At 40.8% G+C, this 144179-nt stretch overlaps 1 protein-coding gene across 3 annotated transcripts; it reads left to right on the top strand.

Annotated features, from left to right (window-relative positions):
- Positions 1-37623: 37623 nt before the first annotated feature.
- GAB1 (GRB2 associated binding protein 1) lies at positions 37624-143730 on the top strand. Of its 3 annotated transcripts, none has more exons than XM_074154620.1 (11): positions 37890-38093; positions 98541-98835; positions 110221-110434; positions 113588-113668; positions 117673-118277; positions 121303-121388; positions 121598-121901; positions 137653-137746; positions 138095-138218; positions 141135-141257; positions 141502-143730. In XM_074154620.1, exons 1-11 carry the CDS (start codon positions 38022-38024, stop codon positions 141658-141660), a joined length of 2157 nt encoding a protein of 718 aa, XP_074010721.1. In that variant the 5' UTR covers positions 37890-38021; the 3' UTR covers positions 141661-143730. The 3 variants fall into 3 exon arrangements, with proteins under 3 accessions (XP_074010722.1, XP_074010721.1, XP_074010720.1); XM_074154619.1 differs by lacking the exon at positions 113588-113668 and adding an exon at positions 135370-135459 and having other exon boundaries at positions 38022-38093; XM_074154621.1 differs by lacking the exon at positions 113588-113668 and having other exon boundaries at positions 37624-38093.
- Positions 143731-144179: the final 449 nt, after the last annotated feature.

Below are 144179 nucleotides of genomic sequence, written 5' to 3'. Positions count from 1 at the left end.
ATAATAAGATTAATGATAAAATAACACTAAAAACAATTTTAAAATAACCTTAGGGATTTAATATAAATCCATAAAAACAAGGAAATTCTGAGCTAAGGCAGCCAGAGTGTATTTAACTTAGTCTTGTTTTGCTTCCCAGCTATAGCGCATACGATCATTCGTTAGGCAAAAAGGGTCTGAGTACACTTGATAAAAGTACAAACCATATGTGCTGTTTGAAAGAGCTGTAAGCACAGCAGTGCTAAGAGGATGCTGTGTTTATCTTAATTACAAGTGGTTCTGTGTGTTTGTTAGAATGGTTCAACAGTTTTAAAGAAAATATTATGCATTTTATTTCCTCCGCGTATTTTTTAATACTGTGTGACTAACGTTACATATAGCTGTCCTCAACTTTTTCTAGTGCCTGAGTTCATAGTGTAGTAGTGATTACTGTTGCTAGACTTAAGTTTTCCTGAAATAAAATGTATTAATGTTGTATGATACATTACAATGAAAGGTTTAATCTTATCATGAAATCATTATCTTTGTGTTGATATAATATCTTTGGTATACAAATATTTGCCATAATTATTGTGCAAACAGTGGTTATACCTTTTCAAGACAAAATATACTAACAATTTCATATTCTTTTTGTCCATGTAAATGATCAAGAGAGAACCCTCAGAAGGACTAAGCTGATACTGAAATAGGTCTGATAAAATACTTTCAGGGAAATTAATATGCCTATTTACATCATGTAAAGTTTAATTTTGGTGGGCAACTTTACAGAAATAGCGTGTAAAAAGAATGTGTGAGTCAGTCCTTGGTCAGGAACTCTCTTTCCCACCTTAGCTGTACTCCCCCATGGAGTGCAAGTTCAGATATGGACTGTGAGAGATCACTTTTTTCCCATGTATTTCACAAGTAGTCTTTATCTTATACATTCCCTATTCTTTGAGTGCCTGACTCTAAGAGCTGAACCAGATTTGCAGGAGTCTGAGAACACACAGCTACAGTTGCGTCAAGCCATGTGCTCAGAAAAAAAATAAAAATCAAATTTTACTTCTTGGCTGAATACCCAAAAACCAATGGATACATTTGGCTTTAAACTTCACCTATCTCAGATGCAAAGGTGTATAATGGAGATAATAATACTTACTTTGCATGCTTTATATACTGTATTTTTTTAAAAGGAGAGGTTTTATGCTAAAATTCTTCAGCTTATGAAAGATTGGAAAAAAGGAAAATTCAGCTGTGTAATTGTACCGACAATAACAGGACTTATCGGCGGGCTAGAAACTTTAAATCTGCTGCACAGGCCTGCAACTTGATCTGAAGGAGCAATTATTAGTGGTATTAGGTTATAAACCTTCCTGCCTCAGAAACGCCTTATGAAGTCTAGTGTGCTCGTTGCAGACAGCATCTCTGGAGAGTTACGTTACGAAGTTCTGGCGAGTCATAGAATCATAGAATGGTTCAGGTTGCAAGGGACCTTAAAGGTCATCGAGTTCCATCACCGCCCTGCCAGGGGCAGGGACACCTCCCACTAGACCAGGTTGCTCAAAGTCTCTACTGAACATGTGCAAACTGCAGTTTTTCCAGGCGCTTGCTACATCACTAAATTTCATTTGACTTTGAAAGGCCAATCTCTCAACTCCTCCCATGCCCTGAATTTCTAGTCCCTGCTCAAAGCTACATGTAGGTTAGATTTTTCATATGGAAGATTTAGCGTCAGGAAAATAGCATCTCGCTTTTCAGCTGCATTCTTGGAAATTAGTATGGGTTTTGGCAAAAAAAAAAAAAAAAAAGACTGAAGAAGCCTCATGGGATAAAAAAAAAATCAGCTCAAAGAGTTAAAACTGCAAAATTACAGGCAATGCAAAAAGGGGTCTTATAATGAGAAGGCTGGGGCAGCTAACATAATAATGATCCTACTATATTAGTCTGTAATTAGATCATTTCCTTCTGAGATGGCCAGGAAATAAATCCCTATAAATACGAGCTTATGTGACACCAGTGATGAGATAATATCATGTCTCGCAGGAGTCGTTGCCTGAAATCCAAAGACGTGAATGTGCAGAGATAGGAACTCCCGCGGCAGGTAGTGATCAGCACTTTGCAATGCCACCTTCTGAAGCAGGCAGGCACGTGAGGCAAAAGGAGCTGTGAATTAATTTGCCCTCCCTGCCCCCTCCTCCCTGGCCATTGCCCATCGGGGGGGGGACAGCCAAAACATAATCCAGCACTGCTTTATGCCAGGCCCTCGTCTAATTGCCAGGTACCCATCAAAGGCTGGATCTTTAAACACGTGTGTAACAGAAATGAAAGGCGTACTCTTCCTTTTCACGCTCAGAGTTGGGGATTTCTATAATCTCCCGGAAACTATGAGCTGCAACTTGTTATTTCAGAAGACAGCGCTTCCTGAAGTGGTCATACACTGATGTCGCAGGCAGTGTTGATTGAGTTTGTGATGTCAGCACAGTGTCATCAGATTAGCTAGATGCCACAGACCTTGTGGAAACGGAACATCTTAAGGCTTCGCAGAGGTCAGCGTTGTGCTGTGGGGGGCTGAACAAAACACTGATGTCTGGGCAAGGCATTATAGGACTAGCAGGGAGCAGCCCCACATTTGGGATGCCAAATGCTTCCCACTGTAAAAATGTCTTTTGACCTATCTGGGAAAGCAGTAGTTCTTCCTTTGTGTGTGGGAAAGACATTGAGATTGTGGAGCAAGTCCAAAGAAGGGCAACGAAGCTGGTGAGGGGTCTGGAGAACAAGTCTTATGAGGAACGGCTGAGGGAACTGGGGTTGTTCAGCCTGGAGAAAAGGAGGCTGAGGGGAGACCTTATTGCTCTCTACAGCTACCTGAAAGAAGTGAAAGAAGGTTGTAGCAAGGTAGGGGTTGGTCTCTTCTCCCAAGTAACAAGTGATAGGACAAGAAGAAATGGCCCCGAGTTCCACCAGAGGAGGTTTCGGATGGATATTAGGAAAAATTTCTTCACTGAAAGGGTTATCAAACATTGTAATAGGCTGCCCAGGGAGGTGGTTGAGTCATCATCCCTGGAGGTATTTCAAAGATGGGTAGACATAGTTTAGTGGTGGTTTTGTCAGTGTTAGGTTGACGGTTGGATTCAGTGATCTTAAAGGTGCCTTCCAACCTAGACAGAGCACCTTGGAGCCCGAGGAGCGTGTCCTTCTACCCCTCACACTGTTCTGCTCAACTTCACACTGTTAAGCTCAACTTAAAACTCTGCCTCTTGCACCCTTGGTAAAATGGCAGAATCAGAGGCTCCAGGATAACCAGTGAGGACGACCTGGCCAGACAGCTCACAGCTGAGAAAAGAGGAAGATCTTCTGCTGCTTCTCCCCTTCTTTCCAGTCCTGGCCATACTCCTCTGGCAGTTGAGTTTGTGCCAGCACCGGCACCTTCATGCTGTACCCAAATTCGCTGATTTGGCAGAAAATTACCGCTACAACAAGAACTCTGACAGTGAACAAGCTGATTCAGTTTAAGGGGAGATCCAGCAAGTGGGACAGGCAGTAGCATTGTGCAAGAGGAGGATGGAGAAGAAGGGATGGGGGTGCATGTAAGAGCAAATTCTCTTCAGTGGCTGTGAAACTTTGCTTCAGCTTACCCTTCGGGAGGTTGTGCTCCCAGGCCAGACCTAAACAGCATGTAGTCAGCTCAGAGCTGTGGGAACACACATCTTCTCGAGGGATGTGGGTAGAGAGATTTGGGCTGGATGTCCTTGGCAATTTCTTCTACTTCATCATTTTGACAGAGGATGATGTATGTTGGGGAAAGAATAACCCCTATCATAAATATTCTCCTGTTATTAATTATACTTCTTCAATTACGTGGCAGTAGTGCATATCAGAATTCAGCCCTGTTCTTGATGGTGGCTTATTACTGGGTCTTCAGACATTAAAAAACCCCCAGGAAATAACATTCAGAAAACAGATCATTAAATTAAATATATTTAGGAAGTGCTGAAACGTTTGAAAATGCAACTCTTGAGGTTGTTGTGAGCGTCCCTAATTTAGTGCCTTTGTGTTGTGTGCATGATGGGACCTTCTTCAGTGGCGTGATCTCATCGTTATCCTTCCTGCAGCTTCCCTTCACATGGAGAAATTAAAGATTCTGTGTAGGCTTTGGATGGTGGGTAATAAGTAGGTCACTAGCTGAATCGTGAAGACTAAAAATCTACAGCTATCGAGCTCTTTGAACAGTCAACTCTACTTAAAGGCAGACTCCAGTGTAAAAAAATAGTTTTTACTCATAAATCTAATGATGTTATCACAAAGCTCTCGTGGAAGGGGGTGAACAGTAATTGTATAAGCAATCTAAGCTTTGGCAATACCTGGGTTAAGAGAGCTTGATTTTGCCATCTTAATTGTGTGGGTGGGGCCTGCACAATTGCTTGTGTGTCCTTAACATTACAGAAATGAATAACCATTCAAAAGGTCTTTCCTATGTGTATTTTGTTCTTTAGTCCATGAGGAATAATTCCTTTCTAGGCAAAGCTTCAAAAGGGAAAATTATGTACTATTAAAATAACTCATTTTAGAGTTTCATATTTTCACTTAGATCTTAATCAAGCTATTATTGTTATTAAAATATTCTGAAGTGAATTCAGATTTCATAAATATGGATAATATGCGTGCAAAGCAAGTTAGAAATGTGCATACAGCCTCTAATGGGACTTACTGGTTCCCATAGTATTTGCTTACAGTTTCTTCAGTGATTCAACTGGAGACCCTAGTGACTTCTGAAGTCTTTGCCACATTTATTTTGCTGACGTCTCATAAAGTCCCGATTGCAAGAGAGTCTCTTGCTAACTCTTCTGCATACAATTTTCTCAAGATTGTCGGAAAGGTGCATTAAAAATCTGAGTTAAATTGGCAAAGCAAAATGAAATCGCTTGGGATAAAGCTTCTATTGCGTGCTTAAGTCCCCCTTTTTATGGGTAGATATTACAACATTTTCCCAACAGGGATGGATTGTGCCTTTTATCATCTTTGTTTTTTGTTTTTCTTAGTTTAAAACCGTCTTTTAACGTTTACTTAGTATATCTAGGATTTTTTAATTGAGCTTTATAATACCCTTCATCTGTATGCTCACAAGGCCAGCAATTCTGTACTCTTTGCCTGCTTTTGTGGCCTTTTAGTAGCTCTTAGTGAGAAGCTTTGCATACACAAATACACAGCAATCTTTTAACTTAAGCTAAAGTAGAAGTAACCATCTCCCCCCTTCCACGCACACTTAGGCCATTCCTTCTCCCCAGCATTAATTTTTCCCCTGACCTTTGGTTCCATTAGAGCACGTTTGTGCTGAATGAGCCTGTAATATCTAATGTATTCAGGATATTATACACCAGGCAATAAACCACAGGAGGAGGCGGGTAATCGCTAGATTACTCTTTTTGGGGTGTTCGGTCGCCTTCAGCCATCCGATGGCCTTCCACTGCTATGTGCAGTAGCTAACAGTCTCTCCTGTTAATGTTTGGTTTTCCCCTTCAGTTCTCTGCCGAGTCTGTCCCAAGGGCCTTTTCACCCTCTCCACTGAGTACCTTCTGATTTTATTTTCTTTTTTTTTAATCAATACTTCTTCTAGTTAGCACAACGAGTGAAAAATGTGTGCGACGCAGATCTCTTCCCCCCAGCTGTCCGCTGTGAGTTTGTAAGCTACGAGGGCTTTAGGATGTGATGCGATGGGGCTTTGGGACACCTGGTAGCTCGTGGCTGCCTGCAGCCCATCAGTCTGATACCAGTGCAAAGTAGGGAAGCCTAAACCCAATTTCAGTTCCTACTTACACTCTTTGAATCTGAAATAACTGATTCCTGATTTATAGGGATGCAAAGGAGAATGGAAATGAGCCAGCAGCTAAGAGCTCCTCTTGCTGGAGCTGTTACGTGTGACGCCAGCTGGCTACGGGGTTTCTTTTGGCAAAAGCTTTTACAACTATAGAGTTGCTGAATACATCCGATGCACTGGAATAAATTCTTTGTTACAAAAATTATGGAAGTAGCTTTGTTGGCTTTGCTGTTTAAATGAAGTAAAAGTGCTGGAATAACTATAAAACGCTGGTTTTGCTGACCGAATGTGAACATAGGAGACAGTTGAGGAAAATAAGCACTATGGTAATAAAAAGAAATAGTATACTGGTTTTGGTGGGGATAGAGTTAATTTCCTTTGTAGTAGCTTGTATGGTGCTATGTTTTGCATTTGTGACCAAAACAGTGTTGATAACATGCCCCTGTTTTAGCTATTGCTGAGCAGCCCTTGCACAGCGTTGAGGCTTTCTGTTTCTCATGCTGCCCCGCCAGCGAGTAGGCAGGGGGGACACTAGGAGTTGGGAGAGGACACAACTGGGACACGTAATGTGGTGCTCAGCAGTAAAACCTGGGGGAAAGGAGGAGGAAGGAGCAACTTTGGGGATAAGGTGCTTGTCTTTCCAAGTAACTGTTAGGTGTGATGGAGCCCTGCTTTCTTGTGGATGGCTGAACACCTGCCTGCCCATGGGAAGTAGTGAATGAGTTCCTTATTTTGGTTTGCTTGCACACGCAGCTTTTGATTTATCTGTTAAACTGTCTTTGTCTCAATCCATGAGTTTTGTCACTTTTGCCCTTCCCGTTCTCCCCCCTGTCCCGTCTGGGGAGGGGTGAGTGAGGGGCTGTGTAGGACTCAGCTGCCTACTGGGGTTAACCCACAACAAACAGAATTAAACTCCTGGCTGGGTGCAATTATAAAACACTCAAGAGTGCCAGGAAGCAATGTTCTCCAGATATTATTTAAAACAGGGCAGGATAGTCCCAGGTTCAAAGAACTGCTGAGGCTGGGAGTCGCCTCTGGAGTTGGTCTTCTCCAACCCCTTGCTCAAAGCAGGGTGAACCATGGCAGGTTGCCCAGGTTCATGCCCATGGGTTTTGATATCTCCAGAGATGGAGATTCTACATCCTCTCTGGTCTGTCTACAATTTTCTTTGGAAATAGATCATAACAAGAGCTGAATAGAACATACTGTTTTTCCAGGAATTTAGGAAACATTAATTTCCTAAACCAATTATAGCTGACTTTGAAAGGGTATATTACATGCAAAATGGATGGTAAAGTTGCTTCTTTATTCACTTTCTCTAATCGAGCTACTTTAGAATACCTTTTTTTTCCACTTTCTCTATTTGCTGTCTTTAGTGACCTTGCTTTAGTGACCTTGAAAGTATAATGGGCCAAACTCTGTGCTGTCATAAATGGGATTGGTGCCACAAATAATAGATCTTTTTTCAGTGATCTAGACAGAGGCTTTGGTCCAGTGTTTCCCAGCAGTGCTGCAGAAGTCGTGCACCTGCTCCCATTTTCAGTGCATCACAAACTCAGGTGTGAATGTTCCATGGAATGCAGAAGTACAATTATTATTTTTTTTAAATTAAAATAAAAAAAAAAAAAAGCATTTCCTCTCTTTGACAGGCAAATGGCTACCAGATTAAAATATGGTTGAAAAAGCTTTGCTTGTAAAACTGTTAATATGATTATGGAGTATTTTGCCTATGAGTAATGGATTGGAATCCATACCTACTGGCCAGAAAGTTGATTTTCCTAATTTACAGCACTGTAGCACTTCCAAAGTCCCCCTTATGGCGGGGGTCCCTTTATGACAGCACCAGAGGAAGACACATACCCTGCCCCTCCTAAAAAAGCCCTTATGGTCTATAAATGAAAACAGCACAGAGAGACCCCTGGGGATATAAAATCAAGATTTTAAAAAGAAATAGATCTTGCCATGGCCCAAAAGATTTGGATCCAGTTTTTCCAAAATTCAGAATTGTTTTAGAGCTGAGCACTTACCCCACAGTCAGTTTTAATTTGAAAATTAATTTCCTCCTTTTTTTTTTTTTTTTCTCCCCCAAGGCCTTCTTAAATATCTTTAGTAAATTAAAGCTAAGTATTGCCAGCTCTACCAACAACTTTGCCTTTACAGATATTCCATGAATAACTTCTACTTAACAGAATAAAGTGAAAAAGTAATAAATTCAACCTTTCTTTCTCCCACTGTGCAGTCCACTCCCTTGCAGAGTTCAGCTCTCAGTCCAGACCACCCACATCATGAATGAATGCTCTGATCTTGCCCTCCAACCACCTGGAACTGGATAACTGCCTTTTAAAATAGACTGCACCCTCTTTTACTTCCTAATGTCTCAGGTATATTTTTCAGTACTTAAACACTTTGCAAACAAGAGTAATATCCACTCTACTGCTATAATGATTACTGCAATGTTTACCATCTGGGGAAAAGGAAAAATACAGGACAAAAGCTATCAGCACACAAAATTTTCACTAAACTAAAACTGCACCTCATGATTGCACAAGAAGAAAGTCAAGCTTTCTATAGGGAACCCGAGCAATCAGGGTTGCAGACATAATAATTCCTGTGATTCTGGAGCCTGCGGAAATTTGGGGGTACACAAGCTCTTAGTTCAGAAGACTTGGTGTTACGGGTTGGTGCTTTAGGAGAAACTGGTTCCTTGAACCTGCACAATGCCCCGGTGACTTGGACCTCACAAATCTGCAAATAAATGTTCTGGAAAATTAACGTCTCTCTGTGGCTGTTGCCACTCACACCACTCTTAGGTACAGGACAAGAACCTGTCTTGACATTCTTAGGACTTCTACTGTAAGAGAGGTAATACTGAAGGGAAAGTCCAAGCTTGATGAGGTTGGGATGAGAGACCTAAGGAGCAGTGCCATGAACTGTGAATGGAAGGATCAGTGAGGTATCTCTCTGTCTCCTGGGTCTATAGGGGACTTCAGCTTCCTAACTCCTTGGCATACCCACTAAGAGCAGAAAACAGGCTAGAATTATATAACTATAATTATCAAAAGATACCTAAATAGTCCATTCCCACCTGCCTGACCACTTCAGAGATGAGATCTGGGAGGAAAATCGCCATCTGTGCTCTGGGAAAGACAGAACTGTAATTTTGCATCTGCTGAAAGTGCACCTGACTGCAGGAGGGGCCAGAAAGAAGGGTTCTACTCAAGGAATCACTGAGACAAACTCATGAAAAATAGCAATTATCTATGGAAATACCATTATGAGTTTCTACCTAAGAGCCTCCATTTCTAGACACTGTCACAGCACCAGCAATCACGATTGTCCTCTACTTCAAATCTTCGTTACATTCAGAGAAAACAGCAGAGTTTTTTAGAAGATAATTTCTTTTGGGGCTATGCAGCGCAGAAGGAAGAGGATTAAGGAAAATAAGAAGCTGCTGGCAAAGACATCAGAAATTAAATACTGATCAACACCTAACTACATAAATAAAAGATCATTTACTGTAAATGAAGGACTTTGATCTTTGAGTCAAATTCAACCATCGTGTAACATCAATAATTGACCCTCAGGATTTGTTTGGCTTTTGTGTTTTAAATGTTCTCATCTTGTTTCTGGAAAAAAGATGTGATAACAGATTTGCAATATGCCTGACCTACATTCTTCAAGTTTATAATGGCCCAACCTAGCCCGCATTCACATTCCAGATGTGGTTGATACACTGATTATACTCTTGCACTGCAAATGTTATATCGAGATTTCTTAATCACAAGCATTAGTTTTTATTTAATTTAGGATTTTGCCTTCCAGTAAACTCATCTTTTTGTAGTGACAAAGCCAGTTCTACAAGGTGCAAACTGGAAGCCCTTTGAGGTTGATTTCCTGCCAGTGCTGGAGAAGCCAATCACCGCTGCATTAGCATCAGGAGGAGATACGGGTTGAGAGGATTGCAGACTACCATCAAGCCAAAGAAAGGGAGGAGGGAGAAACACAAACAAACTTGGAATTTCCTGAAGTAATCCTCCATTGTATCCTGGCTTATCTGTTTTGTCTTTCAGATTAAAAACTCCATGGAATACAGAAATCTCTACATTTTGGGATTTGTGTCACAGAATTGCCACAAGAATTATAATTCAGCACTTATGAAACCACGCCAATCATGATGACTTTATCTGGAGACAGAAAGAAAAATATTTTTTTAATGCATCAGTACCTGTCTTAATGTGTTTTAAGGTAAAATTCAGCTCGCCTTACAGTCAGGGCTTCAGAAAATATGTTAGCTATTCATAGGCCTAATATTTTAAATTTGTTCCTCTCATTATTCATGCAAGAGGCTAAACGATATTTAAGAATGGGTTAATTTATACAGTTTTTCCTAATATGTCTAAAAACATAACCTGTTTTCCTGGACTAGACACTTATTGCAACACTGCATTTTAAGCTGCTTGGGAAAGATGTGCTTAGTCCTTTGGAAAAGATCTCTAAGAAGTGAGAAACTAAAAAATGCTAGCCTCACCAATTTTTAGAGCCAGTACATTTCCCTTTACTTGAAGGATGCCAGGAACCTTTATCCACTAAGAATATACACACTTACATATATTCAGTTCACTTACACAGATCGGTATATTTCGAGATTGCCAGCAGTTACCGGACTGTAGAATAATTTATACAAAATACTACTAAGCTGATCCCTCAGATCCTACAAGACCATCCATATAAATGGAAGCTAACATGTTGTTAAGCAAATCTTGTTAGATAACTGGCTACTGAGGCGGAAAAAATATTTAGAAATCTTTCTGAAATTATAAAAAATTAATTTAACACACTTGATGTAAATTTGAGAGCCCTTACCCTGAGGCACTTCTCTTTATGGCATGACCCTTTCTTACATGTCAAAATGAGATGAGTCTGGTGATATAATATCGTGAAAATATAATACCTTCCTTTCTAATAACTGGAAATTCATTGCATTCTGTATGTTCACATTCAAATATATTTTTCATAAAAGATTGTTTTTCCTTTGGTATCCCTCAAACTTTCTTTGTGCTCTTTCTGTAGTACTTCGTGAGCTGCACAAAGATTTCTGATAATAACCTTTATCAAATGACTGACTTTCACTTCTCTACTGGTTGTCCCCTCCCACCTTGCTATGATAAGCTTTTTATAGTTATTTCCATTGCTATGTCTGATACAATCGAGGTATATTTCTGTGGCTGTTTAGGTCTGCAAACAGAGTCTATCTTTTTTCTAGCAGCGTTGCTAACATTAGCGTTCTTCTGTTTTTCTGACCAGAAAGCACACAAGGATATTTGCCAGCACCACATTTCAGATTATCCCATTTTCTTCCTTTCAACAACATTAACTTCTTGTAATTCACATTCACAAGGCCCTGTGGGAAAAGCAAGCCTTTTCTCAGACATTTTGAGATGTCATGTTTTTATTTTAACTCTAATTTTTGTAAGGGAAAGTAGCTGAACATGCTGTTCCCAGTTTTTCCCTAGTTTCTTTGGAACATCCTCCTTGGCTGGCCACAAGTGATTCCGAGCTAGCTGGATCTGTTATTCATAGTGACTTTTTGCTTGCCTTTGGCTTTTATTTAGAATAACTCATTTGAATTTTGTTTCTAGCACATTCGGTGATGCTATCTGCTTTTATTGACTCAAGTATTTGTTGCGTTGTGCCAGTGACTGACAAAAAGAATAGCATGCCATTTTCATTTCATAACTTGCCCCCTTGTCGGCTGTTGGTAGTGGAGGCTTGCGGTGAGCTCAGTGAGGCACCTGGAGACGGTCCCTGCCATTGTTTTCCATGGACTACACTGCACACAGCTTACTTCAGACCTGTTAGGGAAACTTCCCCTCAAAAGTGCTCCCCGCCCTTTTGGGCAACACATTTGTGGTTTCGCAGCAGGCACTTGATCACACCTAGGGATGACAGTTCGGGTTTTTTGCTTGGCTATATCCTGGCTGCAGTTTGCTCAGCTGAACAGAAATTATTTGCATGCAGTATCAAGGAAATCAAACAGCTATTACAACTCCTCTGCTCCTATCTCCTCAGGGAGCGCAACTCCTTTCATCTAGCCGGTTAGCCAATTCCCGGACACCTACACAGGCAGCTACACAGGACCGGGAGAGATCAATATTTTGTTTGCCAATTGCTTTTCACAACAAGCTTTCTGGTAAATCCTCTCCACCTGGTGCTTTCCCAGGGTCCCTTTTCAGAAGAGCAGATGCTACTTCCTCCTGTCAGTTTGGTGGCTCACAAGGCTGGGTCCAGCTCGGCTCCTGCCAGGGACCAAGCAGCTACAAGCCATCCATGGGATCCGCAGTGTGCTGTTTGCATCAGGCGATGCTAACGGCAGGCTTGCAGCCCCCATACTTCCTTTCTCCTTCAAGAAACAGGTATCTGGCCTTCAGATCCATACCTTCTCTTCTGACCTCCTATACTACAAACAGTTCTGCTGAAGTGGTCACAACGACCCCACTATTCCATACAGGTCTTCTATTCTACATCTATACATCTGTACATATAATATCTATACGGAGGTTGTTCAGCCTGGAGAAGAGAAGGTTCCAGGGAGACCTTATGGCAGCCTTCCAGTATTTGAAGGGGGCCTACAGGAAAGCTGGAGAGTGACTTTTTTCAAGGGCACGTAGTAATAGGGCAAGGGGTAACAGTTTTAAACTGAGAGAGGGTAGATTTAGGTTAGAGATCGGGAAGAATTTCTTTACTGTGAGGGTGATGAGGTACTGGGACAGGTTTCCCAAAGAAGTTGTGGATGCCCCATCACTGGAAGTGTCCAAGGCCAAGCTGGATGGGGCTTTGAGCAGCGTGGTCTAGTGGAGGTGTCCCTGCCCATGGCAGGGGGGTTGGAATTCGATGATCTTTAAGGTCCCTTCCAACCTAAACCATTCTATGAATCAATGATAAATACAAGCTTCCCTCACACAGAAACTCCGTATTGCATATCATGACATTAACTATTTGTTTGCATGAGTTCAAAACAGTCCATATTTCAGTGCATATTTCAGTCACTACGTTTTCCTGCCCCGTGTGTTTGGTTCAGCTCTATCGTAACACAGCCTTGCTGTGTGCCTTCCACAGTCCAATCTGACATGCACTTGTCTCACAGGGGGAAAATCTTATCACCCAGGGACACACGTAGATTATTTTGTTCTTGGGAGTTTGATTTGGTTTATTTTGTCCAAGTGGGAAAAAAAAAAAGGAGTTTGTAGATTCCACTGTGTAAGTTACCTTTCCTTCAGCAATATGTACTTCATCAACAGAGAGAAGGGATGATTCTTTTAGGTACTCTTCTGCTGGATGCTGCTTGAGGTAGTCTCAATGTGATAGCCAGCTGATTTGACAGCTCTCTTGGGAAATTTTACCAGTATAAAACCACATTTTCCTGTTAGTTTTTTCTCCAGAAAAATTATTTTTTAAAAAGTGTGCTGCCACACACCAGTGCAAAAAATAGATGCCAGCTTCTAACAGCTTTAGTACAATTCTATGATTCTATGATATGCGTTATACTGACATTTACTATTTAAAGACGGATCTCATCTGAAATGATGTATACTTTGAACCATATATGTCTGAAATGCTGACTCTTAGTCAAAGTTATCAAAAATATGTCTATTTGGCTAATTTCATGGGGTTTCTAGTACAAGGTGCTGAGTGACTTCAGTTTAAGGTGGGCCAAGAAATTCTGTCTCTGTAGGCCCCTTGTGTGTCTGCTTGCTCCAGAGGAGAAGCAGAGATGTGAACTTCTCCTGCTGTTCCCTCATGGGTCAGCCTAGGAAGCCACCTTTGCCCCCATGCAAGGGTAGAGGTGCTAAATTGCCCATCTCCATCCTGTGGAGCCAGGGGCTGGGTCTCTCTGCCCCCCCGCCCCAGATCAATGCAGCCAAGAAACGCTCCCGTTCTGTGGGGAGCACAGATGGCACAAGAAGCGGTAGAGGACTAAGAAGAGGGTGGACCAGTGAGGGTGGCCCTTCCTGTGCTGTAGAGCCAGTAGCTTCACTTCGCAGCTGCCCTTGCTTCCACTCTTCCCAGAACAGAGCAGGCTTCAAAGCACAGCATAATTAACCAGAATAAGTAAAGAAATTGACTTAGTTTGGATTTGATCAGAGCATTTCCAACCAAATTTGGCATGTTGGTTGTCCTTTCCGGGCAACAAAAAAAAAAAAACAAACCTGCAAAAACAGCCTGTCTTGGGAATACACTACGCTTCCGGATGGTGTACCCTCTGAAAAATAAGAAATTATCTTTTTCATATAGTACAAATCCCAGATGGAAGAAATCTAAATATTTCCCACATCCTTGAGTGAGCCTGAAAGGAAAGATTTAACTGTCACCTGCCAGTCCAACAAAGAAGAAATCAGATCTTCATCTGATTAGATCAAGACTGTGCATTTATTAGGCTCAGTTGTCCTGGGCAGAGCAACTGAGTGTTGGGACAGAGAAGGGGTGATACCTGGAGTCCCATTAGCCCTGTGGCTCACACCAAGCCGTATCACACCGTTCTGGAGGGTGCTCTGCTCCCAGCATGAGAGCCAACGGGAGTCCCTAAGTGGAAGGAAGGGCACAGCCAGGAATGCTACGTGATGTGGAGGCAGAAAGTTAGGCACTGGCTGATTGTGAGGGCAAACAGCAGAGAGTGAAGATGAGATCAGATACTTAATGGGGGAAATGAACAGGTGAGGCATGAATATGCAATTAGGAAAACAAAACTGGTGAGAGAAAGGAGGAAGGCAAAGGGAAGGGTTAAAAAAGGCTGCACCAGAAGGAAATTTACTGTACAGAGAATAAAAAGAGACAGTTGGACCCCTGGATCCAGAACTTCTTTTCATAGCCTGAGGAAAATGAGGACAGTCAATATGAATACATGAGTAGTGAGCCTGAAAACGGAATGAGGGAAGATAATGATAGTCCTGTAGATATTTTAGGGAGCCTTCTGAAGCCTTTGAAATGCTGACAATGACCAAAGATACATTAAGTGATAGCTACTCCGAACGCATAGGCAGAAATCTTTCTTTTAGATAACAATCACTCCTTGAAAAATCCCAGAAAGCAGAAAGACTTTCTAGATAGAGTTTCTTATATCTCATAGATAGGTATTAATTTAAGAGGAAATTATTATTTTGTAAAAAAGTCTTATTTTAAGTTGAGTTTTACTTTCTGAAGCATCAGTTGTCTTTGAAATGAGGTAAAGAAGTTGGAGTAACCAGAGTTCAACCTGAGTACCATATACTTACCCTTCAGCCCCAAAATGAGAAGAAAAATATGTTTAGTTTTTGTTTGCTTTGCCTTTTCTGTAAGGGGTTCAGAGAACACTCCATAACTCTCCTTGGTGAAATGTTGTCTCTGCCGTTTCACCAAGGGGACAACAGTACACAGCTGATCTTTCGCTTCTAGGGAAAGGGTTTATTTTGAGGTTAAGGGAGACAGCTACTGGAAAAGAATCCTATTTAATAAAGAAACAAGCAATTCGTTTGGCAGAGCAGACAAAAAAGGCCTGACAAAGGAGCAATAATAGCGTTAACCTCAGCCTGTGTGTGGTCCACAGATGAAGTGTTTTGAAAGCCACGGTTTGCCTGTCCTCACTGAGCGGGGAAAGAGAGAAAAAAAAAAAACCCTGTGCCGTTGCTGCCTGTGAATTTTTTGTCTTGTTACAGGAAAGGCAAAGGAAACCGTGAGGCCAACTTACTCTCTGCCTGAGATTGAACATCCTATTCTTGTGGTCATGGCAAAAACTAAGCAGTGGTTTGGGCTTCCAATATTCCCCACCCCCAGTTCTAGATTTCACTGACTTTAACTAACCACTTTGTTCCTTAAATCATTGTTTTTCAAGGGAAATTTAATTTGAAAGATGTATTTATAACTGAGTGAAATCCTATGTTACGCAAACAAAATTATTATTGTTTGAAATAATTCCTGTCTTGTTGGGACTATGTCCAGAAGTCATATTTTGTCAGAGCCAAGCTGCAATGGAACAACCAGCATTCTCTTCCAAACCTAGTAATCCACGGCTTCAAGGGCCAAATCCTGCCTTCAGCTCCACCACTGTACATTCAGAGTTACTCCACTGACTTCACATTTGGCCCTATATGTGGAAAACAAGATTTCACCTCCGTGTCATGTTTTGCTTAATTTCTTCTTGGATTTCTCTTTGTCCATTTTGCTCTCATATTTAAAAACAAGAATTTAATCCAGCCAGTAGATTAACTCAAGCAATAAAGTGTCTGTGTTATGTGGGCCAAAAAACAGTAGAATCTGGAATGTGCTGGTGCCTGGAACTGAGGTCCAAAGGCATAAAGCATCTTTTGCTCTGGCTGACGGGAAGCTCTCTCCTATTATTTTTGCAATTTTGAGGAAGGGAGAGCAGTCTAGTTCATGCTATTGCATGAATTAAAATATATTTTAATTAATTCCAAACACCAGGGACTGTCAGCTTTAAGGATCTTATTTCATCATGTTTTTCAGTAAATTGTTACCACGATTTGTTCTGTCTTAGGAGCCAAACTGAGCCTGGCCCTTATGTGTGTGAGGGCAATGAGGAGGAGGGAGTCTAAGTTACCAGCCTTTCTCCTCGCACAGCTCATACAGAAGTAAAATAAAATTTCAGCCTCTGCCTTCCTCTCTTTCCTCCTTTCCTCCCTGTTATGAAAAAGGAGGCAAAGAAACAGGTGGGAAAATAGTTGTGCTAACTTGAAGTATTCCAAAATCGTGAGATTGATTGAATGACAAATTGTACGTTCACGTGGGACTTAGGGTTCATCTTTCCAAACTTTGGTCTGCACCCAGGAAATCTCAGAGCTTTTAAGAGAAGGGTGGAAGCTGGGGTTCTCAGATGTCCCCATATTGACATGTCTCTGGAAGCACAGGCTGTATAAGAACACAGAGTATGAGATTAGGCAACAAATACTGTTTCTCAGCTCTGTGCTCATTACTGGAACCGGCCAGACTTGCATGTGCAGGGAAAGAAATAGAAAATAATCCTGTCCCAGAAAAGTCATTCCTTCCCTATGTGTGTGAATTCAGAAACCTGTGACATGATTTATTGTTTCCTTAATGGAGATTAAAACTATCAAATATGTTATTACATTTCTTACAGGCAACAGTATCAGAGGTGCAGAAGCAACTGCAAAGGATTATCAGTGGTCAGCATATTTAGCCTGTGGGAACTACCTAAGCAAAATATGTTTTCATATGAACGCATCGCCTCAGGGTACACACCCTAACTTTGGTTTCTATTGAAAGTGCAGATATCTTTGATCAAAAATTTAGCAAGGCTGCCTTCCCGTATCAAAACCATATTCCTCTCCATTAACCGCATTCCCATCTGCTTTTTATTCCGTCCTTGGGTTTGTTCTGTCCTATAAAGCCCTGGCTTGCTTTATATAGTTTCACAGGATTATGTGTGAAGGAGTTTCTATTTATTGTTGTTGTTATTATTACCATTATTGTTGTTAGGTACACCTTCGCAGGGGATGGGGATGCTGAGCAGAAGGAGGAGGGTGGGAAGCAAATGGCAAAGTAGTTAGTTGCTTTGCAGCTCTTCCTACAGCAGAATCTGTACTGCCTGTTCCCACCTCTTATCAAGAAATAGGAGTCAAAAAGTTTATCATACCCCAAAGGAGATGTTTCACACGACGCATTGTTGCAAGCTAGTGCTCCAGGTTTTGTCTAACATACAAGTCACTGAAAGTTATCTTCCTCCCATGGCTTCTTATAGCAAAGCATCCATGTATAAACAGATGATGAGAGAAATGAAAAAACTTTGGGAAAAGGAAACTGTTCCTGAGAGAGTTTTATGATCACTCTGCAGAATTCGGGTTGTTTGGCTGTAAAAAATTATTATTATTACAATTAAAGCATTTTCTGCCTGAGATTTTTCTTTGCAACAGTACTGCTTGTCGCTGCCATCACTTGCTTTCGTGCACGGAAGAGTCAAGGGCTCAACACATTCTGTTTCTCTGTGCTCTCCCATGCCCTTTTTTGCTCATGGGGACGTGCAGGAGCGCAGCGATGCACGGGACAGGCCTGGGGCTGCTTGGCATAAATGCAGCTGGGCTTCAAGTTAGCTTAGAGGTAGGAGGTAGAGTGATCTGCTCCTGTTCCCCGGGTTGAATGACAGTCCATTGTATTTCAGGATATTTACATGGGGAGAATATACCTAGAAAGCTCATACAAAGCTCACCACTATCCAGTTTTTGAAGTAAGAAGCAGGTAATGTGAGTAGAGATTGTTACTTCTTCAATTATGTGTTTCAAATGCACAAAAATTAACGAAACTCCTAAATGTATTGCTGCTAGTAAGGTCTCTAATACAGGTGGTCTGAGACAGTCTCAAATGATCTTCCATCATGAACACTTGCTAGTTACTTTGCATTGTTGTACTAACCAGGAATTTCTTTGTTAGAAGGGCCTGAAAAAGATTCTCCCCCTCCCAGTAAATAAGCTCTTCCAAAGCTTTCTTCAAGACAGTAATAAGAGAAGAAAGGAACTTGGAAACCCTGAGACACTGGTTAGTACATTTCATGAAGAAACAAGACGGCATTATTTTTTCATTTCCAATACTAGTCTAAAATAAAAACTTAGGATAGAATATTACACTCCAAACATTCAATGATAAGGCTATTCAAGCTAGGTTTTCATTCAGTTCAAGGACTATGCCAGAAATTGTTATAGTGCTTGTCAAAAGAAATAGTCACGATCATTTAGACAAAATAATTGCCTTTGACCTTTCCCTTCCTAGTGAATAGTCTTCCTTCTGAAGAAAGCAGACTTCCTAATGGTGGCAGCTCTCCAAAATGGTATAGAAGTGCTTATTCATTATTGACGTGAAGTGATTATCATTGGAAAATTCATGTGAGGTTGGATTTTTGCTATTTTAAGTCAATTCCAAAAAGCTCAATCCTGATTTATTTCACATGAAAGAACAGATTACTTGAATGAGAAAAAAAAAAAAAAAAGAGCCAATCCATCTTAGCGGAGAGCAATGCATCCATTTCGTGGATGCAGCATTTAGTGCTTTATCTCTGTTCAAGGGAGGTACACGAACAGGTACGTCCCATCGCTCCGATCTCCCAGCCACGGGACTGGTCGGAGCATGATGTGGCTTCTGTGCAGCCCTGAGAGCACAACACAGCCTTGCCTCAAACAGATTTGGGATGTGATCAAGCTGTGCGATAGGAGCTAGATGATGGAAACCACTGCATACACAGACAACCTGCATGTTGTTAGCGAGCCAAATACGATTATACAATGTTGTTCTTACTTACTGCTGTCATTCTGTTTGTTATTGAAGCCTCAGCTGTCCCGCTCATAAGACTGGTACGAATATCAAAAGAGGACATGTCTGGACAATGCAGCTTGGATCTTGATGTACAGTGTATTGCTCAACGTGGTGGAGCTAAAAGATGAAATATATATAATTTACACAGGAAGAATCAAATGCTACTTTAGTCCAGCAGGTGTTATTGCTGTTCGCATTATTCCTATGCCTAGAAGCCTTGTCACTCCCTAACTAGGGCATCGCTGAGCTACCTACGGTTCAAATGACAATGAATCACAGTGGTCTAAATAGTGAGTCTAGGTAGCGAGTCCAAATTGACTTCACTGCCACTGCATCAGTGTAACACCAGGTACAATTTTGCCTTCAGGTGGAAGCAGCTCTTTCAGTGGCAGCTGAGTCAGATAGCTGTTCCTAGCCCTGCTCCTTCCCTGTTGCAAGTGGAGGGAGTAGCTAGAGCTAAGGGAAGGTGCAACAGAATCCTCCTTTTGCCCTGGAAATCTTGGCCACTGGATGTTCCCATGTTTCCAGCAGGCTTTGTTCACTCCGGAGCTCGCAGAACAGATTTGCAGCTTCCTAGAGCTGTCCGATTCCTCAAAAAGATATTTCTCCTTTGGCATTTTCCCCAAATTTCAGCCTTCTCTTGTGAAACCCTCCAGCAACAGGGGTTTCCACTGTGTGTAAATACATTGCCAATGTGCACACCGAAGTCTGTGCAATCAGTGGTAATAAGGGTATTCATTTTCAAGCCTTCTGCTGCTGAAACAGTGTCTGATTAACAATGCTAACTTTTTAGAGAGAGAGAGAGCTACAAAGCGTTATTGTCGACTCCGCCAGGGTGTAATTCATTCGTCCAAAGCAAAGATGTTCTTTCCTGGAAAGAAAAAGAAGGGCTGATGCAACTCAAAGCTGGTATGAGCCTCAGTCCATAAGCAGTCTATAACATACCATGGTAGAATTACTTATTACATGGCATATGATACAGCTTACTACTAGCTTTAGAGAAAGATTACAGCTAATGAGATAATCTTAAGCAGCGCTTCAGGCTTGGCTTACTGTTTGGGAAGATTAGAGATGATAGACATCTGAGTCTGTCATGATACTAAATCAAAAGCTATTATGGTATCATTAAGGCTTATGGTACAACTAGGATGACATGGGATCAGTAGGATTCAAAGGCTGTGTGAGGGACTGTCTGTCTTTGCTTCCTGTTCTCATTAGTCTGATGGATCCATCCTGGGTAACTTCACCCCACGGTGAAAGTTGTGGCACAAAGCTGCCCTGGAGCACCTCCAGCTCCTCACAGCCTCTGCAGAAGACAGCTCTGTGTTGCAGGCCAGCCTCTTCTTTTATCAACTTGCCTCCTAGGTCTTATATGCCACAGTGGACCACAGTGTGCAGGGCATTCAGTGAGACAGAGGGAGGAGTTCTGAAAATTTGGATGCAAAGGCAGCACACTCTTTATTCCCATATATGAGCAGAGAGGCTATGTGGTTACCACTGCCTTACTCCCGTAAAGAAGTATCTATAAATGATAAAAAGCAATGCAGAACAATGCACAAAGCTACTACTGTTACTACTGACATGCTGCAATGGTATTAGCACTTAATCATTTCAGTAACATTTGATATTGTGCACACTTAGAGTTTTGATTACCCTATGGTATATTCCCCACCACCGAGGGAACGTCATTACAGGGGTATACACTTCCCCTCCCCCAAGTAGCACTGCTGCATCAGCAGTAGCAGGTTTGGATGTCGGTAACAATATGCCCACAAAGGCTTTGCAAACCTTTATTAATTGTTTCACTGCATGAGAAAACCATAAATAAAGGCTATTGATTATTTTAGTCTTTTAAGCTCATTATATCGGCGGATACTGAAAATGCTTTTACGCCCAGGAGATTATGCAGGGCAAAGCTCCTTCTGTAATGGTCTGGAAGATTATGGGAATATAGTTACGGATATACTCACACATGCACCTCGGTGCCGTTCCATACAATTGCCATGATTTAAAACTCAACGTGATATTTGCTTTACTGGGTCTCTTAGAAAGCTGCTGACCTTCTAAACTGTTGTTTTCCCAAAGTTATGTTGCCGATTCCCACAACACATGGGCTTTCCTGATGAGGGAGATCTGCCTTGGTTGATGATGGTGTATGAAAACTACCGGCGTAAGAAGTTGCGTTGTAATTATATCATACGGTATGCATAGCCCTGCGCTCTGCAGAAAGGAATGCCAAACTACTTAGTGTTTATCAGTTCCCTATCTACGGGTAAGCTAGGAGAGCTGCTCTTCTTATCTTACCGAGTCCATGTTTCTGGAGCTGAAGGTCACAAATTCCAAAAAGCTAGATCACGACGCGGTGCGAGCCTGTGTTTGTATCTGTGGCCTCTTACCAATGGCACCTCGTGTTTAAACTCAATTCCTGTCAGCGTATGTGTGCCGCCTTGAAGTGAAAAGCATTTTCACCTTACACCGAAAAGATACACGGAGGGACTGAAGCATTACATGGTTACTTGCTGCTTCCCGGTTACTGTGCTTTCCACCTTTTCCATGCCAGTTACACCGCAGCAAGTGAGGAAAGTCCGTTTAACAACTGTCACATACGGCATTTATTAGGGACTGCAGCTGTTGACAGTTATGCAACTGGGATGAAATGCATCCCCATAAAAAGCACTAGGACGAGGCCTGTGCCACCACACAGAGTCTGTCCATATCCTCAGAATAGACTCAGGTAGACCCTGCAGCAACTAGGACTCCACGTGGATGACTGCGATCTGAGACATTTCAACCACGTTCTATAATGTTTTTAATGAATGATTCATAGATTCATAGATTCATAGATTGGTCCAGGCCGGAAGGGACCTCCAAAGGTCATCTAGTCCCACCTCCCCGCAGTCAGCAGGGACACCCCCAACTAGACGAGGTTGCCCAGGGCCTCATTGAGCTTCACCTTGAATATCTCAAGGGAAGGGGCCTCAACCACCTCCCTGGGCAACCTGTTCCAGTGTTCCACCACCCTCAGAGTAAAGAATTTTTTCCTAATATCCAATCTAAATCTCCCCTTCTCCAACTTAAAACCATTGCCCCTCGTCCTGTCACTGCAGGCCTTTGTAAACAGACCCTCCCCAGCCTTCCTGTAGGCCCCCTTCAGGTACTGGAAGGCCGCTATGAGGTCTCCCCGGAGCCTCCTCTTCTCCAGGCTGAACAACCTACCCCAAGCAATTTCACTTCCTCATCTCCGGTGCTGTCTGGGCACTTTGACTAGGAAACAGCAACCGCAGCATGTTTCTCGTTTTGCTGTTTTCCCTCAGAAAAACTTAGGATATTGCACTTTTTAAACGCTGAGTTACAGCTTGTTCAGACCAAATACTAACTGTGCACCATGATATGGTCTCTAATTTAAATTTACGCTTTGTTTTTATGCAGCTTTGAAGAACATGTCACGCACTTTCCTCTCTCAGTTTAGTATAGTGCAAAATTACTTCAATTCCCACCAGCTTCAGCAACTTGTAGGACTTCTTTTTTTTTTTTTTTGATGCTAAGATCTTGGCAGGGGCTTTGCAGAAACAGCAGTCCGGATGTAAGGAGCAGATTTATTGTTGCACATGAACTTTTTAGTGTTTTACCTTCACAACCATAATGTCCTCTTGCATTGGGGGTTTTCACAGTGTGTTAAGTAAGATAAATAATGTGTATTTGCAAGCGCATCTCTTTCGGTTGCTTATGTGAACGTGAAGCTGGCAGAGGTTAGCATCTGCCACTGGTACAGCTGGGCTTGTGTGCGTGCTGTTTGTTACACACGTATTCAGTGCCCCGGTCCAAAATAGCTCACCTTATTCCAGTTGAAGTCTGCCCATCTGGGGAAGTGTGACAGAGCAGTGTGTATCTGTGTGCTAGAGTAAATAATTTCGTAAGGTTTGGAAAGGTCAAATACAAGATTCAATAGCGCTCTTAAAGTAGAAGCCGGCCTGTAGCACTAGGTCTTATTTTTACACATCGCCTGAGGTTTTTCCCAAAACATTGCTATTCTAAGCATTTCAAAATCAGAGGCCACATTGTTACTGGTTGTTTTTCGCATGCTTGGAGCAGCAAGGACTGACTCTCTGCTGAGCTGGGCAAACACAGGCGGTGTGAGAGCAGGCATGGGAAGACTTGGCAGTTGCTTATGGCAAGAGGCTGGTCTGGATGCAAAACAGACACTGTTTTATGGCATATTTTCTCTCTACCAGATCTCTGTAACACCCAAATGAGCACCGCTGTCATACTAAATTCCTGCTGTGAGTCAGAGAGAAGTTGAAGCAGAAAAGCCTCTGACATGGTCCCCTGCCAGGGGGTGTAGCGAGTACAAGCCCCTGCGTCTTGGCCCCACAGCTCTTTATCTTAACACCCCTCCTGTCCCTCTGGGAGGAGTGAAACTGGCTTTAAAGCCTAAGAAATCCTGGAGTTAGGTCTCAACACAGGGCAGAAAGACACTTCCTGCCTCAAAAAATTTACCAAGACAAAAAAACCCTATGGGCAATGCAAGCATTGCACTTTCCTTCAGCCTACAGCTCTACTTACTTTCCCCCATCCTTACTTTTCATTTTTGGTTTTTAGCTTGTCTTTGCTTGACTAATAACATTATCCACTTGTCCTATAGTAAATTCATCTTCCTTACTTGCCTGCAATAGGGTTTTGTGAATGGTGTATCTAGATTGCTACAGAATAAAATTCAAGCAAAATCACTGTTGCCCATTAATATCAATAGACTCTTAAATCGGTTTCTTTCATGCTTTCATGCTCTGTTTTTATTAGATATTTAAGTCACTGTGTTCTTATTAAGATCACAGGATGTTGCAACTAATGGAAATAAGCCATTGCAACAACTTTGATATTACTAGTCAGGAACAGTTCACATTTCATAAACATGTTTTATAAGAGCCTGCAATTATACATTAGTAAGAAAATATGAACTACATACAGTTTGTATCCTTTTCAATTTTCAGCCAGAAAATTTTAGTGTAGAAGCTAGATCACTTTCAAAGAGAAGAATGTGCTGTATTGAACCAAGATACTGTGTTACACCGGAAGAAATTAACCGTATACCCCAAACAGAACAACCTCTTCTTCCAAGTGAAACTTTTATTGAGCAAAATGTAGTGGTGCAAATTTTGCTGTTTTGCAGTAAAGAGCCCGATTCCTCCACAGAGATGGAGATGTATAATCACTGACAGACGAAAAGTGATCAAGGTCATAAAATACAGCTGAGGTTATGATACTTCTCCTCACCTTATCATGTGAAGTGATTTCAATTCACTTTTAACCTTTGGTTAGGTCCTAGATAGGTCTTTATCAAGCCTGCACATGCGTGTAACAAATTAGATTTTAACATATTATCTGTATTATTTTATCTGGCTTTGCTCAATGAGGTGTGTTGGGCACTTCTCAAATGTCATCAAGTACCTCATTTTTTACTACTGTAAACTCACCGAGAGCTGTGCTGGGAAAGGAAAAAAAGGTACCATTGCACCTGACAAGGCACTACCACCCAGCAGGGCACCAGGAAGGGACACTGTGAGTGTTGGGAAAGGCACACCAAACCTGCTCGTTTCCTGGAAGAGTCTTGGTACCATGGAGCAAAAGTCATGGGCTCACCGCCAAAAATGAAGGGGGGGGGAATAACAAAGGAGAATTTTCACATTCTCTTGAAGTCTGTAACTGTCCAAAAGCTTGCAGGGTTATTTTGTGTCCTCTGTCCTCTCTCACTACCCTAGCTGCTTGCAGAAAGAAGTCTTGGACTTCCCACCTTTTTGATCGCAACACCTGATTATTTCTAATTTATTGTCTGTGGGAGGCCAAGGATTAGCACAGAATTTAATGTTGCAAACTCAGATCTTCCTGCTATGTGACTGAGGTATTACATACTAGATGACTGCAGTATTACATACATGTAATAACAGACATAGATCTATGTTCTATGATCTATGACATGTTATTCTCATGGAAAGGCTCACAACGTGTTAAAACACGAGGGGCAGGACAGCTTTCAGCGAGCTGACTGTGCACAGGCAGCTGCCTGGGACAACAGGATGGCGCTTGATCATAGAATCATAGAATGGTTAGAGTTGGAAGGGACCTTAAAGATCACCTAGTTCCAACCCCCCTGCCCCATGGGAGCAGGGACACCTCCCACTAGACCAGGTTGGTCAAAGCCCCATCCAGTTTGGCTTTGAACACTTCCAGACATGGCACATCCACAGCTTCTCTGGGCAACCTGTTCCAGCGTCTCACCACCCTCACAGTAAAGAATTTCCTCCTAATATCTAACCTAAATCTCCCCTCTTCCAGTTCAAAACCATTACCCTTCGTCCTATTGCTACGCTGCCTGATAAAGAGTCCCTCCCCAGAGATGGGTCACTGCCCTCCATCTCTGTATGCCTGGCTCCAACCCCACTGCCTCTTTTTACAGTTCTTGGCCAACCCTACATGCCTGCCCATACTGCCCCTAACCCCCCAGCTCCTGCCGTCCTCCCGCGTCTCACAACACCCCTTTCCCACAGCAAGAGAGGGAAGTTGTGTGAAGAAGAGTGAAACCTCTCTCTTCTCTCCAGAGGGAAGTGAGCTGAGGTGCTGCATTCATTTCACACCCCTGGCAAGGCACGGCTCTTGGCAGGGTCGTGAGCACCCTGTCACACACCCTCTCCAACACTCACTGCTGGAATCCTGTGGCTGATCAAGTAAGGAAGGGTTTTACTTCTTACCATGCTGGACGACCTAGACTTTGTGGACAAGGTGATGGCCTGATCAGTGAACTGGGGTTTTGTTTCCTTCGACCTCTACCTTGGGTTTCAGTCCCTCCGATGAGATGGAAGAAGTTCTTAGCCAGGGAAAAGAGGCAGCGTCCCTTTCCATTCATAACAATCTTCCTCAACCTCCTGAATCTTCCCACTGAGCCTTGCCAGTCACTTGTGCCCTTGTTCTGGGCACGCAGTCTAATGCTCTTATCTGTGGGAAGGCAAAACTTGACTTCACCGACATTACGGAAAAGCCTCGTGCTGCCTCTATAGAGAAAATTCACACATGAGAAATACTAAGAAGGAAATTAGGAAATTAACACATGAGAAATATTAGGAAGCAACAAACAGGGAGTTTTCTTCAGCAACACACTTTCTGAAGAAAAAAAAAAAAAAAATTAGTGCTTTGCCAGGCAAACAGAAACACCGTCTGCGGATGTCGTTGTGAAGTTACCCGTTGGGTAGAGTGCAATGCTGGTCTTAAATCTTTATGTTCAGTGCAACATGCCCCATATGGGCTTGTGGGTGAGCTGTTCTCCTTTATGGGTAAGCTTCTCCTTTTTGGGGAGATAATGTGTCAAAAAGAGCTATTTCTTCCTTCTCTCCCTCTTCCTAAGGTGTTGAGCAGCGGCACATGGAGGAAACGTTGTGATTAAACCAAAGGAGTAATTCAGTAACGTCTGGCAGCGGTATCTACTTTTAGTTGCTGACCGTCTCTGCGAGCCATGTAGAACCTGGCACGGGAAGGGTTGACTTGCTGTGAGTCTGGCTAAAACCACCGGTTCTCTACAGGCCAGTCTTCAGCTGCTGGCTTGCACCATTTTGATGAGGTCAGAGCATCCCTCCTTGCTCCCCCATCTTCCCACACGCTGAGGTGAGTTAACTACAGGTTAGCCCGTGTTTTTCTGCTTGCATCCTTCTCTCTGTTTTCCATGCGGATTTTGGATGTAGCACTGATTTCTTCCACATATAAAGGAAACACTGCCAATACACCCAGCCGAACAGGACTACCCAAAGGAAGGTTTCAAGCAATCTAAAAACACTGGAAAGAAGAAGCATTAAAAAAATTATCATTTTTAAAGAGAATGCTAATAGGCGCTACCCTTAAAAAACCCCACAAACTGTTAATCACTGCCTAGCAAAATTACGATTTTAATTGCTTTTTTAACATCCAAACTCTAAAAGTTTTATTTTTTCCTTGGGAAAAAAAAACACCAGAGGAACACTTTGTGAGATATTCAGTGCATCTGATGAAAGACCTGAATGATACCCGAGGCCTATACCAATACCCTACGAGGAGCCTCAGCAGAGTGCCTTTTTCCTATAGTATTTGTGTAACAGATACTGAATGGCAGGAATGCCTGTGCCTGCCTGCCTGCAACAGTTACTGTTCTGGAACAGATTTCAGCACGCAGCAAATGAAGCAACCGATCCAAGATTATGCCATAACAGCTACGCCATAAAAAATGAACCTATAAAAATAAATATTTCATTCCTGAAATACCAAATCCTTTGCTGAAGGCTTAAATCTCAAAAACCATGAAGGGCTATCTGTCGGTGAAAGCCCACAGTAAATATGGACAGCTTACAGATGAGCACAAGATTAATACTCTAGAAAAAGTGGTGACATTAAATCCTTTAAAATATGATGTAAAAGTGTCCAGTAGAGGTAGTCAAATCAATAAGTGGAAAATACTTATTTTGGGGTCAAATGTAACTATTTCAGCTGATCATAAGGTTCCTGTGAATGGTTTAATTCATGTTTTTTGCAAACTGTGGCTTGCTAGGGAATTGTTCGTGGTGACTATTCGCATATCAGTATCGGAGTTGTGTGGCTGATCAAGTAAGCAACAGTTTTATTTCTCACCACCTTGGAGGACCTTATGGACAAGGTGACGGCCTAACCAGTGAACAGGGATGTTGTTACCCTCAAGGAGACAGTGGCACATGGAGGGACAGAGATAGGAGAGAATATATGGCAATTTTTAGGAAACTTAAAATTTTGCTTTTGAGTACAAGTAGAACATTTTATCTAGTTACCTGTAATTTAGAAATATTTTTCCCATCCTTTGATTTTTTTTTAAATGAAAATATTTGTTTGTGCCTGGAAGAAGCAAGGGGAGTGTGGCATTTTTGTTACACGACTGAGGAGCTGCAAAAGGGACAAGGCCTCTTAACACACCAGCTCCATGAAAAATGTCAAAGAGGCATCATTTTGTGGCAAGGAGAAGAAGGAAAAAGGTTTTTTCTTAGTGATTTTTACTGAGCTCTTCAGATTTCATATGAATTTTGCAGTGTTGGAAACAATTAGCCTACACCTCTCTCGAGCTTTTCTCTCCACTGTCCCTCAGATTCATCTCATTGTGTATTGCTGACAACTCTGATCATCCTCCAGAAGTACTGGAAATAACGCAAGAGAAAAGGATCAGTCTCCCTGAATTGTGAACCTGATCGTTGATGCTACTTGTAAAACGATGTGTAGTTGTCCCTTCCTCACCTTTTTTCTGGACTTGGCCTGAGACATCCCAAAAAAGCTGCTGTGACTCCACTGTCCTCCTGCCGCCCTGTTTCTCTTATGTGTTTTTACATTGTCTCGGACACTGTGTGACCTCAGGGCCAGGTCTTTCTCTTGCCCTGCCAGTGGCACTACATGTTCTGTAATCTGCCAGCTCCAACCTGATTTTTTCTTTCTGGTTTGAGGAGTACAGAAACATTTGGAACAGATAATTGAAGCTCAGGCAATATCTTCTGTTCTACTCACTTAGATGTGGCAGTCTGCTTTACTCCACTACGGTGCCCTCCTGATGAGATAATAATTCTTGCCAGAAAAGATCAGATTGAGCCTGAAGGAGTTCAGATATATGAAAGAGATTTTTGTGATGAAGTCAGGGTCCAGTGTGAAAACTCTTAAAATAAAAAATAAATAAATAATGAGAGTCTTGCAAAGAAAAAAATCTACCTTCCTACTTTGTACTCTGGGGTTTTTCAATGATACAGTGATCTTAGATATTATAGTAGAGGTTGATAAAATAATAATAATGGTAGAAACACATTTAAATCTCCTTAGCTTCAGCCTCTGGAGGTCTCAAGCCAAAGCACTAAAGGTTTTATAAATGACTACAGAAAGACTACGCCTCTTCTATATGCTCTTCCTGGACAAGACTGTCCTGGCTTCAGTGCAAAGTGTTTGGCTCTGGCTTTCAGACCTTTTCATCCAATCTGTAAATTCATAGGACCTCCCATCCCTGCTATTGATATAGGCTGAGGATTTTAAAAATTCTCAAAAACACTCAACCGAAATAAATAAATAAATCAATCCCATGACTGGCATTCACTCTCACTCACATGCTAAGGTTTCATCTTGCCTAACTTCATATGTCACAAGCGTGACTGTCTACCTCTGAGAGCTAGTTGACTAGACTCTTGCTTATAGTCAATGGAGATAAACAAGCAAGCTTCAAGAAGACAGCTCACCTAGTCAATTTAGACATCTGCCTTTGAAAGAGATGGAATGTATCCTACTTGCCTGTATCTTGTCACTGACTATGAAGGAATATGCAAACTACCACATTGTACGTGACTACAGTGAGATGAATCCCAGCCTAGATGACTTGCACTGCTAGTTGGCTTAATGTAGTGGGACTCCCCTTTGGCTGAGGGCTGCAGGCAAGTGTCAGGAGTATCCTTGAAACTGCCCTTACTCCAGCAGAATGTGAAAGGCGTAGTGTTGTGAAAGGCTTGCATCTGCTATTCTCTCAGTAAGATAAAAGAGAAGTAAATGTGGCTGTCTGAAGAGCAACTGCTTAGAAAGAAGGTTAAGCATTTCTGATGGAGGCATCCTGAATTCTGCAGAGAAGGTAATTTGTAGTGGCGATAATTTCTTTGCAAAGTACCAGGTCACAAACAGTGTGAGTTTAGGCCCTAATGTGTCACCCTGTATCACAGAATCACAGAATTGTAGGGGTTGGAAGGGATGTTTGTACATCTAGTCCAACCCCCCTGCCAAAGCAAGTTCACCTAGAGCAGGCTGGACAGGACGGCATCCAGGCGGGTTTTGAATATCTCCAGAGAAGGAGACTCCACACCTCTCCAGGCAGCCTGTTCCGGTGCTCTGGCACCCTCAAATTAAAGAAATTCTTCCTCATGTTGAGATGGAATTTCCTGTGTTCCAGCTTGTGCCCATTGCCCCTTGTCCTGTCACCGGGCACCACTGAGAAGAGTTTGACCCCATCCTCTTGACACCCACCCTTTAGATATTTATAAACATTGATAAGATCCCCTCTCAGTCTTCTCTTCTCCAGGCTAAACAGAGCCTTTCCTCATAAGAGAGGTGCTCCAGTCCCTTCATCATCTTTGTAGCTCTCCGCTGGAGTCTCCAGTAGTTTCCTCTCCTTCTTGAACTGGGGGGGCCAGAACTGGACACAGTACTCCAGATGTGGCCTCACCAGTGCAGAGTAGAGGGAGAGGATGACCTCCCTCAACCTGCTGGCTACATTTAACGCATCCCAGGAGACCATTGGCCTTCTTGGCCATAAGGGCACATTGCTGCCTCGTGGTCAGCTTGTTGTCCACCAGGACTCCAAGGTCTCTCTCCACAGAGCTGCTTTCCAGTAGGTCAGCCACTAACCTGTACCAGTATATGGGGTTATTCCTCCCCAGGTGCAGGACCCTACACTTGCCCTTGTTGAATTTCATCAGGTTCCTCTCTGCCCAACTCTGTAGCCTGTCCAGGTCTCGCTGAATGGCAGCACAGCCTTCTGGTGTGTCAGCCACCCCTCCCAGTTTTGTATCATTAGCAAACTTGCTGAGGGTACCCTCTATCCCCTCATCCAGGTCGTTGATGAATATATTGAACAAGACTGGACACCGTTGGTTGCAGGCCTCCAACCGGACTCTGCACCACTGACCACAACCCTCTGAGCTCTGTCATTCAGCCAGTTCTCAATCCAACTCACTGTCCACTCATCTAACCCACATTTCCTAAGCTTACCTATGAAAGTCTGAGAACATGTTAGAAAGGCACTTTCTTGCTGTCATCTCTGTCTTGTGATGGTAGGTCCTTTCTTTGCAATGTTCAGAGCCATTTGTGGGTTCATTAGGTGGATCACTCCTCAAAAGCACCATTTTTTTTAACTGCCTAATTTCCTTGGGTTTGACTGTGTGTTCCCACTGAGTATCAAAAATATTCTAAGAGATATGGTGACTTTAATTTCTGGTTTAAATTATTTTAATAATTTAAATTTGGGAGCACTGCAGCATAGTTCTTGGATTAATCTGTTAGGGGGAGACAGAAGCTTCAGCTAAACACATCTTAACCCTGCTTGGCATTCACACATTTTTCCTTCTTTCTTCAGATACTTCTAGGTAATCTTTTGATTTCCCTACTTTATTTTCAAAATACCAGTTGCAAGGAATTGCTTAAGCATGGAGATTCGAACAAAGAAAGGTAAGAAAAAGCAGAATATCTAGTTGACATAACTTGTTATTATACTTGCATTGTAAGTTGAACTATTGAAATTGTTGTATTGTATGAAAAGGCTCTCTAGCCAAAATATTCTCCGATGTGAGCTTGCTTTTTTATGCTGTAACAGAAACCACCAGCCTGCAATGTCCTCGTATTTTCTGCCTCTTAGCCTTTACCTGCTCCCCTGGTATTCTACATTGCAATAAATGTAGCTTTTTGGAGATGTTCAATACATCTTCCAACTAGTGTTTTGGAGGACAAACCACGCTCAACCAAACAGCTTGGGTGATGCTTTCTTGCCGATGCATGGCATTGGAGTATTGGTCTCTTATATGACCATGCATTATTTTTTTTCCTGTAAACGAGGTCTCATTCTTATTTCTATTATCTCTGAACTATTAAGTTTTCATTGTGCTGAACTTGCCAAATGCTTCCTATAGTTGAAAAAGCCCACGCACTTTCAGTACACGAGGACAGGTGCAAAGGTATTGTCCTTATGGAGGGAAAATCTTGCTGATTAATTTTTGAACAGCATAGACCTGAGGAAGTTTCTGCATGGCTGGCCAACCACCAGCCTGCTCCTTCTTCCTTGCCTAGTCTAGAAAGAAAAGGGAAATTCCCTTGCATGAAGTCAGGTAGTCAACTGATCCCCGGGCAAAAAAAAAACCACAGAGGACAAACATTTACCAGTGAATTTCCATTCCAGAAGTGAGAAGGAGAGTTTTCTACAAAAATCACAAAGGAAATCTCAACGTATTGCACCAATGCAGAACTGAAAACGGTTCTTTTTCCTACGAGTTCTGCAGTACACCCTTGCCTTTATTTGCTTATATCAGTAGTAGAAGGAGTAATAGAAAATAGACAAGAGGTAGCTTACTAACCAGTAACAACCCTGAAGTGTGGGGACATACAATCATCTCATTTAATTATGTCTGGTTTGTATTACTTTCCTCAATCTCTTTTCCAAATAATAATAATAGTTATTTAACTACAATATGAAAGAAACAGGAGATAGTGTAATCCATGAGCTGACCAAAATAACTGTAGATTAAATTTACCTGGGAATAAGTTTGGAATCAAAAGGGAAACATCTGAGATGAAAACAAGTGTCTAAATGCATTTTTTTAAAAGCTTAAAAGAATCTGTCTTTTTGCACTGATTTGTTGTTGTGTAAATACCTAAAGATGTTTTGGGATACAGTTTGACATGCAAAATTTTTTATTAAATTACTTTTTTATTATTTGATTAGGTTTTTTATTAGAGTGCTAAATCTCTTGTGTCATAATGAAACACAAACTTTGTTTTCAAATGTAAGCAGAGGGCACAGAAGAGTTTAGGGATCACTATCAGGAGCCACAACTGACCGATTGCAATGTGAAGCTACAGAGGAATGCAGAGGTTTTCACACTATAAGTAGAATACAAAGTCAAGTAGCTAAAATACTGTAGCATGCAGTGTCTTATTATGCGAGTCCAGAATTTCTAAGCTATTTGCATGAGAAATTAGCACCATTTATATTTTTAAAAACAAACCCATGTGATTTTAATCTCCTCTTCTATCGGCTCCTGCTTCCTCTGTCAATGTGGCTCGGCAGGCAAACCAGAGGCAAATGGATTTCCACATGACCTACTTTATCTGGCGAGATATATAAACAGTCTACTCCAAAATTTTGGGGAACCCATTTAAGCCACTTTGGAATCCTGCCGTGAAAGAACACAAAGTCAATGGAGGAATCGTGCACGTGCTCGTGGAAGGGAGGTGGTAACTGAGATGAAACTTTCAGAAGAGCCTGAACTCCAGCGGGATGAGCTGGAAGGTGGCACAAGCACTGTGACCGTCCGTGTAGTCACCACCTTGCCGGTTGAAGTGCATTTTATTCAGCATCTTTTGTACTGTGTAGCTGGTCACGTCAGACGGTCATGGTACAGTTTGTAGGCGACGGCCGTATGAGATTCAGAAATGGCAACACAGGCAACTGCGCAGTAGCTGGGTCTGAAGTGGTTTTGGCGCTGTAGGCAGTGAGGATGGATCCCTTCTGAGCTCCTTTCTCTAGCTGCTCTGCTGGGCACATCCTCTTCTCCGCCACTGGCAGCTGCCAATTGCCTACTCCTTTTTAAAAATGGGGGGGGGGAAGGGAGAGGGAAAACTTCTCAGTAACCCAACCGGCTGCAAAATGGCTGAGGGCAGTTGATTGTTCTCTTGCTGCTATGAAAAAAACACAGAGGACCTAAAGCAAGGGAACGTTGTTTGAAAAGTAAGGTGGAAATTCCTCAACAACACTGACTGTTTGCAAAGCAAAAGAGTGAGATTGATCCTAATGGGCACAATGAGACCTCTGCAGCTTTTTAGGCCATCGCTGACCCGCTAGCAAGGCAAAGAAAATCTTTTTTTCCTCTAGGATTGGCCTTGTACAGCAACACAAAACCTCCATAGTGCAGTTAACTGAGCTCAAAGGACCTTTATCCTCTGGGCTTCCTGAGCAACAGCGCGCTTGCACAGAAATAACCTGCGGGGACAACGTGAGGGGAGAGGGTGGTCGTGTCCTGACGTAGGGTTACAGCAGTCCTGCAAAGCAGTGACTGCCCTGGGGGGGATGCGATACTTCCAAGCACAAGCCATATTGCAGGAGAATTTCAACACGGAGCACGCTTAATGTTGTTTAAACGTTCAGAACAAAACTGTAGCCGGCGAACTAGCTGAAACATTCATTCTTGACAGAGGTCTCTGTGATTCTTATCCTAATTTCAGGAAATTATGCCCTAGCCTAATTTAGCTGAGTGTATGGATTTTTCTACATGGAGAAACTGGCTGGCACAATTATTTCAGTTGTGCCCACTAACCTCTCTTTCATAGACAGTTTTACAGCTGTAAATATGGAAATGTTAAGAGTCAGACTGAAATATCGTGCCGTTTGTGCATTTCATTGGTGTTCTCAATTGCTTTGGTTCACCCTAATACAGGATGCCTAAATTATGAACTGCAGAGATTTGCTGGTTATGTACAGAAATCCATGGTATTGATATTGTTGGTTTTGCTAGCTCTTCGCTTCCATGGGAAGAGGGGTACAGCTATGCACAGCCCTCTCTCTCGATGATTAGTGGTAGCACCAGTGGAACTGGGAAGGGATAACTCAAGCAGCTGAGAGAAGAAAGAGAAATCCACCACCACAACTAGAAAGGCAGCAGTCCGTCAGACATCTTAACCAGTCATTTGGAAACCTTTCTTCGCTATATTTTTTCTTCAATTCAGTAAAACATTTTAATGTCCAGTGCTGGGGCTTGTTATTAGGCTCAACAACAAGGTATGATCTAAAAAGCAGGTTTTATTACTCATTATTTCTCTCTGTTCTTGACATTAACTCCTTTTCCCGAACCTACGGTTTATCGTTATATGGCAGGGATGAAACCCCCACACAAAGTCTGTCTCTGGATAGCTGTCTTCAAGAAAATGAATTTACAAACTAATATATGATGAACATATGAGAACCAGTGCTGGACTCCAGGCTAACACAGGTCTCAGTGTATTTTAAAATACAAACGTAATGTTTTGAAATTTGACCTCAGGGACAATTTTGTGTCTTTGGAGCAGATAACTTGTTTGGTTGGTGCCTCCATAGAGCCTGCTTAAGCCAAAAGACTCTGGCTTTCTTTGATTAGCCCTCAAGACACAGGTTAATTAATGGGATTTAAATGAACCATTGGATCGAGCTACAACACCCTAATGCCAATGGCGTTTTTAGTAAGTTCACACTGATTCTACATGTTCTTGCTCTGATGATACTAAATTGTCTCCAGGTTTCTAAAGGAAACTGGAAAATTTTGTGGGCTTATCTGACACTTGCAAATAATCTCAAATGTTAAGATTCTTAACAGCATCAGTGGTTTAAACAAAAGAGCTATACTGAAACCCAGCTTGAAATCTAAACCTAACAGTACAATTTGAGTTCATGCTTGCCAACCGCACGCATCAAATCACTTTTTTACTCTTTCCAGTAACCCCACTGAAGCAGCTGAAATGATGATGTGCAGAAACATACATGAGGATGGTTTGGATGCTAGGACTGTGCAATTTTAACATTGATAAAGGCAAATATTCACTGTTTTTCTTTTTTTGAATGTTTTTGGCAAAACACCTTCTTCTTTGATGATCTTTCTTTCAGCGCTTAATAGGGCTTTGCCTGTCATAATTATTGTGAAAAGGTTTATGGTGAAATTGGTGCAGTGACTTTAGTGTCTCTAGGCTTTCAGCGGTTATTTTTCCTGTTATTTCTGCAAATGTCCCTGTTAAAATGCTACAGCTGCTGCTTTGTAACTTTTCAATGCGATGTACCTTGAGGAATCGCAGCAAGCCTCGCAGCGCTCCCTTCAACAACGGCACACTAGGGGGACTATTTCTCTGCAGTGGAAGAGTACCGGTGCTAACAACCACCTCAGCGGTCCCATGCCAGGAGCCTGCAGTTAAGTAATCAGTAGTAAACAAACAAACAAACAAAAAACCCCAACAAAACTAAACAAAACGAAAATTTATTTGGAGATCTTCTCTGGCAGAGTGGAAGAGACACAGAGCACCAACGGTAGAGGTGTTGAATGAGTTTGGTCTTTCCCTTTTAATTGAATAGTGTTTAGGATTGTCCTGCATATTACTCTTTTTTTGTTTTGTTTTGTTTTGTTTATTTTTGGAGTATTTTTCTGTGTGAAGAGAGACCAGAAAGCCCTGCCCCGAGGGGCTCGGCCGGGAGGGGAAGGTGGGGTGAGAAAAGGCACAGGCCGCTGCCTCCATCCCCGGGTGCCGGCGGCGCTGGGCCGGCTGAGGGCGATCCCCGCCGCCTCCCGGCAGCAGGAGCCGAAGCGGCGCTCGCCTCGCCCCCGGGAGGTGCCGCCGCCGCCGGCGGGGCCCGCTGGGGGGCTGTCCCGCGACCGCCCCGGCACCGGGGGCCGCGGCCCTTTCCCGGCAGCCAGCCTCGCAGCCCACCCACCCGCAAACCACTTAAAAATATCACGAATGCCGCAGATCGATAAGCAGGCACGAGCCGTCGAAGCTTGGTATTTTTAGTTTGGTGTTTTGAGTTTTTTGGTTTGGTTTGTTTTTTTTTTTAATTTGGTGGGTTTTCGGTAGGGGCCAGTGCCGTGGAGCGGAGTGGCGGGTGGAGGGGGGAAGGTCTGCGGCGGGTGGGCGCTGGTTACTTCAGGGGAGATTTGAAACCCCTCCGACGCTTCCTCCCTAATGAATCCGTCCCGGCTCCCACCGGCCAGTCCCTCGTTACAGCTTCTTACCGTGGAAGCGCCATCACCCCTCGTCCCGGGGGGGGCGGCTCCAGGGAAGCACCGCACCCGGCGTTTCGCCTTTCTTCCGCGCTCACACCCCAGCTTTTACATTTTTCTCTTTTTTTTTTTTTTGGCCACGGCAGTTTCAGACTTTCTAAGAGGAGTTTCCTTCGGCCGAGTTGGTTTTTAAGGCAGTTTTAATAGGGCCTTTTGGGTTGTTTTTTTTTTTGTTTTCGTTTGTTTTTCCCCCTCTCCGTTGAACCATCCCGCGGCGGACTTCCAAAGAATCCCCGCTTCAGCTGCGATTGCTCATTAGTTCTTATTCCAACCGCTTCGCAGCCCCCTCCTTCCGAGCCCAACAGGAACACAAACCCTCGCTCCCGGCTGGGTTTGGGGTTGGGGGGGGTGTCGGTCCCTCACCCCTTTTTTCCGGGCCCGTCCCCTCCCCGCCGCCGGCCGCGCCGCCGCAGTTCCCCGCCGCCCGCCGACTACAGCTCCCAGGATCCCTCTGGGAGACCGCCGTCCCTTTTCCTCCCTTCCTCTCCTCTTCCTCCCTCCCTCCCGGCCCTTGTTGTTTGAAAGGGCTCCGGCGGAGTTTCGGGAGGAGCCGCCGCCGTGGCTCCTCCGCCCGAGGCGGTGCGGGGCGGTGCCGCCTTTGGCGCTGTGGAGAAAAGTGGGCTGGGGGCGAGGAGGGGAGGGGAGGGACACACCACGCCGTGAATACCAGGGTAAACCCCTCCCACGTTCGCCCGGGAGGGAGAGGACCCAGCCCCGGGGGTTAGACCGACCCAGCCGCCGCCCCGCCCCGAGGTGAAGCGCTGGCCGATCCCCCTCCTCCCGGGGCGGGGGGGAGGAGGAGGAGGAGGAGGAGGAAGGGGAAGGAGCGATCCCGGGGAGCGGCGGCCGCCGGTGCGGAGCTCGGCCCGGCGGCAGGGAGAGGAGAGGGGAGGGAAGGGGAGGGGAAGCCCCTCGCGGCCCTTCCCCGACGGGAGGGTCCCGGCGGCGGCAGCGGGAGGGGGGGGGCGGTGCCAGCGAGGCGGGGCGGCGGCTGGATCCTGCCCTGGGACGCCGGAGCCGAAGTTGCGGCGGGGCGGCGGCTGCCCCTGTCGTCTTCTCCCCGATGTTGGTGTGACTCGGCGGCGGTGAGGAGGAGGAGAAGGAGGAAGGAGGAGGGGGAAACCTCCCGCCTCAGCCCCGCTCCGGCTGGTTGTTGTGCGTGAGAGACAGACAGACAGACACACACACCGCTCCCCCGTTCCTCCCCTGCCCGCGCCCCGCAGCACCGGGAGGCCGGAGCGGGAGCGGTGCTGCCGCCGCGTCTCGGGGCTCCCTCGGCCCGGCCCGGCCCGGGCGCTGCCGCTGCCGGAGGAGGAGAAGGAGAAGGACTGCCCCGGCGGGCAGGCGGCCCAGCCATGAGCGGCGGGGAGGTGGTCTGCTCGGGCTGGCTCCGAAAGTCCCCACCGGAGAAGAAGTTGAAACGCTACGTGAGTGCCCGCTCCCACCCGCGGTCCCCTTCCCTCCTCCCTCTCTCCCTCCCTCCTTTCCCCGCTTCTCCCCCGGCCGGGGCTCCCCGCTCCCGCCCGGCCCAGCCCGGCCTCCCCGCACGGTCCCTCCCGGCCGGGCCCGGCGGACGAGCCGCCCTCCCGGGACTGCCGCCCGATACGTCCCGCGGGGCTTCCCCACCCTTTTATTTTCCTTTTTTTTTCTTCTTTTTTTTTTTTTTTTCCCCTCCCTTCCCTCTTTTTTCCTTTCTCTTTTTCTTTCTTTCCCCCTTCACAAAAGGGGCGCCGAGCGGTCAGATGTTTCTGCCCTGCTTTTATCGCCTTTCTGAGGGGAGTTGGGAGAGGGAGGGGGGCGGAGTTTTTTCCGTCTTTCCTTCGGATCCGGGCTCAGTGTGTGTGTATATATATATGTATATATAATTATTTTTTTTTTTTTAAATGTAAACACTTGCCGCCGGCCCGGTGCCCGATCGGAGGGGAGGGCGGGGGGCGGCCCTTAACCGGGCTCGGTGCGGCGGGACGAAAGTCGCTGCGGGCGGGAGAACGGCCGGAGCTGTCGGGCCGGAGGCGGCGGGAGCCGGGGATGCCCCGGGAGCCCTCCCCGCTGGGGCCGGGGGGGCTTTGCCCTTGGGACTGGAGCCCTCTATGTCGGGGGAAAAGGTGGGAGTGGAGCAGGGAGTTGGAAGGAAAGTGCCTTTTTCTCACTTGCAGTCGAGCCTGCCGTTGCTCAGAAGTAAATAACGTTCGCAGGAGGCTGTGGCGGAGCTGACACTGAGTCCGCAGGAAAATGGAGCGCGTTTGCTGAGAGGGCAGATTTCGTGACAGCGGTGCTGCCGTGCGCCGGGGCTCCCGGTGCTGGCGGGGACGCCGTCGAGTCACGTAGGAGGAAGGGGTGATGCCAGGAGTCATCCCTGCTGAGCCCTTTCTCCTTGGCACCCGGGCTGCCTCACGGCATCTGTGTAGTAATTGGTGTTGGACCACCTCTTTTTTTTTCTTTGTCTTTTTTTAAATCTTCATTTAGCCACTTAGGTGGTACAGAAATAGAAATGGCCTTTGCAGTTATCAGTGTTTTGCTTGGTTTTGGTTTTTTGTTGTTGTTGGGTTTTGTGCTTTTTTTTTTTTTTTTTTAAAGCAGCTAAATATTCTGATTCACTTGAGAATCTGTGAATGTGGGTCTTAATGTCACCACATATATAATGTCCCCATCCCTGGAAGTGTTCAAGGCCAGGCTGGATGGGGCTTTGAGCAACCTGCTCTAGTGGAGGTGTCCCTGCCCAGGGCAGGGGGTTTGGAACTTGATGATCTTTAAGGTCCCTTCCAACCCAAACCATTCTATGATTCTATATTACTTTCATGTGTTAGCGATTAACAACCACTTCTCAAAGAACTGTTGCTGTTACGGACAATTTTTTAAATGCTAGGAAATTGGTGAAATGAGACTCTTTGTAAATGAAAAAATAATATTTGGGGCAGCCCATTCTCTGGTTCCCAATGGCAAAAATCCTGTTCATGCGAAGGGCACAGGATCAGACTCGCAAAGAGAATGTCCTGATGGGTCATGGCAGGGTTGTGCTTCCCAGCCAGATTGGACACAGGCTGTATTTTTGGCCTGTCCTCCATGTGTATGTGTATATTCACAGGATGACGCTTTACCAGTGTGTAGGAATTAAGAGCAGTATTAATGTTTTTAAAGTTGGAATAAATTTCCCCTTCAAACTCTAAATCATGTACAGTTATGCTGTCAGTGGGCAGAGTTGTAAGCAAGAGTTTGCCCTCCTAAATCCATACCATAAATCAGTCCCTAAACATGCTAGCTTTTTTCCATGTAACTGGCCTTTTGCTGTATTTGTAGCTCCGTTTCCATACTGGAGTAAGATCAGAACCTTTGAGAGGAAACCCCTGACTACAGAATTGGTCAAGTGGTTCCCCGTCCTAAAGAAGTAATTGCTTAATTTTCCCTTGAAAGGGGGGATCTGCTTTTTGAGGAGGCCGAGTGTTGGAGTGCTAGTACGGCAAGCTTATATGAACGTGACTTGGTTTAACATCTGCCTGCACTGTAGGCCATAAGGTCGTAAGCTTAAATCTTGCATGTTGCTTTGGACTGTTTTCTGCTTGTATAAAAGAAAGGTACCGTTTAAAGGAGGACTTACAGTAAAATTCCTTCTGCCTTGTCTGTAGTGCCTGATCAGTTGCAGGCTAAAAGTTCACGCTTACTTCAAAGACCTAAAAGTGACCTTGACATCACGATTGCCATCTTCAAGCAAACAAAAAATTGACGTGCTTAAGACAGTGAACTTTAACTGAGCGCACTGATTGAAGTGTTGGCTTGTGCTCTCTGTAATTCTACGCTCGGACGAAGGCACAGAAGAGCTGTGTTTTGTGTTTTTTTTTTTAAAGCCGTATTTTATACTGGTGATATTTCAAGAGGCTGCACTGGACGAAAAGATGGGAAAGTGATTTCAATAGGAAACTGCTTTTCTGCAACGCATACTTTGCACATATATATATGGAAAATTGTAACTTCACGCTCTATTAGTTTTTGCATGCAAGTGTTGGGGCAAATCCAGGTTACCATCTGGGAAGGGAGATAAAAAGTCTGAAATTGCAGTTAAATATGGTTTCAGTTTTTAGGAAGGGTGAAAAGGAGCACTTTGAAGCTAGTACATAGACATATGTTTCACAGGGACTTCAATTTTTAGTTTGAAACAGTTGGACATGATATTAAAGCTAGCTTACAATCATTTTGAGGCTTAAAAAAGGAAAAAACCAACCCCATCCAACCCTGTCCTGCAGGTGGAAAAATCGGATTTCCTTGAGTATATACCTTAATGCCATGGATGTCTTTCCCCCCTTAAAAGGAGTCCTGTTTTTCATGTCTCATTTGAGTGTTTTTGCTATGGAAGTAACTTTCTGATACCCATTGGCACCTGGTGTTGGTTCCCTGGAGCTGGTATTTGGAACAGCTTGTTTGATGGAATAGACTAGTTGTTTCCAGCAGCAGATCTCTGGGGAAAATACAAGTAGCTTTTGGTGTCGGCTGGGGATCTGAGATGAGGATGTGGATTTAGTAGAGAAGAAGGGGAAGGGAGCTGGGGCTAAATCCTGCTAAATCCTCTACAGCCTGTGCAGTGGTGGCATGAGTACATGAAAGAACTTGTTTCTTCACAGCGATGGGGGACTGCTGAATTTCACAGCTTCTCCTACCCTCTGTATTATTTTCTTTCCTCACTGGTTCTGTTGCCTTCAACTTTGCAAATGTTTACACCCTTACCTTAACCCTACTGTACTTTTTCTGCTCTGGTCCCCTTATTTTTGAAGATGTAATTGGAAAGCCCCGTTCTCACTTATCTGTCCTTTAAAAAGTGATAGTAAACCTTGGCTTTGTGGTTTTCTGCTACGTTGCAGTTCTGCTGTGCACGTGCCAGTTAAAATAGCCGATTCTTTGTGGTAGCAGCATAGAGTATTTTATACTGCCATTATGCTAAGAAACCACCAGATATTTAAACACGACTGTCCTTGGTAAAGCAAGGGAGAAAAACTTGAGGGAATGGGAATAAATCTGCTAAATTCTCTTTTGTCTGAGTGATGGCTAGGGCTCAGTATGACAACTGGATATGCTTAAAATCAGGATTTTAGCGTTGATGGTCAGTTTATGGAACTGGTTTGTAGAAAGGCTACTGATACGATATAGTAATTCTTAGTATTAGTAATTAAATTAGTAATTAGTAATAAAAGAATTACTTAATTCTTAGTATACTAACATGCCCCACTTAGAGTGAAATACATATTATTTGATAAAAGGTAAAACTTCATCAAAAGCGTCTTGCATAAACTATATTGGGAAAGGAGAAAACACTTTTGGGGGAAGGTGGTTCAGATTTTTATGTATCTGATAGGCTTCCTTTTACTTATGAGAGTTCATAAGATGATTTTGAAAGTAAATTAGGAAACCTTCATTTTGATGTAACTATTACTAAAAATCCTTTGGTTATTTGACTGTTCTTATTGATTGCATGTTTAATTATTTAAAAATGAAGAGTTTAAAAATGAGAAATAGGCTTGATCTCCCCAGGACATAAGGGTCACTGATATAATTCAGACAAGGCTACTTATAGCACCCTCTTACTTACACTAAAGTTCTCAGTTGTAGACAGTGACTAAAAAAGTGCCAGGCTATTTAGCTAGTTAATGTTGTCTGAACTATTGGCTAAGGTGGTATAGGTACAAAAGTAATAAAAGTGGAATATTTTACTATGGTTTTGTTTGGCAGTTGCTCTTTGGCACTAATGACATAGGTGCCTCTTCTGTCTTGAGTAATACTTAAATGCACTAAGATATGTGATGGTGTTAAGAAATGTTTTATTCAGCAGAATAGTTCTAATCTGGTAAAAGCTGTACTGCCTGACAAAAGCCCTTTTTCTGGAAGGCACCTGTTTGCGTTAAAGTGTTTTTTGTGATCTTGCATGAGCATAATGAGCAAATTTAAGAAGCCAGTTGGTTTACAGAAAAAAAAAAAAAAAAACCAAGATGAGCTTGTTTGACATCATTCAGTGCTGTCCCTGTAGAGCTGGGTCAAGTTAACTCAAGAAGATGAATGTAATTGAGTAACTTCTAAATATTCTGAACTTGATTGTGCTTGTGCTCCTCCAGGAGTTGCTGAAGACCTTGAGGGAATCAGTGTTCGTGCGGAAACCTTTCCTTCTGGAAGGAATTCTGTCGCTTCTCTTCTGCTGTGCACCATGCAGGAACCAGTATTTTGACTTTTGATATTTTTAAACCCTAAACCATGAATTCCAAAGCATGACTAAACATAATGCTTTTGTTGATTATAGAAGGAAGTTGCGTTGTTTTGTGCGCTTACTGAAGCAATCTCAGGTATGACTTTGGGGGTATACCTACCTCCTAAGCTTGCTGTTTGGCTGCAGGTCTCACTCGAGAAGCATGGAACTCATCCTAGAAGTATTTATCATCTTTGTCAGGACATTAGCAGCTGGTGTCGACATTGCTGCCAAAGCTACAGCACTATCAGTGCTTGACCTATGGTGTTTGCTCTGAATTAATTACCAGTGGATAGTTGCAGAGGGTAAGAACAGGTGACAGTATATAAAACAGACTAAGAAGTCTAATATACATGTACTGAGATAAGTCTCTTCCGCTAGTTATTCTGATTTTCATGTAGCATACCAGAGTGATGTGCACTGCTAGTTTAAACGTTTCTGAGCTTGGATGGTCAGGTTGGCTGCCCAGGGAGGTGGTGGAGTCGTCTTCTCTGGAGACATTCAAAACCTGCCTGGATGAGTTCCTGTGCAACCTGCTCTAGGTGGACCTGCTTTGGCAGGGGGGGTTGGACTATATGATCTCCAGAGGTCTCTTCCAACCCCATTTCATTCTGTGATTCTCTGGTCAGACAATACCTGAACTGCTTGAATGCTTCTTTTGTTGGTATAGATAGGAAAGTCAGAGACTCAAGTACCGGAAATTGTCCTGTTCTTCTTAAAGTGCACATGAACTGGTGAACATATGAAATAAGGCAGGTATTATAAAGAAGGTTCTTGGTGTGAACAATTTTTCTTAACAGCTGTTAAATAGTAACCCTTAATTTGCGACCATAATAGCTGAGAGATGAGTAAATAGTCAAATTCTGAGTTTTTGTGATGTTGAAAATCGTTCTCAGTTGGATGTGTAGCTGCTTTTGCGTACCCGTTCACTATGGTTTTGTCTCTTGGTAGGTGTGTTAATGGCATGTGGAGCAGCTAATCACAGGGGATTACAATTCCCTGAAGAAGTAACAGTGGGGAGGAAGTAGAAAAAACAAAGTAATGTCTCCTGTTTTCTTGTTGCTGCATAGTAGCTGCTCCTCCATGCACACACAGAGTCTTGGGGCGTTGAACCTTGGGTATAAGCAGCATACATCGTAACCAGAGGAAATAACAAAATACCATGAATTTAACTTCCAATTATACACGGATGACCTTGTTTTGCATGCCTCTTAGTCAATTGTAAGCCCAAAGCAGCAATATGAAATGAATGTAAATTGGATATATTGAGAAAAGAATGTTTTTATTGGACAGATTAGCTTAAAAAAAAAAAAAAGTATAGACCTTGACTGTCAAAATGAGCATCAGTTCTGGAGGCAGTTGATTGACCGGGTCACTGTCTCAGGTGAGAGATAATCCATTTTCATTCATTTGGTTTGGTGTTCAACAGTCCCTTATTTGGAAAGAGGAAAATGTCAGACCTAAAACTGTTTCCAGTGTCTTTTTCTCTCTCTTTAAATTTTAAAAGTCTTGGAACGATGGTTGGGACATTTCTGAGGCATGGATTTTTTTTGGCTTTTTTGACATGACTTTTGGATCAGATGATTAGAATAAAATGTAATCTCTTATGGACATTTAGAACACATTTATTTCCCATTAAATTTGGTGCATGGCTTTGACAAAAGTCTTGGCAAAAAGTAAAAGGAACATTAGTGATTCAAAAATGCAGTAATTCTAGGGAGAGAGTAATTGTGTATTGTAGTTGATCTTGGCTTGGGTATCTCATACTTCTTTAGTCTTGCCATCACCTTTTTCTAGTCTAAAACAGATGTCACCTGACTAAATTGGGTGAAATATTTTTGTAAATCAAGAAGGGGAGTACAACTCATGAGGTGCACGTTTTCTTTAGACATAGAGCAAATAAACATAAAGATTTTTTTTTTCATCCCAACTTATTTTTTAGTGTGGCAGTTAACAGACTTCTTGAGACTTTTTCAAAATGATCTTAAAATTTTCTGTGCTTCAATGACTAATCATTTTATTGCCAATAGAAGCAATTTCAACTGTTGCAATTTAATTGCAGTATTTCATTAGGAGGGACAGACCTTATGTCATGCAAATTACTTGAGCAAGGCAGGCAGAAAGATCAGACAGAAAGGGATAATCTTGTCAAGGCAGGTATGTGTTGTGTACAGGTGAATATTGTTAGTCCAATTTGATTGCCCCTGTTTAAGGGACTCCAATGTGAATTCAGCTCCTCATGTGTACAAACAAGTACTTCTAAGGCAGTACTATGTTTTTATCTTTTTTTCTTCTTTTTTTCTCAGGGCGGGCGGGGGGGGATTCTGCCATCTCCAGACCGAAACTAAACCAATGTTTATTCTCAATTCCCCCTTTATCAATTCTTGATTAGGCTTTTGCGGTTCCTCTTTTATGAATTCTTTGGCTTGTTTATTTTAGGAAAAGTGTTCGTAGTTGTACAAATAGTGTTAGCTTTGTAAATACTGCTTGGTGCAATATGCTAGTTGTATTTTTGAGCTTTTTCTTTAAAAAGAAAACTGGCTTCCAATAAACGGTTATGTAGTCTGTTTTTTTGAGCTTGTGTTTGGTCTTACTACCAGCTGTTGACAAAAGTTTTATTTCTCATTATTAACTTTTGAAGCTTTTTGAAGCATGCCATACCATTTTTAGTTGTGAAAAGTAATCTTAAGTTATGTAGTATCTAACTGTCTCCAGTATCCGCTAGAGAAATGTTTATAAGGTAGCTTTCCCTGAGATGAAAGAGACTGAATTAACTATTGGACTCTGTAACCATGTTTTTTGGGCTTTTTTTTTTGTTTGTTTGCTTGGTTTTTTTTTTCTTTTTTTTTTTTTATAACTGAGGAGAAGGAATATATTTAATTGCATTTTATGCAGCAGAATTACAACTTTAGGATTAAATTCCCTGAGGTTATGGTGATACATTTTTCTTCCTTTCCCCCCCCCCCCCCCCCAAGGTAAATGGCAGTTATTTAGGGTAAATGACAGTATGATAGTTGTCCCTCTTGGAACTGGTGGTATTGCAACACGTAATTAAAAAAAAAGTCAGGCAGTTAGGTCCGTATGGCTTATGTATTATTATACATAATATCTATACATAGTAATACAAATAATTCTGTGTAAAAACATACCTTGAAAAAGAGGTGATACTTCTGCTGGGAGACTGTGCCAAGTCAGTACACTGGCTTGTCGCTTTTGGGACAGCTGGGTTTAGACCCCACATCAAGAACTGAGTTAAATGGAAAGGTTTTGCTCGTTCTTATTTTGTACAGCAGTTTATTGACAGAATGATTTAACAGTTCTTTTTTTTGGGGGCAGCGCTTGTTCTTTCCTCTGAGAAATTTCTAGGAAGCCAGCAGAAAGGTTTGCCTTCTCTGCTTTTTAAAGGGAGGTGATTTTTGTCTTCTGCCACACGCTGGCCGGCTCGGATGAGGAATCTTGACGTGGGGCGATGTGTAGGCAAGGCTGGGGATGGCGGCAGGGTATCGGGATGACCTTGCCTGGCAGAATAAAAAGCAACCTTCTCTCTTTGCCCGTTTCCCGCACAAGAGTTTTCCCAGCCGGCCGGCTGGTCAGGTGTGGCTTGTCCTGCTGCTTTGTAAGTGAAAGCAAGGCCAGGTTAAACCCTGCGTGGCAGTGGAGATAGTGGCTGTCACAAACTCAAATCTGCTTCCCCACCTGCTTTCCAGCACAGCCAGCCTTGGGGCAGGGTGATGGCAGATCTGCTGCCTGCCTTCCTCCGGGGGGGAAAACCTGTCTCCACCCCGGCAGGAACGTGATGGGTTTTGGTGGTGCCAGCCAGCGTGTTCCCCTCTCAGGGGTTACGGCTACCGCCAGGCTTTTGGGCATTTCTGCCTCAAAAGAAAAGGACAAAATTAAAAAACAAAACAAAACAAAAAAACAACATGAAAATTGAGAGGCTTTGGTTTATTTTTCTATGTTGTCTGGGGCTTGGGATTTAAAAACAAAATAAACCTTCTGTAGGTGTTTATTGCTGACGGTAGGAGTTCACAGGATTAGATTTGGGGTATGGCATAAGAATACAGGAAGCTGTTCAAACACAGTTAATACCCCTGCCTTCAAATAGACCTTTGATGCAGTCAACACGCAAGAATTGCAGTCCATTTGGGAGAGTTATTAAAAGGGTAAATACACGCATGATATCAGATGAAAAATGGATTTTAAGTTTCAAAATGGAATGATACCCTTTTATGAAAAAAGAAGCAATTCTGAAAATAGTGTGTCAGTTTGACATTTTCCCTTTGTATAAAAAATAACTGCACTGAGTCATGTAATGTGCTAGACAAGTGTTCCTATTCACACTTAATGCATGTTTCTTTTACAGTTTTCTGACGTTTGTGTTTCCATATAGATTCTTAAGCAGGATCAGATGTATTAGAGAAGTTGCGCCTGGTTTTGGGGTGGTGCAGGGGAGGATTGATATTTTGGAAGGACTGCTTTTTGAAACGTATCAGTGTAGAGCATGCGAGCAATTGTTAATCGTGATGAACTCCAGAGTTCATATATGGAATCTAGGAAACAGTTACAATTTAAAAAAAAAAAAGCATATAAATATTTGTTATCCTTAAAAATATGGTGAAATACTGTGACAGCAAGTCTGTTCCTTCACAGCAAGCACTGAAAAGGAAGGAGCCTATTAGGAAAGACATGATGGGGATAATTTATCTGATGCTCCTAGTGGTTACTGTAAGGATTAGTATTGTGTTCTTTTTATCAAGAAACAACTAACAGAGAGGATGTCAAAGTAATGCATAGACCTTGAGGTGAATTGGAATTTTTCCTTGCATAGTTTAATTAAAAGAAAAAAAAAAAAAGGGGGAGGGTGGGGAAAAGGGGAAGGAATGGAGTGTAGATTGAAACAAGAGGCTGGCGTTTCCCAGGAGAGGTGAAGCAGTGGAGTGCTCTGCCATGTGGTGTCCACATCAGGAATGCAGGAGATTGCAGGGGTATTGGAGAGAATCCCCCACCCATAAGTGTGAGTGCTTGGGAGTCTGGGGTGTGACAAGAGGAGACTTCTAAAATGTTGTGTTGTAACCCGTGAACCTCTTGTTCACCTATGCGATCCAATCGTTTCCTCGTTCTGCTGAGGTGCTGGAAGTGTCAGAGATAGGCTATGGGCATGATCCCATCTGGCAATTCTGCTTTCCTAGAAGGTAGTGGTCTATATGAACTTGATTTGAGATTTAAGCCACAAACTGGCAAAAACATATCCCTTTCGAATATATGACTTGTTGTAGAATTCCATGATTTCTTGTGGTGCTCTTCATTTAAGAAATGTTTCTTTCAATTACGCGTTATACTGCGTGATGCTCTCATGGTGGCATTAGCTGAACTTTTTGTTTACGAAATCTTTTCCTGTTGCTAAGGGAGATAACTTTAAGAAGTGCAAGAGTTAGGTCTAAGGCATGACAGTAAGTGTACCTTCCTGGATCTTGCATGTTCTAATGCATTCCTATTTACTGTTTCTACACAATTACTGCTGAAATTATTTGCATCGTGCTATGCGGATAAGTTTTGCAGTCTAATGACTTGTTACTCAGTGTGAAATAATGCCCTTAAAGCTCAAAGCTGAGGTCATGTCACGTTCTTAGTTATGACCTATCTAATACAGTTGTCTGTGTGCACAAACGAAGTTCAATTACATAAGCTTGTCAGCGCTATGAAAATAACTGAAGTTACCCTTCGCTACTAAAGGTCTCTCAGGAGACAGAACATACTTACATGCACTCAGGAGTCAGTCATTACTAAGATAAAACCTGTTTTTTTACCTTTCTGGAGTTTTGGGGAGGGGAAAGGGGAAATGGGGCAGGGGCTGAAGACAAAAAGTGAAGAGCAGCTAGCATTCAAATGATTCCATAGTGTATATTGGGAAACTTAACCCTGTGTGGTGGGTTGACCCTGGCTGGATGCCAGGTGCCCATCGAAGCCCCTCTATCACTGCCCCTCCTCAGCTGGACAGGGGGAGAGAAAATGTAATGAAAGGCTTGTGGGTGGAGATAAGGACAGGGACTCGGCAATTACTGTCACGGGTAAAACAGACTTGACTTGAGGAAAAAATTACTTATGGCCAAGCAGCAAATTGGAGTGGGATAGTGATAAATAAAAACAAATCTTAAAAACACCTCCCCCCCTTCTGCCTTCTTCCCAGACTCAGCTTCACTCCCAAATTCTCTACCTCTTCCCTCAGTGGCACAGGGGGACAGGGAATGGGGATTGCAGTCAGTTACTCACACGTTGTCTCTGCTGCTCCTTCTTCCTCACAGGGAAGGACTCCTCACACTCTTTCCCCTGCTCCAGCATGGTGTCCCTTCCATAAGAGATGGTCCTCCATGGACTTCAACATGAGTCCTTCCCGCGAGGTGCAGTTCCTTATGAACTGCTCCAGAGTGTGTCCCTTCCATAAGGGACACACTTCATTCAGTGTTCATTCAGGAACACACTGCTCGAGCGTGGGTCCCCTGTGGGGTCACAAGCCCTGCCCACAAACCTGCTCCAGCGTGGGCTCCTCTCCATGGGTCCACAGGTCCTGCCAGCGGCTTGCTCCAGTGTGGGCTTTCCATGGGGTCACAGCCTCCTTCGGGCATCTGCCTCCTCCAGTGTGGGGTCCTCCATGGGCTGCAGGTGGATATCTGCTCCACCGTGACCTCCATGGGCTGCAGGGGGACAGCCTGCCTCACCGTGGTCTTACCACAGGCTGAGTGGGAATCTCTGCTCTGGCGCCTGGAGCACCTCCTCCTCACCCTGCTTCTTCACTGACCTTGGTGTCTGCAAAGTTGTTGCTCCCACATATTCTCACTCCTCTCTCCCGGCTGCTGTTTTCGCGGCAGTTTTTTCCCCTTCTTAAATGTTATCCCAGAGGTGCTACCACTGTCATTGATGGGCTTGGCCTTGGCCAGCGGTGGGTCTGTCTTGGAGCTGGCTGGCATTGGTTCTGTCAGACACGGGGGAAGGTTCTAGCAGCTTCTCCGTGTAGCCCCCTGCTACCAAAACTTTGCCGTGCAAACCCAGTACAGCCTGGTTTCATCCAAGGATAATTTTGTCTCAGCATACATAACTACAGAGTTTTCTGCGACGGTGTGTACTTCAGTGCTAACTTAATTCACACTTCTTTGCATGTTTCCTTGACCTGATGGCTCTGTGTGTCTGTGAATCTCTGCAGCTCCAGAAAAAAAAAAAAGGCACAGGAATTTATTGTCTGATTTATAAAGAAAGTGGCAGGAATATCTTTACTGTTTATATAAGGGAGGCACCATCATCATTACATAAATTTGATAGTGTTCTTTGGCATTTTCTTACAGTACAGCCATAACTGACTGTGACTCAAATCTTGTTGTTTGCTGTTTTAGCCTTGGAACAGGCACATTAATTATGCAGACTACTACTGCAATTTAACAAACTTTAAACTTTTGCTAGGTATGTACTGCTGAGAGTCGGTCCAACAACCAGTGGAGGGGAGGTGCAAAGTCGTAAGCGGCACTGCTGAGCTGCTCGATTGCTTCCAACAACTGCTGGGAAGGCAGCGCTATTCCCATCGGGGTACTTCTCCTGCTTTCTGCTTACGGGAAGAGGTTTTCCTATCAATCTCTGCAACCAGCATCCGACAGATCTGAAGTATGTTCCTGCCTCCCTTAGCTGGCTGTAAAATGAGCCTTCTTTCTGTCCGCCTTTGGATCCTTCTCTTCTGGTAGCTGTTGTGTAAAGGGAGGGCAGATGGAGTTCTCCTCTCTGAAATCTCTGTCTGCTTAAACAAAATAAGGAAGACCATGATCTGTCCTTTCCAACTGGGAGACTGAGCTGGACAGATGTTTCTTACTCAGTGCGAAAGAGGAAAGTCCCTGGCCAGGGCCTCTAGGATGGGGGTTAAAAGGTGAACAAATCCTACGGGGGCCTCCTGCTGCGATGATCGCTTCATCCCTGCACGAGTGAGAGAGAAGATCCAAAACTTCTGTCTCTCATGTCCTTTCCTCCTTCTTCTTCCTCTCATTGCAACTATTTCGTGTTTATTTTCCTACTTTTAAATTGCATAATTTAGTCCTTCCTGTCACTTCCCAATGTCTGAATCATAGGTAGATCTTCCTGCCTGCAGTAAACAAACATTTTACTCCTGGCCCCTTTTCAAAAGTTGAAATTGTGTTTATGAAGGTGGGGGGGTCCCTCTGGCAATGTGCTTGGGAAGCTAATTCCCTTGTGCGCAGGTCGGATAAGCTGCTCACTGCATGCGTCTGTGGCCAACTGATTGCATTGTCTTTCCAATCTTCTAAACTGATGTAGCTGCTCGGCTGATCAGACGAGCAGGTGAATGGTAGCAGATGATAAAAGCCGAGCATAAACAGTGGATAACGAGCTTCTGAAGTTAATAAAAGTAGCAGCTAGGTTGCTTCAAATCTTCCTGGTGCTGATGTTGCCTCTTCTCTCCTCTCTCTCATACCTTGCATGTATGTACGCTGCTGAGATATGTGGTATCTGCATTTGACTGGTCACTCGTGATAAGCACTGTCCGGTCTGATGCTAGGGCTTTGCTAATTTTTTTGGATTCTTTCACTGCAAGGCAAGAAGATAACACAGGGCACTTTGGGATGCCTGGTCTGCCTCCCTCAGCTGGCCATATTTGTAAAAGCTCCAAAATACGTGTGTGTCATCCTCGCTTTTCCCATTATTATTCTCATTTCTAAGCTTTGAAAATCCTTAATTTTATTTTTATTTCTGAATTGCCTGTGACTCCACAGTGATGCATAGAAGACCTAGCTAACACCTGTGGGTACTCACCACCTCTCCCAATGCGCTTGTACTCTCTCTTTGCTGGTTTCTCTCCTTTACGGAGAAAACTCGTCTTGAACCCTGATAGACCAGCCTCATGGTGTGCTGAACACTACAGCTCCTACACTGCAACTACATGTGGAACTGTTAAATGGACTTAACTTGGTAAATGGAGACAGCAGAGGAAAGATCCAGGCCTTGTTTTGGCAACTTTGCATTTGTACCTTCTCATCCATCTGTGCATCCTCACTTCCTTCTCTGAATCCCCCTACTAAGATGGGAAGAAGGTGAGAAGAAGTCAAATATATTTAGGACAGACTAGATGAGGTAAGAACACCTTGAATGTTATGCTGACTTCTTAATTGTACTTTCTTGTAAAAGAGAGAGAGCATGCGTGCCTTCTTTTCAACGTCTACAACTTACTTTGATTGTTGACTGTGTTGCATGTAGCATGGGAAGCATATTCTCCATGCAGATGTATTTTTTAAAAAAAAAAAAAAAAAATAATTTGGCAGGTTGTGCCAGTAAAAAAAAGCAACAGAATATTACTGTAGCCTAGTTTAATAGCAATTTCAAAAAAGACAGTTGAAGCAAAAGAACCCTGCTGTTACATGCCATAGGAATGCCTCGTGTTCCAGTTTCTCCTGGCTGAGGTTGCATTTGCACAGGGGCATGGGGTTTTCCCTCGTGCCACTTGTTCTCATCTGGTCAGTAGAGGAAAGGATGGGAGTTCCTCAGAAATATAAGTTTGAGAGATTTTGGACCTGGTAGCTCATCTTAGAAGTTGTGAATGGGTTGGATACGCTTTCTGTTGTCATCGCCTATTTACACTATTTGCCTATGTGTAATGAAAGAGTTTACTTTTCTTTCCACAATAGTGGGAGGAGTTACTGAATCCTTTGGTTGGGGTTGAAATGAGTTTTCTGTATTTGGAGTGTGAAAGTCGCTTTCTTGAGGGTGCATCATGAACAAAGCTAGGGAATGGGGAAAAAAGAAGTGTGATAGAGATGTATCCTGTTTACAATATATTCTAGTCTAAAATGATGGCAAGAGCACTGTTTCTTAAGAGCACTGTACCATGTGGGAACTGAATGTGAAAACAACTATATGAAAATATTTTTATTTTATCCATTTGTTACATGCATTTTGGAGTTCTTGAAACTAAATACTACATATTCAAATAAATGCCATGTTAAATAACACAGAAAATACTTTTGTGTCCTTTGTACACTGTACGGTGAAAGTTCTGCTGAATCAGAAGCAAAAATGTAAGGGTTGGGTCCTGTAATTATAGCATTACAGGACCTGTCTACTATTGCCTTTTAATTTAAGCTTGTAATATAAAGTATTTCTGGTTAGAATGAAGATAACACTGACCAAAGTATAATGAAACCCAATTTTTAAATCATTTGCATTACTTTAAGTTGTCTTGTAATGTTCCACAGTACTATTTTATCAGTTCTAGTTAATAAATATCACATCAGTGTGCAAATCTTTTCATTTGAACTTGAGGTTATTAAATTATACTCTTGCATTGAATTTCAGTGATTGCATTATTGCCATTCATCTGAGGAGATGACAATCTTGCCTCCTGGATGTTGGGCTTTTTGTTTCTTTAAGAAAGACATAAGTAGTATTAAAGTAAAATCTGGTGGAGGTTTGTGTGATTTTTTATTTTTTTATTTTTTTTTTCACAAATTGTTAGCAGTGCTTCTGTGAGTTGCTTGTGAAATTCCAGTAAGTCTCAATTTAAAGTGCAAATATTTCTCTAGGCAATTGAACTACGCAGCCTTAAGTTGCTATAGAACACCTTCTTAGTGTTGTGAAAAAAATCACACTAAGCTTTATACCAAAACTTGTAATTCTGTGAGGAAGCATAAGCCAAGAAAATGGTTGAGACTGTAGTAGAAACATGCTTTCCCATGAAATAAAATCCAGGGATGTAGCCACTGTAATTGTGCAATAAATTATCATAAACGTGATGTCATAGTCTCTGCAACTTTCTGAAGGGGTAGTCTGATTTTGAAATCAACCGAGTAGTGAATAACAAGCCTCTGAATTGGCCCAGACAACAGCAGACACGTCTGCATCATTTGGGGAAAGCAGTCATCTCCTTAGAGAATTAAACTATTTCAAAATAGAAGTTGTTGACTCAATGTATTAATCTTGGCTTTTCATGAAGAAGTGCCGCGTCCCACATTGACTAATTTTTTTATATTTTATTTTTTTTAACAAATCCCTAAACTAGCGGCTACATAGGTAAAAAGAGACCTATTGGAAGAAAGTAATAGTTCCTCTGAGCTGCAGTTATTCCCCAGTAGCATTCCAACAACTTTTTATCTGTCAAAAAAGGTCCCCAGATGCAGATGCAATTGCAGTATTGTAGCTTTTGATTTAGAAGGATAATTTCACAGGTTTACACAAGGGCTTATTGTGAAGATTAAGCAGAACCCAACCGATCTTTAAGGTTTCAATAGCATAATTCAGAAACTTCGTTTCAGGTAATTATTGTATGTGATAACAAGGACATATTGCTTGAACCCTAGCTCTGTTAGTCATGTATTACCTTAAAGTAAAAGACAAAATGAGAGTCCCCTCAAGTTTATAGCAGTTCTGGATTAAAAATTAAGTATTATTAATGAAATTATTTGAAAGAATATGTTGAACTTTCATTGAATGTGATAAAACTTACCTCAGTGTCCAAATAAGTATATATTCTAAATATAATGAAGCACAATGTATATTTTTCAGCTTCCGTCATAACCTCCTGATGTGTATAAGGTAATCAAAACAATTTAAACAGCTTAGAAATTAGTGATATGCCAACAAAAGATACCTCTCTGCCTTCCTAGTAGGAAAAACTTCATGCCCGTCCCTGCATCCTTCAGTCAAAAACCTGGATAAATAAATTAGCCTTGCAGTATGCCCTAAAGGTCATCTGTAAGGGGGAGGTGGGAGCAAAATTCGGAGCCAAGAGCCTTCCCAGAAACTATCTACTGGTACATTTCCATGTTTGGGAAGCCTTGGCTTCTGCCTGGTTCAGTCTTTCCTCATGACTTTTACAGATGTCTGCACAGGCCTACAGGTGACCTTTTCCAAGCTGATTCTCGTGTCAATAGTTCATTCATTCTTTATATTCCCCCCCACCCCCCTTTCCTCTTTATTCACTTTAAAAACAATCATTAATTCCTTGCTTGAGCTCTTGTGTTTAACCTTGTGTCCCTATACCCTGCTACTCTGGTAACCTGATTCATGTCTCTACTGAAAGGTAGCAGTCGTATTTCTTTTCCTTTTTGGTTTTTTTTCTTTTTTCTTTTTTTTCTTCTTTCCTTTCCTTTTGGTCTCCCTTTCCCTTGGGGATCTGCAGCTTCTGTGTTAGCCTGTATCTCTTCATCTTTGCTCTTTCTTGCTATGGACCTGTCCGTGGATGACTTCCCATGTTCATTTGATGTATGTACATTTCATGTACATCAGTGGCACGTGGTGCAGTCTCTCTCCTCCTAAATGCTGCCTCTTCTCCTCTGACTTGCCTTCTGTATACTGCTATCATTAATGTTGTGCTACCAAATGAAGCGTATCTTCTATTTCCTTTGAAGTTGCCTTTACAGTTCACATTGTCTATTCCTTTAAAACATACCCACATTTTCCTAACGATTAAGTCTCTTGACCACTAGAGTTGCCTATTCCAGGAAGGTGTAGATGACATGGCCCGCCTTCGCCATTGGGTGGGCACGTAGGCTTTTTCCAGACGGAACCAACTACAGCTGGTGTCATGGTTTGGTTTTTTTTTTTGTCAGGCTTGCTAACCATGTTGTATATCTCTAAATGCAACAGCTTTTTTCTTCATAAATTTGTGAAGTTTGGACTACTTGAAGGTTGAATTTAAAGACTTTCATAACTGCCCTGTATCCCTAAAGAGAGTTGTATCTCATTATTTTTCCTGTCTGCCTTAACAGATTTATCTCTTTGTTTTTAAACTCTGTACTAAGTTTGGAGTGAACTTACTCAATTTCTAATACTAAGAGTTTAATTTTTTTTTTTCATTCAGTTCTTAATTAAGGCTAATTTATTCTATTATGTGTACAAATGATTTCTAGGTTATTCTATTCACTTGTGTATTTTTGTGAAATGCTCCTACGTTTAGAAGGGTAAGGTTTGGTTTTGGACGAGGAGGATGTTAACATTGAATATATGTGTTGCTCTGGGCATGTTATTTTTTGACATGTTATTATTTCTCATGTTTAAAAATGATAATTATAACGTGTGTCCATCCTCCCCCCCAACCATGCTAAATGGCCATGAAAGCCTTATAGAGCAAAATAATCGAAATAGTTATTTTCCCCATTTTTTTTTTTTTTTTTGTCTTACGTCTTTCTGAGATTGTACGTTACCGAGGGAAGGAACTGTGGATGATTTTTTTCAGGAGAGTTCAAGCTGAAAAACGGTTCCATCTCTGTCTTTGCTTGGAAAGCATGTAGTGGGCTTTAAAACATAATTGTTCTTTTTTAGTCTAATGTGGGTAGAGTGAAGAGATTCCTTTGTAGCTAGGATTTTGCCTGTACGGAGACCTAGTAAGGCCAGAATGGCTTGAATTTGGGTGTAGAAACAATTGACAGAATACAGACTGGAAAGCATGGGAGTTATCTGTGCTCTGTTAGGAGTGCTGCCAAGATAAGCTGCTGTCTTCTGTATCAGCTGTAAAGTTTCTTTGTGGTCATCCTTCAGTAAAGCCCCAAATAGTGAACATGATTCGAATTCCATTGAGATATAAAAGCAAACACAAATATGAAAGCTGACCCCTAAAAGAATGCAATTCTAACTGTAAAGCCAAATTTTCTTTTGTTTGATGATCTCACTACTCTAATAATAAAATATTAAAAAAAAAAACAAAAAACAAAACAAAAAAAAACCCACACCACAAAAAAAAAAAGAAAAAACAAAACAAACAAAAAAACCCAACAACAAAAAAACCTTGAAGCCAGCAGAATCCACCACGTGCATTCCCTCATTTGATGGAGGGTAGAAAGCTTTGGAGTCTTTGCTTCCTACAGTGTCGGTCTGGTCTTCCCTGGACTGAGCCTCTGTCAGATGCCTGACACAGGGTGGGAGAAGAGTAAGTCTGAAGTGGTTTGGAGCTGGGAGATACCTTTACAATTGTGATATGACCACCGGGGCTACTGCTTTCTGTTTTCTCAGGTCTTTAAAAACGCTCTAAAAATGATGTGTGACAAAACAGAATACTCGAGCAGGAGGGGAATCTCTGTATCCCAAATGCCATCATGTAATCCAAGCCTGGTGCTGTCCCAAGAGGAAGTAGGTGGTGAGCCACCTCGCCCTGGGGTCCTGCACCTAGTGACGTAGTTCAAGGTACCAAAGAGGTTTTGCAGTGACCGTGCTCGAGGCAGGGGGGGGAAGCTCGAGCTATCTGCATGTAGATGTGAAAGTAAGCTGGAAGCGGTCCAGAGCTGCTTGTGCGCTCTCGCAGTTGTTCTGCTGCCTCTTCTCTGTGCAAGGTGCTCCTGGAACAGGGGGGTGGAGGATGGAGAAGAGGGGTGGAGGATGGAGAAGAGGATGACTTGTTATTTTTTCTGTTCTTGCGAAGCTGCAGCTTTCTTAATGGGAATAACTGGAAATGAAGAGGCTACTCAGGTGTAATGAGGTTTAACTAATGTAACCAATGTTTCAACTTGTTCTACTGCATGTTTGCTCTGAGGCTTGTTTACGTATTGTATAAGCCAAACTCGCCTGTCTTGTTAGGTGAGTGTGGTTGAAGTCTGCAGAGCTAAGTGGATGTACTGTAATGTCTTACGTAGCATTAACAAAATATGCCCCCGTGGTATGACACATTAATGGCATATGAAATCTATATGCTTTTGAGACACACCTCATCATGGTGATACCACTTTTTTGCAGATTGTGGGAAATCGGTCATACTCAAAAAAACCATCGTAACCATCCTTACGTATTTAAAAAAATACATTAAAGGTAAAAATACACAGGGCAGGGACCTGAGTTCTTAAGGGAGGTAAATGGAAGTTGTAGATTTTCTTATCGATCGTCTTTGGGCTTGTTCTGAAATGAATTGAAAATGTTTGTATTGAAGGACAGTTTTTGTCAAGCGAGAGGATTTTTTTTTTTTTAAATTTATTTATTTAGTTTAAATCCACCTCTCTCCTTCCCCAAGCTCACCTAGTTTTTTGGTGAGCTTTTGGAATATTTTTATATCATAGGAATATATATATGGAATATCAGAGGAATATTTTTGGTATTTCATAGAATATAGCTACTACGGACAACTTCTTTCACTGAGAACATCTAGTGTGAAAAGAATGTAATAGTCATTCAACATAAGACTTTCAATGCAAAGGAAAATTGTTAGTTACATTTTTTTTCTTTTCCTCTTGGAATAAGTTTAATGAGTGAATACTAAGCAAAACTTGGTAAAGAATTTTTCAAGTAAGCCAGTTAATCAGAGCTCCTGTAAGTTGATCGGTATTCTGTTAAACAGAATAACATGAAATAAGTCTGGTTTTGAATCAAGTTCTGTAGTTAATATGTATTTTTGCCAGTTTTGTTCATGAGAACCACTTCAGCTATAGAATCTGATCTGTTGTAAAAGTGGGGTTTTTTATGCTTAGAAATGCTTTTTGTTGTCCCTTTTGAACATTGGCATGTAACATCTGTGCGTCTCCAGGAACCTGAAGTTTCTCAAACAAGAAAGTTGAAGTTTCTAACAAGAGTCGTATCAGAAATGCTATGTAGATGAATTGAAATATTTTGTTGTCACCCATTGATTTAATGACCTTTGTAGAAAACTGTTTTGATAAAATAGAAATATTTAACTGTTATTTCTGTCACAGTAGAAAACTAGCTATTTTAATTTTAACATGAAAACAATAATAAAACTTCCTCATAAGACTAAAAAAACAGCTCCACTGAAACAAAATATTTTCAGATTATCCCTTCTGTTCTCCCCCTTCTCCCAAAAGGTTGGAAACAAACACAGCTTCATAATCTTGAGATTTCCTGATTTTTTTCCTATTTTGATAGCCTTCCTAATGTGCATGTCATGATTTGCTTAGGCTATATTCTCTAGAGTTTTTCAGGGTAACTTAAAGCAGAGATAGTAAGCATATACGCATGTATAGTTTACTTTGTGGCTTGTATCTCAGTTTTTCTGTGTATTTATCTGACCACCTTAATCTGTATTACTGGAAGAAGGTTTGTGCAAAACACTGGCTTTTATAACAGGAGAGGCCGTGACCGTAGTGATTTTTATCTGGAAATACTAGCTAGAAGGCAAGATGTTCCCTTGTTTGAAACTTCCCAGAAGTTTGGTTTTTTTTTTTTCCCCATCAATTCCATTTTCAGCCCAATTGTTTTGAGTGTCATGTAAGAAACTGCAGTCTTCAGACTACACTGATGTTAGCCAAGTGTGTGGGTACTGTAGTGATGAAAATCTGACTTTCCCCTGGGATGTGGTGGTGATGGTGGAGCCAATGAGGGGCTTGGAGCCATGTGAAGATGCTGGACTTCGCACTCCTTTATTGCACTGCCTGACATTTCTGTGTGTCTTGGGTGGAGAAGGCTACTTCAGCCTTGAAGTAAAGGGGTTTGTGACTGGTAAACTTTTCTCTGGAGTAGAATAAGATTTGTTTATCTAGCAAACTGGAGGTCGTAGAGGAATTTCTTGCTGCTCTTCTTGCCTTAAATTGAGAAGACGCAGAGACAAATTGAATAACGTGGGCTGAATGCAGTATGGATGATTGGATGGCCTTGTATATTTACATTTGACTTATTATACTATAGTCATTCTTCTTCATCTTCTAAAATTAGCAAAGCACAGCACAATTATAATACTTTCATGCTTCAGGATAAGCTTTGCATTTCACTAGTTCATTGGTGCTTATTTATGCTACGTCAGTTCAGGAAGAAAAAAAATGTTAAACTGGAATAACTTGTTTCTAAAGTTCAGTACAAGTGTGTGCTTTCTTCGTCTCTAATTTTGAATCTCCCACCTCTTCTCTTAATATGAAAGTCTGTTTGCCTCGTCCTCTATGCTAAGTTGTAGACTTCACCGTGGAGCAGCATCAAAGCGGTTTGTTTGCTTTCAAATACACGTACGTGTTTGATTAGAAGTTTTTAGTTGACACCCCACTAAATCCTCCTTTTTTCCTCCTCCCCCACGCAAATAATTTTAGGGCAAGGTTTACTGGTAAAAATAGCAACAAGTTAGAGGCACCTTGCTTTAGCTTAGTTAAGCTTTTCATTCAGAACTGGTGTATGTGAATGTCTGAGGCGCAGCAGCGTTTGCCACCCAAAGGGTTGATGCAAACGGGTAGCTTCTTTCTCATGATAGAAGTCATTGGCCTTCAGTGATGGTGAAGTGCAGGGGTTTCTAAGTGCTTTGGGAGGAAATCTGGTCGGTAATCTGAGGGCAGGTTTCCTTCTTCTCCCTATACCCTGTCCAGTGTAGGGCTGAAGGTTGCTCCCTGCTCCTCCCTCCCTCCCTCCCCAGCCCCAGGTCTCTTGTGAGGTTCTGTCTTACCCTGGTGTTCACCTTCCTACCAAGTGTGGCTGATGGTCCAGAGCCCCCAGGTGTGCCTGCCCACCTGCTTTGGGTTGGCACTGCCAGTTTGCTCGTGCATCTTCTTGTGCCTCTCCCACCTGGGCTGGACTTGAGCTTTGCCGGTGGGAACGGAGGGCGCAGAAGATGCCCACATTCCTATGGGAAGGCAGGCTGGGGTGTTTATCTTCCTTGAACGCCACTTTAAAGGTAGCCGGTGAGGAATGCACCCTCTTTCAAGATCACAGCCTTGTCGTGTTTTTATGGATACTTTGAAAGGCAAAAGAGCGTTCGGCAGGGTTAGCGGGCAAATAAACGTGTGTGGCCCTGGGGTGCTGTTTGAGGGTTGTCCTACGTACCTTTCAGACAAAACCAGAAGGATGAGATAGTCAGCGGTCAGATTTCTCTTCCTTCTGTGACTTGTTGCAGAGACGGGAGTGAAAAATGGAACACTGGCACTTCGGACCGCTCTCCAGAGCGCGGACACGGACTTCATCTTGGTATCTCTCCTTGCACTTGATGTTAATGGAAGTAACCTTTTTCGCCACGCATTTTTCTTTTTCGCAGGCTTCTATGTGACCTTGTAGTGAAGTCATAAAAGCTTGAATCTTTGCTATCGCAATCCTTGCCATAGCAACATGCGTCATAGCCGTATAATTATTTATTTAATGGGTTTAATTATGAAAACTGGGAAAGGCACTTCTGAAAACTGGATCAGGTAGGAAAAAACCCACTAGTTTTAAAGTAAAAAAAAAAATAATCCAAACCACCAAAACAAAAACCAACCAAACAAAAAAGCCCCCACTTTCACAATAACCTGAGACAGGAATAAGTTAAGTTTTGGAGCCTTTGTTTTAAAGTACTTTACTTAACTGTCTTCCCTGTCTGCCTTTTTCCCCCCTTTTTAAGTGTGTTTTTTTTTGTCCTCTGTGCAAGAACCATGCAGCTGCTTTAGTGATTCCCTTCCCCCCACCCTGTTTTTGCAGACCTATAAATACATTTCCTTTGTCATGTTGTTTCCTAAGAGCTTTGCTTCCAGATAGCTTTGCTATTTAAAATTTTTAATCTTTGAATTTCACACTATCATGTAAAAAATAATTTGAAATCCTAAAAACAAATGCTCTTTATTATTAGCCTTCCAATTTCAGATTGTCTACAGCTTTTTCTCCTTGTCTTCAGAAATCAATTTTTCTATTGACAAGTCTTCTCAGAAAGAACTATCTAGAGGAATAAAATTTGAAGTATTTAAGAACGTATAGACACTCGCACTCTCTTAGAGTAGAGAAACTGTGCATTTTTTTTTTTTTTTTATATAATGGTGAGTGCTATGCTCTGGAGGATTTCTTCATTTATTATCATCAGTGTATACACCAAAAGTTACATGCACTATCTTGCAGCAGTATACTGGTGGACTAATCTCTGATTAATAGTTGTTCCTTTTCCTTAATTCATGAGAGAAGAATGAAATAAAACAAATTACTTCATTGATTCCACTTCAGACTTACTGGCATGTTGTGAATCTTTCAGTTTAAATCAATAGATACGTTGGTAGCCGTAACAGAAAAATACCTGCACTCCTGTCAGAAATGCCCCTTCCTGTGTCTCTGTCTTCAGGCTGCACTGGAGTATTGAATGAGACTGGGAGCAAGTGGAGTTGGGAGCATCAGAGCAGGTCTTGGCAACTTTGGATTTTATAGATGGTTCCTGCTGCAAGTACATTAAAGGCTGGTTGCGAAATACGACTTGGTGACAGAGCAGTGAATTGTTAATCCAGGATGGGGCTAGAATTTCAAATTTGTGAACTTCTGGCATGGAGGGAAGGGTGGGGTTTTGGAAGGAATTTAAGTAGTTGAATCGTGATATAAAATGCAAAGACTTTTAACTGAGTAACTAAAAAACTAACTTGGAATAACTTTTCTGTTGAAGTTAGTGCTTGACTCAGAAGCCTTCATTAGTAAATATTCCTGCTCAGAACTGATGCATGGAAGCAGAATTTCCTTTTTTGTTGTATTTGTTTGGGGTTTTTTTGCATGCTGAAATGTGAGACCTTTCCTGTTGGCATGCTGGCTGGCTTAACTGCTTCTTTGCTGTGTAGGAAGAGGAGACATCCACTCCTCTGCTGTCTGCAGAGACCTTTGTGGGGCATAATCTTTTCTTTTCCTTGGAAAATTAGTTTTTTGCTTTCTATTCCACAGGTGTGATACGGGGCTGTGTATAGAACCCACAGACTGATAGCAATATGTTGGGAGAAAAGTCTTGAATTAATTGTTCCATCTGTTATGTTCCTGTTGTATCTTCCAGGCTGACTGTGAAATTCTACATTTTGGGATTGCAGCGCTTGTAAGAAAGTGCCTTAGTCTTGGGAGTTGTCTTGTGGCATCACTCTTCTTAAGGGGAATAGCAAAACCCCTTTGGGTTAAAAACAGGCAAAAGAAAAAAAAAAAAAAGTAGTTGTAAAAGTAGACTGTGGGCTGGTGAATGCTCACTGGTCCAAATGCCATGTGAGTGACGGATGTACTGTTTAATGTGTGGCTGCAAACCACCCAAGGACCATTTCTCTTGTCCCATGGGCTACAATAGTGGAGCCTCAGAAGTACAGTTCTGGAGCTTTATGAAGTTCCCAGATAAACCCGGTGGTGGTCAAATAATTCTTAATTAATCTTTACCCTGCATTGAATCTAAGCATGAATTTAACATTTACAATATTGCTCTGTAAGTTTTTCTAGGCCTTCAAAGAAAAAGCTATACCAAGTGAAAAGTATTAATGCAAACGTATGCAGAAGTGTGTACAAACTTGTAATGTCTCTCTCTCTCTCTGCGCAACTGTTTTGACTTAAAGGAATACTGTCTCCCTTAATCAAGCATCCAAAACCTGGAGGAAACTTGAAGTGGAAAGTCTTCAATTAAAAACAACAGGAGAGCTCCTGTTTGAAATCACTGCACTGTATTGTCAACTTGGATAAGCAAGAGCTATCTAAGGTCTTCCACAGCATGCTGTGGTTATTGTCACTTGCTGAGGAGCTCAGGACATCTTGTTGGTGGCTGGATGGTATATCCAACAGATGCTTGTCTATTAGGTTGAACTTACCAGGGCTCAAAAATCTGTTATTTGGGTCTAGTGTAGCCTTTGCATTTGGAAAAGCAGGTGAAGTTCTGACAGTGTCCTTTCTTCATAAGTTTTTCCTCCCTTTTCTGGAGCAAAGTGGTCCAAGTGGACAAGTCTGTCACAGCCCAGAGTTTGTTGTTGCCATGGGGGAATGTGTGCATATGTATATTTTGTCTGCAGCAGAGATGTAGCACATCCACAATGGAGCTCTTTGCTGTCTCAGTGACACTCTAAGAAAAAATGGTCTTATAGAACAAGGTGTGCAGCAGGAGTTTTCTCTGTTGTTGCTTATCCCTCCTGGATTCCTCTTCTCTTGACTTGATTAACGTTTCTTCTTCGGACAGAAGCTTTTGTTCTTACTTTGGGCTCTGAGTGTAGAAACTTGGGGAGTAGCTGGCCTGCAACAGCAAAAGAGGAGAGGAGAGGTGGTTTACTGGGAGCTTTAGAAGTGAACCTACACCTGGTGAGAAGGGAGTGGTGGGAATAACTTGCACCTAAGAAAACAAACAAACAACAAAAAAAAAAACCTAAAAGGAATAGAACTTTGTAATGTTACAGTCTCTTCCATCTGCCTAAGGCAAGGTCACTAAATTCAGCCTTTGCTTCCATAAAGCAAAGATTTCACTTGGTTCTGGGAAGCCTTTTAGCTCTATAGTCCAGAAACTACGGAAGAAAAACTGTTTCCCCCATTGCAGTTTTTATCTTCTTTTTTTTTTTTTTCCCCTACCCTGTATTTTGACAATTAAACTGTATTTCTTCGGAGGAAGATCAGATGTTCTTTTAATGTTGCAGCAAAACTGTACCACTTAACCATGTTTTCATGCATAATGTAATCAGCTTGATTGCTTTTTAATATGTCATTCAGACCTACAGTTGCTGTCAGCTGGGCTGAATCTATTCTCTTGGGGAATTTCAGTAGTACTTTCTGGTGGATCACAGCACCTGATGGTAACAGGGTTGGGTTTTTTTTTTGTTGGGTTTTTTTTTTTCAGGGTTAAATCTGTGTCCCAGGGGTAAATGGTGACCTTACAGGGGAAAACTGAAGCAAGTTGTTGGAAAGGTGCTGGGTTCTTGGTCTTCCCCTACTTCTGCTGTAGGGAGGGAAGGGCTGAACAGAGGGAAGGGTCTCTGTGCCTGGTGTGTCAGGCGGCACAGCTGCACTGGTGTGTGACAGGCGTATGTGATGCTGGGTACATACCTTGCGGCTTTTCTCCGGTGGAGAAGCTGAGGGGGATGGACTAGCAGCCTGGGAGCTGTGCTGCTGAGAAGCCTTCCTTCTTGGACGCTAGTTGTGTGTGGCTCATTATGGTTTGATTGCTGCAAAACTAGTACCAAGCTGTAACAGCTTTAAATGCTGTTCTGTTTGCTTTGCAAATCGCAGTGCCAGGTTGCGCTAAGAGAGAGTGGGGTTTTTTTGTGTGTGTGTTTTGTTCTTGAAAGGCTTTATTAACAGTATAAGGTGTGAAAATAAGGTATGCATGTGGCTGTGCTTTTTTTCTTTTTCTTCTCTGAGTGTGGTAGCATATCGGCTTCAATATGCATATGATCTCACTAAAATACCAGCTGGTTGAATGTGGAACCTTTTGATTGCATTCTTGATTAATTGTGAACTAGACAGGTTTGAGTAATTAAGATTTTCAGTTTTCTTTTTGGTATGTACTAGTCCTTGAAGATACAGGTGCTTCCATTTCTCCTTCGTTAAAAGTAAGTGTGGGGGAAAAAAAAAAAAAACCAATAAAAAACCCAACAAACCCATGTGGGCTCATTAGAAATCTGCAAGTGACATAGGTAAGAGATTGCACTTCGCATTTTCACGTGTTTGCTCGCTGAAGCATTATGACTTAAGCATTCAGACATTTTTTCTCTTAGCAGCAGTGTGGATAGTTTTAAACTTCTGTGGCAAGATGCTTGGCTGCAGCTTGAACGAGTTAAAAATGGTGAGTAGCTGTTTTATATATACTGGGCAAAAAAAGATAATCTGACATAATGAAGTACTTGTGAAGTGTCCTTAAGGAAAAAAAAGTTCTTTGTGTGGGAGTGTGAGGAAGGATTAAAACTGAGACAGTCAGTAATCCCCCTCCCCTCTTTTTAAAGAAAGAAGGCTTTCTAAGTAACAGTGGAGGAAAGAATGAATATCTCTAATTAGAAAGACTTAAGAGAAAGAGTATTGGTTAAAACGAGACTAATAACTCGCCTCTTCAGGCTGATTCTGCACTGCATCTGACTTTATCTTGTGTAAAATACAGATACTGGTTTCTTATTGCCATGTCTGGTTTTCTGGTCTTTCCTCCTCCCCTCTTTTCTCTGTAGAAAACTTCTTGGCGAGGCTATCAATGCAAATTTGACCTTTAAGATTTTGCCTGAACAGCTCGTGTATCAGGAAATAGCTCAGAATGTGCAAGATAATTTATTGCCGGAATTTAGTGCGTTTTATCACTCCATGAAACTTTCAAGGCCGCCTTAAAAATCCGTGTCTCTAGTCTTACCCTTTACCATGAGGAGGTTGTGCTTTTCGAGCATCCCTGCGAGGTGCTCCATCACGTGGCTGGTGCACCTTGACGTGCCCGCTGTGGTGGGGCTGAGGAGGATGGGTCTGGTATTGTTATCAATACCTCAGTGTTTGAAGAGTGACCACTACCCAACAGGGCGGGGGGAAATCTGTCTGTCTGTCTGTCTTGTCTGGTTGGTTGGGTTTTGTGGTTTTTTTTATTCGTTTTGTTTTGAACCAAGTTGTGGTCTGTGTGAGGTGGCACAGCAGGTGCCGGGGTGGGTAACGCCGGTCCCCCAGCTGAGCGAGGGTGTTTCTTGCTTGGCCGCCTCCTGGCAACGAAGGGTGCAGCCCCCTCCATTTTCTCTCGCTGTCCCCTGCCTGTTGCCTCCCTGGCTGTATTAATATGGAGCAGTTGAAGTCACTCGGCTGGCGGTGGGCCAGCCCGTGCTGTATGGGCAGCCTCTGTGAAGACCACTCTTAACGCGCCGGGCGGTGATGTGAGTCAGAGAGATAGAGGGGCAGCGCCGAGGGAGAGGTATGTCTTGTCCTTCTGTCCTGCTGCCCTTCAGCCTTTCCAAACCCTGCTCACGCGCTTGATGCTTCCTTTCATCTCCTTACTAGTCTCCCTTCCTATCCCACTGGGATAATTTTACTTTCTTTCTGGTTAGACAAACCGACGCTGTTTTGTAAGCTAATGGTCTGGCTCCATTAAGTCATTAAGCAACCACCTTTCATTGATGAAAATCTCGTTCAACCGACTTGGCGTTTAAGGTCAGTAGACTATCTAGAGAGACTATTAGTAGACTATTGCTAGAGAGCAGCCCTGAGGAGAAGGACTTGGGGGTGTTGGTGGATGAGAAGCTCAACATGAGCTGGCAATGCGCACTGGCAGCCCAGAAAGCCAACCGGATTCTGGGCTGCATCAAGAGAAGTGTGGCCAGCAGGTCACAGGAGGTGATTCTACCCCCTCTACTCTGCGCTCGTGAGACCCCACCTGGAATACTGTGTCCAGCTTTGGAGTCCTCAACACAGGAAGGACATGGACCTGTTGGAACGGGTCCAGCGGAGGGCCATGAAGATGATCAGAGGGATGGAGCACCTCCCCTATGAAGACAGGCTGAGAGAGCTGGGGTTGTTCAGCCTGGAGAAGAGAAGGCTCCAGGGAGACCTCATAGCAGCCTTCCAATATCTGAAGGGAGCCTACAGGAGAGATGGGGAGGGACTCTTTGTCAGGAGATGTAGTGACAGGACAAGGGGTAATGGTTTTAAATTGGAAGAGGGGAGATTTAGATTAGATATTAGGAGGAAATTCTTTCCTGTGAGGGTAGTGAAGCACTGGAACAGGTTGCCCAGGGAAGCTGTGGATGCCCCATCCCTGGAGGTGTTCAAGGCCAGGCTGGATGGGGCTTTGAGCAACCTGCTCTAGTGGGAGGTGTCCCTGCCCATGGCAGGGAGGTTGGAACTCGATGGTCTTTAAGGTCCCTTCCAACTCTAACCATTCTATGATTCTGTCTCTGTGTAACAGAAGGGCAGGTGTGCAGCTACAAGCACATCATACGAGTGAGTTCTTTTTAAATTGTAGCAGGAGTTCCTTTGCACGTCACAGCCACTGGTGCAATAAATAGAAGTAGCAACTCAGTTCATCTTGAAAGTTTCTGTAATTACCTGCTCTTTTGGAAAAAGCCAAGCTTCTGCAGTCAAGCTTTTTGCCTAAAACACTGTAGAGGTTACTAAACTGGCAAACAAGTAATTTGAAAACTGATGTCATCTTGACAAGTATTTTGTGTCATAATTCGATAATCCCACTTCACAAGCCTAGAACTTGGTATTTCTCTTTGCTTGTAGTCTCGGTGACTTTTTAGTTGGATGTAAAGAGACTTGAAACGTGCAGTGAAACACTAACTGTATTTACTACAGTGTTTAATATGCTTTTCCTTGGAACAGTGTTGGTCAACTTTTAGAGAAGGCAATTCCTCATAATCTTTTTATGAGCTCTCCTCAAGAACTGCAATAATAAAAGGGAGAATGTTTAAAAACACACCACAGAAAGCTAATGAAAAAACCCCGGTGGGTTATGCTTCCTTAGAACATTTAGCTTGGAGGGAAAAAAATCCTGTTGGGGGTTTGCTAACCATCTAGATTCTCATAACTATCTGAAAAGCCTAATAAACAATTGAAATACAGTTTTTGCTATTAAAGTAACTTTTTTAAACTGCTGTGATACCGCAGTGATTTGTATTTGTGTTTAAATCTGCGGCTGTTGCAAAACACTTAGTTTCTTCCAAGTGCACTAGATAGATGGATCTATCAAGTGACTCTGTGCTTTTAAGAAAAACCCTGTCATAGGCAAAGAGAAAAGAGGAAAGAAAGTGTGTTTTGGAGATGTCCTACACACTTTGTCTCTCTCCCTGTGAAGAACAGATTTTTTTTTTTTTTTTTTTTTTCCCTCATGCAGCACCTCTGTTAAAGAAACCACTGCGAGATAATGTATTGTCCAGAGGTACCTGGTGCTCACTCCTCAAGTGAGGGAAGGGTAAAACTAACCTTGGCTGCTGTCACATTCCGGGTACTGGTATTCTCATTCTGAAAATAAATTGAACTATTGCACTATTTCTGCTTTTAGGAATAATTGTACTGACTTTAAAGGAGGAATTTTGCTCTGACTGTGCCTTCAGATTCACCCAGCAAGTTACCTAGCAGTAACACTCACGCGAAAGGTTGCGTGGGGTTTTGCTCTGTGTTTTTGTTTAGCTTTTTTGTTGAACTGTAGCCTTTTGGATATGTTCTTGTAGGGCTGGATTCTGAGATATTACTTGTATAAATTTCTGTATCTTATACGTGTACTTTTTACCTGTAACTGCTTTTTTTTTTCCTATGAGGCTTGAAAAAACACCTTCCTCTGACTGCATTTAACTATCCAGTTAAAAGCATAGGAGAGAAATTTGAAAAGTATGTTCTGAATAGCAGGTCTCTATAACAGCCTGGATCAAGTATAACTAGGCTTTCTTATTCAGGCGTCAGGATCTGATAGTAATATGAAATGGAAATATCTGTAGAGAGAATTGAGATAGTTTCCAGTCACTTATTTCAATGTGACTTAGTCTTTTTGTATGCTTAATAAAAAGAAATACGGAGTATTAAATGGCAAAGCAGAGGAGACTGGGGAGACAGCAAGGAATTTCACCTTTTCAGTCTGTCAAACCAGATAGCATAAAACTGAGTGTTTGAGCTCACCTGTGGTTTTAAATATTTTCTGTGTTGCATGCTTTTCCTTGTATTTTTATTGTAGTTCTTAGAAGCACCAGCAATATCCCTTGTGCTCTATTACAAATAGTCTGTGTACTCTTGGCATAAATACCAACCTCATTGCCTCACTCTGGTATGGATTTGTGATGAACAAAAATTTCTGTTTAAGCTCTGCTCTTACCCATAGTTCTTAAATTAATTATTTGTAGCTTTCAGATTATAATTTCCTGCTAAAACATCTACACAATTCCTATTGAGGTATTTCTTCTCATTCTTTCATCATCTAAAGACAAAGGAAATGTGATGCATGGCAGGAGTTGGTGCTTTCTCCTCAAGTGGACTCCTTTCAGTTGTTTGACCTACAAACTTGGTTTTATTCCAGATTAACAGCATTACAGTGACAAGATGGGTTCTGTCTTTCCTAATGCATCCCTAGTAAATAAGATAGATGTGTGTTTCCTAGCAATTGGAGTGAGTCAATTGGCTAATACGATGACAGCTGAGAAATACCTATCCAAATGCAAGACTTGTTACAGTTTGGACTCTGTGTCACCTTTTATTGTCACTGTTGATATTCCACACGTGCAAACCCAAAGACAATACGGCATCAGGAGTTTTGCCTGGTGATTTTATTTTTTTTTTTTTTTCCTTTTTTTCCCTCCCTTGACTTCTGAAAAGCTCAGAGCTTAGTTTGCTCTTGGAGCTACTGCTGTTTGTGCTGGGCTGTTGAATGTCTAAAAATGGACCAGGTTTGTGGTACAAGTGGTAGCCTCTAACCAAAATTTCGCAATTCACAGGTATGGGCAAGATCTCTTTGAAAGTGCCGTGCTACTTTTGGACCTGCAGGTGATACCAAGAATAGTTCAGAGGATATTTCAGGAAAATTCCTTGCGTGCGATGCAAAAGGGAAAGAACAGTGTGTAAAACAGTTGCTTGAATGTTTTTGCATATATATTGCCCAATGAAGAGCACTTTACCAAAGGTACAAAATTTGTTAACATTAGTAAAGCTTCTTTTTGGATAGTGAAAAAAAAAAAAAAGAATTTTTAACTCCTTGAACTATTCTTGGTTTTATCAAGACCAAGATTGTAACTGGAAAAAAAGAATATGATGCTGTACTGTCACTAGCACATACCGCTACAAGCCTCAGCAGCACTGAAGCAGTCAGTGTAATTCTGACTTATTTCTTCACCATTTTTAGAGGGCACTCCCCCCAGAGACTATTCCCTTCATTTAAATTCTTTGTCTGTTATCATTTAGTCTGAGGAAAGCAGGGGTCCTTATTAACACGAAACTGAGATTAATTTTTATTTCATTCTTCAGAAAGTAAGTCCAATTTCTTTCTAACAGGATGCTACTGTGAAAACTTACTCTTTAAGTACTTCTTTTGCATTGCAGTTTCAGCTGGGCCTTGAATCAAAGGCAATTCTGTTCAGTCTGCATCAGCTTTAGTCTGTGAAACTTATTCCCATTTCTTTTCTGAATAGTTGAGACAGTGTGATCAATTTTTCTGTGACTTAGTATTCTAATAATAATGTCAGTAATGAGGAGATGTTGAATTGAGGCAGTTGCCAAAAGTAGCAATCAGTTTCTTCTGTAAATGACAGTCACAGTGCTAAAATACACCAAAAGTAGTTGTAATTGAAAAGAGACACATCAGTAACAGTTTAAAATCACAGCACCACATCTTGATGGCATCTTTTGTTTTCTTAATGGAAGAAGTGTCATCAGCATCTTATTGGGCCAATCTTACTCACCCATTTTTGCAAATTGGTAGCAGAAGACTTCTAAGATTCCTTTGTTGGCTCTGAGATGTAGGACGCAGCTAATTTGCAAGCTTCTTCGTTAGAGATAATGCATAATCATGGTTAATGACAGTATTTATTATAATAGTGTGTAGTCTGGAGCTGCATCAAATAGTGATTTGTTTCTCAATTCTGCTGAATAATTAGGTTGTTCCAGTAGTCACCCTGTCCATGGTTATTTCTTGCAAGAACATCTTGCATTGGAATGCTTCTGTCTGGCTTGTCATCCATGCACTGATATAGCTATAACCTGATCCTTTCTTGGACACATGAGATGCCTACATCGTACAAACCATCACCCTGTTTCCTGACTACTCCTCTACCTCAAAACAGTTCAACTGTTGGGTATTTTCTGAACCATGCCAGGAAATAGGACAATTTTTAAAGAGTTCAGCCCTTCTATCTTGCAGGATCTATGAAGTCCAGGCAACGTTTTCTTCTTTATTTTCTTTTACAGAAGATTTATGTTATCTCCAAGCAAGACGAACCTTAGGCTTGTGTGACTCTGTAATGGCAAAACTTACTGTGCAGAATTTAGCCACCTCTTTCTCTACACGCCCAATCATTACCAGTGTTTTGTTCAGTTTACACAATTATCTTGTGTAGATAAAACGAATTACTTTTTATAAGTATAATTTAATAAGCATTTACACAATATGGTTTAGCTTAGATGACCCTTAATCACTTGTGATTCAACTTCTTGCATGAGCAAATTTGGCAGTACTTATTTTATGGAAAACACAGAAATGAAACTTTAAAATTAGAGCGTATGTTAGCACAACTGCATAATTTAGACAACTGTGCGTCATATTGAGCAATTCCGGGAGGACAGTTGATTGCAGGAAGTCTAAAAATACTTTGTGTAAGTTCATTGCCTCATACACACTTGAAGTGGCTGGAAACTCAAATGTATGCTTGTTAATGTCCTACAGCTTGCAATTCCAGGGTTTGGAACAGAGAATTCCTATAGAAAAAACTCATGAAGCTTTGAATTTGCGTTTAGAATAATGTGCTTGGGCAGTCGACTGTCTCATCCTGTGCAAAGTTACTAACCGTTTCTTTTTGCCCTTGTAAACATCTGGGATTGTGATAATTCTCTAGATCACCTCAGAAAAACAACAGGACGTTACACTTGCAGGAAATCAATTGTTGTTCCTCAATTGTTGTTCATCCTCTCCTTTCAAAATACATGTCTGCAAGCGTGTGTGTGTGTGTGCACACGTGCACAGCTGGCAGGAGATTCTTGAAGGATGAGCAAGAGTTGTTTTCTTTATGATTTCAAGAGGTGCCTCTGATCGAGTATAAATAAATAAATACAATTGCCTTTCCCTTTCTGATACTTCGTCTTCATGATTCTGTCTTAAGCTACAGCCACATGCAATCTGTACAGGGAGCTTTCCTACAGATGGCCTCTGAGAACTGCGGCCCTGGAAGCGTGTTCTGTAGGTGGTAAAGTGTGTGCTGCAACACATCTCCCTCCAGAGCAGGAGAGGGCACAAAGCTGGCCCTGTGTAGGCAGGGCTTTGCCCAAGTAATGCTTGTTAATGCTAAGTTATTTCATCAGGTCTGTCTTGGGGCTGATTAATTGATTCCCCCCCCTCCCCCCCTTCTTGCAGGTCTGTTTCTTCCTTGATACTTTGCACCTGGAACAGCTTAACAATACATACGTCTTGTCTCTCATTTCATGCATGCACTTTAGTACCCTCTTCCACAAAACCCGCTATACTTTGTGAAGTATTTCAACTGTGCTTTTAATCAAGTTAAATTAACGAGACTGATCTGTTTTGCTTTTTTGACTATAAATTTATGCCATAAAACCTTATGTAGTTTCAATTAATATGTTAAGGAATGACTACTTGGTAGTCTTGGAACAATGGTTGAAATCACTGTCTTACCAAATGTCGGTAATTTATAATTGTAAAATTCATGTTGTTTCTGATGTATGCATACCATATCTCTGTATGTAATAATGTTTAACAGAAATTAGGGGCAGGAGGCAGAGTCCAAAAAGAGATGTTATCCTTTATTTTCAGACCTGAATCTGCACTACAGAGATTAGAAGATATCACAGGTTGCTTATTAGCAACACCTTAGGTCTAGGGTTCATTCTGCTAGAGCTCTGCTGTCTCTGAAGACTTGTCTAGGCCAGCTTTTTATTTTGACTATTAGTAAGACAACGCCCTGGAGCTTGTTACTCTTCAGATGGTCTGTCCCCCGATAATGATTGTTCACTGCTCTCCTGTCTGAGATAGTTGGTCAGGGAATAATACCAGTAGAAGTGATCAGGCTTCCTTGCTCTGAGCTGTTCAAATACAGTGTGTTTATCAGCCTATATATATATGTGTGTGTGTGTTTGTATTTTGTCTATTGCTGCTCATTTAGGTTTTTCAGTGTACTAGACAGGAACTGCAAGGGCAGGCTGAGATATGCCTTTTTACAGACGTGGTCTTGGCGGTGCCATACAGCATATATGTTGAGGTTTGTGGTTCTGAACTATATCCATTGTAAATCCCGTAGGTGAGGTTTGAAAGCATGCTGGCCTAAGGAGCACCTGCACTTTCCCAGGACAGACTCTTTTAAATATGCAAAATTGCAAAAACACCCAAACAACCCCAATCCCATACGTAATGTGGTCAAATGTCCATCTCCAGAAGCATTTTCTCATCTTTAAAGTTTTTCTGTGGGTGTAAGTTCCAGTACAGCTTCACACTCTGCTTCATCATAATGGAGTCAGAAAGAAATTACTGTCAGGTGGGAAGATATTTCTTAAAATCTTCTTTCAACACTTGTGCCTATTGCAATGCCTTGGTTAGAAGTGTGGAGCAATCTGTAGGTTCTGACCAACAAGAAATGTGTCAGAAATAACATGGTTTTATGACCCAAAATGACTTGTCAGACATCAAGTGTTGTTATGGTCTTGACATAATAATTTCTTGCTATATGGCAGTAATTGAAGAACTCTTTAATTATTTTTAAAACTGCAGTTCACAAATCCCTATTTCCTGCTCATCCTGTGCTGCAAATTTCTTCCTTTCTTTCACTCTTTTTCATTCACTGGTTGCTTATGTGTTTGTGCAATTTTATCATACTTATAGAACACCTTGCACTAGGAGAAGTATTTTAGGAACTGGGAGATCAATAAAAATAAGCAAGTTCAGGAATTGCGTGGATCTGTTACTTAATTTCTATCAAAAAGATGACCGTTTCTTATTTTAGGCTTAGTCTATTCTGAATGATAGGTCACTTGCACAGATTAGTTCTTCCCTGCTGCTCTTCTTTCACTGTTCCCCCTAATTCCAAATCCTCAAGAAAAATGAGCAGAAAGGTGAATAATGACTTGGTATGTTCAATAAGGTTGGTTTTTTTTTTTTTCTGGGGCAGCATATTTTTCTTTTCCTTTTTTATCCTCTGAGCACTCTTGGTGATTCACCGGTGTTTTACCATTATGAACAAGTACTTGTATATCTGTATGATGCTTAGCCCGGGTTTAGTCAGCAATATAGTGTGCTTGTTTGAGAGTGCATGCCTTTCTGCTGTGAATAACAAAAGCGATCGTGGGAAAATAATGGTACCACTGATGAGTGACAGAAACCCAGTAAAGTCTGGACTCTACTAGTAGAAATGAATTCTTGAGTCCTAGTGCAGCTTCCCTAGGCTTTATGTGATTCTCCTGCCTGGGCTTAGAATTACTTTAATCTAAATGACAATTTTATAGAACATCAAACAGAGGCGTTAAGCTAACAAACTTCATATGAGGTTGATCTCTTTTTGGTATTTTTTTTACACACTGAGAGTGCAACTCATACTTTTTTGATTTTTCATTTAATTAACAATTTTGGATCCCTATGGAAACTTAACATAATAACATCAGGAATCTTATTACAGATAGACCAACCAATGAATTTCAGAGTTTTAGGTTGCATAACACCTCCCATTACAGTATTGTCTTAGTTAAATCATGTTTTAACTGGTTGTGCTAATGACTTTTTGTCCTGGATATCTGTCGTAAGCAGACTGTGTGTGAGAAAAGGAGTGAAAAGGAGATAATTATTGGTTTGTTTAAGGAAGATGTCCTTCTCTGTCCTCTCCCCCTTGATAAATTCTTTTAGTAGCAAGGCTGAGAGACCCTGACAGGCATTTCAGTATTTTTCAACAGGAACCTTTTGTGGCGTATGGGAAGGAACATCGTGGTTTCAGAAGGCTGTTAGCAGATTTCTGGAATATTGTTCAAATTTGGAAACAATATTAAGTTGCTTAGTGGGACAGAATGAAATATTTAGGTCTGTTAAAAATGCAGAAATTTAAAAGCAGACACTTGTGCATTGCTAGCATTCCATGCTCACAGAGATTACATTGCTCTTTCTAGGTAGATTTCAGTGCTATGCAGAATAATAATGCTGCTTTTAATGTCAATATTCGATACTTCAGATGGAGTAAAATATTATTAGAGATTTATTTATTTCCTACTCTTATTTCTTGTTAAAGCTAAGTCAGATACATTTCCCCATCGCCTCTGCCTTGTCTCCTTTTTATCAGTGCACTTATTTTGACAGAATAGTGGAAGAAGCAATGCTGCTTTGTAGCTAGAGATTTGGTTTTGTGCATTTTTTTTAAACTATATTAACAGTTTAACCTCTAAGTGGGGAGAGTTGTGTAGTAGCTTGTCTACCTGCCTTGCTCTTTCAGTTGTATTCCGTTTGGGGTGTCTCATTGACTATTCAAAATTGCTTTGTAAACAGTAAGTGATTTTATTTTTTCCAGAAAGCTTTTGCTCAGTAGGTGGTGTTTTAAATGGCAAAGGATTTGAAGGTCTTTGCTTATGCAAACTGTCCTTTGGCAAACGTGTCCATTTGTGGCAAAAATAAAACTCCAAAACAGTCAGCAAATACAATGTTTGACAGTTGCTTGAATATTTATATATTCACAGAATTACTGAGATTGGAAGGGACTGCTGGAGATGTACTCCGATTCCCTTGCTCAGAGCAACTACAAGTTGCTCAGGACCATGTCCAGTTGGGTTTGAGCACCTCCAAGGATGAAGACCTCTCTGGGCAACCTGCTCCAGAGTTCAATCATCCTCGCAGCAAAAAGACTTTTCTTATATTTAAATGGAATTTCTTGTTTTTCAGTAGTGCCCATTGCTTCTTGTCCTCTTACTGGGCACAACTGAGAAGAGTCGGGCTCTTCTGAAGTCTTGTCTTTACTTCTACCCAACTATTTATGTGCATGGATAAGATCATTTTCTTCTCTAGGTTAAACAGTTCCAGCTCTCTCAGCCTCTCCTCATATGAAAAATGCTCCAGGCCTCAAATTATCTCTCCAGCCTTTCCCTGGACCTTCTCCAGCATGTCTATGTCTCTCTTGCAGAGCCCAGAACTGAACCCAGAGCTCCAGATGTGTCTTACCGGACTGAGTAGAGAGGAAGGATCGCCTCTCTTGATGTGCTGACAGTGCTCTGCCTAATTCAGCCCAGGAAGCTGTTGGCGGCCTTGGCTGTGAGGGCCCATTGCTGGCTTATGGTCAGTTTGGCTGCCAGGGCCTTCCCTACAAAGCTGCAGTCCAGCTGGCTGTCCTTTAGCCTGCATGGATGTCTGGTGTTATTCCTCCCAGTTGTAGGACTTTTTATTTCCCTTTGTTGAACTTCATGAAATTCTCAGTTGTCCATTTTTTCCAGCCTTTTGAGGTCCCTCTGAATGCCAGCACAACCACGTGGTGCATCAATTGCTCCTCTGTTTTGTATCATCTGAAAACTTGCTGAGTTTGCACTCTCTCCCATCATTAGTGAAGGTACTCAACAGTAGAGGCCCCAGTAGTGATGCCTGGGGTACGCCAGCAATAACTGACCTCCACCTGGACCTCATGCTGCTGGTTGCAAGCCTCTGAGCCTGGAAGTCCAGCCACTCTTCAGTCCACCTTTCTGTCCACTTATCTAGCCCATATTTCACTGGGTTTGTGTATGAGGGTGTCGTGAGAGACAGTGCTGAAAGCCTTCCTGAAGTCAAGATAATTAAAATTCACTGCTCGCCCATAATCCTCTAAGCCAGTCATTTTGTCGGGTTGGTGAGGCATGATTTTCTTTTTGTAAATCCGTGCTGACTACTGCTCTTGATTGTAGTCTTGTCCTTCATTTGTTTAGAAGCTTGAGAAATCAAAAGTGTTAACTCAGTATAAAAGTAATCAGCATGACCTAGTTTTATATTCTATTCTAGAGAGGCAGTGTGTGTTTGGGTAGCCGGGGTATGTTGTTTGTAAGTCTCTGTTTTCTTATTTGAAATTGAGGGTTATTTGCCTTCACTTGGGATATGCAAAGATGACATCTTATAAAAATGTGAAGCTATTGAACTGCTTGGATTGAGTATGTTTGTGGAAAAGCAGAGGAGAAAATGTAGATTCTTTTTAAAATATGATGTGTTTTATCTGGAACGTCAAATGCCACGAGATTACCTATTGGTATATGCTCTCTATAAAAAGGATTGCTCAGCAAGGCAAGAGTCCCGAGTCAGATCCTGGCTTCAGTTGGGCCAACTGAGTCAGTGGCTTTCGAGGCAGTTAACCTTGGATAACAAGAACGAAAGACCCAAGATTGCCATGCTGGTTTTCCATTTTTATGTTCCTATTTTAAAGGAGTATCCTGGCAGTGGATTGAGATGTTTTCAGAAAAGTTTGGGGATACTTGATCCAGCAAAATGGGCTGATAATCAGCAACAGGGTTGTAAAGCTGCTTCATATTAGTTGTGTGTGTGTGTGTTTGGGCTTTGTTTTTCTGTCTTTTTGGTTGTGTGTTTTGAGATTCTTGCTTTTTATAGGTTGTGTAAAGTTTTAAGTGGTTCTGTATATTTCCATTGTAAATATGACAAGATTATAGCCTTATGTGCTCAGCTGGTCTTCTGTATTTAATTTCCACTCCCTTTCCTTCGTGTTGTTGAAAGCAGCTAATGGTAAAAGGATACACTAGAGAAGGTGGTTTGGGTTAGGGAGACCCGTTTTAGAGTCCCCAGTCAAGTCTAGATATGTGTAGGCTTTAAAAAAAGACCAATGGTATTGTTAACTGTGTGTTAATATCTGTGCTCTTTTCTTGGGTGCTTGTGTGCTTTTTCTTGCATTGAATGAAGATGTGCTGAAATTCTGGTAGCGCTAATATTCTCAAGTGCTTTGGGGAAAGTGTAAGAGGTAAAGCCAATGTGATAAGGTAGTGCTAATTTAACAGGTATGTCTTAGATTTTTGCCCGTGATTCTTGCACTTCTTTGGGCAAGCTGCTTAATCTCTCTTGTATAAAATGCTGATACTAGAGGGGCTTGTTTTCTTTGTCTTTCAACCTGTGTAGTGTGGCTAGCTTTTTTTTTTAACTGTGTATACAACATCTGCATCCCTGTGTTATCTAGAAAGACATCAGAACTTAGGGCTATTTTTTCCCTTGCAACCAAAGAACAAAATATAGACTCAGTTTAGACTTAATATTTAGATTTTCTCATTAGCTTCATCTGTCAAATAGAACCAGTTTTATTTGTATGGGTTTTATGTCACTTTGAGGTTGAATGCTTCTTGCTTTGGTAAATGAATGGCATTAATTACTATAACATTTTTTTACTTGAAACAGTGGAACAGCCAGTGTGCTGTACTTTGTGAGCTCCATTTGACAGTAACTGTGGAGGCTTACGTTTCAAAAAAAGGCAACTACTGATGTTCTGTGTAGCTTTATGACTTTTCCAATGTGAAATTTATTAACTGTAAACATGTAAATTGTTATAAGCGAACTTCATGTTCTCCATAAGAGAGCTGTTGTGCTCTGCTGTGGTTGCACATAGAACATCTGTAAAATTTAAAAACAGACCGTGGCTCATAACCTGTTGGATAGAAATGATGTTAATTTTCGGATTGGGGCTAGCAGTGTTTTCTGTGATGGTACTTAGCTCACCATGTTTTTTAATCCTGTGAGGTAGAACCGTTTCACAGGTTTGGTTTCTGTGCGTGGCAGTCATCTAGCCGTAGGAGTGATAGCGGAGTAAGCCGATTAGCATGATTGATACTGCATGTCAGGGGACTGCCATAATGGGCTACCATTGAGACTGCATTGTGAAACCACACACAGATGAGGTAATCTCATTAGATGATTAAAACCTTCATTGAGTCTACCAGATTGCAGGGCTTTCAGTTGTATTGCTGTTAGGAACCGATGCTAAAGAAGTGTAGTGCTCTCCTTGGAGTGATGCTGAAATGGAGATCTTGCTGGGTTTTTCTCCCGGATAGAAGTTGTAGCAGCTGGAGCCTGATGAAGGATGTTCCATCTTTCTGTGTTTTGAAGTAAGTTTCTGGATGATGGTGTCGTTTTCTTTTAAAGCTGGCGTCAGGCTTGTGCTGGTTTAGTTTTATCGTGCTTTTCTGCTCTTTGTGAAATTCTGCAGTATTAGCGTTAAAAGGTTGTGTGTCTGCTTTGTGTGACTTCCTGTATTCCTGCAGCAGCGGTGAGTATCACAGTGCACATCACGGTTCTGGCTTTACGAAGTAACGTTTTCTTTCTGAAGGTCAGCTTTGTCTTGACCTAGGATGAGGTATAGTGTAAGTGTCACTCCTTATCCTCTTGTCTGTCCTGTTTACAGATAACATGGCAGGCAGCACATGCCCGTGCTGGAGCTGGTGGTGTACAGAAAGCCTCTCTGACTTGCTCGTAGGCCACTTGTTTTAAGGAGTTCATTGAAAAACATTTGAGTTTCAAATCATTCTCTAAGCAATCCTGCTTCAGCAGGGGAGTTGGACTAGATGATCTATATGGTCCCTTCCAACTCTAAAAAAATTCAGTGAAATTCAGTGAAAATGAAAAGTAGCATACTCGACTAGTTGTATGCTCGAGCTTTGTTTTTGCTAGCAAGCTGAAATGAAAAACAAATGTTTCTAATTCTGGGACTCCAGTGGTACAGTATTTATAATGCAGGAGTTACTAGAACAGAATTTTGGAAGGTCAAGGCTATTATTCTGAGGCTCCTAGTAACTACTGTTGCTGTATAGTTAGGTTTTTCTGTATTAGAGAATAGCCCAGCTAATATTTTGGGGGAGTTGGGGTGAGGGGGCAGACAAATAGAAGAAACATTTCTAACTGCTGTTGCTTGTTGTGAGCATTTGGTCCATTTCTGTTGTTTAGAGGAAATACTGTATGGCATTAATAAGCACATATACATGTACAGTGAGACAAAAGCACGTATACTCTATTGTTTTGGCAAGGGAGTCCCAGTAATGTAATATCTTCTGAACTCTGTTGTCAGATGTGGTCTATTTGTTCAGCAGTTCTGCAAGGAAGTGAACTTTGTCTATCAGCTATTTAGGAGCTGGTGTCAAAAAAAAAAAAAAAAAGCCACCAAAAAAACCCCCAACAACCCCACCCAAACAAACAAACAAACCCCAACACAATAACAACAACCTGTTCCAGCATGTGAAGAACTGGGGAAATATGTGCATGGTGAGGAGAATGTTCTTTCATGCCTATTTGACAAAACAGAAGAATACAAACTTGCACAAGTTACTAACGCGTTATAGACAACAATATTCTGTGAAATATGATCAGCAGAGCACGTACACACCAAGCTTTCAAGTTTTTTTTCCTAGTTTGGTAAAAATGGCATAACTTGATGATAGGAGGCATCATCTCATGTGATTTGATTTTAAAACTCAGGGTTATACTGGATATCAGTGATATGCAAATAAGAGGCAGGCTAATTATTTATATGCAAAATCAAGTTGAGTTTCATCAAATACTAAATTAATAAGAAAATAAATGAACTGGAAAGCATTACAAATTTGTTTATTGTGTTTTGTTTCCCCTTTTAAACCATTCACAAAGTGTTATTTTTGTGTAGTTAAGTATATCTTTCTGTATAGTAGGCTGAAATGACTTACTGGACTACTACGGTATCTGTTACGTATATTTTAATTTACTTCAACTCAGCCAGCACACTTGGAGAGCATCTGAAGGTCGCCTATTCAGAGCTTCCTTGGTCAAGTCCTGATGTTGCCCGAGATGTTTGAGGGTGCTCTGTTAATGGCACTTGTTTGCAGTTACTTTATACTTTATGGGCAAAGCAAAGCCTTGGTACATAGCTGTATTTTGCCTGCGGAGGACCCGGTCCTCTGTATAGAATTTAAAATTGTAGAGTATTTCCTGTGAAACACGGCAAGTGTTTTGATTATGAAAATAGAATCCTCCTTTATTGGTATGACTGCAACCCATCTTACTCTTTCCAGAGCGTCTGCTGTAAACAGAGGAGAGCAAATAATAAATGAGAAACCTCACAAGACCCTTTTCAAAGGGCATGAGTTACCTGCTTTGCTTCTTCATGCGGTTTTCTTGTTCAACCATGTTGAATCCACTTAGAAAATGAATTTGCAGGGATGATATTTTCGCCCCTATTGGCTGTTGGAACAGTGAGGCGACTTCAGGTTCACCACGACAGAGTGTGCAAGCTAGGGAGATTAATCCATGATTGTATTTGCTACTCTGCCTTTCTTATTTAAAAGTTGTAACTCTTCTTCTGCTTGCAAAGGCTGGTTGTAATACCTGAAAAATCCATAATCTCTGTTGGCTCATATACGCTTGCTTTCAGCTCTGTATCTGAGTGCCCTGGTAAAAAACTGTAAGCAACCTGTCTCAAAACACTTCTCTTTTGATCAAGGGGGGGGGGGAGGGGATATCTCTTTTAATGTAACTTTTTAGAGAAATATTGGGTAGATTGGAGAAGTAGGGTCGAGTGTCTGAGCTGTTGCAGAAGGGGGGTGTGGTGTGTGTGTGTAACACCGAGCCCTTCTTAGTAGAGACTAAGTGGGAGATCTAGACTACACAGAAAGTGTGTTTTGTCCTCATTCTTTGTTCATAAAGAAAACAAATAGTTTCCTATACTGAGTAAAATTTTGCTGATGGCAATTTTGTGCTTTGAGCACTATTTTTACTTTCACTGTAAGAAATCTGTATCTTTTGCCTTGAGTTAAGCATGCTGATTGATACTGCTTGATGTATCTGTCTCCGTATGAAACGTTTGGGAGTTATTTTGCTGATTATGAAGTGACTCTTGAGCCTTTTTTTTTTTTCTTTTTCTTTTCAAAGGAACCTTCTACACATCTTAAAATAGCACATTCACAACATATTTTGTTCCACTGTTGTTCTGCGCTGTTTTCTTCCTTCCCACCCCTTGCTCCCTCTGCATAACAGCCCGGTGGGTGAACCCAAGCAGCAGGTCTTGTGTTCTACCTCTTCGCTGTTTCTTTTGTAATCTGTTTGTTGAGCTGGCTGGCCTGCCTCCAAAAGTGCATGAGTGTGTTTATGCATCTAGCCCAACAATAGTATCATAACACCGATTTGTTTAACCTGGGCTGGAAATAACAATCTAAATGTTGTGAATCAAAGAGAAGGTAGTCATTTGTATATGCTTCTCTACCCTGTCAGCTCATTTCTGTTGTGTCTGATAAAAATCACTGAAACTTCTCTTATGTTCTGTGGGTCGATTCTATTGGTGTGATTCAATACCTCTTTTAAACGCTCAGAGAAGTTCAGCTATAGCTTTTCCTCCAAGCTGCATCGCATGCTGTCACTACCTCGCTCAGGCAAGAGATGTTTAATTTTTATGTCTAGTTCAAGCACGCGTTATTGCAGAAAATCATCTATCCTTGCTGCTGTGGGGAGGGTATTCATAGTATAGTGAACTATTAAGCTGTTCGCCTCTGCTTTTATTGCAGTATTTGAGCAGAGTTGTGAGGGGTGGAAAGCACACAATTAATACTGGTTATGCTTGTTTATTAGTCATAAAGTGACCAACAAATTGATTGATCAGCATATTTTGGTTAAGGTGCCAAGACTTCAGTATAAGTGCTCTTTATTTTTACTTTGATTCAGTAACTTTGATCACCAAAATAATTTTCCTCTGGGTTGAAACAATTTGGATGGTGTCCATCAGTAGCTGATTTCAGTGGCCCTAGCAGTATTTAGGCTCTTAACATGCCTTGGGGCCCCATGTTTTAAAGTTTATAGTTTCTGGGAAAAAGAAAAAAATAATAATAAAAAAAAAAAAGCAGTGCATGTTTTTGAACCAAAATGAACTTATACTAAAATTCAAACACTCTCGCTTTATCATCCCATCCTCAAATTCCTCTGATCTTCACTGTGCAGTCATATAATTTTTTTCCATCATAACATTTGTCAGAGAAAATAAGAATGGTCGTTCCTGCCACTTTAGCACGTCAGCCTGTTATCAAAAGTGAGAGTGTATTTGTTTCCATATCGCTCAGTCTTTGGCCTCCTTGCCTATCAAGAAAGACGAGTGCTCTCAAATCACGTAGTAGCTTCGGTGAAGTGGCACCTGCCTGATAGGGAGCTGACTGCAGCAGTACAAATAATGTGACGTTCGTAGGTGTCTTGTCTTCACAGTCGGTGACAGTGAAGATATAATCATTCTACATCAGCGGTTTCTAAAATTATGGTTTGACACTGTTGTTATTAGTCTCACCAGTTCTTCTGTCACGATTCGCGTCATGAATAAGCAGCTTCAGCTCTGCAGCTTTCTAGAAGGAAGAGGCTTGCAGCAGAAGCAAAACCAACGTGTTCAAATGTGAAGGTCAGCTGAATGTTGCTTAGAGCAGCTATTTTTTTTTTTTTTTTTTCTGTATTTTTGTTAGTCTTTCAGGTCGGGGAGGGAGGGTAGGTGATTGGCTGTGGAAGCAGGGGAGCCATCCACTTGGGGACCTTAATATGTGCCTTACATCTGTTTAACGTTGAGGGTAAACAACGACTTAGAAAACCTGTGTGAGACCTGATGCTGGAGGTAAATGTGCACTCCTCTGCCAAATCTCACATTTTTTAAACAGAACACCCCGGGCCTCTCTTATGTCAGGACCGCTGGCAGTGCTGGTGAGCAGGAGGGAGGTCTGCTCAGAGGACCCGGTGAGTAGCACCTGGCCTGGCCAGCAGCATCCCTCTGGCCTTCCTGTACCCCACAGACAAGTGAGTCCTTCTCACACAACTGGGAATTTCCTTGGGGACTAAGGACTTTGGATGTCTCTGTAAGTGGCGGGGGGAACGAGAAGCTTCCTTTGTTTGCTTGAAGTCTGATATGTTGTCATAGTGGCATATCTTTTTCTATATATCTGTATTTAAAACCAAGTGAAATCAGTTGTATGTCTTACTGGGTTCGTATAAATGATGTTGTGATATATGTTTTTAAGAGTTTTTAAGAGGAAAATTTAGTAAAAGGTATTAATTCTTGTCTCTGACTTCGTGCCGCTTGCTGTTGCCTCAAAGCTCTTCTCATTTTAAGGATTAAAAAGTGGTCATCTTTAGAAATAGAATAGACTTTTTCAGTGTCATTATGATATAGATATTGAAAAATAATCAGTGTTATAGCAAACTGGGCAGTCATTATTATTTGTAAACAGCTCCAGAACAAAAAGGGTTAAGTTACGAGTTCAGACAGAGTACCTGCTGAGGTAGGTTGTTTTGTCCATTTGAGGTTACCAGCTATTAAAAATATTTTCAAACTGGTACTTGTGTACCTTATAATTCTGCTAGATGACAAACAAAATGTAGAAAAACATGTTTTCCCCTTTCCACAGCTACATTGTTCCTGAAGTGCTGGCAGTAGTAAGAGTCTCCAGCCAGTAAACAAAGTAGATGCTGTTTAGATGTATGGAGAGCCAATAAATAAAGTAACAAGGCATCCAGTTTTAGAGTTCCTTTGCTGCCTGTAAGTTAAAAATTAAACATTTTTTATAGTGAGTGAAACTGGTTATGAAACTCTCACAAAAAGGTGTAAAAAGCAGTTGGGTAATGAAGTGCTTGCTTTTCATGTCAAAGAGCAAAGCTTGAAAATGGGAAGTACTCTGCAAGCCAGATAAGGTAAAAGGACTGTAACACTTGAATCCGCTCAAAACTACAAAATAAACACCATCAGATTTTTATTATTTAAGTTCTCATAGCAGTGTTGGTGGTTTAATGACAGGTTGTGTTTGTGAGGGTTTTGGGGGTTTTTTTGGTTTTTTTTCTTTGTGCAATCTATTTTTAATGTTTTTCTCTATTCCATGGTGTGGTGTGATGTGATACAAATGAAGAAATGAACAATCTCACTGTACTGAGTAAACAGCAGGCTAATTGTTCACTTTTTATCTAGTAGTTTGCGATGAGATCAGAAATTCTAGACAATTTTTATTTTCCATGATTCTCTTAGTTACTCATCAGAAGGGTGCTGTTATTACAAAGCACAACAACAAAAACCTCTGAAAAGATAAATGATTAGAAGAAGAAATCCTTCTTGGCACAAAAAAGTTGAGATGAATGGTGATATTTAAAATGCCTCGAGTTTCTGGGCATTTCCTAGATTACAAAGGTGATCTTTAAGGGCCTTTTGCCTCATCTTGTTCTTTATCCAAAGAAATGCCTGGTGTGAGAATTGCGTTTTCACTACATTTAATGTTGAAATAATGCAATTTAAATTACTTATCCTTAGATGATGCCAAAGATGTTTGTATTCATCATCTGTCCAGATGCACAAAGTATGACTTTTCTTATTGTGCTGAGATGAAGCCTTAGATGTGGGATGCTCTTAACTGAGCTAAATGTGAAACACTGGCCATTTGGTAGACTAAATGCCCTTTGTGTATTGGGTGGTGAGATGTAGGGAACTGGGATGTAGGGATGCTGGGAGCTGCAGCACAGCTGTGGTAGCTGGCCTTGGAAATCAGGGCTGAGAAACAAGTTCCTTCTTTCATGATACAGCTACATAAAGATATTCTTATTTTTCTGTGTTTACTTACTTTTTGTCATATGATGCTTACAGCAAATGAGTAGTCATCAAAACGACAAGAACTGTGAAGTAAGGTTTCTCCCAGCAATTGTTGAAGGAAATGCTTAATTTTAAGAGAAAGTGACATAAAGCCTCCTATCTTTTCACTTAGTTAAACTAGGAATACAAACTTAATTCCAGGTGAGTGTGGGAAGAAGCATGTTTATGTCTGCCACCTTCTAGGTCTTTTGTTTTCTTTCTCCCCCCCCTCAAATATGCTAACTCCTTTTTTTTTTTTTTTTTTTTTAAATTATTTTTTTTAAGTGAAGGCTTCAGGGACCCTAGGGGTTGGCCATTAATTTTAGGCCATTGTGTGAATGCTGACTACTTAAAAATAGTCATGGAGCCAACCTTGCTTCCTCTCAGTGTTTATCAGTTGGAAGCATCTTCTTTTTATTCTATGTGTAAGCAAAGACCTCTCTGGATTGATGATTTGATCTGTATAATGGAAAATCTAGGCAGGATATCCTTTCTCTGTTATTCCTTGGTGTGATGGCATCAGGTTGTGTCTTAAAATGGGGGAAGGGAAAAGGAGGATCCTATTAGCAGACAAAGTAGTTTCAAGGGACTCTTAAACTGTAGGCTTGTGGAGAACCTTGTGTTTACTCTCCTTGTTGAACCATTTGTGCTTCCAGCTACTATTATAATGTGTCAGTGATGGCTTCTGCTGCTATGCTTAAGAGCTTGCTCCTGTGCAACATGGACATCTCATATTTGGAAGTTGTTGTGGATACCATGGTGAAATGTATCATGAGAGGGGCTTCTCTGTAGTTATTTTGAGGACTTGCAGACCTTAATGAAATCCAGTCTTACCCTGCAGAAATGCAGTGCTGGAGCTTCCTCTGCCAAGGAAAGAGTATTTCTAGTGTAATGCCATGATTAAAATGCCTCTATGTGCAACTGAGGTGAACGCTTGTTAAAGTGTGTGCATTGGGTGGCAACCGTACTCAAAATTAAGTTGGAGCATTATTATGACTCTGCATTTTGGCGTGCTTCTAACTATTCCACTGTAATACTCCCAGCCTGAAATTTAGCTTGGTGTTTACAAGGCAGAGGACGTTACCACCTTTTGTGATTATGGAAGAGCCTTTGATTTAGTCGCCTTGTGTTCAGGACAAGAAGTCTGTGTAAAAATGACACTGACTCTTTATACACCCCCCGCCATTCCCTTCTCCAGAAAACACACTATAGCTCTTAGACAAGAGGTGAGTCCCTCTCTGAGTGAGTTCATTCTGCTCTTGTCATCGTGACCCGTATGTGTTGTGGTGTAACCGCAAAGGAGGAACCTGAGGGCTTTGGGGAGGCATCACAGAGGGAGGACGTGATTGTGGGTTTGCAAAATAATGATCAGCTGGTACTTGGGGTGCAAGATGAAAAACATTAAAACTAATAAAAAGAAATGCTTCAATTGCCTATCTGGACTTTGGAGTCTATTACCCTTAAGTGTTCAGTACAATTTAAAGCACATGAATTTTTTACTGGTAATGAAGATATTTATGGGGTTATTGCTTGGGCTTTTATGTGAGGAGAAGATAAAAGATCCTTCCTTCTGCAACACAAAGTGCACCTCAGCTACTTAGTGAAGGTCCTTTTTGTATTAGCAAATTGTTCTGTGATTTTTCATCACCACTTTTTTTTTTTTTTTAAAGCTTTAACTTCAGTGTTTAAATGGACTGCTGGTTACATACATATGACATAATGTCATATTATTCTGTGGGACATAAAGTTATACCTATTACTGATTTAAAACCTCAGATAAATAAAAATATTTGAAAAAAACCCCACCCCATAATGCTGTAAGAAACTTCTGTTGCTATTTTTTACACTGTAAGAAAATTAAGTTTATTGTATGTAATAGCCTAATGACTATGACTTAAATGCAGAATCTCAATATATGCAAGAATTTTTACCTCTGTGCTTTCAATAGAGCGTTTCACAGTTTTTAGCATCATTCAACCTGGGATTTCTAACCAATGTTGTAAATCCATGTAGATAATGTGTTTCGAGCAACTGCTGAAAAACCACAGCAAGGGAAGTTTTTCAAATCTTAAAGCCCACCCCTCATGTATTAAATCATTTGAAATCTTACAATTGCTGTTATTTTCAGTCCATTGTGTCTGCTTCCTGTTGGTCAAAGGTTATGAGGATAGGGTGGTGTAGAGTGAGGTGGGAAGCCGGCAGGAAAAAGAAAGCTTTGCTTATTTTGGGGTAGACACAACTACAGAAATGGCCAGGACATTGCTTAAATTTTCTGAAGACTTGAAGAGGTAAACTAGAAAAAAACTGTTCTCGAGGTAAACGAGAAAAAAAAAACTGTTCTCGATGTTGTTTACTTTTCTGCTTTGTAACTTAGGCATATGGAGAACGAATTGGAGGAAACAAACAGGGGCTTCCTTAAAGAATGTTATCTTTTTGCTTGAAAAATGTTTTTTATTCAAAAAGAGGTGTAGCTTTTTGTTTTGATTTTCGAGTTTACTTGGAAAATTCTGTTTCTGAAGCAGGAGCGTAAACCTCTACCTGTTTGTTCTGTTGTATTGCTAACTCAAAAAAAAAAAAAAAAAAAAAAAAAAGGTGGTATGCCACAAAGTGCAAGTAGAAGCTCTGTGATGGATTGCTTCAGTACGTTACAGGCATCCGTGGGCATGCGTAGGTGCGTTAATACAGCCCTCTAAAACACTTTGTTTATCTTAATATTTGTATCGTTATTCAAGAACCATCTGTAACCTCTTGGCTGTTAAAACACTAGCGCGAGCGCTTCAGCTTTGTCAACGGGGAGGCTTGCAGCAAGGGTTTGGTCCTGGCGCTCCGGTTCCTCCGGCCGGGCAGTGCAGCCTTTGTGGTAAGCAATTGTGGCAACGCCGTTGGAAGGGTTTGGTTTCAGAAGAAATCTTGATTCAGAAGGTTGCTCTGGGGGTGGTGGGGGGAAAAAAAAGATAATTTAATTGGTTGTAGTGGTTAAATTCTACCAAGCTGTTGATACTGATAATATAGGACGTGATGGTACTGTTATAGTCTAGGAAACAGTAGAAAACTTTTCAATGTGAGTTGATGAGAGCAAGAGGAGTGTTTTGTAAGCTACTCAAAGTAATTATACTGAAGCATCCTAATTTTCAAGTGTGCTGGTACGTAGTTAAATTTCCTATGGCTATATGATGTAGCTGGGTTTTAAATTTCTTAACCATTTTGTTACTACCAGTGAGTTATTTGAATCTACAAGTATATTGTTTACGATGTTGGAGAAACAATATTTTTGTTATAATAGAAACTCAGTTTAATTAGCATAGTAAAAGCAACTTGTATATCATAATATCTTGCAAATAATTTTGACTTTTTGCTTGTTTATTTTGAAATATTTTTTTCTCTGGAATTCCTTAGGTCAGTTCTGTTCAGAAAGACAACTCTGCTGAGCTTAGTTGGTGAATACTTTCAGTCATTTAGAGTGAGAATGTATGTATCGGACACAATGCTGACTTTACCTTAGCTTTTACTTTTCTTAGCAGTTCTTCCTGCCACGTCTGCACACTTGGTTTGTGCATGTTGCAGATCTGATTATTTGTAATGGAAAAGCCAACCATTTTGGTCCTAAAATGTAAGCACTGAGCGTGCCCTTCCTAATTCTTCCCCTTCCCTGGAATAAGGAATTCCTTGCAAAGCCTCACAGTATTTAAAAAGTACTCTGTTGATTCTCCTTGTAATACCTTGGCAGAACAATAGATTTCCTTTAGCTTTCCCTTTACTGTGCCTGAGTAAAGTGGCTTGAATAAGTATCAGTCCTTTCCTTGCTGTAATAGTGGCTGGCTCATTTACAGAAGAGGCTCACAAAAATGTCAGCTAGTGTACCCGCCTTGCTCTCACAAGCAATGGATAAGGATGGAGTGTCAACACGTCCTAAGTTTAATTTGTAGATATTATTTAAAACGTCTGGAATTTCCTTTGGAGGCTTTTCCATGTGTGTTTAATGGGTGTGTAGGAGCTTCTTTAATTATGCATACAACTAGTAACTTAAACCAGGCTAGTCAGTTGGGAGGCAATTTGTAGAAATTATGGGTTATCTTTGCATCGTCCTCCTTAATTCATTGCTAAATCCCCCTTAATCCATCATTCCCTATTGAAGTTTGAGAAGCTGCTGTTTCTGTAGCTCAAATTCCGTTTCTCTTATGGGGAGTATAAAACGCAGTATTTAAGCCTATGAATATTTTGTTTGAAAAGATGATGTGCAGAATACCTGGCCTCTCTTGTCATCTGTAGAAATCTATTTTGTATGCAGTGTGAGCATGCTTGGGTGATCCAAACATGAAGCAGTGAAGCACGTGTTGCATGTTTGTTGAAACTGCAATGTCCTTTGAAGGATCCAAAGTAGTGTCAGGAATTGCATGTTTTTACACAGTTCTAGTGTCTTGCTTTTCCTTTTATATAAGCCTTTCACAGATGATGAAGATAGATATCTACATAGTCAAGTAAGAATTGAAAGAAAAAAGGAAAACTCAATCTGTACAAAATACTACAAAAAACACTGGGCTTGTGATCTGGAAAAATGGGTATTTTTTTATCCCTTGTTACAAACACCACTTCAAAATGAATGTCCTGCTAGGAAATGAGAAATGAATAGCCAAAAATATATGGTGAAATATTTCATCCCGGGCCGTTAGTGTGAAAGCAGTTGTTGCTGTCACTGGAGTGTAGGCTTGACCTTTCAGCTTTAGATTTATTGTGTCTTTATAAATCCTAAATTCTTTTATTTTTTCTGTGCATTGTTTTCATGGGATGTGTCACAACGTACAGCCATGAGCTGAGGATAGTGGAACTCAATGCAAAGACAGGATGCTGGTGTCTTCTCTGACTGTCTTGCTGAGGGGGGTCTTGTCGGCACTGCAGTAATTGTTGAGATAAGAAATGTACAGAGGCTTTGGGGATTTAAAAAAAAAAAAGGGGGGGGGGGGCAGAACCTACCGTGAATGTTTTGCTTTCTTAGATTAAGAAAGGTGGGGGGAAGAGAGCAGTGACTTTTAATTAAAAGCTGATGAAAAGACTGAAGCCACTTTAAAAAAAACAACAAACAAACCTTTGTCTGATGAATACAAAAAAACATTACTTTTTAAATAAATCCATCTGATGCAAGGCCAAATTGTCATCTGGTTGCGTGATCATATGCGCTGTCACAGAGGTTGATCTTTAGGAGGAATCTGAAGAAAGGAGATGTCGTGCCCTTGCTCTATTGATTCAGGGGGCCTTCAGGAGTAGAAGAAAGATGAGAGATGCAGGAGAAGGAAAAATGAACTGAGTCTGGTGCTGTTGGTAGAGCAAGGCAAGAGGAGGTGACTTGCAGCAGGGGAGGGAGTCAAGTAGTGCATTGACTTTCCTAAGAAGAAGCAGCCTAAAAATAGGAAGAGAAGCTCAAAACTGCAATGAAGCAAGGGAATAAATGGAGAACTTTAAAACGGAAGGTGCTGTGATAAGAATGAGAGAAGGGAGATTGTCCTGGCAATATTGTTTTCAATAGGAGGGATATGGGAAAGACTAGAGAGGGAGATGATCAGAACATACACATGATCAGAGAGGAAAAGATCAAACTTTGGAAATGCTCTGAGAAACAGGCCAGCAAACCAACAGACCATGTGGATGTGTGGGTAAGGGACCTGCAACAGATATATTTCTCCTTATTTTGTGACAAGCATCGTGCCATGACAAGTGTTGTGTTTTCATTGCTGACAAAGCAGTGAGAGAAGGTGGGGAAGCTAATATCTGTGGTAGGGAACGAGTTGCTGGCAAGTCTGTTCTGGGGCTATGTCTTAGCCACGCAGGGTGGGTGGTGCGAAGCAGAACAACTAGAAGCGATAAGGTGAGTTTGCGAGTGATCAGAAATGACAGAATATTTATAGGGACAAGAAGTGGATAAGGTGACGTAGGAAGATGGAGGGATGATCTTGTCACTGGTCCTAGCTTGGAGACAGGGAAGTGAGGGCTCATGTCCTGGCTCTGCTGCAGACCTCCAGCCATATTGCTCTATATAGCTTTCTGAGTTGGTTCTCCTTTGGTGAAGAGGTGGTGGTAATTCTCTAGTCTGCAGGAGTATGGCAGAGAGAAACTTGTGCTTGCCATTAGAAAATTTCTGACACGCTGCAGAAGAGTATTTCTTAAAGTGACTGATGCTATCTATCATAACAAGGGTCAGTTTAATGTGAGTTAGATGATGCAGACCTGGCTGCACAATTATGCTGGGATAATTGTGCATAAGGCATTTAAAAAAAAAAATTAAGAAAGGCAAGAACCCCCAAGCAAATTGAAAGGACTGTGAAAATACCATTAGGTTTTGATTCACAAAATGAAGCAGCAGTTAGTGCTGTATTGTCCGAATTGTATTTTGTGCCTTTTTTTGACGCTTAATTAGCAGTGTAACATTGGAAGACTAGTTCAGATGCTGAAATGTCAGTTAGGAAACTGCTCACGGTAAATCTGTGTGGAAGTATTGTTCTGCTGTATTTTCAGTGTTTTCTTTTGTTTATTTAACAAGCTAAAGTTAGAATCGACAGCACAAGACTAGAAAATGGTGACAATAGTTTGAAAACAGGAAATTTTGGCCTTGTGTGTATTCGGAACAGATGATCAGGATGATGGCCAGGAGAGTGGAAACTTCCACTGAGACTGTTTTTTCCTTATTTTGCTCAGTGAGAAAAGATGGTGCTTCCTGGAAAACAAGTCTTAAGTATTTAAAGAAAGTGGTACTGTATCCAGTGTTTTCCTCATATCACATTTGTTTATTTTGCAACAATCTGTTTACACTTCTTAGTATTTAATGCTACTAAAAGTAGACTTGTTTGGTCTGTTGTCAAATCTTGGAAATGCAGTTTCTGCTGTTAGAATTAAGACACTAGACATGCTTTTTTTCTGCTCGGTTTAGTTATTCTGTCTTACGTTTCCAAAAAAAGAAAAAGTAAGGGCATCATTTTTAGGGAAGAAGATGGCAGTTGCCAGTAGGTGTTATGACAATGTTATAACTAGTAATTACGTATTCTTCAGTTCTCGTGCTCATGATATAGCCATTAAAAAAAAAAAAAAGTTTTAAAAGACTTCCAGAAAATGCTTTCTGAAAAACATTCCCTAATTTATTTCCATCTAGAAACATACAAATTTACTTTTTCCACTTGCTACTCTTCAGACTTGCAGAACCAACTCCAACGTGGTGAAATTTCAAAAGTTTCAGCTGATGTTTTTCCTGAGAAATTTAAAGTTCTGTACTTGAAGTACCATTACCTAACGTGACCTCTTCTAGCTACTTCCCGGCAGTCCTCCTAAATACGTGCCTTGTGGGATGAAGCTCACCGGTGACAGTTGTCACTTGGTCTGTGCCTACCACAAACAGGATTTAAAAAGAAGCATAGTGTGAAGGAACACTTAATTTTATTTCATTTGAGCTCCTAATGGGATGCAGAGGCCTAACACACGAGTCAGTGAACCTGTGCCAGAGATGTGTTTGGCTCCTGCAGTGAAGAAAACACCTGGACGCTAGGAACGTGGAGGCAAAAAAGGAGAAGAAATACTCAACTTCTCCTGTTTTTAATCCTTCTTCCTGATGTTTGTCAAAGACATGTAGCAATTTCACTGTTGTTTGACCTTTGCACTGGGGAAAAAAGTAAAGGGGGAAGGATAGATGAAATAGATGGGAGCAAAAGGCATAAAGAAAATTAAATCTTGATCCCAGCAGGCAGGTGAAAAGACCTTGACAGTAGGTTCAGGACTTAAATGTCCAGGAGAGCATTTTGAAGTGACCCTGGGCTGTCTTTTTTCCCCCTACTTTTCTCTGGTTCACACTCTGTGTGTCTTCTGCTGACTTCGTAAGTTCTTTTGGAGCAAGGAAGTGTTTTGTCACGAGTGTGTATAACATCAGGTGTCCTTTTGGATCCTTCCCTGTGCCCCTGGGTAAGTCGTTTCTTTCTTCGAAGTCTTGGTGGACTTGTCTGGGAAAGGAGGATGCCAAATACTGCCCTTTTAAAGTACTCTTTGTGCAGTATGGAGATGAAAACCTAAGCACAAATGTCTGCACACTTGAGAGATGAGAAGGAAGGTCTGAGACTTGTAATTTTATTCCTGGGTCTACATGGGGGAAAGATTTATTACTGGTGTTCCTGGAGTGGGATGTAACTGATACCCTCTTTGGCTTACCCACAACTCAACAATTTTGCAGGTTTTTTTTGACTGGATGCTACCCAAGAGAAAAAAAAATGGTAAATGTGCTAGGCGAGGGAAATCAGCTTTAAATGACATGAGGATTACGTTTAATAATACTTAGCAAACCAAGGAATGAGAATTGACCAGTTTATCAGTAAGCAGTTACTTAACCATATGAGAGCCAATGCTGTGAAAAAATTGGCCAGAAAAAGTTGTCCTTGATTTAACGTTCCTAAGCTTTTATTTAAACGTTATTTTAAAAATGTAGTTATTCTGGTGCCTTGAGCAACAGCTTGAGGGAATCCAAATGGAAGGTTAAATCCTTTTAAAAATATAAATTATCTACTCTTTTCTGCCCCTTCCTCCTTCCTTTCCCTCTCCATTTACATATATATCCCCTTTTTCCTACATCTTTGAACTACAGCCAGCAGCTGAATGAGGTATGTTTCAAATATATATGACTGGGAGAAAAAATAATCCATAGATGTAAAGATTAAGGGAGGTATTACTACGACTTCTTCAACAGATATACCTCTTGTAAGGAGGTTATATTATAAATCCTGTGTTTTATAATTTTATGTATTTTTATAGTATTTAGAAATGCAGGTTTAGCTATGGTCTTTCAAAAAAAAAAAAAAAAGGAAGAAAAACCCCAGCACTGTTAAATGATGCTTTCTGCCAAATTATTATCTGATTTCACTCACTTTTAAATCAGCAGTTTGCATATATGTGAGTGGAAGAACTAATCGTAGGCGTTTCTTGGTTTTGCTTTGTAACCTACTCAGAATGCTGTGTGAAAAACAGAGAATTCCGCTATTCCTTTGATCACTGGATGCTCTGTGGGTGAGCAGCTTGTCGCGTTTTAGACTATCTCAAAAACAAGCAAACAAGCTTGTTTCTGTAGTTATGATGGTCTCATGATACGATGGTCTCATGATACAAACAGGACAATGTTTGGCAAGAATGGTGATGTCCTATGTTAGACCAGCTGATACGCTTTGCAGCTCAAAAGAGCAAACAAGCTGAAAGGCACACAAGGCCTTTCTTAGTCTGAAACAAAAGCAGCAAACCTCGTTAAACCTTGTTTTGTAGTAATTTATAAAGCCTGCACAGGCTTTTGGTGATCTTGATTCTCATGATGTTTGCTATACTACACTTCTTCTAAAAGGAACAGTTTTCCTTCTGAATTAAGTGTTCGATCTGCATGCAGTGCTTTGTAAGTAGGTGTTAGTATATTTATAAAATATATTTCTAAAAGCTTATTTATATTAATAGCACACATTGCATCTATATGAAAAAATCTTTCATTAAAAACCAAACAAACAAAACCCTTTATTTGCTCAAGTATCTTTCCAGAATTTAATGATACTGATATTGGGACAAAATGTTTAAATCTCATACTCGCTTTTTTTTTTTGACTCTCAAATTTAATGCAGTTGACTTTCAGCACAGAAAACCAGTGTTTGATAATGCATGGCTGATAACATCAGTAATGTGACAGACAATTAGTACCTGTAACTTTCCGGTGACTTGAAACAGTTGCATCTTTTTTGGTGATGATGACAAATAGACTGTAATATGCTCTGTAAAAGAAAATGCAAAATTTTCAAACAAGAACACCCAAAGGGCTAAAAAAAATAAATTAAATTTGCATAAATACGTATTTGGACATGTGCATGCTGTCTTTTAGAGATTTCTTTATGGAAGGCCATTTCTGAAGAAGCTCTCTTTCTTACACATATAGCACAGTATTCAGTACTTCAGTGAGGCAGTATACAGCTTTCGTTACAATGACAAATACTGAAATGTTAAAAATAGATCAAGCTTTAAGAATCCCAGATATTTTCAAATAACAAAGAGTGATTTATGTGGGCTCATTTTGCACTTTGACAAAATATAGAGGCGCTTTTGTACTATGATTAGCAAGGGTGCTGATGTCAGTTCGCTTGTCTAGCTTTAAGCTTTATTCTGCTGCTAAATTGTGCTTTGTACTGTAATCCAGAGAACCTTTGTATCTGCCTTATTAGTGTGTAGTTTATGGAATTGCTTTTGTTTTTGAATATAATCTGTGCCAGTTTCAGTGAGTGTGACTCATTATATGACTGAAATAAACATTCACATATGCACTATGTGAAAACTCTTCAAAAATAGTAGCAGGTGCTGATAGGCTAAATTCAATGTTTTAAGTACTTTATAGTTGCTGTTTTGTAGCTTGAGGGGCTGAAAGCAAATTCCATTTAGCTGGTTGATTTTCTGAATTTTAAATTTAAGAGTCCTATTTACTCATTAATGCTCAACAGAGATCGTCAGGATTGCTGAGAATCTTTCACTCCTTAACACGGTACTAGAAATAACCTTCTAGAAGAGGCATACAGAGTTGATTTTTTTTTTTTATTATTTTTATTTTTGTTACACAAATCGTGAGACAAAGTGCATCATGCTTCTCAATTGCTCTTGTCCCTCTCCTATCTCTAATCTCTTTCCTCCTGACCCAAGCTTTGAAAATTTCATCTGAGTGGCTGCAGGCTGAGGTTAAAGATAAAGCTGATTTCTGAAGCAACAGAGTTTTGCAGTTCAGTTTGTAACAGTTATCTGCAATCGACCTTGTCTGGAGACAGAGCCTCTGGTACTGAAGTTTCCTGTTATCCCAGCATCTAAGTTGTCACTTGATTTGGAAACAGGAAACAAAACAAACTTTCCCAGTGTTTTTGGGTAGCTGTTAAAGAGCGTTTATCCGCTGTGCTACTAGAAGATGCTCACAAATAAAATCTAAACAGTTTCATCTGTTCCATCTTCTACTTCTGTGTTTTACTGTTCACCCGGTTAAACTTACTGCTACCATGGAAATAGTTACTTGAGACCTTGACTTGATTCACACAGTTCAGCATTTAAAGGCAGATGCTGTATTCATAACAACAATAAATATACTTGTTTTATAAAGTGTAAAAGTTATCTTAAGTAACTTTTAGAGGCTTGGTAGTTGGAGAACGGATCACAAGCCTTAATTAAGCTGTCTGGCATTTTTCCCTTTCTCTTGCTTTCTGTATTATCTTTTCATAATAGCTTCCTAAGCTTGATACCCAAAAAAGGCATGCGTGCTTGACAATGAGGGTTTTGTGAGTCTCTAGTGCGAAGCTGACGGCGCTAGTTTGGAGCTGGAAGATGGAAGTGCAGTTCTTGCTCTTTGTCCTTTATGTCCTCTCTCCACTAGGTTGTTTGAAGGTAACAACTACATAAAAAGGAAATGGGAGGTGCTTTTGTGCATCAGGAAAATGGGTCTAAATCTTTCCCTAATAGTAAGAAACTCTTGTTTTCAAAGCTATGTCGCAGTGTGTAAAGGACATCACGTCTTGACTTCTTCTAGGACCATCCTTGCTGTTTTCATACCTTTCCTTGGTTAGCATGCAGCCAGTGCTGGCCAAAAGGAGAACTCACTCACCTGTTTTGTTGTAGGGTTGGGTTTTTTTTTATTTCTTCTGTGATTTTTTTGTCCTTCCAAAGGACTTGCTGGCGACTTTGTTTGAATATCCTAAAGAAGTTTTAAGTGAGGTGCCTTGGGGCATGGTGTGAGTCTGCAGCGTAATGTGCAGTGTCTTGGCTACAGCGTCGATTTGCCCTGGTCTCTGACTTTGCTGAAAAGCATAAAAACAAATGGACAGAACAGTGATGGCTCCCCACTGGGTCCTGGCTCTGCTTTCAGATTTCTAACTGTGAATGCAGTGCAGCTCTTCTCGTGGGCATCGGCAATACATCTCGTTTCTTCTACTGTGCCCGTTATCCTGGCATTTGTGCACATAAGGAAGCTTATAGCATAGGATGCTGGTAGAGCTGAGGAACCAGAAGGCAGCTAAGTGGGGCGATCAAGATGCTGTTGGTAATCCCAGGACAGTTGTATGCAAACCTTGGTTTCCTGGTTTGAGTTAGCATCTTTGGCAAGAATTATGCCAGATGACGGAGGCCCACTGGATTGAAAGGCAGCTGAAGATTAGTTGGAAGATGAGGTATTTTAGTTATGCTTTTCTCCCAAACCAGCTCCTTTCTGCAGTGGCAGGAAGGCTGGTATAATAAGCATGGCGTCAGATTGTGAAATGTGTTTCTTCTGTGGAAATACTGTCCATGAGCATACGATGTGAGCATTGTCTGTTCTTTAAATGCAGGTCGCTATCGCTGAGTGTCAGTGAAAACTTCAGAGTTAAAGTGCCTCAGCCCAAAGCAGAAGATACTGGAAAAAGGCACTATGGAGCACTTAAAGATACATTTTATTTTGTCTTCCCCGTGCCTACTTCAGCTTCCTTCAGAAGTGTTTTCTGTGTGCTTTTTTCCCCTCTCCTTGTCCCCTCCCCCCTTTTTTCTTTACTGGATTTGATCTTTCTCATTGTGTAAACAGCAATTTAATTATATGCCCCCTTCTTAAAAAAAAGTTCAAATACAGAATAAATAAACTTTAAAATACAAATTCACTCATCCTCTAGTCCACTGTTGTAACAATACGTATACAGATTGTGTTAAATGTAGGTGGCTGGTGTGTAATCTCTTAGTTATAGTTGAACTAATTATTACTGGGTTCAACCCAGGTTGAAACATACACAAAAGGGAACAGTCTTAAAGTATGATTTCTTTCTCCTAATTTTTCTCCTGTTTTTTTCTCTCTCTAATTTCAGGCATGGAAGAGGAGATGGTTTGTGCTTCGCAGCGGCCGTTTAACGGGGGATCCAGATGTATTGGAATACTACAAAAATGACCATGCCAAGAAGCCTATCCGTATTATTGACTTAAATTTGTGTCAACAAGTGGATGCTGGATTAACATTCAACAAAAAAGAGTTTGAAAACAGTTATATTTTTGATATCAACACTATAGACAGAGTTTTCTATTTGGTAGCAGACAGCGAGGAGGAGATGAATAAGTGGGTTCGATGTATCTGTGATATCTGTGGGTTCAACCCTACAGATGAAGGTAAGTTCTGTTGAATTTTCTGAGAAATTGTGATACCTACATGCAGAGAAGGTTTCAAAGATCAGCTTACTAGCTTTAGTAGCTGGCATATGTTTTAAAACTTGTATGCATTGGCTATGAAAATTCCTTGCTACTCTGACAAAAAGTAAGCAGGATAGAGGGAGATAATAAGAATTTGTTACAAATTAAGTGTGCCATAGAACTTGGATGATGCTCTTCTGTTTTGCATGATGTTAGGTCTTGAGAGTATAGGAAAAATCTTTAACTAAAATCATGCAAAACAGAAGATCACCATAATCATCAAAGGAATCCCATTTGGTATAAAAATGTATGGTTATGCAAGCAGGAGTGAGTGCAAAATGTCAGGTTTCTAATATTACCGTTTCTCCATCTGCTTTGCATCTTGGGGGAAAAAAAAAAAAATAATCTGCCCCCCCACAGGCTGAAACAAATGGAAAATAACTTGTAGTTCTCCACTCTCCAGCTCTAATCCTACCAAAATAGACATTGTGTGAAAGCAGCTTGTAGGAAACAGGACGGTGTGTTTAATTCCTACAAATACCTTGTGGCCATTGCTTGTCCTGAATCCATCCTTATTTATTTACTTATTTTTCCTGCATTCTTTGTGGAGATTAGTGGGTTGCATGACTTGTTCCGGCTCTGTGCACAGTCCGAAGAAAAGATTAAATAGGAGCGGTAAGCGGGTTAGAAATAAAGCATGCCTGACTGAAGGGGCTAGAATTAAATCCCTGGTTTTTGTAGGATTGTGGATTGAGTGAAGTGGGGAAAAAAAAAGGGCTTGCATCTCTTCTACTCCAAAATCTTCAAAAACGACTGGAAAATATTGTTACTGTCTGAAGAGAGGTCTTTTTTCTTTCTCCGTATTGCAGTTTTGAACTAAAACTTTGTCACAAAAACTTCGTCTGTGAATTGCCACTGTGGTAGCAAATCCAGTGAAGGGTTTGACAGTTCCAGCATGTTTTTATGACATCCTGAACGTAACCCAGACCACCCACAGCACGTTTCGAAGAGCAATTGCCGTGTGATTCAGAGTTCGGTCTGCCAGGCATGCCTGACGTAGGGCAGAGAGGTTGGCAGGCGGTTGCTTTTCAGTGGATGATACACGGGTGGACGATTGCAGTCGCGGGCAAGAGGAGCTCAGAAATCATTGGTTTCTGGCAACAAACTCGGAAGCTGGGAAGTAAGAAGAAAATGTGTTTACCTGGCAGCTCTAGCATATGTGAGAGTGCAAAGAAGCATTGTGTCTGTGGGGTGGAATGGAGAGGTAATGAGGCCTTTCCTTGCTGAGAGCTGGTGTTTTGCTAATACTGGACGTTCTGTTGTTGTCACGTCTTCTGTTGAACTGAAGGTGAAACACGCTATGAATGCGGAGAGAACTAACTGGGCCCTCGCTGGCTGTTTGGACCAAAACTGGTTTTTACTTCAGTCGATTGTATCAGTACCTTATGCCCATTGAACTCTCATTGCGTATTTCAGCTTTGGCATTTCTGTCTGAATTATCCCAGTACCTGAGGGGGGCCTACAGGAAGGCTGGGGAGGGTCTGTTTACAAAGGCCTGCAGCGACAGGACGAGGGGCAATGGTTTTAAGTTGGAGAAGGGGAGATTTAGATTGGATATTAGGAGAAAGTTCTTTACTCTGAGGGTGGTGGAACACTGGAACAGGTTGCCCAGGGAGGTGGTTGAGGCCCCTTCCCTTGCGATATTCAAGGTGAAGCTCGACGAGGCCCTGGGCAACCTGGTCTAGTTGGGGGTGTCCCTGCTGACTGCGGGGAGGTGGGACTAGATGACCTTTGGAGGTCCCTTCCGGCCTGGACCAATCTATGAATCTATGAATCCCAACACCATTACTAAAACCATAAAATAGACAGTACTGTCAACTCTCAGTTATGTAAAGTAATGTCTTGCAATGCGCTGAGGAAGAATTAAAAAAGGAAAATGGTAAAGTCAGTTGCTTAGCGTCTGTTTATAGCCAAGTTCTTATTTTTACAAGGTAAACCTTCCTACTAATGGGAGAGCAAATCATAAACATACTTTATAAAATCTGTGGTGATCTACAGTCTATTTTGAGAAGTTAAAGAATAGGTGAAGTTTACTGCAGAAAATAAAAAAGCACTATTATTTTAGCATGGGCCTAAATAAAAAGAGATTGTATGGGGCATAACCAACCTTGCCTTTAGCCTAATGGAAGCAGAAGATAGTTTTCTTTGAAGCTGGACAAAATGGCTTTTGCCAGCCTGGTTGAGGGACTTGTTATGACAGGACTGTCATTGGCATCCTTTGCTATATCAAGGACTGGGGACATCGCTGGCCTATTGTTCATGCTGCTGTTTGTTTGGAAGCCCACTCCAGTTGCTTCCTTGGATTTACGAAATAAAAAAATGAGGTGGTGGTGGTTAGGGCTATTAAAAAACTAATATGGAGCTGCTGTTTTGGTGTTTGGAGGAATGAGGGAGAAAGAGTTAATCGTAACTGTGGAGAGACGAAGAAAATAATCACTTCAGACGAGTTCTGGGCTGCTCCTTCCATACTTGGTGAAGACTCAGAAATTCCGATGATATGAAGTTTGTATTTTCTTTTATTCCTTTTCTTAAAACATGAGTATTCACAGTAATTTCTGTCTATCTAATGCTTTGTTGTGACCTTCCCACTAGAAATTGATTTATGCACGTGAAATCTGTTCATTCTGGAGATCTGCAATGTTACATTTGTATTTGGACTGAGTAGATATAAATTTATGTTCTTTAGTCATATTTACAAGCCATTGAGTCTCTAGCTTTCTGATTGCATCACACTATAGCGTGATATGTAATGATTACAGTACAATTACATGATAAGACTTTTCATAGGGCTTTCTTTTAAGGAAGGGTTTACATTGATTTAGGTCTTTTAAAACAAGATGGAATCACGAAGGAAACTTTTTTTAAAATAAGCTAAATAATCGTTCTACTTTTGCAAAGAAATTCCTGGGTACTTCTTGTGTTTTCTTCAGTTCATGCTTCTATTTTTCAAATGGAAGCTGCAAAATATTTTTCTGTAGCATCTTTCTTTTTAAAATGCATATGCAAAGGTAGGGGGAGCTACACATGAGCATGGTTCTTAGTTCTACCACCAGGTTTCATACTCCACTTTTAACCTTCATATTTTGTCTGTAAGGTCATAATATAATAGGTCATGTAGAGGTTTAAATGTAACTATAAGCAAAAATGTGTTGCCAGTGTTTTGTGTGCTTTGCACTCCAGTGAGAGATGTTCTGGGATGGAGAGACCAAATGGATGTGGGAAATGACTATTCTCTTCTCCTGGTGCTGTGGAGACCTCAGCCAAAATACTGCAGCCTGAGCTTCAAGAAGGATGAGGATAAATGATTAAAGAATGGTAGAAGTAGAGGAAATGGATTTTTTTAAAGTGATCGATGAGTAGAAAAGTTGAAGGATTTGTTTTTCCTAGGAAGAAAATACTGAGGGGAAAGTTGACTTTCAAAGCATAAAAAGCTGTGTTAAGCAGGACATGGATAGGTTGTTATCTGAAGAGAGAAGTAATTTGTTTTTCTTTTCTTTTAGTGAGCGATGTAACAATAAAGAAAGACCTTCCAAGGATGTTTAAGCACAGGTTGTGAAAGCCCTTCCCTAGAATTCAGTAGACATCTGTGACGAATGTTTTATACGTGATCTAGCTCCATGTTTCTGCAATTTAGGGAATTGCGTGCTTGGCAGAGCAGGGGAAGGAGGAAATAATCTTACTATATGCAAACATGTTACTTTGAATAAAGATAGCAATAACAAAGTAAACCAGAAGAAAAAACAAAGTAAAGCAGAAGAAAAAAAGAAAAGGGAAGAACAAGACGTTGAAATCTACAGTTGCATTTACACAAATAATTACATGTGGTCAAGAAAGCTTCTGTCATCACGAGGACTGTACTTGGAAAGAGCTACAGCTTGCTTCACACACAGGGCTTTCAAAGTTTGCAGTATTTCTGTTCAGGCAGCTGCTATCTGGTATATGCCTCCCGTGCCTTCTGCATGGTGAACAGTAAAATTATTTTCAAATAACCTGGTTTGTTTTTTTTTTTTAATCGTATTCTGATAATACGTGCACTGCAGGTTGATCACAGCTTGAGTGCAGTATCAGTAACTGGGGGGATGAACATAACTCCACCTTCCCGTCCTGACTCCTTGTATTCTCTCTAATGCTGCGTGGTCAGACATCGCTGCTGCTACGCTGTGTGGGAGATCTCCGGATCGGATCAGGGTACCCCTGTGCTGCCTGTAACGCAAGCGTGGAACAGAAAACAGGCTCTGCCACTAAGAACTTAACTATCTGCAGTAAGAGACATCAACATAGGAGCAGAGACATGGGAAGAAGTGAAAGCAAATAAGGTGGTTTTGCCCATTGTGTCAGATAAGTGGTCTTAGTGCTTCAGCTGCTGGGCTGAAATTTTCAGGAGGTCTTTGATAAATAAGTAGTGGACCTTAGAGCTGTTTAGGGTGCCCTTCCTGCATGAAGAAATCAAAAATGTTTTCCTTTGACAGCTTTAAGAAGTGAATGATAGAGGCTGGCACACTTGTCAAATCAAAATCACCATTTCGATAACGTATGATGAGTATTAGAGACCTTGGTCATGAAAGGGCTCAAAAGTGGGGAGAAATAGCATGAGGTTATAGGTAAAGGAAGGGAGACTCTGGAGTAGTGTAGAGAGAAGTGCAATGACAGAGTAATAAGACTTTAAGAAGTTTTTGCATCAAAGTTGCACCGTAGAGATGATGTACCTAATGGTGACTTGAGATATTTTTTTTTTTTTTTTTGTATCTCTTGGATATGATTAACCTGAAAGAAAGTCAGCTCAAAGATGAGATGCCAGGAGAATGAGTGACCAGTGACCTGGAGTGAAGTCAAGAATAACATCAAAGGACTGAGTTAAGCATTAGGAGAGAAACCCTCCAGATAAAGATTGTGTTGTCTTACAAGTGAGGCAGTAGGTTTAGAGGGAATAGTGGCACCAGAGCATCTCTTTTTGTGGAGGCTTTTTTGGTTGCTTGTTTTGAGGAAGTAAAGGTGGGGGAAAATGGCCACTGAGATGTACAAACAGGAAGGTGGAATTGCTGAGGGGCAGGTGACGATCGACTGTGAAGGAGGCTGTCAGAGTGGCAAGATTTCATCTGGCAAAATTTCAGGGGAATAATAAAATTAGAAGAAAGGGGAACAGAGAAGAACCTGAGATTGGGCATAGCAGGTTGGGTAGAGGTGGTCGCTGGTGGCTAAAGAGCTGAGTAAAGGCAAGCAAAGCTGGGATAGTCATTGCCCAAAATGATTAAATCATTATCCAAAAGGGAAAGAGAAGACAGCAGAGAAAATGTCTTAAGTCTTCAACTTCAGATGATGTGAGCAGAGGATGGGTGGCTAAGTGAGAGGGTGATGAATAGAGCACAAAATCTGCAACAGTAGGTCTTGCCTTACCAGTCTGTGAGGAAAAAATATGTATATTAAAAAGATAGAATTTGCTATCAGGAGTGTAGTCAGAATTTTAATCTTGAGCATTTGGGGTTATTGTAAGTTGTCAGCTGCATGTGACAAGAATTCCTGTAGAATGTGATTCTGCTTTTCCTTGAGGAAAAATAAACTGAATTTGATATGCCTAGGTAATTAACTTAATTTTCCCTGGTTCCTGCTGGACACCTTTTGTGGCATTAACATCACCTGATGAGTTACTAGGAGAAGGGGATTGCAAGAGGGTGGATTGGACAACTGTTCTGCAGATTGCTAGTTCGTGAAGTCGTGAGGTGCTGTTTGGCAGCATGGGGAGCGCTGGAAACCTCTCTGAAGCCCCGAGGTGCCTCTGGTTCCAGGCAGAGTGCTGCAGCCCCAGCTGGGTGAGCTCACCGTGTGGCTAGAGCAGCCACCTCTGCTGAGGAGAGCTCTGGGCCTTTTTAGTGAAGACAAAACCCTAAAGGTTTTAATGTGGTGGGCTGCACTGTTTGTCCTGTTTCTCTCCACAAGCACTTACAGAAGTTAGTCTATAACAGGACTCCTTGATTATTTTTTTTCCTGCGTCACCCAGACTGTGTACCATCTGAAGATGGAGAGAACAGGCTACAGATGTTTCTTTTTTTTTTTTTCCCCCGCCTTTTGAATTAATAGTCTTCAAAAGAAAATTGCAGGTGGAGAGGGGGAAGAAATTTGGAACGGAAATGCTTTTGGTATTTTCAAATTTTAAATGGGTAACCAAAAGCGCAGCTTAAGATTACATATGAACTGCAGATAGTAAACTGCATCTAAATTTTAGATGTAAGCTCTGAAAGCTGGAAACTTCAGTGTGTGGTGGTAACTTGGAACATTGTCATGTTTCTGGTTCGGATGCAGGAAGCAGGGTTGTCCTGAGCATAATATACAATGAGCAACCACTGAATTCTTCATTAGTGTTCCTTTAATAGGGTATCATTTTTATCTTCAGCAGAAGAGAGATACTTTGAGATTGTATTAAACTAAGAAAGCAAACTTACAAAATGAACAGGAACTTTTTATTAAAGCATTTAAAAGGATTTTCTCTGGGTAAAGCAGAAGGGTTCAGAATTGAGGCTCACTGCATAGATTTCATATTGATCGTAAGCTGATCACTTATGCTGAAAACCAAACCCAGACTAACATGTCCATGTATCTTCTGGGCTGGATCTGGCTCACATTTATTGAGTTAAGTGAATATGCGAACGGAGCAAGTGCTTGTTTGTCTGTGCCTGTCAGTGTACATGTGCTTGTGCTCTGTGCGTGCACATGCACACATGTGGCCCTGTGATTCCAGAGTCTTTCACTTGACACCATGCAGAAGCTAACACCAGAGGAAACTCCAGCAGTGTATTTCAGGATGTACCTCGTTACATTAAGCAGCACAGATAATGACTTAACAGACTTAACTAAAAAAAAAAAAGTTAAGGATTGAAGTGGGCTTTATTATTATTATTATGGCTCCCACTGTTGTATCTGTAAATTTTTGTTCAAGGTTGTTACTCTAATATTTTGTTGGCCATTGGTTGTTTTAATGATAACATCTTCATCATAGTAAGTAGATTGAATGAAACATCTCAGAAGAATAGTAGAATCATGCGATTGCGTATCTGTTGCTGATTTGCTGTTACAATGGGAAAAACCCATTTCTATTTTAGTCTTTCTACCTACGATCTGCAAAGAATGCATTTTCTTACTTTGATTGCAATTTTGACATGTAAAGAAATGCTTGCAGTAATGAGGCTTCTGTGTTTTGTTCACTATGAGAACATTTCAAGTATTTACATAATTAGAATATTAAGAGACTATATATCATAATGTAGAAAATGATTTAATTTTTGGTCTTATTAAAAACCAAAACAAAACATAAAACCAGCCCTAAATGCAAACTCCCACACTTAGATCTTCTAGATTGTTCATAGAGCACAGATATAGGAACACGTGGAATAAAGAAGCTTTATATAGTTAAGAAGGAAGAGAGGGGAGCCTGTTGTTATTCGTATTCAGAAAATGTTCTTTTTTTCCTCATTAGTTTTATAACTGTTTTATTAGTGAGGCAAATACAAAAATGCTTATGAAGAAAAAAGTATAAATTCTATGGAAGATGATGTCTGGAACTGCTTTAAAACCAACTGGGAGAAGATAAAACTCTTCTCCTGTTTTGAGAAAGCTGCTTGTTCTAGCTGTACTGAATGCAGGAATTATAAAAACAAAATAGGATTCTTGTTAGGCTCATTTGCATGTTAAATATTCTGGATGTTTTTCCAGCTCCCAATTATTTCAAAGCAGTCCGAGTGTCTGAGCTCTGGGAACAAACCAAATGACTTACAACGCTCTTTGGTGTGCAGATGACCCCTTCCCTAAAAATCTGCTAGTCCAAAGTGGAGCAAGTTGATGATTGTACTCTTTGAAATCGTAATAGGCTGCTGGGAGAAACTCTCTGCTTCATATCAGCTTCTGAAGTACGCGGCTAAAGAGAATATCTGAGAGGGTACAGATAAGCAAACAGCAGTCATTTGCTCAGTGATGAAAGTTGTTAACTTTACTGTTTTCTTCGTAGTCAAATCTGAAATAGCCTGAACACGTAAAGCAAGTAAGAAGTAGCCCAGCAGTGAAGTGCTTTAGACTAAGTTCAGTTGCTCTTTGAATCAGGCATTAGCCTACACTATTTAACACGTACAGAATGCCTGTGTGAGGACGAATTTCAGATCAGAAAGTTGTTCTCTTAATAGTTTAGCACTCTATCCACTGGGGGGAAAAAAAAAAAAACGTCCCAACAAAACCACCACCACCCCCCGCCCCCCCCAACAGATCTGTAGGAGGATTCAGGGATTTTGTCAAGCGGTATCTGTGCCAAAATAAACGAGGCAGCTTATTGCAAGGAAAGTATCCCTAATGGTCCATTAACATTAATGGGCACCAAATGCTTGCTCTCAGAGAAGAGATCATGAACCTTCTGGACAGTTGGACAGTGACACCTTTAATACTCGGTAACAATCAAAAGGCAAATGTTTAGGACAGCAACAGAATGGACTGTTGTTATGTCGTTGTAAATCAGTGAGTGAGTCCCAGACTTTTGTATGTATTTTACACAATAGTTAGTTTTCCCTTCTCAGGAAGGAATTTAGTAGACCTAGGAAGGATGAGAGTTGAAGGGAAGCCAGATCTGCAAAGAAATGGCTTCTGTATCAAGAAAAAATAAGCAGCACCAACACAGTAAAGCCATGACCAAGTTGTGTGAAGTTGGGAATGGGGATTGTGAATAGGAGGCAATTGTTCACTGTTTCCCTGAAGATGGGAGCTAAAGGACATCAACTTGAAACTATCAGCAGGTTTAAAATAAAAGGAAGTGTTTTTTTCATGGAGCTCCCTGCCACGGGATGATAATAGAGGTCAAAAATATAAATGTAGGGGGTAGGACAAATTCAGAGAAAAGTTTGTCGGAGGTTGGTCAGCATGGACTGTGGATGCAGACTGCACTGGGATGCCCCGAAGCCGCAGAGCCCCAGAAGCTGTGGGCTGTCTGGCAGGCTCTCCTTCCTGCTTGTGCCCAGTCTGTCTGCAACAGGTCACTATCAGAGATGGCATCGTGGGCTTCAGAGACTAAAGATCTGAGCCAGTTTATTTGGCCTAATGGTCTTCACCACCTCGCCTTCTTTCACTAGCCAGCCTTTAATTTCTTTTTCTTTCTCCCACACGCACACTTTTTTCTTACTCCCCCAAGAATGTAACTCTTTCTTTCTCCAAACTTGGTGGATACGTTGGTCCTCTTTCAGTCTTCTTGATTTTTATTTTTTTTTTTATCCCCCTGGAAAGTTACCCTTGAGTCTTGGGAATGCTAGCGCATGGTTTGTTTAAATGCATCAGTGTCACGTAGGCACGCATCTTACTGTAGACCTGTTGAGCTCTCCTGACTACCTGTGGTCTAATTGACACACCCGTCTTCCCTGGAAGCTGCAGTGACGTTCATTTCTTTTTTACCCTTATGTGAACTTGGCACCAAGCAGATGTGAAGGTCGTGTGTAGTCAGGGCCAAGGAACAGGGGTGGGGGTCACGGTACACCGAAGCCCTTGAGGATCTTGTGCATAAGTGTGGCCAAAGAATGATAGTGTATCTAGCAGGAAACCTTTCTTCGCTGTCTTACTCATGCATATATTTACTGGCATTCCTCAGATCCGGAGGGGACAGGCCAGAGAGCTACTTGTCCTTTCTCCCACTACATCTATTCCGGGGGCAAGAAATACATGCCTCGTAGGTCCATTCAGGCACCTCTCTGTTCCTGCTATTGAACCCCAACATTAGGGGAATGAAGAAGTATCAGTAGGTGCCTCAAATAGGCTCTTCAAGCTCCTGATATTCCTAAGCAATAGAAAATTGTTCATATCTTAGTATTTTACCAATGAGTAAAGAAACCATTTTATTTTTGTGTGTGAGTGATCGCTGGGTGCAGTCTGGTTTTGCCTTTGTTCTGCTAACTAGTTTGATGGATAGGTCAGGTACGATCTTTTATAAAAACTTTTTTTTTTTAAGTTATCCTACCTTTTCAGGTAGGTTGAGTTGAGGAATTTTCATACACCCAGACTTCTTCCACCCACATGGGTGTGGTGGGATTTAATTTCTGAGCCTGTGCAAGTACCATGGGAGTTCAAAGCAAGTACTGCCGTTCCTATTTCCACATCTAAATCGCTTGTACCTGCTGTACACAGAACTGGAAGCAGGAGGGCTATTTTCTGGTCTGCTCATCTGGTTCTTCCCAGGATAGCGCTGGGAAGCAGAAGCGGGATGAAGTTACTTTATAGTGCATAGCTGGCCAGTAAGCCTAACAGGAGCGCTCTGCATTGGATAATAATATGTTCATTTAAACAATGCTAATAATCAGCGTCCATTTTGGGGATGTGCAAACTGGAATGTACAATGAGTTGCAAGTACAAGGGAGCCTTGATAATTGAGGAGCAATTTAGTTAATTATGTTGGTTTTAGTCAATGTATCATTAAAACAATGAAAAAGTTAAATGATTGTTCAGTGTTTGACAGTGTCAATATTTTCCAGTCTCCAAGCTAATTTAATAGTGAGGATACATGTATTTGGAAGGAAAAAAGACGTTGCTCTACAATATACATGAAGAGGAAATGGATAAGAATTATAAAGACAAGGTTATTTAAAACAAAACAAAAGAAAAACCACCCCATAACACCACCTCTCTTCCTGCCCCCCCCAAACAACCCCAAAACAACCCACAACTGCTTTATTTATTGCACTGAAATAAAAAGTTGGGGTATATAATGAGGGGGCTTAGTGGAATATGGTACCTATTGTACCTCTGCATTGTTTTTATAGTCGTAAGGGATCTTCCATTGCAAAAGCAGTGTTGTTCCTGCTGCTTTTCGGATATTGAGAGAAGCCAGTTCTTGACTGGTGACTAATCTCAAAAGTTGAAGTGACCTTGGTCAAAAAGGGATGAATACGTGCAAGTGCTGACTCAGGTTACCATATTCAAGTAATAACCTATGGGCCTTTGTCTGCTCTTGATTAAAACAACAGATTTGTGTTTCTAGCTGTCTTACTGCAGCTGTCAGCATCTTTGTTCTTTCTGTGACCAGAAAACAGGTTAAATAAGTCATTAAATAAGGCATAACCTCTGTTTCCAAGGCATACTTAAGAAATTGATTACAGTTTGAAAAAATATAAAGAGAATATAAAGATTTATATTTAAATACTCTGAAACAAATGTTAATATCCATATGTTCTCATGTCCACTGATTTTATGATTTTGAATTTAAAACCCTGACTTTTAATAAAAATTTGTGGTAGTATCATAAGACTGTTTCTTCATTGTAAAAAGAATGCTTTGCTTGTATGTTTGCAGATGCTGTGAAGCCACCAGTCAATTCTTTACAACCATCTGCTGAGTTACCCTTGCCTATTAACACTTCACCGCCTTCCATGCAAGCAGAATCTTCCCTACCTCCTCCTTACCAGCTTATTAACATCCCCCCACTGGAGTCTTCCTCTGGTCAAGAAGATCCTCAAGACTACCTACTGCTAATAAACTGTCAGAGTAAAAAACCTGAACCTATGAGGTAAGTGACACTTTTTTTCTTAATAACACTTATTTGTATTACAGGCCAAGAATGTTTGTGCTAAAAGCACTTTATTGCCAAGTCGTTGAACGTTTGGATGCATATAATCTGCAGAGGAAAGCTGCCTGTAACTTTTGCTTCTTTTCTTTCTATGCTTGAATTTTTTGCAGCAATAGTAAGTTGTTTGATCAACGCTAGACCCATATTACATCCTTGAAAAGTGTGGACAGCAGTTGCCAATAGGAAGTATCAGATAAATGCAGTGATCCAAGCATTTCATTGTAGTTTGGAGTGGTGCATGGCACAGAGCAGAGAAGTACCCTTTCTTTAGCCACAGTCTGGTGTGTTTAGTTCTGTCTAGGACCTCTCCCATACGGTATTTGGTGCCCTAGTTCTACCAGTTAAAGCTTTCATGGAAGGGATTCAGTAAAACATACTGATATTACATTATCACCTACCAGGTTACCACATCACTGAATAGAGCAATTCTCGAATGGTGTTTGTTGACTATTACTCCCATGGCTGAGACTCTCAAGCAAGAGTAAAAGATAATTATTTTATGATAACTAAGAATCCAGGAGACTTAAACCCACTCAATTTCTGTATCCTGAATTTTAACTTTTTCCAAATAACATATATTTAAAAACAAGCTCAAAAAAGCCTTATTTCTTACTGAATAAAGAGTACCCGCACAGCCAGTTTTCCAGACAAGTGTGCATTAGGAAATTTTAAGGAAAAAATCAAAATCTTCTTCTACTGAATCAAATGTAGCAGTTGGGGAAATAAATATACTTCTAAATTAAATAGATGTACAGAACTTCCTGCCTACGAGGCTATGATATTTATGGTAGCTACCTGGGAAATATCGCTATGTATTTTCAGAAAGGATCACGGTGGCCATCCCTGGAGCAGGATGCCGAGGTACTTAGTGGAATCTCTGTCTTCCACAAACCAACTTGACTGGACAAGCTCCTTAAGGAGCCTCACCTGACTTTGAAGTTGGCTTAGAGGTGTTGGAAGAGCTGGACCACATAATCTCCAGAGGTTCCTTCCAACCTTGAGTATTCTGTGGGAGAACCTTAGAAATCTCTCTGGCAAGCTTCTTTTCTGCAGTAATTCAAAATAAAATCTGCTGGGGTATTTCCAGAAAAATAAGCAAGACATCATATTCTTTTTGCAATTGCAGTCAAGTACACGGAAGGCTGAGGAAAGCTTCCTTTGAAAGTATTTTCATGAGTATTTCACATACTCCCTTAGGGCCATATCTTTTAGTGGCGGTGCCTTCTTCAACACCTTGATGCTCTGCCAGTTTTACCTGTGCCATGTACTCTCCGCTCCCTTGGCATTTTTATCTTGCTCTGTTGTGCCTGAGGAGTTTCCTGCTCCATTTACTGATGATTACATGGTAAAAAAGTATCCACCCTTTACAATCTTTCTTATAAAACTGAGGAATGAGACTACAGATTCCCCCAGAGTATGGAATGTGCAGGTTACAGGCAGCACTGCATGCCCCAAAGTCTCCTGCGTGAGAAAGAGAAACCCAGTATCTGCTTTCTCAGTGTTAAAGGTGTCGGTGTTTAGTGATGTTTAGAAGCTGATGGTGTCCGAGAGGTATGTCACTGTTTCCTGCCAAAAGCTATCGGAAAGTTTAGTAGTGTTTCCAAAATGGCTTGGCATAGAAATCTTGACGTTTCATTTCAGTGCCCTGGCTCATCAGAAACGTGTCTGAGTGCCCATTTCCTTCTGCGAGGGATGGGCACAGGGTGGATTTCTAACACCACCACATGAAGCGTATCTTTAGGAATCATCAAGGATGAGATATGCAATTGACTTTCTCACCTGACTTCCAGAGTTGTGTGACATGTGGGTTAGGTAGAGGGAATAAAGTCTGAGGAGACCATAAAAGGGCACACAAAATGGGGTAAGGTATAGAGTCCATGAATAGCCTGCAAAATATTTTGATGAAGACACTGGAGACACAGGAGAAAAAGGTATTTGGGTGCCAGGGAACGCAGAAGGTCTGATGGAGGTAAAATGCCAAGGGAACTGAGAAAGAACTGAACAAAGTCTTTGGGAGCGTAGAGGTTGCTTAAATAAATGTTTTTATAGGAATATTTGAAGACAGTGAAACACTGGCATTGTGATGATTTGGAAATTATATGGGCTTAGTGTATTATATTAAATAAAATTCACTAAATAGCTATGTCCTTTTATTAAGAAGGCAATAATAATGAAAATTCAGAAACAATAGTTATGCTGGAGTTTCAGTTCCACCTAAAAGGACTGCTGCTGATGTTTTATGTCTGATACAGTAGGTATTCTGCTGGATTTGGGACGGACTATAGAGGATATAGACCTTTTCCTATGGAGTTGGAGCTTTGTGTATCTGGGTAGCACGTCACTAAGATGATCATTTAGAGGGCACTCTGTGTACTAGCCCAATCCACATCCTTACAGGTGAAGAAAAAATTAAATGGCTGCATCATTTTCCTATTAATTTCCAGATTTGGAACAATTTATCTGTTTATTTCATAAAAGCTTTTTTCTTAGTGTAAAGTGCAAAGCTTAATAGATGTAATTAGATAGGCAGGTATTGTTACTTGAACGGTTTATTTCTATGCTGTTTTCCCTTTAGACTTTAAAGTTGCCAATATGCAGAAGGAACATCTTCTGTTCTAATTTTGCATGTTACTTTATAGGTAATCTGAGAACCACTGAATTTTATTTCAAGGCTTTGGGGTTCTTTTCCAGGGGATGCAGGTAGCTGTGAAATGTAGAGGAGGTGTCTGAGCTGCCTCTTTGAAAAAGAATTTTGGTGTTTCAGAACTAACAAATAATTTTGAAATGCTTCATTTACGGTGTCATCCAATGCACCACGTACTGTTGTGAGAATATCTTGGACACAGCACTTGCAGCTGTAATAATCATGCTGTATTTTGTCTAAAATAGTTTTATGCTCTGATCACTGTTGACTTGAGAAAGAGCATTGTTTAGCTGTAGCATTTAGTGAGATTTTAAGCTTCGTATTTGGATCCTAAATAAGAAAATGCAGCCAAATACAGTTTCCAAAATCCTTATTGTTCTGGCTCATTCGAGAGGTATATTGAAATACTAAACACTGTCTTCCTCATCTTTCCTATGTTTATGGAGCAGCCAAGGGTCACCCTTTCTCTCGGAAGAAGGGCAGGAATACCTGTTATTAGAAGATTTTGAAAGTAAAAAGATTCCACTGCAGTGAGTGAACAGTAGCCATTCTTGGAACGCGTGTGAGAAATTAATCACAGAGCCATTAACTTGCCTGAAAATATTGTTTGTTTGAGATGCGTCTTGCATGGTGTTCTGTGAGTTTTAACAGAAAAAATATGTAACTTTGGCTTCCGTTTTCTGGAAATAGAGCTGGTTTATTATTTATTAATTTATCTGTCTGCCCACATTTTTGCTATGCTTGCTGTTTCTGTCCCAGATTGCTGGCACACAAGAGCAGTTTTGCTGCCACTTTGTTCATAGTATTCTGTTTTAGTCGGTCATATCGATTCACACAGATGGGAAAAGAATCAGCTCAGAAGGATGAATGGTCAAGCCAGACTGAATACAGCCTATTTGAAAATGGGATGATTACCCCTCAGACTGAAACACTTTTAAAACTTTTTTCCTGGGTCTCTGTCAACAAGTAGTTTTTAGTACGTAGAGGCAGGCTTTTTATTTGGGCCCCCTGCCTCAATACCCCACCTCTTCTCAGTGCATTTTAATGTCCAGTCCTTGTAGATCAGCAGGCTGTACAGTTACCTCTTCTTGATATGTGGAAAGAGGTGCCCAGTCCTAGCGCTGTGTAAGGAATAGTTTGGCCACTTAGCATAATTTGCAGATATGTGATGCCCACCTGTGATAGCACTGAATTCATATCACAGTCATCCTCTGCTTGTAGAGTGAGGAGTTTTCACTGTTATATCCAACTTTGCCATTATTTTAAACTCAACCAGTTGTTAATGGAATGTTTAAGCCAATTGATTATTTTTTGTTGTTGTTGAGCTGTTCTAAAGTGTGTGGGGAAAAATTACGATTTTCTGCTACCTTTCTTAAGTAAAGTCATCAAGCATCCTGCATCTGAAATCCTTTTTTGGAAAAAACAAAACAAAACCCCAAAAATCCCAAGCTGGAACAAAGTCTATCTCTGAACTCTAGTTCTAACCTAAATTTCCTTGAGGTAACGTGAATCAACTATGCGTAGCAGATTTTCAAATTGTACGTGGTGTCCTTATCATCAGTGATTAATACTGACTTTTGAAAACTAGGTAAACTTCAGCAGCTGAATTCCCTGTCTTTATTTTGGCATAAAGTGCTTTCTTGGCTCGTGTTTCAGACTGTCTTCAAACTTTCGCTTGTGCAAAATCAGATTGGTTACAACCCATTCATATTTTGAAAACTGGTTCAACAGACTAAGAAGCTGATTCCAAGACATTACATTTAAAAACATAAAGTGAATCAGAAGTGCCCTCTTATAAGGAGAAATGCAAGTTGTTGCCATCAGCTAAGCAAATGACAGGCCTGGCTGCATCACGTGTCATGCTTTTTGAAAGTCTTCTGTTTTCACAAGTACTTGTGGTCAAGAAAGAAGCAGCAGCATTCGCTTAGACCCAGAAGTACTCCTAAATTTTAAAAATGATAGCATTTGTTGCTTACGTATGATGGGTAATCCTTATGCACTGGCATTGTACATGTGCTGTTGCGCTTTGAGCTTTGGTTATGTACTCCTGCATGTTTTTGTAACATAAATATAGTGTTTATATTTTATTTCTGTAGCTTAGGAAGTTTTTTCATTTTAAATTATATCCTAGTGAACCAGAACTAATAATTCTGGTTCTACAACTGATTGTCAGTGTCCAGCTTATCTAGACTGCCCACTTTATAGCATATAAAATACAGATCACAGTCCTTCCCATACTTGCTGACATAAAACACAGGTGACTTTTGCTGGGCCTTTGGTCTAAATGAATACCAGAGAACCAGAAGAGTACATCTAGAAAGTGAGGAACTCCTGGATGGATTCTTAAAGAGCAAGGGCTCCAGTTGGGGCTAAGCTCAGAGTGTTACTAGTCACACAGTGTGTTCACAATTGATTATGCACTCTGTAACCTCATGTGGTTCCTTCAGTCCTATGTGCTCTGTTTTTTGCAAATGTATTGAACTTCCAGTGGTTCATTACTGACTTTTTGAAGCTCTGAGGAAATGGAAGTAAACTGTGAGCAAACAAGAGATACGTTTTTGATGATCAGCATCATAAGGGGTATAAGAAATTTCACTTCCTTGGTTGTGCCAAGGATAAGTACTTAATGAGAACATTCTCTTCTCTTTTGGGGGGGCCTGTGAAACTAAATGCAGATTAATGTTCAGAGTCACCTAGAAACCAATTCTGACCAGTGAGACGGAACTTAAATATATGTTTAAAATAGCAACCAAAGCAAAATTAATGTACTTTTTCTAATGAAAAAAGGGCCCATGCTAAAAAACCTAAGCACAAGCTAACAGAACAAGGTGATATAATTAAAACCGGAGAAAAGCTCTCATAAGCTGCTCGGGCTGATGGAAGAAGATGTTATCTCTGCTATTAAACAGAACAAAACCCAGTTGGTTAGGTGAATGACACTTTTCTTGACTGCAGATGTCCAGTCTAAGCTAATCATGTTTGTTCCCTTGATAGCTGACAGAGAAGCACTTTGGGAGTGATTCATCGGGTTTAGATGGATATCTAAGAAGAACGGATTGTGTTTCACACAGTCTCCATTTCTCCAGTGAGTGCAGAGGAGACCCAAATGAATAGCTAAACTGGATTCCTTTCTCCTCTGGTTACCAGAACTCTGGGAGATAAATCCAGCTGTCTCTTAAGAAATAAAGTTTTATGCAATCTTACTGAAAAATTGGGATTTGAATAATAAATTCTGGTTATGATCACTTTGAGGTAGAGAGCCTCTTAAAAAAAAAAAAAAAAAAAAAAAAAAGGAAAAAAATGCTTCTCATGGTAGTCATGCTGTTGATTTTTATGTATTTTATTCCTTAGAAGTTTAGTAAACTGCATGGTCCAGTTGCTTAATAGAGCTTAGTAAGAGTATTATAGCAGCTATTCATTGATACACATGCATGCTGAAATATTTACATTCGTATTTATAAATTAACACAATGGTATGATACTGTGGTAATGAAAATGGGAAATATCATGGTATGATTGACCAAAAAGTGTATGGACTGCCTTAACCTTGTGTTAGTATTTTGCCACTGTCTTGACTTTCATTGAAGCAAGGAGTCAGACTGATAACAGAATTTCTCTGCCTGGAGCAAGGTAACTGAGTAGGTTTTAAAAAAAAAAAAAAAGGTTGCAGTGTGTTTACTTTCCACGTAAGTTTACTGGTACTAGTTAGTAGTAGTAGTATTATAGTAGTATTAATGAGTGCTATTCTCATAAAATACAAAATTTCCAAAGAAATCAAAGGTAAACTAGTGTGCAGTTTTATCTAACAATACTGCCTTAACTTGCATTTAAGACTCTGTTGCACATATATCCTATGGATTATTTTCCCCCCCCTGAATACCATGCTATCTTCCTCCTATTTCTGTTCTTATCTGTTATTTCTTTCTCCTTTGTGCATTTTGAACCAGTTTTATATGATCAGTAGATAACTTCAGGTGTGCACTTTAGGGTGTTACAAGCAGTCATATTTTTTTCCCCTAGTGTTTTTTGCATACTGATTAGAACTAGCAAGTACTGTAAACCCGAGGACTGAGTGTGTTCTTTTTACCTTTAACAGTGCCATTAAAGTGCTGCTAGTTTGCAGCATGGGTTAAAAAAAACAAGCAAAAAAAAAAAAAACAAAAACAAAAAAAAAAAAAACAAAAAACCACCCAAAACCAGCACAAATCCCCCAGCCCCCAAACAAACTCTGCTCCAAACCAGCGTTGTGGAAATCACTTGCTTTATGAAACATCAACTTGTGTTTCAGCCACTGCGAAAGCTTCACGCTTGTGTTACCTGTTTCACATGCATGGATTTGTATGTGTGTAGTTACTTTGGATCCTGCTTAAATACTACTGTTTGTTTAATAACTGAGTTCCTGCATTTCATTAAAAAAAAAAAAATGGAAGAGACTGATAGACTTTCTATTTGTTTACATTTTAGATGTTGTGTTTATTATTTGTAGTGTTTGTTTGTGTTCATCAACATTTTAATCTTAAAATCTTGTGTGTAGATCTCATGCTGACTCGGCAAAATCCAGCTCTTCTGAAACAGACTGCAATGATAACGTGCCCTCCCACAAAAATCCTGCTCCGTCAGCGAGCAAACATGCTGTGAATGGCTTTTTTCAGCAGCAAGGTGTCTATGACTCTCCGCCTTCCCGTACTGGACAGGCACTGGCAGACTGCAGCCTTTATAACCTTCCTAGGAGTTACTCGCAGGATGTTTTACCCAAGGCAGCGTCTCCATCTGGGACTGATGCAGAAGGAGAGCAACATGTTTTCAGTACCCCGTCAGCATCATCTTCATTAGACGCACAGATGAGACACATCTCCATCAGCTACGACATTCCCCCCACACCTGGAGGTACTTACCAGATTCCACGAACTTTTCCAGAGGGGACGTTGTCTCAGACTTCAAAACTGGAGACTATTCCAGATATTCCTCCACCTCGGCCACCAAAACCCCACCATGCTGCAGATCGATCTCCTGTGGAAACATGTAGCATTAGTCGCACTGCTTCAGACACTGACAGTAGTTATTGCATCCCTACAGCAGGAATGCCACCCTCGCGCAGTAATACCATTTCAACTGTAGATTTGAATATCTTCCGTAAAGGTCAGTATTCTGTATTTTATCCTGCCCGTCCAGAATTTCCATGTTAAATGCTGTCATCTTGGGATGAATGATGTTATGTGAATGATACGAATGGGATGAATGATATGAGGGGCGTTTCTAGCTTTTAAAAACAAGTGTGTAGCCCTTCACAAAGCAGACTGTGATTGCAATGCTTAAAATATGTAAGAAAGAGGAAAAAGAAGATTATTAAAGGAAACCATCAAAACAGCAAAGCAGAGAACATTGTAAGGGATCTACACTGCGTTGCAGCATTTAGTCTTAGCTAAAAATATTTGAAGAGCTAGATGTATCTATGGTGTTACTTGTCTTCAGAAAATAGTAGTGAAGAACTTATAATCTCTTTTTTTTTTTGCTAATAAGCTCTTATAGCTGAATTCAGTAGTGCCATTATCAGTCTTTCAGAACAACCAAAGTAAGGTTAGAATGATCCAAAGTGGTCCAAATCTGCAGAAGCTGAAAGTGTTTCATGAAGGTCAGTGGGATCTGGTGTATATCCAGAGCTTTGAGATCAACCCTGATCTAGTGATCATTGCCACCAGCCTTTAGAATTATAGAATCATACAATAGTTTGGGTTGGAAGGGACCTTTAAAGGTCATCTAGTCCAACCTTCCTGCAATGAGCAGGGACACCTCCCACTAGATCAGGTTTTTCAGAGCCCCATCCAGCCTGGCTTTGAACACTTCCAGGGGATGGGGCATCTACCACCTCTCTCGGCAACCTGTTCCAGTGTTTCACCACCTTCATCGTAAAAAATGTCTTCCTTGTATCTAGTCGAAATCTAACCTCTTTTAGTTTAACACCATTACCCCTTGTTCTATCACAACGAACCCTGCTAAAAAGTCTGTCCCCATCTTTCCTGTAGGCCCCCTTTACGTATTGAAAGACAGTGATATGGTCTCCCTGGAGCCTTCTTTTCTCCAGGCTGAGAACTCTCTTGATCTTTCTTCACAGGAGAGGTGTTGAATCCCTCTGGTATTTTTTGTGACTCTCCTCTGGACCTGCTCCAATAGGTCCATGTCCTTCTTATGTTGGGGGCCCCAGAGCTGGACACAGCACTCCAGGTGGGCTCTCACCAGAGCGGAGTAGAGGGGCAAATCACCTCCCTTGACCTGCTGGCCACGCTTCTTCTGATGCAGCCCAGGATACGGTTGGCTTTCTGGGCTGCCAGTGCACATTGCCAGCTCATGTCCAGCTTTTCATCCACCAGTACCCCCAAGTCCTTCTTGGTAGGGCTGCTCTCAACCCCTTCATCCCCCAGCCTGTATTGATATTGGGGGTTGCCCCCACTCAGGTCCAGGACCCTGCACTTGGCTTTGAACCTCATGAGGTTCACATCAGCCAACAGCTCGAGCTTGTCTGTTTCTCTCCTTGTGATAATTGTGTGTACTGCAGGTGTTAAGTAAAATTAAAGTTGTTCCTTATAGTCGCCTAAATGTTGGTATTCCAGATGTGCTAGTGTATTTTTTTTTACTGTTTTTCTTTTAGCAGCTGGGTATATTTTGGGTCCTATCAAATCTGGCAGAGCTACTTTTACTGAAAGAATTCAGTGTTTCTTGGGGGTTTTTTCTGCCTGTTTTTTTTTTGTTGTTGTTGTTGTCCCTGTTCTTATTCTCTCAGATTTAAACTTGAGAAATGCGGTGAGAGGTAGAGACTGGGAAGCTGATACTTAATGTTACAGAGAGCAGTTGTTCTAGTCTTGTTAACCACTCTTGGGCTAAGAGTTTCATTTTTTTTCAGGTTCCTGAGGCAGGTGGGTATTACAGTATTATTTTTAAAGTGCGATTTTAAACCGGTTAGAGCCAATACTAACATTAGAGGGGATTTTAAAGGATAATTGTTTGAGTTGTGCTAGGTATGGGATGGGAAGCTGAAATGAAGAAGGGCTTGGGAACAGGGTTTTTAGAGGAGGCAATGTAGAGAATGGATGTGATCATACAGATGCTCAGTATTACCCTGTTTGTCATTCATTTTGTAGGCTAAGTGTGATAATATTAGCAGTTGTTAATGTTTTAAAATGACAGACAGTGTAACACCCTGAAAGACCCTTGTTTGTTTTGCTTATCTTCTCTCATTTTGCTAAGTTTATAAGCGAGTACTCCTACAGTAAAGCTGAGATTGTCAGCCTCAGGAAAAGTAGCCTTGCTGAAAATACTGTTTTGATTAGGCCCTTAATAGCAGAAGGGTTTATTTTTCTTCTGACGCGGAAATCTCCAAAAAACTTCAGAGTTTTTTTTCAGGACAGGATGGGGTTAAAACCCAGAATTTGCCCACAGTTTCTGTCTTGGCATCAGGAGGAGGGGCATGCCTCTTGCAGGGTAAGGCAGCATGATGCCTGAATGGGTGAGGAGGACCTGGGAGCCAGATGTCTCACAAACACCCCTGTCCACCAGAAAAGCAGCCATAAAGCCGAGGACCTTCTTAATGCGGACTGCCAGGAGCCAGGACTGTGAAAATGGAGAAACCTTTGATTCTGTAGCAGTTTGTTCAAACGGAAAGCCCCTGGAGACCGTGCTGGGGAGCTGAGAGCAGCGATTCACCTGTTCGTGCAGCAGATGAATCCTGTTCAATCGGCATTTTCCAAGGGAAGGGTGTTCAGTCAGAAATCTTCTCCAGACCCTAAATTACATCTGCTGTTTGTTAATTCTAGAACAGGTTTTTCATGAGGGTCCAGTATCTCAAAACTCACACTTAACACTAAATTCTTACCCCTGCGTATTTGAAAGGAAGACTTTGCTACTGCTTTAAAAGGAAAAATTACTTTTTCTTTTCTTGCCACGGAAAAATGCCACTATAAGAACTCCACGTTGTGACTGATGAGTGCTAAGTTTGTTTGTGAACACAGTCCTCTCAAGTATATAGATAAAATCTATGGGCCACAGCTTCAGGAGGTGTGTTTGTATGTTCTCAGCAGCAGACAGTAAATAATAACAGACTCTGGATGCCTGGTGCCAAGTGACAGGAACAGGGATGATAAATAGCCACTTTCTCTTCTTGTTTCTTTAGAAATTAGTTCTCAAGACTGTTATGATATTCCACGAACGTTTCCGAATGACAGATCTAATTCATTGGAGGGCTTCCATAACCACTTTGTAAGTATGACTTGATCTGATGAGAGACGACAGTGACAGTTGCTTGAATGCTCTTTGTTTCCATGTAAAAAAGCATGAAGTATGGTGTTTGTGATTTTCTTCAGTTTCAGTAGAATTTATTGATCTGAGTAGATTAGGTTAAAAAGCTCATGTGATTCACAGCTGATTGCATAACTTATTTTGTTAAAGGAAATATATGTTAATTCTAGAAAAACAGAAGCATGTTGACAGTGGGAAGTGTTTCAAGTGAAGAACTAGATGAAAATTATGTCCCAATGAATCCCAACTCTCCTCCACGACAGCATTCCAGCAGCTTCACAGAACCCATCCAGGAAACAAACTATGTACCAATGACACCAGGCACGTTTGATTTTCCATTATTTGGAAAGCAAGTCCCTCCTCCTGCTCACATGGGTTTCAGGTCCAGTCCAAAGACTCCTCCCAGACGGTCAGTACCTGCTGCAGAATGTGAGCCACCGCCAGTGGATCGGAACCTCAAACCAGACAGAAAAGGTGAGGAAAATGTCCAATACAAGTTGATTTTTGTCATCTAAGAAAATAACATAGCTCTCCCAACCTCTGATTCATGGAAAATTATCATATTTGTACAAATTCTAACAAAATAAGTTTGTGAGATAGCTATAACATAAAGGAATCCTAGGATTATTTTTAACCATATTAAAACGTCACAATAACAATGCCAGATACAAGCATAGGTTTAAATTTTATTGCTGTAGTTGCCAATGAAAAAATGACACAATTGCTAGCACTCAGAAGTGTGAGTTATAGGCCTTATATGTAGAAGACACCTAGCCGACTTGTGACGGAGAGAGAGTGCACAAGGCATTGGATAGAATACAAATTTATAGCCGTAACAGTGCTTGGTACAGGATCAGTACATGTTTTCATTGTATGAAGTAAAAGTCAAAAATAACTTATTCAGCTATTTTAGATATTTGCCTTTGATGTAAACATTGTTAGAAGAAATTAATTGTGCTGCTTTTTAGTCCTACTCAAAGTATGCAATGGTCTTACAAATTCTTACGTAGAATAATTCTTACAAATGCATTCAAATCAAGGAAGATTTAGATTGAAGAAATAGTGTTTACTACTAAGTAGGTAATGTTAAGTCCTCATTTCAGTCTTAAAAGCAGGGAAAATCACTTGATGTTGGAGGTGCTTAATGCTTAAGTGTTAGTGGCCACATGGGGCAGTCACTGGAAGATTTTTAACATGTGGGCTGTGAGGTTACCATAGAGTGTGATTAAACAAAATCACAAATCAAAAGGAAAACTACCTTTATGTGGAAATATTTTAAACTGCTGAATGTGTGGAAGATGACTGTTATGAGTCTGAGAAAGCTACAACAAGATCAATGACAAAATTGAATTTAAAAAACCCCCAATTTTAGAGGGCCCCTTTAAAGCTATGCTAAAAAATTAATCTCTTGAATCTGGTGCACAGTGGGTTTGTTTTTCCTTAAAATAAGGGTTCTTTGGATGAGCTTAAGAAACAAGATACTGTTGTGATGTGTCTATAATAGATACTCGTATAGAAAATCATTAGTAAATAGATTAGACTTTTCAGTTAATTTAAAATGTTTTATCAATTAGCCTACCGGAAACACAGGTAAATGCTTAAGGAACTTATTTCCCTACCGCGCGGTTTTTCAGTCAAGATAACTAACTTTCTTGTGTAAGTGGGAACTAAAGAACATTAAGTCAAATGTCTGTGCTATTTTGTATTCAAGTAAGCCCTATTTTTAAAATTATGTGCTTGGAAAAAATAGTATTTACACTGAGAATGGCTGACTTCATTTTGGGGTAAATTCAATGGTGAATATTCAGATGATGCAAAATATTCACTAACTAAACTTTTAAATGAGTTCTTTTACCACTAAGTGAAAACAGCCTGTAATTAAGTAAAGTAGATAATATCAGTATGAGATAGATGATCTCGGTGTGAAATGGGAGGTACCAGGTCTCCTTCTGTCTGTCCATCTTCACAAAATGAGGCATGGGCTTTTTCAAGACCTTGGCTCTCTGCTTGTGTCTTAATTGTTGCCGTGTTACCAGACAGTAGTTTTGTTTAGTTCTGAAGAAATACTGGACAGTAACAGATTGATGAAAGATGATACTGGAAAATATTCTCAAAATAACCACTCAACTGCTTGAAAATATTTTCCCTGACTGGCCAGTTTGTGTATTTTACTGATAAAATGTTTGACCTTCAGAAGCAGTAAATTTATACGTTGAAAGTGCCAAAGCAGTTACACAGATGTCTGCTGGGGCAGATCTCTCTTCTTCAAATTCAAGTAGTATTTCACTAAAAGCGGCGTGTAATGCTCCTGCTTTGCTCCCATCCTCAAATGCTTTACAGCTAGAAAGACCTAGCTAACATCAGGGAAAAGATTTTTAGATGTACTAACATACCTCTTAATGAGTGTAAAGTGAGTGGCTGTAGTTTTTGCCTGTAGACTTTTAGAAGCTGTTATCACTGTAAAATAATAGGATTATTTAATGTAATGTAGAAGATTAAAAAGTAACTTTAAAGTAAAACTGTCCCCAAAAGTAAATATTGTATAGCAAATGCTTAGGGGCTGAAAAAAACTTTGTGAAGATCTTGAGCTACCAAGAGTGGTAATGACTCTGATTTATCACTGAGGGTTTTATCTTAGTAACACACATAGTCTGGCTCTCTCTAATTTTACCAAGTGTAGTCCTGCAAGTCTTCCATTGCTGTGAAGAGCAGATATGATGACACATTAGGGTGGTAATATATTCCCATTTCAGTAGTGGAGTTCTCCATGCAAATAACTCCTTCCAGAAATACCTTTGGGAAAATAAAACCACAGTTCCTTTTGAATTAAAATAAGATAAAACTCTCATTTTAGTGGACCCTTGCCTAACTAAAACAAGGGTTTGCTTTATGTTCTACAATGTTGCTTTTCCAACTTTCAAGTTCTTGTAGTAACTTCTATTATCATGTTGTTTCTGATTAAATAAATGTACTATAATGGTCTTCTGCTACAAATTAGTGCATAGAAAGTATCAAGTTGGCCAGTATGTTCACTAAAACTTAGGCAGACATAGGAAGGCAGGAAATGGTACATAAAATAGTTACATTCTGAGTATTATTCCTTTAAATGTTTTGTGTGGTTTTTTAATATGCCATTACTTCAAGAATTTCTGTTGAAGACCACTGTGGCTTCTCTAAAAGATGGTATTGCTGCAGAGATCGGGTGTGTTGGTGATAAGGCCTCCAGGTACAGGAGGGTCCATCTCACGTTCTGTCTGAAGAGGCTGCTGTATATTTTTATTGGTTACAGATTGCTGTAAAAATAGTGTTTGCACTGCCTCCGACTCACAACTCCTTTTTGGTAGCTATCCTCGTCACTGAGAAATATCACCATCACCTTTCCCATGAGCATTAGCTCTAGCTCAGTTACATTTTTCTGTGTGGGCCGGGGAAGTTTGTTCAGTGCTAAACATGCCCTTGACAAAGAAATGACGCAGTGAAACTATCACTTAAATAGAGAATGCACTGCTTTTTGTTGTCAAATGTGTAACGCTTAGCATCTCCTCTATTTTCCTTTGGTTTAAGGGCTTACTGCTTACAGGGAGTGTAGTTTGACGAGGGCAGAAAATGGAGGGCTCGGTGATGGCAGTGGCCGTGCTGTTGCATATAGCCTGCTCTCCCCTCTGCTCTTTCTGTTCTGCAAACCTGAGATGAAACACATACTCGGTTAACTTCTGGTCCTGCTGTCTATGAACGATGATGTGCTGGGTAGCAGGGGTCTGGCAGTCTGTCTGTCGGCAGCAGTGACTGTTATCTGTACGTCTTCACAGCTCTGATATAAGCACCTGACATTCTGGATAATTTATTAGACTGTTAAAATTCTCCAAATTTTTAAGAATGGGTAGAGTTGTATAGAAGTAGCAACTGTGACAGAGGACTGAGTTAGGAAAAATCCATAACATGGGTAAGCTAAATGTAGGTAATTAATAGGTCTAAAATTCACTGAAGTACGTGCATGTTCTTCTGAGGCCTCCTGTGAAAGCCTGAGGCTCCTCAGTCTTCCCACCTCTAGGATTAGCCAGGGCCAGGAGCCACAGTGAGCTATTTCCAGTGTCTTTTTCCACCAGTTTCTAGAAGACCTTTGTTTTAGAAAATGGGTTAAAAAATAGTAAAAATTTTTAAAAAAAAAAAACCCTGAATATATACAGCCTTGAGATGAGACTACATTTCCTTTTAGTTTCATTTTTCTAGCTCACAGCTGGTTCTGTAAACGCAGGGAGCTTCCAGTACTTTCTGGAAGTCTTGAAAGTAATTTCAAAACATGGTGTTGGCTTCCTGCCCCAATAACTTGAATCAAAGTGCTTTACTATTTCTTTAGAGAAGCATACCAAAAGGTAAGTGCTATATTCCTTGGAAAAAACCGGAAAGCGTTTGGCCAGGTGCTTTTCTGCATTTACCTGTAACTGAATGACAAAAATAATCTCTCGTTTAATTTGGTTTTTTTCAGGGTGCTGTTTCTTTTATTACAGAGAACCATTTTATACATTGATTTTGTGTTTCTGCTTTTCTGGCTGCTTTAGCTTGCCATGGTTGCATGTAGTCGTGATGCTAAAATGGAAGCATTGCTGCTAGCAAAAGGTTTCAAGAGGAAAAAATATTGCATCCATCCGTGCAGTTGGGTCTTATTCTCTGAATCGTTCAAAGACTGTGACTGGTTCTGCCACAGAGTGATTACGTGACGTTTGTTTTGACAGTCACGTGTTCCTTCCTCAAAATACCATTTATCCAAGAAGGAGCAGAATTAAAGGTGCCCAAACGCAATGAGGTGAAGACTCCCCAAACAGCTAAGGACAGACAGGTTCTCTTGTTCTCCACCTCCTCCTTTCCCTGGGGCTCTTCAAAATGTCTGGAAGGGGCCGTGATACGAGGCAGTGGACCCTGTGATGTCCATCCCGCTGACAGCGTGCAGGACTGGGGTGAACCTCTTGCTGCTCCACAGGGAACTGCTCTGTGTCGCAAGGCAGGTACCGGGTGGCCATGCTGGCAGTCCACAAGGAAGGTTTAAGGCCTGACAAGAGGTCAGGCCTGGAAAGCTGCCTGGAAGAAAAGGACCTGGGGGTGTTGGTGGACTGCGGGCTGAACGTGAGCCAGCAGTGTGCCCAGGTGGCCAAGAAGGCCAACAGCATCCTGGCCTGTATCAGGAACAGCGTGGTGAGTAGGACTCGGGAGGTGATTGTCCCCCTGTCCTGGGCACTGGTGAGGCCCCACCTCGAGTGCTGTGTCCAGTTTTGGGCCCCTTACCACAAAAAAGACATTGAGGTGCTGGAGCAGGGCCAGAGAAGGGCAACGAAGCTGGTGAGGGGTCTGGAGAGTAAGTCTTATGAGGAGAGGTTGAGGGAGCTGGGGTTGTTCAGCCTGGAGAAAAGGAGGCTGAGGGGAGACCTTCTCGCTCTCTACAACTACCTGAAAGGAGGGTGTAGCCGGGGGGGGGGCGTCGGTCTTTTCTCCCAAGCCACAGGCGACGGGACGAGGAAATGGCCTCAAGTTGCACCAGGGGAGGTTCAGATTGGATATTAGGGAAAATTTTTACACTGAAAGGGTTATTAAGCATTGGAATGGGCTGCCCAGGGAAGTGGTTGAGGCACCATCCCTGGGAGGTATTCAAAAGACGAGTTGACATGGTGCACGGGAATATGGTTTAGTGTTGGTGGTGTTTTGTTTGGTTTTGTTGGGTTTTTTTTAAGGTTGGACTAGATGATCTTAAAAGGTCCCTTCCAACCTAGGCGATTCTGTGGTTCTGTCTGTGAGTTTAGACGATCTTAATCTTCAGTACAAACGTGACGTAAGTCAGAGATCAAGGAGAGCGCATGGTCAAAAATAAAAGGGGTAGGGTGTGAATTGTTTTTTGTTGGTCAGGAGGCAGCATTTGAGAGATGGGGGGTGTCTGTGAACCTCTGGGCATGATAATGACCCCCCTCCTGCCCTGTGATTTATTTCTAGGGGTAGGGGGTGGGGTCTGTGATCTTAAAGCAAGACTGTAAGACCAAACTACTACAAAATAAGATTTATTTTTTTTTTTAAATACTTGTTTAGGAGCTGTCCAGAAGGACTCCTTATAGCTAAGTAGCATTTAATGTGTGTGTGTACATCTCATCTATAAAGTTCAAAGCTCTTAGGGAATATGTGCTTGCCATCTCCACTGACAAAACCTAGTTTTTCAATATCTGAATCAAATGGTTAAGTCAATGATGGATATTTTTTTAAAGTCTTGGTTTGATGCCCTACTTACTGTAACTTTGTAACTTATCTTTTCTGTCTCTATACCAAAGTGGATTTTTTAAGGTTCTGAGAAGAAATATATGAACTGTGGGCCTATGGTTGAATTAACAATTTGTGGCCACGATGGAATGAAAATCAGCAGTTACACTGTATTCAAATGAATGAGATTTTACACTGGCATTTTTGTAATGTTTTTGGTCCATAGTACTTAAAAACTCTTTGCGAGAGAGTGCAGTTTAGCACGGATGCTGGTTCAGGGTCATGGCAAGCTGTGATGGAATGATGCACTCAGTATCACTGAGCCAATTGCTGACAGAGGCAGTAAGAATTTGGGATTCCCAGCCTATAACATGGTACTGGACTTTGCTCCATTGGTATTGTATGGGTCCAGATATTGTTAGAGTTTAATTGCATTCAGGATTATTTTAAACAAGATTTTCAGGCCTAGTTTTGGATTGGATCACACAGATTATTCTGCTAATGGCAAAAATAACCAATAGCTACTGTAGTGCATTTTCACCTTTGTTTTTTTACAAAAAGCTTGTTTTTCAACAAATATGTATCAGCATTTAATCTGAGATGCTTCCTGCAGCTTGAGTCCATGCGATTGCCTTTAAAGGAGACTGCTGCTTGGGCTTGGTAATTTTCAGCCCGGCAAGTGGTAAGATAGGATTTAGAGACAGTGAGTGATGCAAACATTTCTTCTCATGCCAACGAAATACCCAGTTGCACCTTGAAAACAAGCAAAAGAAACCAAGGGAGATGGAAAAAATTCTCATGGAGTTGGGACTTCTGATTGTTTTAAAAATGTTAAAAATTTTATCTGCTTTTTCTTATAGATTTTTCTAATTTAAGATGCTACAAGACATTACATTTATGTGGTTAAACCACAAATATGTGGGTTGCTTGTGAAAATGTGGCTGTATTTTTGCCATGACTTCTCATGAGCATCTCCCAAGCAGATTAACTTCATAGAAAATTACGATTTTCTTTATTTAAGAGCATAGGTCCACTTTGAAGAGGTAATTGTGTACAGAGCTTCCACGTGGCAGGAAGCCTCTGCCACATTCTGTCCCCCATAGGATCCACTGTGATGCTTCTGTATCAATGGCATAATCGCTCATCATTGTACTGTAATATGATGCTGTAAAAATCCCAAGCAAAGTAGGTAGTTGTTAAGGAAATTAAGAACCCTCATTAACCGTGAAGTTAGTTATAAATAGCCTAGTGAGCAGTTTCCTTGTTAAGTATTTACTTGTTTGAGTGTCTTGAGTTGGACAATGTGAACATACTGCACGTCCTGATACAGCAGGAGCACCACACCATCCTAGAATAAAACTTAAGAGAAACAGTTAAGGCATTAGTGGCAACAGGAGCTGACATTTCTTTAATAATAATTAAAAGTTGGCAACACTGCAGCGTTCTGTGCTCTCATGATTGTCTTGCATATTCTTAAATAAAGGATCACTCATTTTCTCAGGCTTTAGGACAAGTCGGCATTGAAAAATGGTGAATGGTGATTTTAATCAGCAGCAAGAACTGAACTGTAGATCTGTTGAAAAAGAAACTAATTTTCATGACTTTTCTGAGCAGAAGTACTGTTCATTTTGCTTTTTAGAAATCCATGTGTTTAATCCTTCCGTTTATTCTTGAAAGCTACACCTCCTGTTCATTCCATTTAGGATTTAAAAAAATATAAGATTTTGGGGGGGTGTTTTGATGCTTCCTCAGAGTTCTTAAAGCAGGCTGAATACAAATTTTTTTCTTCTCCACCCCGCCACCCCCCCACCCCCAAACTCCAAAGACTTTCATTTAGCTGATAATTATGCTTCTTCCATGGCTGTACTAAATTACTTCTAGAAGGCTTGTTTTTACTTAATAGCTTGAAATGAAATTTATTTAGCTCCTTGCTACGATACCCCAGTCCTTAACTTGCAGCTGTGATTTGTCTTACAAAACTTTGAAATAACAAATAATTTCAAGTAAAGATTTCGTTTGGATGGCTGCATCGCAGCTGCAAAGGAAGCGATGGTTTACTGGACATAATGGTTTTAAAAAAAATTAAACATATGAGTTTTCTGAAGACAAACTGCAAGACTTGCTCTGATACTAGCAGTAGAGATGGTAGTGTTGAACTCCAAAGGTGCTAGGGAGAGCAGGATCAAGAGAACACGGGTAATAACACCCTATTTTTTTTCACTCTGTACAATTTTTCTTTTCTTCTCTGTATGCTTAATGCCTTTTTAAGGAAACATAAATTTTTATATACATAGTGTCATGCTATTCTATTGACCTCTTATAGACTTAATGTTAGGCTTGATTTTTCCAGTGAACAAGTTAAACTCTCTTAGTTTTTTTGTGGTTTGTGTTTTGTTTTTAAAAAAAAAAAAAAGAAAGCAATCTCAAGTAGTATCCCTTGGACTTCATGAATCTTACTGCAGCTTTAAATTACTATCAATAAACACTCCAGAACACTGTACCTTGGTCTTAAAACACTGTCTTTGTTATTGAATGCTTTTAGTTCATCATGCTTTGGGGGCTTTTTAAATACAGACACATAGAGTTACTCGCAAATTAGAGCAGTCAAATAGTATTTGGATGATTATTAGCTTTGGTATTCTCTGAATAGTTTTTATGGTATTTGGCAAATATTTTATGAATACCAGTGAACCTTAGCTGTCAGATGCAGTTGGACTTCTTTGTAATCAGATATTTTTTCCAATTCATTCTTAATTTCTGGAGTATCCAATTCATTCTTAATTTCTGGAGTACCAGTGCTCCAAGAGAAGTTATTCTGAGAAGATAAAGATGTCTAAGAAAACTGGAGAGCCACTCTTAGATGTCTGTTTTTGTATTCCATAATATTGAAAGAATAAGTTGATTTAGGTTTGTTTTTACTGTCCTAAAGAAGCTATAGTTATCACCATCCATGTGGTACCACTGACCAGAACTAAACACTTTATTGATATTCCTGTTTGTTGCTGGATACTAGTATGGAAGTGGATGCGAATATTGTATAACTAAATACATGTTTCTAATTAGAAGTACCTTGGCAGGAAATGGTCTTAATAAAAACAGAGATGAAAAAGCAAATTCAGGATATTTGTAGAGCTCTGTGCTGAAGACTGTGTACTCGGGAATCAGAGTTCACTGGGGTGAGGAAGAGGAAGAGAAGAAGGAAAGGGGGAGGTTATTTTGCAGAACTGAAAACCAAATAAGAGACCCTGTGGGAGCAAGACCGTGAGCTTCAGTCTTGTTTTTTAAGGAAAAAGCAACAGTGGTTCTGAGTACTGGAATTCTTGGACCTCGGTGCAAATTTCAGTTTCCTCTAATTACAGAGAAAAGGAGGAAAGATGCGTATTTTTTAATGGAAATGGAAAACTGCTGCTCATTATGTCTGTCTGAGAGTACTTTTGTGGATGCAGGGCACTTATGTGGCTGTTTTTGCCTCTTGCTTTCCCCTTCCTATTCCAAGTAAAGCACTGCTGTAGCATTCCTGCGTCTGATCTCCTTGTCTCATGAAGATTAGTCCTGTTGGCCAGGAAACAGCACTAACAGATCACGCATTTCTTAAATTTTATGTCACGTTAGTAGATTTACTTTAAAATTTTAAGCCCTGAATAACTGGTATTTAAATAGAGCGTTGGCCTCTTTCGTGAGGATGTTTGCCATTTCCTGACGTAAAATCCCTTGCCAGCAAGCCATGGAGCAAGCAGGCAGCCAGAAAAGAAGCGTTCTTAACAGAAATCTTGTTTAGTAGTAGTGCTTCCAGGCGATACCCCGAAAACAAATGAGACTCTTCAGTGAGTGGCTTACGTCCTCAAAACCAAAAATGTTAGGACCCACCTGCTCCTGATACAGGATTTTTCTGCAGTGGGACCCCCTTCCCCCCCCAACATTATATTCCAAGTGTTTTATGGAAAACAAGAAGCGAGAATACATTAGCCAATGGAAAAACCAAAAGGTTTTTCACTTTAAACCGTTATTTGAAATAAAACCAAAGTTGTGAAATGGACTCTTCTCCTGATGACTTCTCAGACAAAGGCAGCATTGACATACACCGGAATGCCAGGAGCAGAATTCGTGCCATCTGAGTGCACTCTAACGCTAGATCCATAATCGCTTGTTCTGCTTGGCAGTTTTTACAAGCAGCCATTTGTTAGAAAAATAGACTTCATTAGTGATTTTTTTTCAGCTCAGAGTGCTGCATTTGTACAGTATTTGTCTGATAGAACGTGCAGAAGCTGAGCTTCTCTCTCCTTAGCTGTAGCACTTTGCATTTCACAGGTGGTGACTTGACTGAACAATGAAAACATCTAATTTTCACTTCTTGTTTGGTTGGTTTCACTTGCCATAATTTATTTGGGGTTTTTTTTCCCCTGTAGGTTTGCATCCAGTGGTGTTGCAACACAATTTATTTCCTTTTCAGTCAAAATATATATAAAAAAACTTTTTTTTTTTTACACCCAGATTTATCTTTCCCAGAATATGCATGTAAGTTAAAAGCATTTTAGGTGAGTGCGCAAACATTAGATGAGGTAAATTTGGGCCTGCAGGCCTAAACCATGGGAAATGTCCTCAGTATTGCTGTTCTTGGAATGCTGTATGGAGCCAGGCTCCCCATAGAGACCTACTGTCCTTCCACCTTCACTAAGCTGATTGGTAGAACGGCCCTATGACACTATTATTATTTCAGTGATTATTTCTGAATAGAATAGATGTTGGAGACCAGTCTGTTGTATGGCTGTGAGGCACTTTCTCCTCCATGTTACGTTCAGCTAGGATGAGCTCCCAGAAAAAATTAATGAGGTTACTTGGGAGCAGCACCAGGAAATTCAGTCATAGTACTTAAGATATAAAGTTCTCAAAAATAAGTATTTCTGTTCACATATCTGGCTTAAGATAGTGACAGAATTGCCAATTTTTAGATAAAGAATGGCACTTAGAAATTTTCTGATGGATTTATTAAAAATTTCTCTTGTGAGGGAGTAAAGGATGTTATTAAGGGCTTTCTGTGTCATAGCTTGTGTTACTTTATCTTCTTTAATGAGCAAAAATAGAGTGGAGGAATTCTGCGCTATTCTCCCTTTCCTTTTCCTTTGCCTGGTGTCAGGTCTTTTCTGTTGGACGGTATAAGCTCCTCAACAGTGATTAGGCCTTTTGGGTTTTGTTTTGTACGGAGGGAAGAAAAAAAAAAAACCCTGCACAAACATTTTAATTCTCGATGACATTCTAAACTAGAGGAATTGCATTATCCTGGCTGGTTGGTAGCAGCAAGCTGTTTTGCCACTAAATTTATTTAGGTTGAACAGTCTTTCAGCAGCAAAAGATGAAAGCTCAGTGAGTTTATTTTATGCTGGAACATTTTGTATGTTCTTCTCTGATGCAGAAGAGAAATATTATTGGGACCTGTACTTATTTATATAGTACTTCTGAAAGTCTCAGAATAGTTTGCAAGTGCCAAATTAAGTATGAGGCAGGCAATTACATAATATCCACATTTTACAAATGGGGACAGTCATAGTTCAGGAAGGTTAGCTGCACGAGACCACATTAGCATCATTATCAAAAGTAGAAATAATGAGTCATAGCCCTGAGTTCCTTGCGCTTATCTTCTGTATTATGGGTTTCAGGTGCTTCAGCCTGTTTGGCTCTAAGAGCAGAGAGGTTATAAAGTACACACTGGTTAAATAATTTCATTAACCCTGTTACTTTACTAGATTTCTCACCATTCTTACAATCTGTGCTCGTATGTCAGTGCATTGACTGGCATTTTAAATTGAGTGCATTGGAACAAATTTCTTTTAAATCCAATTATAAAACTGGAACACAAAGTTAATATGATTAGGTTAATGACATTCAATATCAAATTGTTCTTAATAAAAGGTGTTTGAATTTGAACTTCTACATTTGTTCAATCGATTTTAATATGTTGGCCTTTTTATATAGGCAAGCTTTTATCACAGAGTTGTAGGCAAGATACCTAAGAATATCAAATCAGCTGAGAATGAAATATGCCAATGTGTTGGGTCATGCTTTTGACTTAGCTCCAGTCAACAGCATACTTTCCAGAAATGCTTTGTGTACCACTTTACAATCTGGGTCTTTGGTCAGCATTGCCCAACTGCTTGGCCTTTTCATCAACACTTTGAGCCATTTATTTTGAAATTGGAAAAGAACTGTCTGTGTGAAAATCATGTTAGGTCCTTTTCTTTTTAAGGAAGTTGCTATGCAGCACTGCTAGTAAAGGAATACATTTTTTTCTTACCTGTACTGCATTTTTTTCTCAGAAGCACTGTGTAGAAGTTAAGATACAGTACAAAACCTTTCTGTTTACCTTTCTTGTTGTTACTTGATTATTCCCAATACTTCAGTGATAACAGTAATAGAGCACTTCATATGCAAAACCCTTGGGGTAGAGATTTGCAAGCTTCTGGTGTTCGTTGCCAAGTTTATTTTTTACAAAGCATTCTCACTTATTGCTGGTAGTACCAGCCCACACCTGAGCCTGTGCCAGTCCTTTTCCATTTTGCGCTGTAGGGTAACTTTCTAATGTAATCAGACTTAAACTTCTCATTTGGTTTATTGTGAAAATTTACCTTTCATATGGCCTCTTGGTGTGCTACTTGAAGGCACTTGCTTTTTCTAATATTAACACTTTGTCAGCTAGACTTTCATGAAAGGTTAGGGTTGTTATGCACTATTGATATATTTATTTAAAATAGACAACGTGACCTGAAACACTCACAGAGTTTAGTCAAGTTGGCTGAGAACTTCGTTGTTGGGAGAGGGGTTATATTACTGACTGTAAGGAGCTTATTGACTCTGCTTTCTTACTGTTTTCTGTACTCTTCACTTTGTTAGCAGTTTCATCTAAAGGTGTCATGTTGTGTGATAGCATAACATAGTGGAAAGTTATGCTGATAACATGATAGTGTATGATAGCATAACATATTGGGGAATATTTAGTGCATCTACTGCGCTTGTGTATAGGTATATACAATTTTAAAAAGGTAGTTTTTGACAGTGTCATTTGTGGTGGAGGTTGGGTTGTGCCATGGTGGTGGGACAGTATGCAGGCTGGGAGCTGGGAAAGAAAGTCCCTGTGTGTCTGTAAGGTCGGAGAGGTGGTTTTGGTACAGACAGATATAGACCTCTGGGGAACAAGTTTAACAAATACAGGGTGGAAAAAGATTCTCGGGGCTTCTCAAGTGGGAGATGCATGGTAGATAGGAAGCACTCCAAGAGTATCACTATTTCCAGAGTAGTACTGTGACTAAAGAAGATTTAATTTCTTTCGGGGTACCTCAGCTTACGTCTGAAACATGACTGTTCTCCTGTCAGGCTAGATATTTCTCAAAGATGGAATTTTTTATGTAATGCAACTTGAAACCAGTTAATCGTAATGATCAGTTACAATATTAGTTGATGCACTTTTTTGCCTTATTGTACACCTTTTATGCTTGCCTCTGACAATTACTTGCATGCGGTGTTTTCCTTGTTTCTGGTTTGGTGCTTAAGCCCTTACCGTGAGACCTAGCTAGACTGTAAAACTCTCCTTGGGCAGCTTGCTTATGCTTGTGGGGTTAACTTTTCCGCAGGGGGTTGTGCTGTTTATTTACAGAATTCCATTTTCCAGTTACGAATAGAATATTATTAAGAGAGTCTTCTTTTTACCAATTAGGTCAAAGTCCTAAAATTTTAAGACCTAAAGCACATGGTTTAGAGCGAACTGATTCACAAACCGTAGGTGACTTTACTGCAAGAAGAAAGGGTATGTACTTTAGCACTGTATGTATATGGAGCTTTATAAAAATAAGTAAAACAAAAGTTAAGAAAACTGTTATTCTAGAATAATTTTAACTCTTGTATAGTCTTTTTACTTCTGTTGCAATCTAAGATCATGGATAAGTTTTTCTTGCCAAGCAAAAGGTTTCCTATATAAGGAATTAAAGTATTTCAGGCTTGAACAGTGCATAGAAACATTTCCTTGACATTAACGTGGACGTTCTGATCTCTTAAATTTTAGCTGTTCATTTTTTGGATTTATTTTTGCCTGTTTATTTAGAAGCAAGTATATATGACTTACCTGTAAGTTTCTTGAAATAACTTTTTTTAGGCAATAACCTGAAATCAGAGTTTACTTGAGTCTCCTGCTATTGGCTAAACACTGAAATAAAGCAAAATATTGATCCTCTGACCATTTACTAGTACAGAGATTTATTTATGCATCTTAATGAGTAGTGCAGTTAGTCTGATGGGCTTTATTAAAGGTGCTGAGTTGATATAGTCACAAGAAGTAAAGGAGATTACAAACAACGTTAAAAACCTCACAGAAGTGTCACTGATCGTTACCTTTGGTTGTTAAAGCTTGTTGCAACTGGATAAAATATTCCTGCTGTTCTCAGTGGGCTTTGGACAAAGTCCTGACTCTCTGCTGGAACAGTACCTTGCCCACACATCACACCTGCCAGGTGGTCTCACGCCTTTACAGAGGACGTGAGCCAAGCTGAACATTTTTGTGTCACTCATGCTTTGGTATCGTCTTGCCTACAACAAGTTCGGTTCTGCCACTCGTATCTCATATGATGCCTTCTATCTCAAGATAGAGGAGTTGTAGTTCTTTTTCTGAGTCTGTGGTGACAGATTTTTATGAGCAAGTGAGTTAAAGTGGCAGAATTACTGGAGTGGGCTGGATATGCTTTTGGGTGCGCAATTATGACTTCTTAGCAGAGAAAAGGAGAAAACTGTTTGGGATACTATGGGGTACTAAATATTGATACTTATCCAGAAAATTTGAATTGGGAATCTTTATGTTCAGTATATGAGAACTGACTTACAGTAAACTCAATCTGAAGAGTGAGTATAATGAAAGTATGATGAGTACGGTTCTGCTTTTTCCCTGTGAGACAACCGCACTGATTAAGCAACTGGCTTCTGTCAGTTCCTCATCTGGTCACACACGACAGCTCTTACTGCACATGAACTAGTGCTACATGCCTGACATTTGATCTTGGTAAATCTGCTAATAGGCAGAAAACTTGACGGGGGGAGGGCAAGGAGAGGAAGGGGTGTTGGTATAATGACATGGCATTTTATTTTCTAAAAACAGTTTTAGGGAGGATAAAGTTGAGAGTCAAACTTTGACAGCAGTTTACTGTATGTGATTATTTTTTTTCCCCCACAAGTCCTATGATAGAATAGATGATACTATTTTCTATTTTTTTGGTAACTTTTAGGAGGGATGAAACATACAAGCTGGAGGGGGGGGATCACGCGTTTCTCACTAGTACTCTGTCTGTGGTTCTGTTCTGAAAATGGGATTTAAAAATGGCACCTTTTTTAGAACAATGTTAGCTGCCACTAATGGCACAAACACGCAGCTACTCTGCTTGTCTGTTTATAAGCACTGAGGCACCCCTTGGAACCGAAGCTGGCTGGTGGCTTATCTCTCATTTTTGCTTAGCTGCAGATTCTGCCCACACTTTGAGCTGTGAAACCTCATCAGTAAGGGCACATGTGTGCAGCGAGGTCAGAGTTTGCATCATAATAATTGTCCATGAGCCAAGAAAAGTACCCGGAGTTGGCTCTGCTGACAGTTTAAGCTGAAACAGTCCATCAGCCCCCAATGCTGGGCTCGTCAGTTCAACAAGTCATTGTGGCAGAATAAAGACAGAACATGATGCTGCCATTTTCAGATTCTCTCTACCTACAAGTATATCTTACAAAATTCTTAAATTGTGGGGTTTTTTCTAATTGATACTGCTTTTCCGTACCTGGAAAAATTAAAAATATAATGTAGTACATTATGGCTTTCTGAGAACTGAACAATGTTTCCTTTTCCTAACTAGTGCTTACTACTTAAAAAATAGTTTGGTTATTTTGGTGTTTAGCCTTTGAAAAGCTATTAAATTGAAGTTTGTTTTAGGCATGTTCTGTGCTTTAAGATTGTCTGTTTCTTATATAGCAAAACCAGCTCCACTGGAAATAAAACCTCTGCCTGAATGGGAAGAATTGCAAGCCCCAGTTAGATCTCCTATCACCAGAAGCTTTGCACGAGAGTAAGTTCTTTAGCTTTTCCTCATTCAGATTGTTTTTGTTGACTGGAGTGTTAATAAACGTGTGTACATCTGTAGTATATTTTTAGCCCGTGTAATACAAATTGAGGTTTCCTTTGGAAGTGTCTAGATGTGTGTGCCCATGCATGTATGCACCTGTGCATTGAAACGATGTGTCCATACAGATTTTTATTTTGTAATATTAAATATAAGGGACTGTGCATAATTAAAAAATGTCACATTCGTGAACTTGAATGAAAATTTCAGCTCTAATATGCTTATTTTTGTTGTTTACCAGGAGGTTTAAGATATTCGAGATGTATTGTTTGTAAAATAATTCCTGGTAATTAGCTCCTCCAGGTTTCCCATGTCTCCCAGACCGGATTCAGTTCATAGCACAACTTCCAGCAGTGACTCGCACGACAGTGAAGAGAATTATGTATCCATGAACCCAAATCAGTCCACTGAAGACCCAGTATGTAAAATCTACGTCTTAACTACTCTCTTCCTGTGCAGTCCTTACTTTTAAATCATGCAAACACAAATCCTTCCACTCAACATCACTCCCTTTATACTTCTAGATCAAAATAATAATAATAAAAAAAAATCTCCATAGAAAAACTGTAATTTTGGTAAGATTTCACTGAAAAAGTTAAGAGCATAATAATATATAAAGAGAATGGTTAGTATATGTATCTAGTGTACAAAACAGTTCAATAAGTGACTTTTTTTTTTTCCTCTTCCCCAGAAACTGTCTCCTCTTGTCTTTAATTGCTTGTCCTGGGCTACGCACCAGTTCAATATTATGACATCAAGGGAAATAAACTGTCTTAAGACCTCTGAGACAGACTTAAAAACCTTTATTAAAAGGACATCTTCCAAGAAATGTGGAAGGAACAGGGGAAAAAAAGGATTGATATTTGTTGTTTGCGTTCTATAAAAACTGAGCTATGTGTACTTTTATTAGGCTGCTTTCAAAAAAGAGGGTAGGAGAGGTCTTTGTGTATTGAATATCTGTATTTTTTCCCCTCTGGGGGGAGAGTTTTCGCAGATAATAAAGCTTCAGATATTCAGTTTGCAGTGCAGCAAGTGAAGAGCTACTTAGGAAAAGTTAATGATGCGTGCTGTGGGTTTTGTTTGGTTGAAGGGGGAAGGAGAGAGAGACAAAGAAGAACCAGTAATAGTATTTTAAAGTAAGAGAGCAGCAGTAGACCTAGGCCTAAACTGAAATGTAATCTAGAATATCCCTAAAGCACTGGAGGAAAACCTGTATCTTCACCTCAGCTTTTTGTTCAGTATAGTTCAATGCATTCACCACATTTTTACAGCTTGGGTCCTTAGTAAGGGAACACAGCAGCATTTTTCATCTTTCAAGCGTTATGAAAGACCTTCTTTGGGGAGGGCCTGTCTGGCACCTCTTTTGTCCTGTTCGTTTGTCTGCCTTCTTATATGGCATGTGCTAGCCCGTTTCACTACTCCCCCGACTCTCCTCCTCTCGCCAGCGCTGCTTGCTTCCCCATCCCCTGCTGCCCTGGGGACCCTCCCTGATCTCCTCCAGTCTCCCTCCACCTCCAGCTCACCATTTCTGCCTCTTGGGTCCCCCCTGAGCCAGCCTCTCCTGCTGATTTCTCCACGCGGCAGCTCTGACTCGGTGCAAGCTCACCAGCCTGCAGAGCATCCTGCCCTGAGCTTGGTACCGTGTCCGACCTGCCGGCAGGGCTTCAGCAGTGGGGAGCCGATGGTGTAAAAACTTGGCCCCTCTCTTGCAAGAGAGGCATTGGTAAGTAATGGGTAACGTCCCGTTTTCACAGACGCAAGAAACATCCCGTTTCGTACAAAGGTTTAGAATCGCCTTTGCCCACAGTTCTCCCTGCAGCAGAATGGCAGTTCAAATTGGGGATTTCTCTTGATTCCTACAGTGCCGTTTCAGGGGTTTAACGTCAGTCCAAGATGGTATAATTAATATCACAGCTCAGACGGCCTGTCATTAATATCTTCTGTTTGCTTGCACCGTTCATTCTTTAAGGTTGTTCTGCAGATTTCCTTTCATTTTCACTTATGTAAAATTAAAGTTTCTGTTTTCTAATGCATATGTTCTGCCTGTCTAGTTTGTTTGAAATAGCAGGTTATTTTTTGTTTAAAGAGTTTTTTTATTTATGCTGGAAACATTGATACAAAATCTGATTTTTGTATGTTAAATATGCAGAAATTTGCTTAGAGAATTTGGGCAACAAAACGAACTTTGTCTCGGTTGTTTGTGTTTGTCCTTGTTACCACTTAATATTAAATGAGTTGGACGATACAGATATGATGGATAACTTCAATTTTAAAAGCCCAGCCCACTAAGCGTTAACCCATAAAATATTTTACTTCCTAGGGAACCTGAACGTTTCCAGATATCTCAAGGCCTTTGTTTTAAAATGTGCCAATTGTGTAGACATTTTAGAAATTTTTATTTGTTCCAACTGCATCTTAGAAAGGAGTCCATACTTTTTCATCTTTTTCTGTCATCGGCTTTGAAACATCTTGTTTGGATGTGTCATACTTCTGTTTTATTTAATAAAATCAGCAATATTCTGCTTTTTCTTTCAAGTTGCTGTCAGCCTTACCCTTCTGTCTTTCCTTCTGCCTTCCTTTTCATTTTTTGCTGACTGCTGCCCTCTGTCTTCCTTTTTTTTCTTTATCTTTTAGAGAAGAGTCCTTCTATTGTACTGTTCCTATAACACCTGTTAAGAGGGAGGGATCAGGCTGGGAGAGGACAGAGGAGGTGAGGTTGTAAAAGTCTGGGCTAATTGAAATTTAGGTATATACAATGCAACTTCAGTTCAGGCAGCCCTACGCAAATTTTCCAAAGTTTTAATCTTTTGATCTTATCAATTAAATAATTCTTTTTTATTATCAACTTAATCATGATGGCTTTTGAATGAAATGTAGAAGTTTCATTTGAAGTTTTGTCACTATCATAAGGCTGAAATTCTTGTAAGGTATTTAACAGCAATTTAATGAGATAAAAAATTTTGTAATTAAGTAATGTTAAATTTGAGATGTAACAACTTCATTTAAAAAGAACAGACCGCACTCTATTCTTATCTCATGATATGAAAGGGACATTAGGTGGAAGGCACAGATTGGTTTGGTGGCAACCTGAAATTTGGGGGGTTGGTTTTGGGGTCTTTCCCCCTGTTGACTTTCAACTCTGTCCCAGTTTTGACTTAGAAAACATTCCCTTGTTATACTATCTCAATAAAATTTGCACGGTTTAGCCAGTTGCAAGAGCTCTCAGTCAGTTCTTTAACCTTTAATATTTTGGCAGTTTATAGTAAGCGTATTTGATAACGTGGACCATCAGCATGTATGTTTGTAGCTGAAGTTATTTATATTATAATTTCAGAATTTGTTTGGAAGCAACAGTCTTGATGGAGGAAGCAGTCCTATGGTAAAACCTAAAGGAGATAAACAAGTAGAATATTTAGATCTGGACTTAGACTCAGGAAAGTCTACCCCACCTCGTAAGGTAAGCAAATCATCAACTCTTGCGTTCCTGCCATTGAGTTTAAAACTTCTTCACAAGTAGTTGCTGGGAAAGAGGGAGCCTCCAGCAAGATCATCTTAACTAGTTTGTCAAATGGTCAGTCAGAGTGCCTATGCTGGACCTTTCAGAGAAACCTGTGTTTGTTCTATACCAGTTTGGGACATCTACTTACTTTTTGTTGTTACTATTTGAACATATGTTTTACACTCTCCCTTGCCTTTCCCAGAAAAAGAGCAGTGGTTCAGGCAGCAGTGTGGCAGACGAAAGAGTGGATTACGTTGTGGTTGACCAGCAGAAAACACTAGCACTGAAGAGCACACGAGAGGCATGGACTGATGGGAGACAGTCTACAGAATCCGAAACACCTACAAAAAGCGTGAAATGAAAACACTGCTTTTTCTTTAAAGAACAGAAAGAAGTGAATTTTGAAGAATTACAGAACCACAGTGGCGGTGTTGTTCGACTGTGCAGTACCTGATTCACTGCTGTGTGAATAGGTTCTTGACCCAATACGATGGAAGCCAAAGGACACTTTGAATATATCAAAGGAATTTTAAGATCATAAATTGGCTCTGTGGTCTCTGGAAAAATTGAAACCTGTAAATAACATGTAAAATAGTATTGCTTAGCTTTCAGAAAACCTTCTGTTCTATAGTTAACACATTTGTAGTATTACTATGTTTATGCACTTTTTCAGTTACCATGTTGGTTCAGGTATTCCCAGTTAGTGTACATTAACACCTAATTCATCTGGAGAATGTTGTTGGTTTTTTTTTTCCTTACACTACTATTCCTTACAATTTTAGGTTAATTAAGCTACATGTAGATACAGAAATTAATATTTGAACTTCATTTTAACAACTTAAAATTGATTTTGCGGAAATACTTTCACAATTGAATAATCTACTTGAAATGCCAAGAGACAGCCGTTAAGTTACATACTTGTTTATATTTAATACACGCAAGATTATGTGGAAGTCTACAGGTTACCTTCCTAACAAAAATTGCTGTGAGTTAATAATAATGAACTGTACTGGGTTTACCCCTACAATCCCAGCTTATATGTTAGTTGTTAGTGGTGGAACTTCTATTGTATTTTATTAATGACAGTGTTCTGTGTTCAACGGGTGAAGATTCTGCAGGGTGGGATCTTACACTTTTAAAGACTGAATAATTAAATATCAAGTAAGCCTGCAAACCACTGATGGCATGCAGTAATATTGTGATCTCACACTTATTAACAAGAAATAACCTTTATATTATTTACAGAAGGTAGAGTATATAAATCAGGTACGTACCAAGCACTATTGTGCTAATACACTGATCAGGTTTAGACAATGAGCTTTAGTTTTGTACTATTTAGAAGTTCTAATGTCAGTTTTCAGTTCAAGATTAATGGGACAGTTTGACATTCACTGTTTGTAGTACTAGCAAAATACTGTGATTTTGAATTAGACATTAATTCAAATGGAAATACTATGTTTTGACACCATAGTGCCCTTCTTATGATCTCTATTTTACTTTAATCTCCTGCTTGGCCTTATATTTAAATCCCTATGCAACTGGTATTTTATATCTCTGTTTTTAAAAATTAGATAACATACTTAAATGATCCCCTTGTAAACCACTTGTTGTTCTTTCCTGGTACAGGATTTTAAGCTCTGTATACTGTGATCCTTTATTTTACTATGCCAGTTCCAAATAATATCTGCCTTGGTTTAGAAACATGTTTTGTTATTTGGAAGAAGATAGAGTTCTTTAAATACGTGACTGAGTTAGGTCTAGATAGAAAACTTACTAACACTTTTTTTTTTTTTTACACAAACACCCTCAAGTAAGGGGTTGGTTTCATTTTCCCACCCAATTGTTTTATTTTGTCCGCATCATTTAAAAGTTTGAGCGTAGAGCTGTGTTGTTTTCTGGCATGTCGGCCTTAGTACTGTGCCTAATCTACCATTGGTTGTTTCTCTCCCCTCACAGCCACAATCTACAGTATGTAAATTACCTTATTCTTAACAAAGGTTCTTTTTAAATTAGTAATATTTTGATGCTTTGAATGTTCATTTTAAAAAAGAAACTAAACACAATGCATTTTGAGGTGAATTTTAAATAAATCAAGTTGTTCAGTTTTGATGTGTAAACTCTGTCCTGTGAACGAGCAAACCAATATTAATGCGTCTGTGAAGGTGTCTAGGTACCAACCACGCTTCTTCAGAATTGTAGACTACCTCTCAAAAAGATGTGCAGCTAAAATAACTTTCAAAATGAATCTCTGATTTAAAACCCTGCACCAAGCAGCTAAATAATCTGAATTCCCAGTGTTCTGGGAGCCAGAAGAAGTGACGTGAGCCAGGGGACGTTGATGGCTCAATCAAAAGTAGTTCAAATCTGTAAAGCTCAACTCTGCTTTAACGGTGTTTCTATCCAATAATAAACTTTTCCTCGCTGATGCTACAGTCAAAGCACCCATAGGCATGGTGAGTACTTGGTAGCTAATGTAATTATAGTTTTGTTTTATCAGTGCAATGACAGCAGTGCATCTCTACTGCTGAGATGCCTGTAATTCATTAACAGATGTGGTTAGATAATCATTTCGCTGTTTATCCTACATAATTGTTTCAGTGCTTGTCACTGGGGAGAAGAATCCATGCGGTAGACTCCTGTGCTCATGTGTGCATCCAAGGAGTGAGATGATCTTGGGTTATTTCTACGTTGTATTTCTTTATTCTCTCAATAGAAAGGAGAATTTGAGGGATAAAGTTCAGAAGGGCTGTTCATCTTTTACTTAGCCCTACCCCACCTGTCTGTGAAACATTTATCAACTACACAACTATGTATTCTTTTTAAAACTCTGTGGGTTTTTGTAATCGAGCAGTGATACTTATATTTAGATACCTATTCTAT

Source organism: Numenius arquata, chromosome 10 (assembly GCF_964106895.1).
Source record: "Numenius arquata chromosome 10, bNumArq3.hap1.1, whole genome shotgun sequence".
NCBI lineage: Eukaryota > Metazoa > Chordata > Aves > Charadriiformes > Scolopacidae > Numenius > Numenius arquata.
This window is presented reverse-complemented; position numbering and strand designations above follow the sequence as displayed.

Coding starts and splice junctions, on each gene's coding strand:
- GAB1 (XM_074154619.1), top strand. CDS start 38,022: ATGAGCGGCGGGGAGGTGGTCTGCTCGGGCTGGCTCCGAAAGTCCCCA. Junction 38,094..98,540: donor AGAAGAAGTTGAAACGCTAC/GTGAGTGCCCGC, acceptor CTCTAATTTCAG/GCATGGAAGAGGAGATGGTT. Junction 118,278..121,302: donor TTTGAATATCTTCCGTAAAG/GTCAGTATTCTG, acceptor TTGTTTCTTTAG/AAATTAGTTCTCAAGACTGT.